Genomic DNA, 124,523 nt, shown 5'->3' on the forward strand with positions numbered 1-124,523 from the left:
GCGCGGCGGCCGGGCCATGACGGAACCGCTCCGTCATCAGCACAGCGCCACCGCAGCTGATGACGGAGCGGTTCCGTCATCAGCATCGAACGAGTTAAATCAATCAATCAATCATTGACACTTACAGAGCGTGCTACATACCCGTAGGGTCTCAAGGTGCTGGGAGGGGGGGGGGGGTGCCGCTACTGCTCGAACAGCCAGGTCTTCAGCTTCTTCCTGAAGGAGAGGTGGTCTTGGGTCAGGCGCAGGTCGGGAGGGAGGGAGTTCCAGGTCTTGGCGGCCAGGTAGGAGAAGGACCTTCCTCCTGTAGTCGCTCTTCGGATGCGGGGGACGGCGGCGAGGGCGTGGTTGGCTGATCGGAGGTGGCGTTTGGGAGCGTAGAAGTTGACTCGGCTGTTGAGGTAGCTCGGGCCTTGGTCGTGTAGGGCTTTGTGTGCGTGGGTGAGGAGGCGGAAGGTGATTCTTTTGTTGACGGGGAGTAAAGTTGACGGGGTTAAAGTGTTTAGTACCTCATTTAGGGACAAACCCACAACTGTACATATACGTCAATGTTATGATAACAGTTTTGTCAGAACTCATGCTTTGTCAGTAGCAGTAGCCCTCCCTCTCTGCACTTTTTCTGTTACATAGCGATAAATTACATTCACATCGTACTGGTATTCATTGAAATGTATATATTTCATTACTGTTGTATTTGTTAGCAGCTTTTAAAAAATAGCTTTGAACAGATCAAAAAAAGTCATTGTAAATTGCTGTGTTTGATAGTGTGGTCTTGCCCTCTAATGTTTTCCCTACCTCCTCTTGCCTGCTGTGTTTGAAACTGTGTCCTGCTATTTTTGTAACGTTTTTTGTAACGTTTGCTATTTTTGTAACATTTCTCTCATGTAACGTAACTGGTTCTATTGTACAGCTCTCTGGCACCTTCGGATAAAGTCCGCGCTATATAAAAATGCATTAAATAACGTGCCCAGTCCAATGTCAGCAGTAGTCCTTCCTTTCTTTCTTGCCAGGATTCCCGTCGGCGGTCACTAATGCCCCTTAAAGGCGCCCAGTGCTGATGTGGTGTCCTGTCGGGTCTGCTCACCTCATCTTCCCTTTCATAGCTGTTCTTGTCGGCCGTCAGTAAAAGCTGTTAAAGGCGCAGGGCTGCAGACGCTATGCTAGGCGGAGCCTGCAGCGCTCCTCGTGACCTCCCCTTTAAGGCGGCGGCTTGCAGCTGTCGGAGGGCAGGGCAGGCTGGGCGGTGAGTGTCAGTGGCGGCACAGGCCGCGGGTAGAGAGGAATGCACGCCGCTCTCTGCCTGCAGTAATCTGCCCCAGTAACGTGCTCCGGTGCCGAGACTCCTGCGTGTGTTGCACGGCTGCAGCGCCCTCCTGCGGGTCCCCGTGGTCCCCCACAGTCATGCCTCTACTGCCCGGCCTCCTGCTGCTCCTGTTCGGTGTCGTCTCGGGGTACTTCCCCGAGGAGCGGTGGAGCCCCGAGTCCCCTCTGCGGGCCCCTCCAGTCATGATAGCTCTCCTCGCCCGTAACAGCGCCCACTCCCTGCCCGCGGCGCTGGGCTGCATCGAGAGGCTGCAGTACCCCAAGGACCGGCTGGCGGTCTGGTAAGTGTAGTCATTTTAGGATGGAATGGGAGACCTCCGTTATCAATGGGAAGACCCTAACACCTCAAGCAACTCCTAAACATGTATGTGCAATCCCTCGGAGTGTGCTATACCCAGAGGACTTGCTGGTTGCCTGGAAAGTTTAAACACAAGACCCGGGGATGTGACACGAAAGTTTAAACCCAAGACCTGGGGATGTGACCCTTCTAGAGACTCCACTCACCCTAGAATCGCTAACCCAAAGCCCCCAAAGAACCCAGTAATCATTTTTACCCCCTCATTCAACCCCCCCCCCCCCCACCCACCCACACACACACCACTCCTCGATTGTGGGTAGCATATTTGAGCCCCTTGAAAGGCTGCAGCATTCCAAGGAAAGGCTGGCAGTCTGATGAATGAAGCTGTTGAAAAGGGCAGGGAGCATCCGTACCAAATGACCGATATTTAACATAGAAACCCCCGACCGCTGCACAGATCTTTCCGTGATGAGCTGTAGTTGCCCATGGATGAGCTACTCTCTTATGGAGCATAGCACACGAGGTGGCGATCGAGAAGGCTAACCCTTGCCCACCCCACGTACACGCATACTCCCAACATCTTCCATTCAATACTACAAGGACCCCAACATGCAGGTCACTCTGTAGGTGTGGCATAGAGCCACCAAGGGAAGCCTACCTTTTAGTTTTTTATTCATTTTTAATTTTTTTTACATCATCAACAATGTGGATTTCCTCTCAATATTACATGTGCACAATAATATAACATTTGAAACAAACTTCCTATGACTTAAAGAAGCGTATTTTCCTGGTTGTTGTTAACTAGGCCTAGAGTTGGGCCTAGAAGTCATCTTGTTCAAAATAGTTGTCTCCCCCCTGTACGTTTCACGGTTCATTAATTCTGTAGCACCAAGTCAAGCAGATTCATCTTCGTTTCTTTTCATTGACTTTTTTCTTGTTGCTCATGATGACAATTTTCTAGAATGGTTACACTAATGTTTCTTTTCCAAGGACTTTCCGCTAGCTTACTGTATCCTGTTAATTCATAATAGTTTGCTGCTGTTCGTTTGACTAGTTTGTCTTGCTAACTCCAGATGGCATTAGCTTAGAGTGGGCAGATTCAATATTCATTTAATGGGATAGTGCTTCGCTGGTAAGGTAATGTGTCATTTTATAAATCCCTGCTCTGATTTGATGAGTATAACGCTTTTGATCACACTATGATGATTTTACAGTTTTAATGATTTAAAATGTGAAATAGTATATATAAACCCTCAATTTTTGGGCATGAGCCAGAAGACTTAACTGAACATTTTGATGCTGCCCATTGCACTATTGATTTTTTTGCTTGCCACTTGAGACTTTAAATGTTAGTTATTAATTGAGTTTTATATAGCGCGAAATGACCCTTATGGGTATATAAGTTCTATGCATGGAGGAGGCAAACCAAAAGCATGTACGTGTGGCCCTTTCGTAGACCAAGGCGCTAAACATCAGGAGAAAGTAAACGCACAGGAGTATGCATTTGTGATCAAAAAGTAAAGGTGAGAAACCTGATGGATATAGGATGGCATAGTTAAAGTTTTGAATAATTTTACGTGAAGGGTTCATAATGCGGCCCAAATAGCTTCTATATGAGCGAGAGGGAGAAGGTCTGCGGGAGGTTTCATCTTCAATGGAAAAGGAATTTGGTCATTAGTAGATGTTTAACACTTCGTTTGAATAGGGCAGTTGGGGGGTTGATTCTGGTCTCAAGTGAGTTCCAAATTTTGGCGGCCATTCTGGAGAAGGAGCGCTTGTGGATTTTCTTTTTGGGGAATTTGAAGGGTATCGGTAGAAGGAGCCTGTGCTTCTTAAGGATCTGTTCTCACGTGATAGGACGAGTTTCTTGCCAACGTAAGGTGGGAGTGTTGTGATGAAGAGCTTTGAGTTAAGCAGGCAATTTTTAGGCGTATCTTTGCCTCGTATGATAGCCAGTTCAGAGTTTTGAAATCTAGGGTGATGTGATCACTTTTTTAGCACATAAGTCTGGCTGCTGCATTAAAAGTTGCCTTCAGAGGTGCCAGTTTTCTTTAGGTATACCCACGAGGGTTGCACTACCATAGTTTAGTTTGGAAATTACCAGCGCTTGAACTGTTGTCTTGAGATTAGCAGTCGGAATGAAAGGTTTAAGTTTCCTTAGAAACTGCAGTTGGTAGTTGGCACCTCTTGTGGTGACACTAATGTGATCCTGCATGGAGAGGTGATTGTCCATGATTAGTCCCAGCGATTTGGCTGAGGTTATGATGTGTGGGTACAGTTCAAGGCTGTTAGATCAGTGAGTCATTCTTTGATGTTCGGAGTGTGATTTGGAGGAGAGATAAGAAGGAATTCAGTTTTGAGGGCGTTCGGTTTGAGATTATTGCGTGTTAGCCTGTGTTGTGTTTTCGTGGGTGTGTTGTTAAATATGCAGATGTCTTCTGGAGAGGCGATTTTTAGGTAGAGTTGCGTATTATCAACATACATATGGAAGGGGATGTTAGAGAGTTGGAGGATTTCAGTCAGGGTTTCCGCAAGCAATTTGAAGAGGGTGGGGAGAGAGGAGCCTTGAGGGAAGCCAATCGTGAATGGAGTTTGGATGCATAGAGCGAGATTGAATTTAACTCTTAGATTATATTATGTAAGAATGAGGAGAAACATTGTAACACAGTACCAGATAAGCCCATCCTACGTTCTAGGTGGTTCCAAGGTTCTCATGTTTAACGGTGTCAAACGCAACTGGCAGATCTAGGAGGATTAAAAAGCAGTATTCATTAGAGTCAAGAATACTTAGGGCATCATCAACGATATGGAGTAGGGCAGTTTTGGTACTGGGACCCGACCTGAAACCCGATTGATATTGGTCGAGGAGCTGTACTTTAATGGCGGTAAGATGTGAATGTGCGTCTTTTCATCCTTTCCCATTGGGGAGTGTAATACACCTTTGAGCTGCTCACCCTCTGTAGGAGATTAAATTGTACCTTTGGTAGCTTTAGGTCCTGATGAAATGACACCAGATCGCTCCCCAACTAATTGAGGCATGAAAACTTTTGACCTTGATTATAGACTCCAGCACAATAGCAGGTCTATAGATGACCGAAACTTCACTTGGATCAGAGAAAGGGACCATTAAAGTCCATGTTCTCTGCCACTTACTTTTTAACTTAAACATTGACACCGCATTAAATATATTGGAATATATGGTCCATAGTTTATTTTAACTCACTTATTTTCCAGTCTTCACACATTTACTGGATTCACCTTTTTATGCCCAGTCTTTTCATCTGGAAAATTACGAAAAGATCGCTGGTAAAAAGGCCCCTGGCAGGGCCCGTTAGGCACTGCCGTGCCATCCAGTAGTGGAGCAAAGCCCGATGATGAAGAACGTCACCCTAGGGTGAGTAAGGGCATTTGTTCCTACGAGCGCTTTTCCCCAGTGCCGTGTTAGAAGCTAGAGAAACTGTTCCTCTAGGATCACACATGGAACTGTATACTTTAGTTTTTTGTTTCACACATTAGGAGATTGTATACTGGTCCAAAAATCTCCTTGTCCTTCTTTTTGATACGTACCTTCAGGGGAGCCACATCATAGAGCCACAAATGGTCAAGAAAAAACAGATGGTGGCCAAGGGTGTCATGCTAGAACATCGCCCCGCGCTATGGAATGATGAGAGCGGTGTCTCCAGTTACTGTCTGACTTCAGTGAGCCGAGCCTCCTGGGGAAATTGGCCAGATGGAGCGTAAATCCCAGTGACAATGAGGTTATAATACACCTTCCAACGCTGTTGTGGACCTCCTGTGCCGGACCGTGCAGGGAGTCTTGTCTCCTCAGTGGGTTGGTTCGCAGCGAGCTGAAGACCTGGGGAAATGGCAGCCCAGCAGAGGGGTCACGATTTACTCAGTTGCTGAAGTCTTCCTCAACCGAGTCCTAGCCAGCGCAGTTGACAGGCTCCCCAGTCACTGGAGTAAGATCATAGGTGATCGTGGTCGCCGGAGATGAGCTTGTCTGTGCAGTGAAGTAAAGTTGGAGTGGGATCCGATGGAGCGATGTTAGTCACCAAAGGGTCCAGTAAATCAGCAGCCAGACTCGGAGCTGGCGATCAGATCAGGATGCATTGAGCAGCCACCCATGAGGAGATTCTTCCCCGGAACTGTGTCCAATGGTATGGACAAGGAGGAGGGAGGCGGTTTGTAAGCCCATCCCCAGTGTAGGCTAATGTCCTTTCCAGTGTCCCGCGATGATACTTGAGGCAGGGGGGTTTGATGAGGAGGGGGCTAAAAGCACATCAGGCACTCTAGATCAGCGGGATCTCCAGTGTGGCCGCTTGACGAGGAAGGAGCTGTACGTGAGGTAGGAACAGCTGGTAGCAAAAATAGCAAGCAAGTTTATAAATTTCCTGTATATTATGATTCAGTTTTATGTTCAGTCCCTGGCCAAATAAGAGTGGATGTCAGTGGAATATTGGTATAATCACTGATGGTGAACCCGTCCCTCAGGAGCTCGTTTCTGATGCTCCTTACATGACGACCATTTTGAAGTTGCAATAAAAAAAGAATTCTGATTTCGCTCTTTTCGCTGAGGGCCTTCATGACAATGACTTTATGCTTTTTCAGTTACTATTTCTGTATTTCATCTTTTGAATTTTTGTAATAAATTATTTATATTCTGTTGATCTAGAACTCGGTTACTGAGTGGGCGCTTGCTTAATTGTATTTTTGATGTATTGGGGGGTGCCATACCTCTTGGACACATTGTCTCATGAAAATGACGTTCAACACCTTCGCGGATTCATCAACTGTTGGGGGTTCTTTTGAGATAATAATTATGAGTATGACACTTTCAGGGTTCCCTACATCTACACACCTTGAACAGACATGTCTGTAGCAACCTGTCACTCAAGCGACTTGCCTTCTTTGCATGGATACAGACAGCCCAGACCACCTTTTTGCCTTATCACTGGATTATTGATTTATTTTCCTAAGCCTAGTAAAAATGGGAGGAGAGATTCTCTCATCTCCGTACCCAAAACTCACCAAAGGAAATGTATTGTGCTGCTCACCTAATCTACAGTGTAGGATTCTATCAGGATGCCTCTGAGTAGAGGTGCTGTAGGGTCGACTAAATGGTTATTTCCCTGTCTTTGAAGAGTATATTTGATGTACAGCTGAAACCTTTGTTTTATGTCTGACTCTCGTTCATCTCTTGCAGCTTTGGTGGCACCTTAGTCCCACTTAGCATTGTACCTAGCCCATTGTTCTTTGCCAGATGAAATGCGCCATGCAGAAGTGTTGAGAGGTTCCAGCCATAATCTTGTCTTCCAGCCCCCTTTGCTTCGTACTTGTTTTCTTCACTGAAAACCGAAGTGGCAAGCATCCTATAAAACTATTCCACGCCCACACATCACCCCATATGGTCATTCTTATCTCCAACTTACACTTCACAGCTCCTGCTGGTAACATTGATGATGTTGCTATGCACTGTTGCGTCTTAGGATGTGTGGTAAGATCTTGTTGGCGACTAGAGGCAGGCCCCTTGAGGTGAACAGTGTTTCTGTTGGTCGCTCTTCTCATGATAGTGGTGATTCTTCCAGGGCAGCTCCTGTATTCTCTTGGGCGATTTTGAAGTAACCATGATCAGCCAAGAGCTCCCACGAGGCACTGTAGAAGCTATGGGCGCCCTCTTGGCCCACAGCTCATGCTGGTATTAAAAGTAGTTGTGGTGTGGACTGTTCAGTGTGGATTGCTGTAGTGAAGCAGTCCTGTTGTGGAGCGGGGTGGAGCTCTTGTTGGTTACTGAGGTTCTGTTGGTCATGGTCCTGTTGATCTGTTGTGTGCAGCCCAAATGTTCTGTGTTAATCTCAGTGGTGATGTCAACGACACCATGACCTGCCACAGTGCCTGATTGTGATACAGGTGACAGACTCCCCTGACTACTCCCACCCAGGGCACAAGTCCTAAAAAAAGAAAGTGTGGGGACGCTGTCTCCAGAAGTGATGTCACAACAGGAAGTGACGCCACGAAAGGTGGCTTGCACGATTGGGCTCATTGCCTCCCCTCGCTCACCCCTTAGATGTGATTGCATCTGCGAAGCCAGCGTGAGTGCAGCGTCCTGTGAGCTCCGAGCTCCTCGTCCCAGAGAGGCCAAAGAGTGAAGTCCAGCTGTTTGGCAGAGGGGATGCCGTCCACCCGGTAAAATAAGTGGGGGGACGCCGTCCACCCGCGTGGTACCCCGACTCGAGCCCTGCTCCCATCAGTACACGGCCAAACATCTACAATTTTATTTAAAATGAAAAAGGATATTGCTCTGGGGCCTGACCCACTCCACGCTCCTGTACCCTTCTGCTCCGCATATATGCATGCGGCAGAGTAATCTGATAGTCCTTTCAATGAGAAACTTTGTTCTGGTGAGCCCATTACCCAGCAAATATCTGGCACGAGGTATTTTTGAGAAAATATGGTCAGTCTGGAGGGTTGCAGGGGAATCATTTAATCCTCTTTTTCCACCTTTGAGTCCCATCGTGGCGGGTCTGTGGCCGTAATTTTAACTGTCAGTGTCTTGATATGAACGCTTCCCTCGCCATGTGGCCTGTTCATATATATATTTTTTAATCGGTCTGTGTTTTCTATTTTATTGAAGATCAGCTCGGGGTTGGATGTCTTGTTTCCCATAGGGTGGGTCTGCTTGTGTGATCACTGTTTCACATCACTTTTGCTGCAGACACAATAGCGGCGGCTCATCAGAGAGATGACCTGGTTTCATTTTGCACCTCTAAAAGCTTTTTCAGGTGCAGGAGTTCGGGGCATGCAATTGAGTGAATTGATTTGCCCTCTCTCTGGTGACCCAGATTGTGCCATCTCATTGTGTGTTCTCAGTGGTATATGATCAGTCTCCAGAGTGTAGTGCTCTTTTTTTAGAATAATAAGGTGACTAATGGAAGACTGCAGTAGATAGGATTGTCTGTTAAGAATTGGGTTTTTTATGCTGTCCCACTTTAAGGGAAGAAATAGGCATTGGCAAAGCCAATACCTCTGGCTTTATTTTCGGGGAATTGTTTGTTAGCAGTTGGGAGACTTTGCTTGAAATGCCCTAGAAAGAAACGCCTAAAATAAAGCAACATCTTGGGATACAACAAAATGGAAGCTGGGAGAATGGCCCCTTTCCGGAACATACAGCCATTAGCAGAGTTAAATTGTATTATCAAAGAAGAGTGTTATTAAATCGAGTTGGGAGATGGCATTTGTATTGTAAGTTGTGTACTGAAAAGGCATTCTAATCAAATTTTTGCTTAGTAAAATAGGTTTGGCATTTTATCTTTAAGAAATCCTATGTAAACGCACTATTTTAATCAAAAATGCTGTAAATCTGCATGATATCATGGCAGATGCTAAAACAAATGGACGTTCAAGGGAATAGGTTAAAAGCTTCGTTTTATATCCGACTAAAGCATCCTAACAGTGAGTAGTTAAATATAAAAATACATAATATATATATATATATATATATATATATATATATATATATTGAATTTCAAAGTTGCTCTGCAGCAAAGAGGCACTCCACAGCAGTAGGTATGCACGCATACTTTATTAGCTTGAAGGTGGCATTTCATCCGTAATTTACAGCCTTTCACCGACGCGTTTCAGAGCTGTCTGCTCTTTCTTCTGGGTGTGGTGGCTGCTTGCGATCATTTCCGGCTTTTCTCACAGTTCCATTCACGTGTCTTTAAGTAGTAAAACAAATGGACGTTCAAGGGAATAGGTTAAAAGCTTTGTTTTATATCCGACTAAAGCATCCTAACAGTGAGTAGTTAAATATAAAAATACATATATATATATATATATATATATATATATATATATATATATATACACACACACACAATTAAAGTCTTGTTTAGGTAAAGTAAGTGTATCCAAGTATACACACTGACTGTAATCAATCATACAAAAGGACCACATGATCCCAATTACTAAAACCTAATGGGAACGCAAATGGGACACTTTAACCATCCATGCTGTTGATGTACAGCCTTTACATGCAAAACTCATGAAAACCAATGCCTGTAGGGTGCCGACCAAAAGCCTGCTTTACCTCCCTGTACTTCCTATCGTATTTTTTGAAGAATTGATGACATGAGGTTAGAGCTCCTGGCTTCTGCCTGTGTGGCCCCAAGTAAACTTGGAGATTTATAGAGCGCAGTTGTTGCCCGAAGGCGTCCAAGCGCTAGGATAATCGTGACCTACAGAGAACAGGGGGGAGGGGAGAAGACAACGGTTTAGTAGGCAAATGTGAAAAGGTGGGTCTTCAGATGCTTGCGAAACGAGGTAAGTTTCTGGGTGGCTCTAAGATGACATGGTAGAGCATTCCAGGCCTTAGCTGCGTTGTACATGAACGTCCTTCCGCCGGTTCTAGATCTTTTTATTCTTGGGACTACTGCTAAAAGAGTCTGGCTGGAGCGAAGACTACGATTTGGGATATAGTGAGTGATCAGATCACGGGTAATGATAGGTCCCATGTCCCAGAAAGCTTGATGGGCTATACATAGCGCTTTGAACAGAATCCTCTGCCGGATCGGTAACCAATGGAGGCTAGTCAGTCCGGTCCTTACTGAGTGTCTGTGTGGGATTTTCAGTAGAAGGCGAGCTGCACTGTTCTGTACAGTTTGCAGCCTCCGAAGGGTGTATTCTGGTGCACCCAGATAAAGAACGTTATTAAAATCAAGATGGGAGTGAATGAGCCCTTGAATAGCAGCCTGTTTGGCTTCCAGGGGGAGGAGAGGGAAGATTTTATTTAGCACTCTCAGAATGCCAAAACATGTAGCTGATAGTTTTATGGCTTGGACATTGAAGGACAGTGAACTGTCCAGCCATACCCCAAGACTTTTGATGGTGTTTTTTGGGGTTGGAGGCGGTCCTAGGCATGAGGGCTATAGGGAGGGGGAAAGTGCCGGCTCTGAAGGTCCTAGGAGCATCAGCTCAGTTTTATCTCCGTTTAATTTCAGGGATGATGACGCCATCCAGTTCCTCACTTCCTCCAGGCATTCTCTGAGCCCGCCTGGCGCAGTAGGCAGTGTGCAGTTGCTGGAGACGGGTGCAGTGTAGCACTTCTCTTGGTTGACAACGGTTTCTTGCTTGGAACGGCACAGTTTAGATGAGGGGACTAGCCATGAAGCAGAATTTCTCACTTTGTAGGTTTTGTTGCGGGTAAATTGCAGACAGTGCGTCTGCATGGTCATGGGTTCTCTACTGAAAACTGTAGTTAAGACCTTCTAGTGAATTTAGGTTGCCGTTAATTCTTCTGCAAGGTCGACCTTTTTGTGGCTTCTGCACACCATCTTTGCTGCAGTTGCTGGAGCGCTTCAAAGAAGGACATTTGTTTTTGCAAAAAATTGCTTAGAGAAGGACTGTTTGCTGGATCCAAATCATATACTGATCCGTACGGAGCTGCGGGGTGAGTGTATTACTTAAGGTCACTTTGCAAAAACCCTATTAATGAGAAGTAGGTTTGTAGTCGTTGGCTGCAAAAAATGTTCCTGAGACTGTCCCTATCAGAATAATGTTTGCGCACACATTACTGTTTGTCAATATTGTTGATGCACAGAATGTCATAACCACGGACTTTTTGTTGTGCAAAAGTCATTTCAGGTGGGGAGGCCTGGAGGATAAATCTTGTTCATGAGAAAGCTGCAGGTCATGAAAAGCTACATATTTTACTGTTCTGCATGCTTAGTCAATGGAGTTCCCCCTTCACAGCTGAAGCCCGTCTTGAAAAATGGGACTTAGGATAGAGTTTTATTGTTGAGCCTGTGCTAGTCTGTTGATCTGATGTTGACCTCTATGGGTTTGTGTAGGGGTGCATGCAAGCACATTTTGCATTATAATTTTTCACCAGCTCTTGCCATGATTGGATCTTGACGGAAGTGCTGCTCTATAGGTCTTCTCATCTTAGCAAATTGCTCAGGTGGGCTGAAAGATGCTTACTTGTGAGAACCTTGTTAGGAGGCGAGAACTTGGTAGATAAAAGAAATGGCGGTGCGTTGAGACTTTCCAGTGTGATTCTTACAAAAGCAATAGGGATGCAACCCTTGCCATTGAGACCTCTGTAGGAAGCGATACATTGTTGGATTGAATAGCGAGTACCCTACAGCAAGAGATGAGGCACTCTAGATCGTGGGCACGGCACAGTGGAGGTTTGGATTATCGGCTTTCCCCTCTTTAACTATTGTTAAAATTATATATTTGTAATTTAATTTCATGCTCAAATATACAGACCATATTTTTACAAGCAAATCTGAATCGAGTACTCTCCTAAACAAACTGGACATGTCCACACACTTTCTTCATCTGGCATGGCAGTGCCATATTCTCTCGGGAGTGTAATTTCTGTGTGTCATCTGGACTTGCACACTGGCAGGATGTGCCTCTGCATGTGTTAGAAGGTAGTAGCATGACCATATTCATTGTTGAGTAGTCTGTCTGATCCTGAAAAGCCACTGTAAGCAGCAGCTTTAGTTTGTGTAATATTCTGTCCACTAAACAGCATTGCGCAAGTGTGAGGTCAGCACTCTGATGATGGTGGAATAGGCGTCACTTGTGGCGATTGAATAAATCACGTGTACAGCGTTCACCCATCAGATGAAGTCCATACCGCCCATCTTCACCCACCAGCAGAAGTCAATTAATGCCTTCCATCTTCTCTAGCCTACGAATCGTGGCCATTATGGCACAAACTACACATAGTTGACTCCTTCAGCAGGAAGATAGGACCTGCTGTTTCAGGATACTTTATCAGCAAAACTTGAGTCTGCGGCTGGTTGTGGAAGCATTGTGTTCTTGGAAGACTTAACGAGACTGAGGTGGGCTGTGCATAGGGCCATTGGGTCTTGCAGTCCACGATCTTGTACACAATTCACCCCGCATTTAGTGCAGAGTGGCTGCTTTCAAAAGAAGACTCTTTGATTAAGCATTTGCAATGCAATAGGTCTCGCATTTGTTAAAGTTTGAGCTGTTGGCGTTGAAAATAACAATTCTTTTTACTTTTGTTGTTTTATTTGCAGTGGAGTTATTATATTTGAGTATTCAGGCAGTCTGTTCCTAGTAACTGAAGGGGAGGGAGTGAGTCCAAAGTCTGTTATTATATATTTTTTTAAGCACAAAACCAGACACCTTGGTCGGGGGAGCAGGCATTGCTTACCGGGAGGTAGGTTGAGTTTGGTGACATTGGAATTTATGGAGATGATTTTTAGGGTTTGATATAGGCTACTTAGTGTGGCTGCTTGTTTTGCTAGTGACGTCTGGTAGTGTCTTGCTTGGTTTTGGTTGCCTATTATCAGCAGGAGGAGATAGCTTAATTTGGAAAGTGTACCATGTAGGTGAGCTTAATTTGGAAAGTGTACCATGTAGGTGATCTAAATGTTCATTTTTTTTGTGTGTCCTTAACAATATTTACAGTGCTTGAGATTTGAGTTTTAAAGCCAATTTTGAGATGGTTGTATATTTTTGATGAGTATGGTATGGGAGGAGTTGCTTGCTATACTGTTCTGTTGAACTTTGGTGGTGGTTAGCAGGGGCACTGGCCATACAAGTCTGTGTCCTTGGGTTACTGCTGGCTGTAGCCCTCGTGACCCAGAAAAGTCTTCATTAGTTCGTCACTCAATGTAAAGAGAAGTACTTGAGAAGGGCTCAAATCTAGCTCCTACGGCATCAGGTTGGTATTGAGACATGTGATGGTGACCGTCCCTGGCCCATCAAAACTACAGCACAGGTCGACAGTCCTGGCAGACAGACTTGGGTGCCCTCTAATTCATAAAAAAAACAAGTGATTAACGGACGTCCATCTACTAGGCAACTTGCTTGCCAATGGAAAAGGATATCTCCTCCCCCGTAAAAAATCCAAGTTTGTGGGGTTTTATACAACTCTTAGTAAATGTCTCACAAATGTGTTTAAACAAGCATTCTACCATCTACAAATCTTGAGACTGAACCCTCCATGTCTGCAGCTGTTCATTGTGAAATAGCTGCGATTTAGGAGGCATTGGATTAAAGTGGCTTTCCGGGATGCATCACACTCGAGGTGTAAGGTGCGGTTTTGTGATCCTTTGATGTATATCCTCTTCGTCTTATACCTGGAGGCTGTTTCCCGTTGCTGCGCCCTCTTGGAGTCTTCCGTCCGGTGTGCTACCTCCCTTATGTGGCTCCTCCACCCCCATTCTCATTGTCTTTTTGTGGTGAAGGCCACCCATGTGTCCTTGTCTCCCGATCCATATCCTACAACCCTTTGTACGCCTTGTTTCCCCTGCGGACTGGACGTGCCATCTTATCAATATAAATGATAAACCCTGATCACTATCCTGACAGCGAAGTCTGAGCAATTTGGCTGATGCCCGGTGGAGCTGCATCGACAGTTATAGAGGAGATCAGCCCTGGTTTACCCCCTCTGCCGTCACCTACCCAGCCGGTCATTGGACACAGTTTCCCCACGTCTCCCTGTTGATGTCTCCCCCCTCATCTATGAACTACTGTTTCATTGCTTTTCTGTCCTGTTTAATCTATGCTCTTGTAACAGGTGCAACTTGTAGCTTGTAACTCCCCGTTTCTCATGTAAAGCGCTCTGATACCTCTGGGTCTAGCCAGCGCTATATAAAACTCAAATAAATAAAAAAAACAATGTAAAGCCTTAAACAGCCTACCCACAGTCTTGTTGCTAGAGCCACATTTGCCTTTCTCCACAGAGACCTTGTTTAACCTGCATTTTTCTGGCTTCCAGTACACTTTTGAGCCTGGTTTACAATCTAGCCTTTTCCACCAAGCGTGCAGAGCAATTTTACATGCATACCTACCAAAATGTGTGCCGCAGTTTTGTATTTGTTTTTATAAACATCTTAAATCAATAAGGTTATAAATAGTTTAAATGAGGCAACATGTTGGGCGGTGACAGAAACTAGTGAGGGCGGATCTCCATGTGATGGTAGCAGGACATACGAGGGTAGTGCACAAGTCATAACAAGCATTGGCATTGCCAATAGGTCTTGCTTGTGGGACCTTATAAGTATTTAGTTTTGCAGCACAATATCCTTGTTGCATAATCGGATATTGTGCTGCAAAACTAAATACTTATAAGGTCCCACAAGCGAGACCTATTGGCAATGCCAATGCTTGTTATTTAAGCAGGAAAATCCACCTTAAGTCGTTTCAGTCCCTCTGTGACGTGCAGCGCCATCATAAGTGCCTGAAAATACTGCACACGTGTTATTCACACCAATGAAAGATTGCATTAAATTTCCTTTCCACCCATGCGTTAGCATAATGACAGTAACAACATTAAATGCATGTTTCCATATTGTAATAATAAAAATATAATCGGCGATCAAAATGGGTGAAGTGCAGTAACTGAAAAAATAAATATGACATGAATAATACGAAATTAAAATGGAGTATCTGCATCAGTGCATATGTGGGTAAAATATTTTTGGTTGTGTTTAAAAAAAAAAGTTTCTGTGAACCTTTTTTTAATTGTTTTCACTCCCATGATTCAATAACTAAAATTCATCGACGCAGGGCTGGTACGAGCTTCTGCAATTGACATTAAAGTTACACCTGAAATCCCTCTCATTGCTATCTCCTGCCATCATCTCATCAGTGCCGGGCTGCTTGGCTGTGCTTCACGAACTATGAAGCGCGGACGATGGGGGAGGGGTTATGGGAAGGAACGGAGCATATTAAAAAGTTGTATCGTGACATCCATAAAGCAGGCTTCACTTGAGGGAGCGGCAAAGAGTTTGGCAAGCTGCGCAGCCACCATTGTTACTGCTGAAAGTAAAGACGTATGAAAAAATAAAGACGTGTGGCTGATTTCAGCGAGCCACAAATAAAATAAACGAAGGCGCTGCCGCCATTATTTCAGTTGAGTGTGCCGTGCATGAAAAAAAAAAAAACCTGGGGGAGAAGTGTCCTGCCTGCAACAGCTTGCAGGAGAAAGCAGTTTAAGAAAATGGGCTGTAATAACAAGCACGGCCTGGGGGAAGCTGCCTGGGGAGGGGGAGGAGAAATGCAAGGAAGGCTGTGTGCGGCGTAATTAGGGGAGGAGAAGCCGAGAAGCCGCAGAGCGCACGCTGGGCGAAGCCCTTTGATGTGCTGTGCGGCAAATGGAGGGAGGCTGATGCGCGTTCATGTTTGAACACGTGGTTCACATGAACTGCATGAAAACGCCAGCAAAAAGCTGGTGGTTTCATGATGTTTTCGCCACTTGAATTCTCGCTCCGCTCGATGCGCATGCGCGCATCGATAGGTCGCGAGACCTAAAAAAGAAGTGGGGGGCTAACCAAGGGGTCTATTAGGATGGCGGACGGACCTGCGTCCGTCCGCCACCCCCCGAGGTGGAGGGACCGTCACAGGGGCAGCGGCGGTCCCTCCGGTGCAATTAGGATGTGACCGCCACCCTGGCGGTCACATCCCGTATCTTTAACCTTGCGGCGGGTGCTGCTTGAAGCAGCACCCGCCGCAAGGTTAAAAATGCATGTTTTACATTTACATGCACAAAGCGGCAGGCACCACGCGGTACCTGCCGCTTTGTGCATGTAAATGCTGGGGGGTACCATAGGTACCCCCCATGTGCACCCTACACCCTGGGGGCCCGCAACTGGCCCCCAAACACCAAAGACCACATGCTTTTCCACGGCGGAAAAGCCGCCGCGGAAAAGCATGTTTTCTGCCCCATCCTAATATGGCTGGCGGTGTCTGATAGACACCGCCACCATATTAGAGCTTTTCCGCCACGGTCGGAAGGCGACCGCGGCGGACGGTCTTCCCATCCGCCGATGACCCCTCAGCCATCCTAATCTGGCGGGGGGTCTTTGTAGGCACCACAGCAGTGAATACGCATCCTCCGGGCCGCCGGTGGCTTCGCCGGCCTGGAGGATGGGGATTCACCGCAAACCTAATCGTCCCCCAAGTTAGGCAGTGTGCACGTGACATTATGGCGCGTGACATCACTGCGTGTGACAACATTGGCATCACAAGAAGTAGCATCACAACCCCATACCTCACAGGAAGTGATTTCACAAGAAATGACATCCGATCCTAAGACCTCACACATGTTTAGCAAGTCTATCATGAGTACATTCGAGTGGATTACAAGATTTAACAAATTAGATTTTGTGTCGGGGTGTGCCAAAAAAGTGACGCAACCCCAGCAAATTCATACATTATTTTTTCCAACTCTGCCACAAATAACTTGTCATAAAGTAGAAACGTGGCAGTAAATCTGATCTGCTTAATTAGTTGCATTTGAAAGTATATTATGCTGATAGATAATTGTGTGCACAGTAAATCTCAGGGAACACTAATAATGATACGGTAACTTCCTGAGGTTCACACATTTGTTGGAGGGATTTATATTTTGTCTAGTCCCAGTTTTGAATCAAAGTAGCATAGAGGGTTAATGTGTCTCCTTCTAAACACACCATGTAATATCCAAGTGGGAGGTTTTGTTTTAATGTAGATAGGTAAGTGGGTTACTGTTTTAAACGGAGACCCTTTCACTTATCGCTCATAAATTGTACTCCTTCAAATGTAACACAGGGCGCTATGAAGGACATGTGACGCCTACACTTTGTAACCCTCACTGTCTTATGTAGCACGTCCTGTACGTTGATTTGCACATTTATGATTAATCGTCTTAGTATTACGTGAACGTGTGATCTGAATCGCTCTGACACCCGAAATATAAAAGAAATAGAACTAAATTGTGGTATAATACTGGGACAGGCCAACACATCTGACATTCTGACAGCGCATTGCATATCTCTTGCATACAGGGAATGAACAAAGAAAATAATAATGTCTCAAGTTCTTAAGCAATAAGCTTGTGCTCCTTTGTTTCCCCTCCATTGGATTTACATCCAAGTGTGAGTCTGCAGATAGCTCCCAGCCAAGATATTCTAACAAAAGAAGCCTGATGGGCCCCTAATCTCGTCTATGTTTTGGACCCAGCTAGAATTTGAAACAAACCCCCCCCCCCCCCTGCACGGTTCTGCTCCAAGCAAAAGCAGACAACTTGCAGGCGCTGCTGAATTTGTCCTGGTGTCTTAAAATTACACCTGGAGGCGTATAGCATATTTCAGTGGGGCCCGACTTCTTGGCAGTGTGGACAGCACCCACACTGAGAATAATGGGTGGATGCCGATTACCTGCGTGTACCCCCGCCCTGTCCATGGACTCGAATCTGCAGAGCAGCCGGAGCGTGCTTGGGCCGATTGTAACTCTAAGGTCATTGGGAATATGAGTGGAGTAGTATTACACTAGAGTGGTGCTAAGCAAGAAAGTAACCCATGCCTCCAGGTGGCACACTTGGATTTAAGAGCAAAGGCTGGCGTGTGTACCATTTGGGAGCTACTTATGGTATAGCAATAGAAAAAGCATGCCCTGGAGGGCACATGAGGACATAAGGTGTGACTGAGGATGTGGATTTTGTGGTGCATTCGAACCTTTTCCGGGGGTAGAAAGCAGTCCCTGCAGAGTTTCTTTCGCAGTCCCGGAGTGCATTATTAATAAGCTCTTGGCAGACTAGAGGTTCAGGACAGATGTGGACTAGTTGGAAGTGGGCTGATATATAGCTTAATGTGATCAACCCCATGCTTTGTATGCAATGGGATGGGAGAAAGGAGTTTGAGGGGAAAATATGGGAGATATGATCATTTTGTGATTACTTGGAGAGGATTAAATTATTCTTTACTTGAGCTGGCTCTAGCAGTGTCATCGTTTGAGATGAAGGAATGGAGGAATGGTGGAGGGAGGGTCCTTAGCAAAGGAGACTTTATGTGTAGTTGGCAGCTGAGGAAGCCAAATGAGCACATGTCACGCTGTCTGGAAATATACAGTAACTTCCCAACCGCAGTCTTCTTTTCACTAATTCAGATTCCCTGAAACCATGAGCCAAATGCGGCGTCAGGATTCTCGCGTTGCAGGAGGTTTGCATCTGGCTCAACTTACCACAAAACTATGTGCAATTAAATTCTCAGAACTGTTCAAACACTAATTGAAAACAAAGCCTTTTCAGGGAGGCGTGCATGTAGCTTTACTGCAGTGAGGCTTCTGTGCTGGTACTGGGTCCCAAACACTCCTGAGCATCCCCTCAGACGGCTTGCAACACACTAAAGGTATCCGTCAATCTAACCGCACTTAACCTAGTCTCTGAGTAGACAACCATTCTCTCTGTCTAGGATATGCCGACCACAGTACGTGTTGCTGATCACAACATTTGTATGGTATCTTGCAGGGTGGCTACGGACCACAACGTGGACAATACGACCGCATTGCTGAGGGAGTGGCTGATAAATGTGCAGACCCAGTACCACTATGTGGAGTGGAGGCCATTGGATGAGCCGAGGTGAGTCAGACATGTGCTTCTTGTCCAGCTCATAACCTCCAAGTCAGCAGTTGCTTTTTGTGACAGATTATCTGCATCCAGTCATATCTCCATTCTCCTCATAATTACTGCCCCAGGGATCCATCCGCTTGGTTTAACCTGTAAACTGATCTTTAATTCTTGTTGTCCTAAACATCCCAATTTTCTTTTGTCAAAGGTTACTTTTTTCTTATTCCGTCTTGTTGATTAGTCAATTCCTTCTAGGGCCGGATTGGCGCTTCTTTCCACCAGGCTTTTCCTTAGTGGGCTGGTGCTACTGGAGGTCGTTTTTGAAAAATATGGGGTGCTCCTGGTGCCTCTGTCACTTTCCCCATCTCCCAGAGGACAATTGCAGTAGGCCCAGGGAGGCTTCTAGTGAGAGAGAGAGATAGTGAAAAAGAGATAAGAGACGGAGAGGAGAGAGAATGGTGGATGGATAGATAGATGGATGGATGGATGGAAACAGAGATACAGCAAGGAGTGAAAGGGAGAGGGGCCTGGTTTGAGCATTTTTGCCAGGACTGCTGTTGGATCCCCAGTCCGGCCATGATTCTCCTGTCTGCCATTGGTTCTTTTCCTTTGAATCACACCTCAGCGTTGTCTTTCTTGCACCCGCCCAGTTGTGTCTTTCTGTGCTCAATCTTCTTGACCATTGCAGGTCCTACCCGGATGAGGAAGGCCCGAAGCACTGGTCGAGCACCCGCTATGAGTATGTGATGAAACTGCGGCAAGCGGCACTGAAATCTGCCCGGGATATGTGGGCTGACTACATACTGGTAAGTGAGAATCGCAAGCTCCTGTCGGTGGTGGGTACAGGCAGCTCGAGCGGGGGTCTGAAATATTTGATTAGACCGGGGGCCATGTGAACAGTTGGCCAGGCTTAATGAGGGATTCATAAAATAGGCTCTTTTGGGTATCGGTAGCAGCGATGAAGATGGTAGACTTTTTTTGCGCACAGGAATATTTGTGATAATAATTAAGCCATTTTTAGGTCGAGCATTCGAGACCTCTCGTATACTTTAGTATATATACCTCTTGCTTACTTGAATGTGGGACAGGGGAAGTGCACGCGCTTTCCCTTGCCGATTTCACCCCGTGGGCGCGCACGCCCAGCGCAGCGTCGTGCACATCCCCTGTCCCACATTCACCGCAAGTCAGCCTCTCGCGCGCGCACACACAGCCACACTCACGCATGCACACACACATACAAACAAGCACACACACGCAGGCAAACACACACGCAGGCACACACGCAGGCATACACACACACACGCGCACACAGAGACACATACCGCCGCCGCCCCCCACCCCGCTCCACTTACCGCCTCAGCCGCCACTCCTGACTTCTGCTGTGCGTCACGACTGCTCCTGGGCCATCCACTCCGTGGGCGCGGGCTTCGCGGAAGACGGAAGTCCCGCCCCACGACAGGCGTGACGCTCCCGAACTTCCGGTTTTGGGATGCGCACGCTCACGGCTTGTTGTCTATATCGTCACACATTTCTATTTGCTCTACCACGCTACCTTTGCATGTCGCACTCTGCTTAGTCTCTGTACCAGTCAAGCCACATATTAGTAGTGCTATTGTTTTAATGAATGGCGAGTACCGAGTTAATACATTTTTTTGTTTATCGCGTGCCGCCTGGCTCCTGTTTGCCACGTTCATTGGTAACGCCTAAACGCCTCTCGATGCTTATTTTTTGGGGGCAGTTTTGTATAGTGTTCCCTCGCCCCCCACCCCCCCTATCTTTCTGCTTTCATATACAGTCACCCTTCTTCCCTCATCGTCGTCCCCCTCCCCCAGCAGCATGCCTCCAGGACAAGAGACGTAGTAGATCTTGTTCTTAAATTACGGTTCGTAGTTAGCTTTGTTTACCAGGCAGCGTGTGACTGCTTTTTGCTACTACAAATGATGCTTCCGAGTATGTTGTATCAGGAAATGTTTAAACAGTGATTGCTTTTTGATTTGTTTGCCTTGGGGACATGCATATTTTACCTAAATTAGGCATTGTAGTTACCTTTGTTTATACAGACAGCGCATTAAGGCTTTTTGGTACTGCAAACAAAGCTTGCTTCGGTGTTTCAGGACGTGTTTAAACAATGATTGCTTTTCGATGTGTCTGCTTTGGCTACATGCAAGGTTTGTTTTTCCAATTACCGACACTCAACTCCATTTTTGCAACAAACCTAATTCTCAGACCTTTCAGAGACCTTCTAAAATACCCAAAGCGCGTGCATAGCAGGTGCATTTCTTTTGTTATCATTATTCTCCGATGGGTGGCGGAGCCGTGGCAATCCTATTAGTACAGTTAGATTTTCTTTTTTGCAAAAATACCAGATCTTGCTAACTTTATCTATGCAACCGTTAGTTGCCCATTTTTAAAGTGCATCAACTATATGCAGTTAATAATTCAAATGTGCACGAGCCTCCTTTGCCAAACAGTACCTGTGATTCCAATATCACAATATAACGGTATTCAGTGGGGTTCCTAGACCCGATGGCCCCTGTGCCACTGCACCTACTGCCCCATTCAAATCATGACCCTAGTGCCTTCAACGTAACTGCGCTTGTGACTGCTTCTTCAGTAGTAAAAGGTAGCAATAATAAGTGTTCAGTGCCAAATCTTTTGGCCCCTGTGTCGCTGTACCTGCTGCACCATTCAAATCCTTACCCTAGTGCCTGCAAGGATAAATGAGGAAATTGTCTATAATATATGTGTTTCGAAAAAGGCACAGTTGCAGGGGAAACCTAAAAACCTTACCACTTGCCCTTAGCAGAGGTCGTCACAGCAATACTCAAATTACTTCAAGAGGACGGAACAGCTTTATTTTCTATTTTCCCGGTTTATACAGCGCCAACTCAATCTTATTAAAGCACCAGCCACTACACTCCAATCAAGCCCACTTTACCCCAATCTACCCCACTCCAAGCTACCCTAATCCACTTCGTAATAGTTCAGTCTACTCCACTCGACTCCAATTTAACCCTCTCTACACCAAACTACCCCACTTAACTACCATCTACCCCACTCCACTCCAATCTACCTCACTCCAATCTACCCTTCCCCGCTCCAATCTACCCCACTCTAATTTTCCCCACTCCAATCTACCCCACTCTACTCCAGTTCCCTCCAATCCATCCCACTCCAGTCTCCCCCAATCTCTTCACTCCACTGTACCCTACTCCACTGTAATCTACCCACTCCTGCCCACACCACTGCACCCCATCTCACTAACTTTTAAGCATGCTGAACAGCAGCCACTCTTGTGTGCAACATGACTAAAACACATTACCACAAACAAAAGTTCTCCCGTAGAAGAGATCTATTGGTACTGCCAATGCTTGTTTTTATTTAGCTACCTTTCTCCTAAAATCCTCTGGTACAGATAGATTCTCCCATAAAGCAATGCAGCCCCTCTTCTCCACATTTCCAAATGCTCAAGCCAATTAAGGTGGATCTCACACTTCTAGATTTACTTATTATTTTAAGAAGGTTTGCCCATAGAAGGGACCTCATATTCACTCAACTTATTCAGAATTTCAGTGAAAAGGGGGATTTCTGGGAAATAATTACTATTGGATAAAGCATGGTGTGGCAGGCAGATAACATTGTTCAATATCCAGTAGGCCCCAGCACCTTTTATCCAAAGTAGCCCTAACCTTTTTCTAACATCGCTAGGTTAATCCTGAGGTCTCGCTTTTGATTAAGTTAAAGGTTTTTGCTTTGCTAATGGTATTGTATAGCAAAGCAAATGGCTTTTTCTCTCTCTCTATCTCTATCTCTCCTCCCTCTCTCACTCTCTCATCTGTTGATCGTCCTCCCCCACACACAACCCCCAAACACTTCCCCACACACACACAACCCCCCACACACACCACGCCCACACAACCCCCCACACACACCACACCCACACAACCCCACACACACACACACACAACCCCCCCCCACACACACACAACCCCCCCCCACACACACACAACCCCCCCCCACACACACACAACCCCCCCCCCACACACACACAACCCCCCCCACACACACACACAACCCCCCCCACACACACACACAACCCCCCCCCAAACACAGCCACACATAGACAACCCCACACACACATACACAACCCCACACACAACCCCACACAAACACAACCCCACACATAACCCCCCACACCCCCCACACACCCACCCCCCACCCCCCAACACACCCCCCCACCCCCCAACACACCCCCCCACCCCCAACACACCCCCACACCCACCCCCCCACACACACCCCCCACACCCCCCCACACACCCCCCCACACCCCCCCACACACCCCCCCACACACCCCCCACACACCCCCCACACACCCCCACACACCCCCACACACCCCCACACACCCCCACACACCCCCACACACCCCCACACCCCCCACACACCCCCACACCCCCCACACCCCCCACACCCCCCACACCCCCCCCACACCCCCCACACACCCCCACACACACCCCCACACACACCCCCACACACACACCCCCACACACACACCCCCACACACACACCCCCACACACACACCCCCACACACACACCCCCACACACACACCCCCACACACACCCCCACACACACACCCCCACACACACACCCCCACACACACACCCCCACACACACACCCCCACACACACCCCCACACACACACCCCCACACACACCCCCACACACACACCCCCACACACACACCCCCACACACACACCCCCACACACACACCCCCACACACACACCCCCACACACACACCCCCACACACACACCCCCACACACACACCCCCACACACACACCCCCACACACACACCCCCACACACACACCCCCACACACACACACCACACACACACCCCCACACACACACACCACACACCCACACACACCACACACCCCACACACACACACCCCACACACACCACCCCCACCCCCCACCCCCACCCCCCACACACCCCACACACACACACACCCCCCACACACACACACCCCACACACACACACACCCCACACACACACCCCACACACAACCACACACAAACGACACACACACACAACCCCCCACACACACACCCCAAACCCCCCACTCACACACCCCCCACACCCCCCACACACAATCCCCCCACACACACACAACCCCCCCACACACACAACCCCCCCACACACACAACCATCTATCTATCTATCGCCCTCAGTCTATCTATCGCCCTCAGTCTATCTATCAACCTCACTATCTATCTATCAACCTCACTATCTATCTGTCACCCTCACTCTATCGCCCCTGCTCTATCTATCGCCGTCGCTCTATCGCCCTCACTCTCTCTATCGCCCTCCCTCTATATGTCCATCTATCTATCTCCCTCACTATCTGTCTATCTATCGCACTCACTCGATCTATCGCCATCACTCTATCGTATCAATCAATCGCCCTCACTTTATCGCCCTCCCTCTATCTATCTATTTATCTATCGCACTCACTCTATCTATCGCATCCTCACAGCATCACTCAGCACCAATCACTCAGGGGCGCCACAGCATCACTCGGGGGCGCCACAGCATCACTCGGGGGCGCCACAGCATCACTCGGGGGCGCCACTGCATCACTCGGGGGCTCCACTGCATCACTCGGGGGCGCCACTGCATCACCCGGGGGCGCCACAACATCACTATGCGCTACCACCGCATCACTGAACGCCACAGCATCAATCTGTGCAACCATTCAACAACAACTGGCTCGAATATGTTCTCTCAATGTTTCAAACTTTATTACAAATGTCACAAAAAGATGTTAATAATTCACTTCTGTTCTCGGATTTTCGTCACAATAAAATACACTGAACATAATCTTCACAAAAGTTATTTACAAAAGTTTAAGCTACTGCCATTATAAATTACAAAAACTTTATTTAAGTATTATTTTTTTTAAAAAGCCATTGTTATTTATATTATCAGTACATCTAAGTCACGTAAATACAACACATATTGCATTACAAATGCTATAGGTGTCACATTTGCGAAAGTTAAAACTATTGGCATTGTAAACGACAAAGCTATTCATTCGCTATTTTCAAAACCAACACATAAATAAAATATTTGTCATTTACAATACCAATAGCTCAAACTTTCCTAATGCGAGACCTACTGCATTGCAAATGCTTGTTTGTTTCCTATTTAGTGTCGGTTCTATTTTTCCCCACTGTGTTGATTTTGTGGAAGTTCGCACATGCCTGTGACTTGCCAATGTTTAAAGACTAATTTAATTACTCGGCAGTCTGATTGACTTCAACCTTGCCTCCTGTTTACTCTTTCTGAAGCCATTGGCAGTGCCTCTGTTTGAACAGACTGTTAAAAATAAAAAATCCAATGTTTGCAAGGAACTTTTTGTGAGAGAGTGACAGCCCATCCTTTCCGGGTGAAGGTTCTGCATTGTTGGGCAACTGTATTCTGAATGCTGCCTAGTGCAGATATATCTATATCTGAAGGATTGTTCTGTGCTTTGCATTGCTTGAGACGTGTAGTATTTGATGGGCGTTTGTTTGGTATGTTTGTTCTCATTGAGCGACGTGATGTTTTATGACCATTGGACTGCTGTTGTAACTTCGAGGAGATCCGTGTATTCAACTTTGAGTCTGTTTTGTTCAGAATAAAGTGCCGTTTTGAAGATTGAGATCATTATTCTAATGGTGGTTACTGTGGTGGTCTTGTAGGCAACCAACTATATAGAATATCCTCCTAATTTTCTGTCTAATATGTTTTGCTGGAGGTTGGGTCTTAACTGGTAGAATGTATGTCTGTTTGCGCAGGCACTTGTAAATACTGTCTGTAGTGTTGAGTGTATGTTGTCAGGAGGAGTTACTGTTGTGAGCACATTAATGCCCACCTGTGTACTGTACCTGCATTGTGTTGGATGTGTGCTAGTGTTTCGTTGCGGCTACATCGTATGTGTATACATATTATGCCCACCTTCCTTTGCTCACCTGGGCTGGATATATGTTAAACCCGCCTCTGTGCCATCCCGTGGGTATTACAGAAGTTCAATTTTCTTTGTCTGTTCTGGGCAGAACTATTTTCCTTAAATCCAGGTCACTAAGACCAAAGTATCGTGTCATCTTGTCTCGTCGATGGTGTCCCACCCTCCGTATTTCTTCCCCCTCATTCAGTCCCTTTGTCAAAGTGTCTGGAGACTCTTTCCCCCTTCACAGCTCCAATTCTCTGCATCAAAGCAGCACAGGGGAGCCAGGGATGGTTGCTGGGCTTGACTGGCCTAGATATTATAGTAGGCGTGATATTAGGTCTAGTGAATGTCAGGAGAGATAGGAAGTGGCATAGAGAGTAGTGTGTTGGATCCTCCAGCGAAATGACCCACGTACAAGGAGCGCGTACATTCAGTCCTCCATCAACCCTGAGGCTCAAGATAGTCTAGGTTTGCTTCCCCTAGGCCCAGCTTTGAAAATGTTTCCATAACCATTTCACTATAAAGAGGGTGTGGCTTGGGACTGCCCTTCTCAAATCAGATCCATTTTCCTACCATTCAATGCAAAATTGACCTTTTACCTTGAGACTGCTGATTCAATGCCCAGGATTCCTCCTAGGTCCACGTTTCAAGGTAATCGGTGTCGTTACAAGACCCCCAAGTATAAGAAATTGGGCTTACCCTGGTGCCCAGTTCACCAAGTGACTATCAGTAGAAGCTACATGTGCACAGGAGCTATAACCCACCCCCATCACTGATAGGAGCATTTAGCTTGCTAAACCACGAATTCTGAAAGTGCATCTACTCATGAGGAAACTGATGGAATGCACTCCAACCTCAAAGCGACACTTTCTCATGGAGTGACTGTGGTAATCACCAGCAATGAGGGCTAAAATTAGAGATCGACGAGCAGCATAATGCAATCTGCATTCACTGCATTCTACCCTACTGTTCCCCAATAACGGCCACTCCAGCCTCTTGCTCTTCAGCACACGGGTGTCCAGCAAAGTGATACCACCCCTTCATCTTTGCCACATTCATCGACCCAAGTCACCCTGACACTTGGTTAGTACAAGGGTGTGTCGGAGGGGATTCTTTCCAACGTTAGTCACTAGAAGAGGTCTGATCTCTAAGTTCCAGCACCAGCATGTAAGGCAAGGATGGCCTAACTGAAAATTACATTGCATACTGTGGACCTGGATCAGAGGAAAGGACTGTGCCCCCTCATACCCTGGCGACAAGAAGAGAAATAGTGATTATGATATTCTTTTCAGTCCTCCCATCAGCGTCATCTATCCTCTTGTTGCAGTTCGGCAACAGATGCATATGAATTGGGTACTAGAAACCTTCATTTCTACCTTACTAAAATGTCAACACTGGTAGCTGCTTCCAGACAAGTTAGTAATGGTGAAGTCTGTTTTGATGATGAAAATTAAGGTTTGCTTTAGGGCAAGGTGTGGAGAAGCTAGAACCAATGCAGACATCATTCCAGTGCCCCCTACGTTACAACCTGTGCTTGTGACGAGGAGTCTACGTTTAGTACTCCTTATTAAAGAAGATGAAGTTATTTGAATCTTGATCTGTTGCTTGATGGGCTGTTGAAATGACTTAGATGTTTAGTCTACAAACAAAGTCTGGTCCGAATGTGGCAGTGCTTTTGGCCTCCGTTTAGAAGACATGATGTCTCTACTGAGGCCAGGAGAGGACTTCATTAATTGCCATTCACCAAAGGTATAGCATATAAAGCTTTGCTTCAGGTCATTCATGGATAAAAAGAAAGGCCTCACTCTACAAGAGTTTAGAGTAACTTATGGGGATTTAGAGAACTGTAAAGTGGGAAACAGTTGTTGGTTGTCCATAAGAAAACTGTGGATTCTTTGTTCTGGAGCCTAGACTATGGAACACACTACTTACTTTCCCTACCATTGCTTGGCCAAATCAGGAATCATAAAAGCAATGAGTTTTCTATAGATGAATATTGGTGCTTTTTCACAGAGATATCTGGCTCACTCCACCGCCTAGAGCAGAGGTCTTCAATCTTTTTTTTTTTTACTCTGAGTCCACCCCCAGACCCCCTAACCAAAATGTTTTGAAGTCTGGCTCCTCTCCAAAACGTTATATAAAGACTGGGGGAGGGGGGTTTTAAGGGTAGGGCTGAGTGAAAGGAGCGGGTGTATAAGATCACATCAGGGGTTCTTTTTCAGTATCAGATGAGCCACACTAAATGTGAGAGTTCTACATAAGAAAATGCATAGAAAACACTGAAATAGACAATAAAACACTACTCCATTTATTTAGGGTCTTGTGAACCCCTCACTCTCCTGGGCCCCAACGGAACTACACATCTGCACTAATGATAGATGAAGCCCGGAGTAGCAGACTATCCCCTCTGCCTCTTTTGCACTTTCCCCACCAAGCCTGGCCATCACCCTGATCTTGAAATAGACTGTCCTTGTCAGAAAAATGAGCTCTTGTGTTATACTGCCGCTTTGCAGCACGGGTGCTGTCAACCCTTATGCAATCCACTACACCTCAGTTGTAATGTAAGACAGTCATAATTGTGATGCAGTGGGCCCTTCACACTCTTGGGCTCCAGTGCCACTGCACCTGCCATACTAATTAGAACTAATTCCCTGTGAAGCAAACAGTTTGCTTCGCCCCTTGTTAGATCGTCCCAATCTTCCTTTCTGCCATCTTTGTGGCTCAACGTAAGGTGTGTCCTCTACTTCATTGTTCTTGTTTCTTGGGCCAATGGTTCAATGCCCAAAGCAACGGTGTCCAAGCAAGAATGCACTGAGCCCTAATACAAACCAGGAATTAATATAAAACAGTCTTAATAGGGGTTTCGTTTTGCCCTTATACCCCTGACCCCTGCAGCACCAATAATACCCACTCCTCAGCCGACACTACTGGACCATCACTCCTAGGCCTGAGTCCAAAAGCAGGCTGTCTGCTCATTTGTGTCATAAAACGAGAAAAAGCCCCACATCGCACTCCCCTGTTGCTTGGGACCTGTACCCGAGTAGCAATGGGGACCTTTTTGCTACTGAAATTTCCTTGGGGTGCGTTGATCCCTCACCCCATTGCCCGATGTGCCAATGCAAAATGCTGCACTAATGGCAGTTATGTCACTTAAAAAAACTATCTGTATTTCTCAACACCTTCTTCAGGACATTTCTTTGATGAAGTGGGTAAGTTGTCTCTGTCCATTCACAAATTAACGGATTGGACCCCACATATTGCCCCCTTCTCTAAGCCATCTCTTTGACACGATCTGTGGATTTTACTCTGTTCCGCACATCTGCATGTAAACAGAGGTCGAAGTTAGCCAAGTGTATGGTGACCAGGGTATTTTTAGATTTACAAAACAGTTCACATACATTTTGTTAAAAAACAACCATACCTGAATTGTTAATGGACACCTGGAGTGGAGTACTTGGAGGTTGCTGACAGGGAGGGGCCTCTTAAAGTGCTTCAACTTAAGGAGTTTGTTGAAGTATCATTATCTCATATAGTTATTATTTGTTAGGTGATATAAGGATGTTGAGGTTTACAAAGTGTCCTTTTAATGGACTTCTAAAAATGTCTGCACTAGGTTCTGGCTAGTTAGTTGTTACCAATATAAATTCTTGGAAAGCACTTGTTTTATCATATACGCTAAATCATTGTGTGGCAACCGATCTTATACTGTGTGTAATACAATTTTAAATTACGCTTAAATGTCCCCCCCGAGCTTCGGTAAAATACCGAATTTTACTGATTCGGTATTTACTATTCGGTAATTGCTATGTAGGTAAAATATTCTGTAAAAATCCCGAATCGGTAAGATTCGGTATTTACCGATTCGGTAAATACCGAATCGGTATTTGCTATGGAATCCTATGGGCCTTGAAGCCCATAGGATTCAATAGCAAATACCGATTCGGTATTTACCGAATCGGTAAAAATACCGAATTGCAAAGGGGGACAGGGTTTCACTGTGACACCCTGTTGCACCCCTGTAACTGGCTTGTGCGCCATGTGGCACACAGCCATGCCCTTAGGGCATGTCTGTGTGCCACATGGCACAGGTGTACATGCACAGATGTGCATGTACACAAGAACTCGTTATTTACCATGCAATTGTATTGCATGGTAAATACCGAATCCTGAAAGCCCTGTAGCAGTGTTAAAAGTGCTACCTACATAGGAAAACAGATTCAGCAATTTTACCGATCTGTATATTTACCTAATCGGTAAAATTTACCGATTCAGTGATTTTACAGAATCAGTAATTTTACCGATTTGGTAAAATTACCGATTCGGTAAAATTACCGAATCTGTATGTTTTCAGAGCCCCTACATACCAATGTCAAAATACCGGTCGAAAATCGGTATTTTCGGCCGATTCCGACTGGTATTTTGACACCTACATCTGGCCCTTAATGATCTATAATTAAATGGGGGGCATTTCCCACCAAATTGTTCAATTTGCATTTATTTTTCATTCAAGATGTGTGCATTTTTCCCATGCAGTTGCTGTGAAGGTGAAAAAACACCAAAATACCAAGAATATTTTTTTGTTTTTAGCCATGTCTTAGACTGGTTTTGTCTGTTATCAGTACATACTTTAAACCGAAAATGTTAAAATAAACACTTAAAAAATATTTCTACAGCTACTCCAGTTCCCCCCCCCCCCCCCCCAACATGAGCCCTGGCTGATAATTGAAGTAAGCAAACACAGCAAAGCAGGGTTAAGAATTAATACAGACGAGTTCATATAAAGTACTACTTAAACATGTCTGTGCCTTTGCAGAACCATAAAATGTTAACAGATGGTGGCAGCCCTAACTTCAGTCATTTCATGTAAATGAAGATGACCTGGTAACGTGAAAAATAGACAAAGTCACACTTCACGGCCATATTCATTTACAAGTGCTTTCTGAGGCATTTGTGCCCCCCTGGGAATTGGGAATACCACCATGGCCCCTCAGAGGGGCGCACCCCAGAGTTTGGAGACCTCTGACCTATAGGATGGCTTCTGTTATGTTTCTCTTCCATCTTCATCTACTAAATGTGTTATTCTTTTGAAGGGAACCTGTTGATTCCCAGTTCCAACCACTTATGGGATGGAGCACTGTCATCCAATGTCTGCCAACTCCTAGCCACCTATAGGTGGGTACCTTCCTAGCACCTGAAGAACTCCAAGGAAAGAGGAAATGTAGGCAGCTGCACCTGAAAAATCATCGTAATTAAAAATAATCAGATGAACAATTGTATATTTCATACTGAATGTCTTAGTCCTATGCTGCTTAACATCAGAAGTATGATTGTATGCATACATACATACATACATACATACATACATACTTATATATGGTTTACTCTCTTTGTGTGTTATTAGTTGCTCTCCACTGTCAGCCGTATCCAGTTGTAGCCCATCTGGCAAGCTACTTCATCATGTTAAAGGGTCACTGCTTGGTGTTAGTTGTGATAGGCAATCACAGAGCATGCAGACAGGAAGGCTGTGTTGGCATAGGAGTTCTATTTACTTTTCTTGGCCAAGAGATTGACTAGTGCAGCTGTCAAACTTGTTGCAACGGTATTAAAATATTGTCACTAGCTGGTTCATCAGCACTGAAAAAGTACACTTCACTGTGTAGTACGACCTGTTTGTCATTTCATGTTCATCCAGTTCCTTCTGGTTCCAGTTGAATCTGATGTCCTAGTGTCCGTCCTACTATGGCTCTGTAAAACTGGGCCAAATACAGTCTCTTCAGCACTTGACTCTCAGTTGTGGCGATGATGGGCAGTTTCCGACTTCTCGGGGAGGTAGCATTAGGATGCGCAAGCTCCGAACTCCACAATCACCCAGCATTTTAATAAGTGATTGTCCGATCAAGTACTTTACTTTAGTCAAAGAGGTGCAGTAACTTGTACATTTAAAACCTAATATTCCACAAAATAAGTAGACGTACAAAAAACACATTGTTGCTTGGGCTACTGCGTCTTGGATTCTGTCTCACTTCACCTGTCTCACAGTTGTCTCTCTCGCTCCTTTAGTAATTCTAGGTAGGTCTTGTTGCAGGGATTCGGTTTAGAAACAGAACTATGCCTATAACCACAGAACATCAGTATGTATGTACTGAGTCAGCATACCATATCAGTACCTACGGGCAAAATCCAGAAAGCTCATAGTGCCTTACTTGCCCTCCTAACCTTCCCAGAGTAACAAGTAAGTTTGCACCCCAGAACACAACACTCTAAAACCTGTCTAGCAGGTCATCACCTTTCGTTCTCTCACTCATGCATGTCCACAATAAACAAACAAGCATTGGCATAGCCAATAGGTCTCGCCTTTGGGACCTTGTGTTTAGTTTTTAACAGTGATGTTGCAGCAAGGATATTGCGCTGCATAATTAATTACTTATAAAGGTCCCAAAGGCGAGACCTATTGGCTATGCCAATGCTTGTCTTACCCACGTGCGCATAGCATAGCATAGGAGCACCTTGATTTGAAGAAGTCAATATCATAAGTATCGGCTTTCAGTGGCAGGGTCGAAAGTGCAGAATGGGGATCTGGATCAAGCGTGGCCGGATACAAAGCTGTGGGTGACTCTTGATGCATTGAGGGGCAGGGTGGTGCAGGGGAATCAGCATGTTATTGTACACACGTTAGATATGAGAGTGGAAGGAAGGGGTTACAGTCGAAGTGAATCCAGATCTTGAGAGCGGATGAATTGTGGATGGAAACTGCAAGTACACTGAAAGGCTCTCTTGATAATCAAAGACCCGCATATGTGGAGAAAAGGAAAACCTATTTTGAAAATTGCTGGTGGCGATGATTTTTCGTGTGAGGGAAGAAGCTGTGCTTTGGTCATTAGCGTGCCTGGCCCTGCACACAAGTCTGGGAGTATGGAAAAAATGTGTAGGATTAGAAGCCATATCTTTTGCGATGAAAGCTGACTCTGTCCGATGAGGTCAAGGCGCATGTTCGCCAGTTCTTTACCCCTCTCTTCCCCTAAAGTATGCATAGTCATATCGTCAGGCAGACAGGGATCAGGAGAGTGCAGCTGGTGGGGAGGGGGACAAAAAGGGAGAACTGGAAGCATAGATGAGAGGACCAATACAGAATCAAGGAGAGGAGCGAGGGCACACGGGGGAGAAACAGGATGGGCGAAGATCACATGTCAAAGAGTGAGGAGGGCATGATGGACGCTGAAAAAGGGGACGGGGCACAGCCGTCTGAAATAAGAGATGGAAAGAAGTTGAAAAGGAAGCAGGGAGGGAAATAATATGATCGGAACTACTGGGAGGGAGTGTGGAATGGAAGCGAAGGAGAGAGGGGTGCAAAGGCTGGTACAACGTGAAAGTGAGACCAGGGGAAGGTTGTGAATAACAAATGAGAGAAAAGATTAAAGTAACTTGGAGAGCCGGAAGGTGAGAATTTGACAAACAGCGCGAAAGGGAGCTACAAGCAGGAGTCCGATATGAGGCCCACGAAATGAGAAAGAAAGAGGGAGTGTAGGAGCCCGAAAGACAAAGACGAAATGGACGAGACGTGGTGACAAAGATGGCGAGAGGGTAAAGGGAAGAGAGAGAAAGATAATCGGTCACTGGGAGGGAAGGAACAAGTTGGTGGTGAAGAGGGATCAATAGAGTGTGAAGGCAAGAGTGGGAGAAAGAGACAAGCGAATGAAAGACAGAAAGGGGTGAAAGGGAGAGTAGCGGATAATGGGAGATATTGAGGAATCAACGAGGGGACAATGAAATGAAAAGAATGGCGAATGAAAACGATTGAGGGGTGAGGCAAACCTGAGAAATAATATGATGTGAAAAGATGTGGACGGGGGATTAAAAAGAGATGTCAGGATACGGTGAAGGAAAGAGATAATACAATTTCGAAGCACACAGCTAATGTTACCTTTCCCAGTGGGAGAATACAAACAAAACAAGACGGAGGGCATTGCTGTGGGGAGGAGGGAGGAGAAATGCGACACGGCGGGCAGGGAGGGGGCTGAGCGGGGAGAGCGGCATGAGGGTGTGAAGCAGCAGGGGCCTGAAACGCGCCGCCTTTGATGTGGTAATGCCAGGCAGGCAGGCGGCTGGTGGCATTGTGCACGCGCTTTTTAGGGCTTGCGCAATGACCTAAAAAGCACATGCACTGCAACAAATCGCCAGTGGAATCGCCAGTTAGGTAAACTCTCGATAAGCCCCTTTATATCTCGCTCCCGCTCAATGCGCATGCGCATTGAGATAGGTCGCTCGACCTAAAAAGAGACACAAAGAAAGCTTACAATATTTATTGAAACTATTGTGCTCGATCATTAAGCAACTGTGCTGCAATTAGAAAACATATGCTAGTCAGAAATGTAATTAGCATGATCAATAGACTATACACATTGAAAAACCCTGTGATACTGAATGACAGACCTGCCTAAGCCTACCCTCTCTATGCGAGCACAGTGATCTATACAAAATCTCTGGGTTTAGTGCTGGGCCCATATCTGACTGTCATAATCATTTGGTCTACATCTCAGACGTGCTGCTCTCTCATCTCACAACCTTTTTTCTGCAAGAATCTCTCCTTTCTATTTTCAAAACAACAAGTCCCGGCTTATATAAGAATTGCCTTGTTAAAAAACAGCAGCTGTACCTATTATGTCTAGGTGTTAGTGTCTAACCACGGAGAATAACAGGGCACAGTGTTTTTTGACCTAGTGCAAAATGTTCAGACTGCATCCCAGCAGAGCGGCTGAGAAACAAACATGTGCAATCTATTTCTAAAATAGCAGTGTGGCACGAAAACATGCATGACATTTTGTAATGTGTGCAGTTAGGCTAACATAGGGTAGAATGACAATGGGCTCCTCCGGGAACTCCCGACAGTCTCCCTATGGGATTTTAGACTTTCTCTTGGGCATGTATCAAGACTCCGGTCCAAATTACCCTTTAATTGAGTACATAGGCTCAATTATTTAAAAAGTCCCCTTTCAGCACAGGCTTCTCACAATGCAGACATCAGTCCTTTCTGTGCCTACAGCATGCATCTCTCCTCGCTTTTGGGTGAAGACCCGCTGGCTGGCAGTACAACATTTGATCCCGAGGAGGTCTGCAGCAGGGCATAATTGTGGCCACCTTCTGATGCCCTCTCAGTGTGGGGATAACTTTGGATGAGCAGGGGTCTTCAGTGGTCAGTGGGCCTGCTTCTGGATGTTATGTGAGTGTAGCAGATGGGCCATAGGGTCAATGGAGCACTAGGGCAGCCGTGGTAGGTTCTTTCTATGGGCAAAGTGCGCATCAACTGAAGTTCTTGATGGCAGTGGCAAATCTACGACGGACACAGTTCTTGTCGTAGCAACACAGTCTGCCTTGGGCACTGTTCATGGTTGTGGTGGTACAATCTACCTCTGGCACAGTTCTTGTCTCCAGCAGTACCAGCTGATTGCTACCCAAAACCACTAGTGCTAAGAGACTGAGCACCTTCTCCTCAGGACAAGCAGTTTGCTCTACACAGACTTCCCTCTTCTAGTGGAACCACAAGCGACAGTGGTCAAGCTGGTTCTGGCGCTCCCTGGACAGTTGCACGTTCTGCAGACTTTTGCAGACTTCTTCCCTCTCTCAGCAGGCAGATTGGCTTCTATACACGACAGGTGAAAATATCTGGTTGCACGGCATTTATCTGAGTAGTACGCGGACTAAGAGGACTTGGAATTGGAACATTAAATGGGTCAGTGGTTTCCTCTTTTATACACGTGCAACAGGCAAGCGATGTGGATTCTTTGCTCTTTCAGAATTGGTTTCGGTTGATTCTACTTGCAAGTGTCCTCACACCCAACCTTTGTGTACAATAATGCACATCCCAGCAGGGTAGCCCCCAGCTTGGATTTCCCATGACCGAGGCACAGAGGTGTGTGCTTTCTGCAACAGCCAGACTGAACAGTGATTGGGGAAGGACAAAAGGTGGGCCTACTCTAAAGGGGTCACTTACACTTTAACAACAAAGACTGCAGTGCCACCCTTCAAACCCACTACCTACCAGATGTCAGTGCTGCAGGAAGACTAATAACCTCCACCCCCCCTTTTTAGGTCTCGTAGACCTATTGCAGCCGAGTTGCCTGTGAAGCGACATACACAGGTGCACGAGCAGCGACAGACCAGTGCACGAGCTGCTCGGGGTCTGTGGACGCGCTTACGCAGGCCGGCCGAAGGCACACACACTCGCGCATACACAGACAGACGCACACGCGCACACACACGCATACATACATAGAGAACGCCCCCGCCCGCCGCACACACATACACACATGCCCTCCCTCTACCCCCCACTCACCGGGCTCTTTTCCCATGTCCCTCTCCCTCCAGCGGGTCACTCTCGGCGGCAGCAGGCTCCAATTCAGGGTCGGAGCTCGGCGTGTCTTCTCAGCGATCAAAATCCACAGCTTACCCGAGACAGCCGATGTGCACACTCACGGCGGGCGACGGCGTCTCGTGCGCTCCCACCGTCGTTTCGCGCCCGGCGATCCTCAGCTTGTCTTTCCATGATGTGGTAGTGAGTACTACCCAACCCTGCGCGGCACTTCCTGTTTCCCTGCAGCTTAGCCCTGGTTTAGGGTGGTGGCTGCTTCAGTCTGCGATCTGTCTCTGGGAACGCCTGCGGCCGTGGTCGGATCAGGAGGGTTGCTAACCCGTTCGAGCGCTGTCCTCTAGAGCAGGGCCGCTGCAGCCACCATGCAGGCCATCAAGTGTGTGGTGGTCGGGGACGGGAAAGTGACGGCTGACTCCGAGCCCTGTGTGCATGGACGCGCCCCTACTAACCACTAGGAGTCCCATTAGGTCTGAGACCCCCAGAGCCACACCTTTCTTGTGTTGAATAATGAACCCGCGACGAGCGGTGTTTGGGAGACGCCTTAAAACTATCAGATTATCGTAATATGTTACTTGTATGTATGTATCGCATTTGAATGAAGCAAAGCATGCATTGCACCAGGAAAGTGTGAAATACGTTCAAGTTATGTAATCAAGCCGAATTTCGTAAAAATTAAACAAAATGCAAAATCACCACTTGTTGCAATATTTTAGTGTGAAATGCATTCCTACTCTCTGGTCATTTGCGTTGTTCGTGTGCGCTGGCGCCACGAGCACCATATAATACGTCACGTGGCATATTAGCATGATTTTGGGAATTTAGCTTTACATGAAATTTATGAAATAGTGCAAACTTACGCCGTTGTGATGACAGTTATGCCCTGGCCTCCATTACACCCATGTGGGCTCAGGGCAGTTTTCATGCAGCCGCCTTACATGCACTTTAATCACTTCCAAAGCAAATCTAGCTGGGGAGCAGCAGTGATTTGTGCTTGTTGACCTGAGTAGAGCGAGGCCTAGAGCCAGGAGCGGGTTCCGTTCCAGTGCTGTCCAGGATTGAGTCTGCCCATGGTCCTGTCACCTGCTGATACATCATCGGAGAGAGAGGTTTCAGCGCCGTCCTGATGCGGGGAAGGGAGTGTTCAGTCGGATCTTTTATTGGATGATGTTCCAGAGCCTTTTTTCATGGTTCGAGCAGGTTTGGTTTCCAATCTTATCAATGCTAACTTTGTAAAGAATATGATTGAAAACAATGTGGCATAACGAACAGAGCTGCTGACTTTAGAACTGGGAAACCAGGTTCGAGTCTCGGCGTGGGCTCGACATTCTGTGATGCTTGGCAAATCACATAATCTCCACGTACCTACCAAAAAATGAATGTATCCTTGTGTAACGTAACTGGCGCTCGTGTAAAGCGCTCCAATACCTTTAGGTCAAGTTCCCACTATATTAAACAAGCATTTGACAATGCAATAGGTCTCGCGTTTGCAAATAACAATGCCTTTTATTTTTGTTTTCTTTTTAAAAACAAAAGGCATTATTATTTACAATACCAATAGCTTAAACTTGTCTTTCTTGTCTACGTTTCCAAGCTGAACATTTGAAGTTGTAAGTTCTTTAGCAGCTGCCATTGGATAGAGCTTGCCTCGTCTTCTCTTGTGTTTGGTTAGAAACAACAGATGCAATCGTTCTGCTAATAAGCATCAACATGTATAGACTTCTTAATCAGCTGTACTACCTCCTCTGTCAGGTAATTTTCTTGCAGCACTGTAGGATCATGTTTAGTTCTTGTTGCTTTCAAATCACTTAGACCTACCGCTGTGCTGGGCTTTTGTTGAGCTTCTCTGAAGGTGCTGCATTGTAAGAATTACGACCTATTTGCTGAAACTCTAAAGCGCCTAAATTCAACTTGCTCTCAAGTACTTTTTAGTTCCTCGTTGTTTGAAAAAGGTAGATTAGTAACTCTTGACTCCAAGAGACCAAATATTTCAGACCTGTCAGTTCTAGGATTACAGTGGACAGTCATTTGAAATATTTGACTGTCGCACCACACAAGCTGGACAATAGCGAACTGAGCATTTGGTTATTTAAGGGACCAAAAGAGTGTAGAATAACATTAAATAATCGACCAAGTCGCTATTGTGCACTGAACCTACCTTCGGCTCTCAATCACAGTTTAGTTTGTGAGGTAAGAGGGATGAAAATTAAAGTTGCATCTAGCATATATCTACATTTATTTATATAGACTATTTGGGCCTGCGGGCTTTCACTATATTAAGCAGCCATAACCATTCAACATTAATGCTTATCTCTGTTTTGCTAAAGACAAATTGTGATGCTTACTGAATTTCTATTGGTAAGCAGTGCGCTAGCGATGATGTCAGTTTACCGTAAGTGTGTGTGGCCCTTTTTGTACACATAGCAGCCCCTGAAGTGGCCATTCAGTTATCAAACTGAGTAGAGCAATGGATCTCATCAGATGCCCGCATTCTTCTCATCAGATGCCCGCATTCTGGCAATGCGCAGGCCCTTCCCTCGTTGTTTTCTTTTAAGAGAGCGTGAGAAAGTAGGACACGACTGTTGTGCTTATTTATATATTTAACGTGCCCTGCATTGCTTGGAGTATATACAACAGAAGAGCTTAAACGGACACACAACCGAGTTTAATTAAGATAGGGAGGGCATATTTTTACCAAGCTCTGTTGCGCCACGCAGGCCACCATACCACGAGTCAGGGGCATAACGCAGGCCCCTGCTGCCACAAGTTGCCTTCTCTCCCCTTCTTACAGCAGCGTGCACCACACAACCCAGTGTTTCCCCATATTGCCGAACTGGTGTCTCTAACCCCCACCCCCCATGTGCAAATCATTCTTGCCCTTCATCTGTGGCTGTCGCGCCCCACAGTGCCCGGCACTGCAACTCTATCTATCTTTTGCCCTCACTCTATCTATCTATCTATCTATCTATCTATCTATCTCTCTCACTCTATCCTATCTATCTATCTATCTATCACACTCACACTATCTATCGCCCTCACTCTATCTATCGCATTCACTCTATTGCACTCACTCTATCTATCGCATCACCACAGCATCACTCAGCACCACCACAGCATCACTCAGGGGCACCACAACATCACTATGCGCTACCACTGCATCACTGAACGCCACAGCATCACTCGTCGCCACCACATCACTCGGCATCAATCTGTGCAACCATTCAACAACAACTGGTTCAAATATGTTCTCTCAATGTTTCAAGCTTTATTACAAATGTCCCAAAAAGATGTTAAAATTTCACTTCTGTTCTTTGATTTTCGTCACAATAAAATACACTGTACATATTCTTCACAAAAGTTATTTACAAAAGTTTAAGCTATTGCAATTATAAATTACAATAACTTTTATTTAAGTATTAATTATTTTAAAAAAATTAAAAGCCATTGTTATTTGTAATATCAATACATCTAAGTCACGTAAATACAACACATATTGTATTACAAATGTTATAGGTGTCACATTTGTGAAAGTTAAAACTATTGGCATTGTAAATGACAAAGCTATTAATTTCGCCATTTTCAAAACGAACACATAAATAAAAAATTTGACATTTACAATACCAATAGCTCAAACTTTCCTAATGTGAGACCTATTGCATTGCAAATGATTGTTGTCCTTTTGTCTTCTCTTCTTCCATAGGTACCTACAAACCTTCCAGGTACCTTTTCAGTAGACCCTACTCAACTGTACGTACCTGCTTTGCTCGGTACTGCAGCTCTTTACATTCTATTTTTTATCTTCTTTTATTTTTCATCCATTAGGCAGCTATCACCCAATGTTGTGTTATCTATGTCCTGTTGATAACCTCCAGTCATGAAGGTGGAAACACCGTTGACGTGCACAAGCCAAATTTAGACTCTGAATTATAACATGATTTTATAAACTTCTTCATAACTGTATTGATTCATGCATAACTTCGGTATGAATTCTGGTCCAGTATACTGTAGCATTCGTTATTATTTTTTCACTTGCGCCATTTAAATATTTTTTCATGAGCATAAAGTGTTCCCCTGTTCAGTTAGTACAAAACCTCAAAAGCACCATTGATTCTGCATTTTGATTTATGCAAATACAATATTTCTTTTGATGACAATACTAAATTATGTCCCTGGGACTTTTTTGTCTTCATTTAATGTGTACACTGTAATTAAGTTATTTCTCAAATGATTTCCCTTTATTGATTCCTGTTGAGGCATTGTTGCATGTTACCACAATTACCCAGTTCTCAACTGGGACTACGGGTGTCTCCTGTAGTTATTAATACACAGGAAGACTAATCTGCAGGCCGCCCAGCAGAAGTCATACTTGAGTTTCTAAAGGAGTATTGTCTCCCCACTTCAGTGCCTAGGTTTCCTCTCTCCAGCTTAGAGTTGTCCGCATTACACTTTCTTTATCTTGGGGAAAAAAGTCACACCTTCATCTTTTGCGCATGGGCTTCCAAAATGAAATCCACAGGGCTCCATTACTCTGGTTCACCAGCACACAATGCATGTACCACACAGGTCACATACATGTGCAATAATCACTTGGGATGTTACTAGTAAGATCTGGGTTAGTGGAGAGCAGCAGAACTTTATACACGTGGGCCTGTAGGCCCCCACTTCAGTGACAGAACCCCGTTTAGAGGGCCATGGGGCAAGCAGGAGTCGCTGGGCCCACAATAGGGGTTGAGTCCCTATATTCCTCATGTGCTGGAGCCCGGCCTACTATGGATCCTGAGATACTGTGCCAAGTACCCATTCAGCATGTGACTCTCAGTGGTAGCACGAGTTGAGCAGTCCAATGCTTCTCTGGGAAGGGGGACAAATGTAGACACCGGGGAGTGAACACCGGCTCACAAATCGAAATATGTTCAGCAATAAACAAGTGTCTACTAAAATACTTGCTTTTATGGAAAAAAGGCATATTTATGTATGAATGCAAAGTAAAACACAACATTCACAAACAATACACACAATCCTCTGAGGTCAGGGGCTCTACTGTTCTTTAGGAGAGTCCCCGAGTCCCCTTCTCCTCTTTCTAGTGGTAGTAGTTATTCCCTTTTCATTTGGCAGCCCCAGCTGACATACAGGTTCGCTGACTTGGCTCCGCACACGGGCTACAACCCGATCGGCATGCCAGCACTTTCACAGCTTCCCCACCTGGCATATGGGGTCACCGACTAGGCTTTACACATGGACTATGTCCCAATCAGTGCAGCAATGATCACCACTCATGGTGGCCCTCCTCTGGGATATTGGAGTTGCCGACTTTTTCCTACTCATTGGCATCGACCAAATCGTTGTAGCATCAACTTCCTCACACCCCACAACAGGGATCCAATCAACAGGATCCCTTACTGGACCTTACTTCCTCCAGCGCTCTCCTCTCCCTCAGAGGACACACTGGTCTTGGCAGGCACTGGTGCTCCAGAGACAGGTGGCCTTTAAGTCCCTGGGTGATGTTCCCTCATCCAGCTCGGAAACTGGTAGGCTTTGGCCCCCAGTCCAGGTCAAAGCAAGAAGTTTTATAGAGCTTCTCCTCCTCTAACAGCCAGACTGGCTGCTTGACATTGCTGCCCAAAATTGTCCTCAAGCTCTCCTTCTTGTAGCGCATTTCCTGACACGAAATGTGATTTAGATTCTGAGTCTTTGAAGTTTATGTTGGTGTTTGCTGCCTTTGAGGTACGCGCTCCTCTACCCTGCCCTTCCTTCACAAAGTGGTATGTCACAGTAGGAGCAACTCCAAATCTGATAGCCCACAACACAGGACATAGGAGTGACTAGAGGTTCACACCTTGATGTTTGTCACAGTGATTTGGCTATCGAGAGCCTGTCCCAAGGCCACAGCCCTATGTTTTGATTATCTTATCAGCCTCATCTCCTTCCTGTGATGTGTCCAGGCCCCCTTCCTTGTGACCTCACTCTGATTCAAAGAGTACCCGCTGAAGTGTACTGGAGAACCTGGCTCTCTTCCTCCAGTGCGTCCCACCCAGCTTAAAGGAATGCAGCAATCTACAAATATGTCTGGGGGGTTCCTCAACCTCCTCATGTTCCTCCAGTTATCCCAGGGCCTCCCAAAATGGAACACAATCTTCCATGCATTGTACCATTCACAAGCACACATGCAACTAGCGCATGCATATAATATGCATGCACTGCACAGCACTACATCCCTCACGTACTGTACCACTCACGGATACACATACACCCAGCACATGCATATAATATCCACATACTGTCCAGCACTGCACCATCCCTGTACTGTATCATTCACAAGCAACCATCCACCCAGCACATTTGTATCGCACATGCTGTGTAGCACTCCACACCAAACAGATGTAGGACAAGGGTTTGTTCAGCACACAGCCTTTGAATTTAACTAAGTGAGCCAGTAGACCTCACTCCAGTGACCTAGATAAGAAAGACCTGTTCATGGCTACTGATCACTTCACGGGATGCTGCAACCAACACACTTGTGTTACTTCGCTCCTAGTAAAGGCAGCAGTCTTTCACCTCTGAGGGTATCTCCTTGGGCACCCCTCCAAGTCCAAAAAGACCGTAATCGGCAAAGCAGGCCTATGTCATGGCACACACACACACACACACACACATGGTCAGTGTTCGCCCATCTCAACTAAAACCGACCTCTGGGATCCAGACATCATTACAGTTGGGGCGCTCAGGGAAGGGGTGCACGTCCATCACCATGAGAGGGACTTTTCCATCCAGATAAAAAGTCACACTGCATAATAATCACCACTGTACATGCTAAACCCATGACTAGGACAATAATCAATTGTCAGTAAAGCAAGGACATGCTTGCTGTGCCCCTTCAAGTCACAGGACATGTCCAAGGCCTCATTTATGTCAAGGTAGAGGCCTATGCCTTTGCGTACTCTCTAGATTAGTGTGATGCTTGGGTCAAAAACCAGGATACCAGACCCTGTCAATCTTCCGGGAAGGGAACATGATTATATACCATGCAGTGGGCATGCCCATCCCAACAACTATAAATCGCCCTTTGACCTCCAGAGAGCACTACTTTAGGTCTAGCTTGGCCAAATGGGTTTGACATACTTTGTCCTAAAAAATAAAATACTTCTGAATCACTATGGCAGTGGGTGTTTTAGCTTTTCCCACATCTTGATTGCCTTCAGTAAGATTTTGGTTGGGCAGATGTTGTATGCTTCCACTGAAAGAGTTCCCTGTGGGAAAGTGTATGCTCGATGGAGCAGGCATAAGCTAGTTATGTTGAAAGCCCAGTGATCAATATATAATCCTGATCGGTTTATTTTGAAAAGTTAGGACAAACCTAGTCCTTACTTGCCTATTGCAAAGCGCATATGTTAAGGCCAATTGCTGTTTTAACTGTTTTTGCTGTTTTAACAGTGGATTGTTATCGGAGTGTGTTAAAGCATGTACAGTGATATTTTGGTATTTAGAATCTCACAGACTACCTTAGTAGGCAAGGTTACCCTCTGTCACAAACTTGGGGATATAACTGTGCTAATTATGGTTAAGCTCTACTAGCAGTCATCATATGTAGTTTTTCCAGCTCTAATTTTACATGTGTTCACAGTTTGTTGACTGTACTCAATGGTTGCCTGGTGGGAAAGTTTACACTTGATACAGAAGAACTGAGCTGGTGATGGTGACATGTGACTGGCCAAGGCTCTAGGCCTGATTTGATTGATTGGGAAAAGTTAAGTTGTATGTCTGGTTGGTTTATTATGAAAAAATCAGCAAAGGCAACACGTTTATTGGTAGAATAATGTGTTAAAGGCAGTGGACATTTAAGAGTGGCTTTTTATTTCATTGTGTTTAAAGCCTGTAGGCAGGTATTTTATCACACAAAATCACACAAATTACTGTAGTAGGCAAGGCTTTTTGTGCCGAATAACCCCTTTGACAAACCCTTGGAGTTGAAGCTTTGCTGTGATAATCCTTTTTTGGCCTTTTTTTGCCAGAGTGCATATTACTATAATTTCATGTCGGTTTGTAATTTTTTTTTGAATATGCCTGATGGTTGTCAGTTTAGGTGCAATCCAGTAGGCCTGAGTTTGTAATAGTGACTAGCCAATGATACATTTAGGATGCTTTAGGTCTTGCTTGATTTATTCTAAAAAGTGTGGATTGGTGTTATGTGAAAACTCTACAGACCGGTATTTTGTTACATGAAATCTCACAGATTAATGTATTATGGAAGGGTTTTGGTGTTTAACTCCTCTGACAAAGTCTTGGGGTAGAAGTGAATTGTGATAATCCTTGTTAGTACTTCATATCGGGAGTATATTATTTTGCCAGCTGTAATTTCGTTTATAGTTCTAATGGTAGTAATATATGACTGATGTATACTTTGTGAGTGAACGTCTTTCTGAGCTTCTCACTTGCTGCTCTTTTTGTCTACAATACGCCACATTCCATGTGTCCACTGCTTGTAAGTCGGGTAGCTATGTTGGTACTGTCTATAGTGTATCCTGGTTTACCTTTATAAAATGGCTTATAAATAGTTTTTAAACTGGGTGGCCACAACAAATTAAAGGAACTATACACTATGTGCAATACCATGGAATGACTGTGCCCTCTGCGTTATTTAATGTTATTTTTTATTGCAAGCATTCTCCTTCCTGTCAGGAAGCAAATGAACCTAAAAGCAGACTGATCCCTTCCCTGGGGCTGATTAGGGCAATATCGAATAACGGGAGCTCCACCGAAACAGGGGAACAAAACAAAGGGGGAGTTGGGTTCATCTGATGCTGCCCACTGAAAGGCGTGAGATGAAGGAAGTTGGTTACAAATGCGAGCTTTTTAAAAATATTTTAATAATGCATATTTACTTGCACCTTGAAGTGCACTCGCTACTCCTGTTCTGACTATGGGCAAGGAAGCATGCAGAGAATATCTCGAGGAACTATTCAGGGCAGCAGCAATTAGCCGAGTAAATGCAAATTAGAGGAACAAAGGCCAAAAAAGGCACAATGAAGGAGAGGCCTGGTATGATCTGTATGAGTGAGGTAAACTCACCAACATGTAGTGTTGCCAGGCACAGACTGAATGGAAGCCACATCCACCTGTGCCCTAAAACAGGGAGTACTGATGATGTAAATGAATATGGTGGCCATATTGGGTAGGGGTAGCTTTCTTTGTACAGGTGTAGTACAGAGTAAACTCAACAAACTCCAATATGGCTGGGCCAAGCTGAGATTTTAAACTAATTAGTCAATGTCTCCCACACAAGATCCCCCCCCCCCCCCCCATCCTTCCCCTGGTCACCTGCGTAGCCAACCCTTTGTATACCGCAGGATTCTTCTTAGTCACTTCATACAAGGTATCCTACTCTGGAATGGTCCAGGCAAGGGGTTGTGTGCCAATTTGGCATCTATGCTGTGACACAGAAACAGGAACTATTATTCCTAACCCTGCTAGTCCTGTTCCTGTTCCTTGCACTGCCACATTTAGGCAGCAGCAGGTTTACTCTTTTATACTCGTATTCTTTCAATATATCTTCCACGTGCTTGTTTAGTTTGTGTGTGTGTGTGTGTGTTTGTGTTTTATTGTGGATCGGTAAGCGATCGAAAGCAAGAAAAAGCCAGTGGTGCATGAACTGATGCAGAAGAACAAGGATGAGAGCGTGCATGTATGATGACTTGGTGATCATCTAAACTCACCAGTGGCTGTAAAGGATTTTCAGTTGTATGCTAAATCTATTGGCATTTCCTCTTCTTGTTTTTATGGGAGTTGTTGTGCATGTCCAATATGATCTATAAGTCCTATACAATATGAGCTGTGTGTCCAAAACACAGTTGCGCTCACGCAAGACCTTGCCGAGTCAACGGATGGAGGTGAAGCTGTGCACAAGAGTTATGTTATACTGAACACTTCCAGGGGCATAATGATAAATAGATGACTACACGCTGGTCAGTCACTTCCCAACAGAATTCTAAAAGCATGTTTTCCAATACGGTTCATCTCTTAATCCATCTCTAGTCGATTACTGAGCAGGATTATGGCTCTGAAGGACCTAGTAACTAATCATTCCCAGGTTCAAGAACAAATCTTGGGAGTGCAGGGGGAGGTAAAAGAGGTGTTTTTTGTTTTATAATAGTCGATGTACATTTAATATTGCACCAGTGCTCTCGCAGGTTAACCAGTGTACGGTTCACAATCTTTTTTCAGTGTTCTAAATCAGTTTGTGTTTGTGTTTTATCACATAGTTAAAAGCGTCTTATTTCTTGATTGGTACTGTATTTTTTTTATTACGCTATTCCTTAACAAATCGCACCTATTTGGGCAATTCGTTTCGATATGTTTACTTATTTGATTCTTGAGTTTTGACGTGTTTTTTGCATACGTTTTGTTTTTCGAGTTCTATAATTTTGTGTTTCAATCGGACAGGGACTGTTGTAGGGTATGGCTAGTGCGGAGGCTATGGCAGAATAATACACTTTCACTCCTTCAGAGTGATTAAATGCAGAGACTTACAGAATAATATTTGATCTGGTGCTTTTCAGTTGAACATTATGTTGTACAAAATGTGTTAACCTACTAAGCTTTTTAATTAACATTAACAACCTTGTGTGTGCACCTGTCTCTTAAGTGTAAAATTGGGCACACAGAACTTTCTGTAGATCTTGATTGATATTGCTTCCTTAATTAACCTAATGAACTAATTCATCTTCAGATGCTTATTTTTTTTATTGATTTTAAAACAATTTTTTTACAAATTTAGTTCACCTTATTTTATGGAGTTTCTCCTGCCCCATGTAACCTCAACGTGCTTTATAATAAGAGACAGACACCTTCAATCATTGTGCGGAACCTGGGGGTAAAATTTGATGACCATCTGTCATTTAAGCCACAAATAAAATCGGTGGTGGGTACATGCTTCGGGGCTGTGCACTCACTGAAAAAGTTCTTACATCTACAGTCTTCCTCTGCAAAAAAACAGAGACTGGACTGTGGAATACATTCTGGAAAGATTGCAGGTGGTGAAGAACGCGGCAGCCGGCCTCCTCTTGAAACTTCCTGTGAGTGCATATTTTGCCACATTTGCAAGCTTTTGAAAGAATTGTGTTAAAGGCGCTGGTGCTGACACATGGGGCCCTATATCAATCTGGAGCTGTGTACCTCAGAGCCATGCCCAGCTTCTCCTACCGGAAATTGAGATCTACCAAAAATCTGTTGGCTGTGATTCCTAGAACACGACGACTAGAACGGGAGGAAGATCTTTGCCATGTTTGGATGCCACTACTTGGAACAAGCTCCTTTTTGATTTGTGTGCCATTGCCAATCAATCAGCCATAAAAAACAATTTTTTTAAAAAGCTGAAAACTTGGCTTTTAAATTGCGTTTGGCTGAGGGGTATCTAACTTCTGACCTCTAGCTCCTGTGCATGCACACTGAGTAGCTGTACACACCATAAGTCTAATTTCATTCATTTGTGGCTGTCTAGCTACCCAAATTCTCCTTGCTACAGAGGTGCCAATTCTGATGGATACTTCTAACTGCGGGTTCAGTGGTTCAATCCAGCTCCAGTAAGTGGTGTCATGCAGTTAAACGTCAGGTCTGTCCTCCCCCGAAAGTTACATCAGGGCCACAATATAACCACCACCTGCATGCAACAATATTGGTTCAGTTCTTTCCATGCCTTTCAATGCGGTTCCAGAGCAAGGAACACATCTCCCCCAAAAATGGCGGAGTTTAAACCCTGCAAGGACTGTCACAAACAGATGATGGACCCTCACAACTGTCTGTGGTTGGTCACAGGTGTCTCAGCTCCTTGCCTGACTCCACTGCTCGGATAAATCCAAATGCCATCCGGGGCGAGGAGGCCAAATTCTACACCACAAAGCATTTAAGGAAGGCTTAGAAGGCCCGACCCCAGTCAAGGACACAGGTGTGTTCTGGCTCCTGAGGCCGGAACACTGCTATTCTCCTCCCATCTCCATCCCCTCACCCCAGCCTCCAGCCCAGTTCCTGATCCTGATACACTTCCCTTACTCTACAGATACACATAGCAAAAGCAAGAAGATAAGATGATTGTAATGTCAGTTCCCAGGCATGTGGTGAAAATATTTTTTTTCTGGATTTACAGGTGGTTAGTGCAGTGGCCTAGACTCTATCACCAGACATTGGTCTGAACTCTCCTTCTGGCCCTCCCACTGAAGACTCTGCATCCTTCACAGTTGTTATCGGTATAGAAGCAGAAATACTGAACTTACAACTTCCATTACTGGAAATCAAAACGTGTGTTTACAGAGGTCTTGAAACCAGGGCAGCCCTTCCTTTCAATGAGCCATTGACAAACACACTACTGAGTGAAGCCTGGATCTAACCCTCAAGTTAATCGGCAAATAGCCAGAAGACCTCACGAGGGGACCCATCTTTCCTACTGCAGCATTGAACACCAGAGGCCTTGCTAGTTCAAGCCTCTACCAGCAGTCTAAATCCCAACTCATTTCTGGCCATCCTGCCAGACAGGGTGCTGAAAGGAATGGAAGCTGTTGGTAAACACATGTTTTCATCTGCCTGCCTTACCTTCAGGTCCGTAAACACAAGTTACCTCACTGGATGCTATTTATATGCTTTATGGGTTACAGTGGCCAATATCGTGCCTACACCCCGAAGATCTTCAGGCCAACCTTCCCTAGATAATTCAGGATAGCCGTGACACGGCTGCTTGGGTCAGTCAGATGGCATTGTGTCCACTGGATTTTTGAGCGATGTCCAGCAATCGCTGATGATTATACCTTTCGATGGCACTTGTCTCTTTAGATACAAGGTGGGCTCTGCCCTAGAGCTGTTGAAGGAGAGCAAAACAGGCATTCTATCTGCCTAACACTGTCCACGTGGCAGTTTACCAAAAAATTTCACCCCTTTTGAGGCTTTAGAAAGGTATTCCAGCAGAGAGCATGACCAACCTTCCCTCAGCAACAATACACCTGCTGAGCCTTTCAAGGCCGAGGTTGAGATCCAGACTTCAGAATCCAGGCTCCCTGGGGCAACACATTTTCCACTCTCCTGCCCTCCTAGTCCTCCGTTGTTGCTGCAGAATCACATTAATATGCTTTCAGCAGTGCACTCTCACCTGGTTGGCGTTTGTATAAGCTTTTACCTCCACGGGTGGCTGAGTTTCAAATTGGACCAATGAGCCCCCTAAACCATTCAACATGATTTCTCCCTACCTCTCGTTTTCACTCATCCAAGCATTCCCCATGCACTGCAAAGCCTTCCAGTGGCCACTTGTTCATTCTCCAAAGGGAAGTTCAGACTCTTGGATAGGGGGGTCATAGGGAAGGCGGTTTCAGTGGGATCGGAAGTCTCAGTGGGCCCTGCACTAAGGGAACCTTTCAGATTCTATTTGGGTGTCAGAGGAGACTGCAACAGATGTGCAGTGGTGGCTCCTGAGCTGCAGTTGGATCGGCGGCAGACCCCTCTCCCTGCTAAACCAGTGCTTTCAGTCATGACTGATGCATGGTTGTTGGGCTAAGGAAATCTCTGGTAGAGGTGGAGATCAGAGGACTCTGGTCTCTTTCGGAAACCCTTTCTCCACATCAACCTGTTGGAGCAGCAGGTAATTCACTGGGCATTGAAGGCTTGCCTCCATTTTGTAAAAGGGGAACTTGTGCACGTCCTCACGGACAACACCACCACCACTATCCGTTGCTGCAACAATTAGCACTCAGTGGGGTTGTGGGCTCTGTGCCAGGAGGTTCTGCACCTCTGGAGCGGATTGTCATTGCATCTCCTTGATTATACAGCTCCTGGCAGGATCATTAAACACCAAGCTAGCTGTGCTTATCGGACCACCAATCTAAGCTGAACTCCGAAGTTGCAAAGGGTGTATTCCAGCAATGTGGAGACTCCTGCCTCTCCACAGCAGAGAATGTGCAGTCTCCCAACTTTTGAGCTTTCGAGTTCCCAAAGCATTTCTCACTGAGACACCTTTCGACTGGATTGCAGCTCTGGACCCCTGTAAGCCTTCCTGCTGCTACCTCCCCTTCCCAAAGTCTTGAGGAAGACCAGGAGCCCATGTCATCCTAGAGGCTCCAAAGTAGGCCTGAAGAGTGTGCTATCTGGAACTTCTGGCCATGAACATTTGTCCTTCAATCTGGCTCTGGCTGTCCCTATGGGAGGACCTCCTTTTCGCGGCAGCAGAGCAGGGTCTTGCAACCGAACCTGTGCAGCTTACACCTCCATGTTTCGAAACTGAGCTGCGACAATTGATGGCCTTTGATATCCCTCCCGAAGTAGTGTATGTCATTGTGGCAGCCAAGCCTCCCATCCACTATAACCATTTATGAGGGATGCTGGGAGACGTTTGTTGCTTTGGGACCCTACCCACATATCCAACCATTACAAGCACAGTTGTCTGAAGTACTACTTTTTTATCACTAGCCCAGCAAGGTTGTGCTGTGGCAACAGTTTAAGGTTATTTGTATGCCTTATATTCTTTTCTGCAGTTGCCTGATCAGACCTCTCTATTTAAATCACCCGTTGTGATGCAATTATTTTTAAATGGACTACCCATATATTCCAATCAAAAAACCTTAGTGATGCCCCAGTGAGGCCACAATCTGTTTTTCACATTCTTATTTATTTATTTGAAAAGTTTTATACAGCACTGGCTAGACCGGAAGGTATAGGAGCGCTCTACATGAGGATCCGCGAGTTACAGGTTACATAGTTACATCAATTAAATCAAAGAATCACGGAGCGAGGAGGAGGAGGAGGAGGAGGGGGAGGGGGACGGAAGGAAACACAACTGTGAAACGAGGAAAAACATGGTCAGATGACCGACTGGATAGGTGATGGACGAGGGGGTGAAACCAGGGCCAGACTCCTCTATAGCTGCATGTGACCGCTTCACCGGGCATCAGCCAAGGTTGCTTGTGCACTGAGGTAAGTACAAACAGTTTTGGTATCCGTCCAGGGGCATCGTCAAAAGTCCATCGAACGTTCTATCAAAGTTCCACCGGGCATGGGCCATGTTGATTCCTGATGTGCGTCCCATTTGAGCCAGTGCAGTTTTCCTCAGAGGTTGCTCACATTGAAAACCATGTTCCTCATTACGATCAATTCAGTTAATCTTGAGTCGGCTCTGCAAGCGCTCTGTCTAGCAACTGTACACTCTTTCTTCTCCAAGCCAGTGCTGACGCCCAAAGCAGCGTTCTGCAAAAAGTGGTTACACCTTTCCACATTGGGCAGTCCGACTCCCTGCCAGCTTTCTATGCCCCCCACCCAGTCCAGCCAAGGAGGAAGAGATACTTCATCAGTTGGACCCCTAGAGAGCGCTGAGTTTTTACATTGATCGTACCTAACACCATCGAGTAGACTATCAGCTCCTTATGGTGTTCGGTTCTCGGGGGCAAAGAAAGGAAAAGGTATGCAAAAATTAACCGTCTCTAGGTGGATTGTCCTCTGCATTAAAAGCCGCTATGAACTGGCCAAGAAAGAGCCTCTAAACAGCTTACAGGCATATCCTGCCAGACTTAAGGTTGCGACCACTACACAGGTGCATGCAGTGCCAGTCTTGGATATTTGCCAGGCTGACATATGTGGATCAATTTACATGTTTACAAAGCACTACTGCCTGGATATCCGGTCCAGCGGAAGGGGGTACTTTCTCTGTTCAGTCCTGCAGGATTTTCGTGTCTGAGTCATTCCACAGTCCCACCAGCTGGGCAGGTGTTGCTTTGGTATCTGTTCACAAGATGACAAAGTTTCCATCAAAAGACAAAGGACTTACCTTTGGTAACACTCTTCCTGGTGGATAATCTATCTCATCGGAGATACCTCACAGAACCAGTGCCTCCCAGTTCTGGGACATGGACGCCTCTGGCGCCAATGCTCTATTAATCCTATTGGACCTATCCGCTGCCTTTGACACGGTTCATCACAAGGTATTGATGAACCGGTTATCTGAAATGGGTGTAAAGGGGACTGCTTGGAAATAGTTACAATCTTTCCTATCAGATAGGTCACAAACTGTAGACCTAGACGGTGACACCTCAGAACCTTTCTCACTTCCATGTGGGGTGCCACAGGGTTCGACTCTTAGCCCAACGCTTTTTAATATTTATGTGGCACCTCTGGCTGGAATCATCAGGTCATTTGGCTTTTAGCTCACCTCTTACGCTGATGACACACAAATTGTGTTGTCGCTGACGGAAGGAGCTGAAAAGGAGGCAGGGGGTCGCTTTCATGACTGCATGAGTGCCATTTCGGCCAGAATGTCCGCCAATTGTTTTAAACTCCATTCTGCCAAGACTGAGGTTTTAACATTTGGCAACAATTCACGAGTGTGGACACCAGAGTGGTGGCGGGAGGATCTGAGCCTATGTCCAGTACCCACAAGAAAAGCCAAGAATCTCAGAATTCTGGTGGACAATAAACTTCCTATGGGGGACCAAGTCAGTATGGTGACCTCAGCTTGCTTTATGGTCCTCAGAATAATCAGGAAAATCAAGTTCTTCCTGACTGAGACTAACCTTAAGAACGTGGTGATAGCACTTATAATGTTGCGTCTGGACTATTGCAACAGTCTATATCTTAATGTTCGAAAACAACATATGAACAGGTTGCACTTGGTCCACAAGCTGTGGCTAGAATGCTGACCGGAACACCTAACTTCGTCTCTGTCATGGGAGAACTTAAGAAATTGCACTGGCTCCCAGTAAAGCTAAGAACACGCTTTAAGGCATTGTGTATTGTCTTTAAGGCAGTTAATGGAACAGGACCAGAGTTTCTCAAATGAAACTTTCATGGTATGTTCCAGTTAGAATACTACGGTCTACTGGGTCCAAACAAGTACAAATTGCCCCTTTCAAAAAACAAATTGGGGAGGTAGAAGCTGTGTTTACTGTGCTTCAAGAGCATGGAATGAACTTCCGTTGCAACTCAGAAATGCCCCAGATCTCCTATCTTTCCGTAAGGGCCTGAAGACATGGCTCTTCTCTCACTATTAGGCCTCCGTTTCCCCAGGTAACCAGTACTTAGCGCCAGGACACCCAATGGTAACCGCGTGCTCTATAAGTATAAATAACATAACATAACATTCTAATAAAGATTCCAAGTAGAGATCTGCACACTGGCACAATCTCATTACTGAAAGCTCTATGTCCAACGGACAGATGTCGGAAAAAAACTGACTTCGACTCACGGAGGTAACAGTTCCAGTGTGGCCCGGGCGAGACTGACTCGACACAGAGCCACACAGCTCCACCTACCGGTGCATGAGGGAATTCCTGAAGAAAACAATCTCTGAATCTAGTCTGAGCCTTGGGGTATTCAGAGTGAGCAATCTGTTGTTAGAAAGAGTATCCACCAGAAAGAGCATTACTGAATGTAAGTAACTTGTTCAGCAGGATTTTAAATAAAAGCACAGAGAAGAAAACTTTCTTTGAAGGAAAACTATATTAAGTAGTTTTTGTCTTTTATATAGAGAAACATCTGATGGCACACACGTCACCCATCCCCTGGCCAGTGCATCAGCAGTACCGATGTGAGAATGGTACCATCTGTGCACCTTGTCTTACCGGATGCCCATATTGTATAGAAACCTTAGCGTGGTGGGCGAAATAACCCTTCAGTTACTCTGTCCTGGTTCTATGAGTCCTCTGAAGGTAAAGTTGAGCCAGTGCACTTGTCTGCACTAGAGTCTTGCTGCAAACCTGTTCGACCTCAGTTACTATTTTATCCAAGTTAAGATGGATGAAAGGGTCTCCTGTGGCTAAAGCTTGTGATTCTCACTCCTTTAGGTAGCTTTACTGCTACTAAGAACACCATTCCGTTCTAATGCAGAAGCTCCCGAGGAAACATTTTGTGCTTGAAAAGAAGTGAAAAAAACCTGATGTAAACACTACTGATTCCTGCGCTGTTTTTCACATTGTTCATGTACACGTTTTTTGTATACTGCGAACTGAATATTTACCACATACAGTGTGTAATTGTGATGTGGGGGTAATAGTGTAATTTCGTCTAAGGGTAGTAACTTAAAATTAGGCTAGCGCAACACAATATAATCTGGGTATAGTGCTGGCCCTTTAGCCTTTGGGAATTCAGAGCACATATGGGTGTAAGGCAAAGCTAGAGTAGGTGCCAGTGGTGGGTGAGCAGTGAAGGGGGGACTTTTTGGGCATCGTGGTATATTTTGTTGAGCTTGTCATGCAACAAGATGTTAGTTTCCTGAAGTAGCAGGGGGATGGGGCTTAGCAAATATGAACTTGGATGGCATTCCATTTTCTCCTTGCACATCTTGAATTCTAGCAGCCTTGCTATGAAAATATAATGTTGTGCATCTTAAATGACAACACTGATGAGATCTTCTTCAGGCTCTAGGGTAGCAGGGGTTGCCAGAGCCCATTGTTTTGTATGTGATGCATGAGGTATTGAATGAGAGCTTGGCAGGAGCTTTGAGTTAGTTTTATCATTTGAGAGCTGACCTGATCCTGTCTCTTCTCGCGAGTCCTTTTGGTTAAACCTTCGTGTATAGACCTCTTCCATGGAGTCCTCTGAGTTTCAGTCGCCCCTGCCAGAAGAGCACTGGCACCGTCCAAGTAAGACCGGAGTAGCGTTAAAACTACTGTTGTGAAATCTGTTTCGTTTAGGAAAGCTTTCTCTTCACGGAGTAGGGTCAGTACTCTATATAAGGTTCCACTGCCTTCTGCCACTGCCCGTAATAGACTCGAACTCCTTATGTTTAGTCCTGTGGTGATCTCCTGTGTGACTTCTCTTCGAGTACCAGGTCAATACACCATGCTCTTCTCCCCGCAACTTAATCTCCGGCTTAACATTTGCCAAAGGGTTTCCCTAGTCGTCGCGATACTGCTAAACATTGACTTGACCATTCAGGGTTACTTGTGACATCACTGATGTGTGCAGATGGAATGATTGAATCTAGTACCTGTAGCTGGTCACTGTTATAGCCAGACTGCCATGGGGTAATATGCATTAAAGGAATATCTCACCTTTTCTTTACCCCTCACTACCTCCACCCCAGATCTTCCTCCATGGACGGACTGTTATCTCATTCTATTTCAGACTGAAGTATACAAATCTCACCCTGTTTTATGTACAGCACATTGATACCTCTTGTATAGCTCTCTTTATATAGGAATGCCTAAATAAAATGCTTCATGAAATCTCATGGGTCAATCTTTCACTGATGTGTATTCCTTTCCGTTCAAGCATATTTTGGAATCCTTTTGTAATGGCACTAGTAAGGTTATGATCCATGCTTTCAAATAAATATATATGTTGGAGAACACAAATGTTTAATATGTATGCATGTACTTCGGTGAACGGAAGGAAGTCTGATACAGTAGTTTACAGTTCAAATTCAAATGCACTTAACTGTCTCCAGACCAATGGCAAACTCAACATGGCGGCCATATTTACAAAGTAATGCTGTTCTAATTTCAGTAATCGGTCCAGGCTCCGATTTGTGTTTTCTTTCCCTAATAGCAGCCAGTGCGTGGTGGCTGGTGTGTACCCTGATAAAGTGGGTGGCTTGGGAATGAGGTCTGGCACATCTTGAATCAGACTCATCCCCCACTGTGTATGTCCGCCATTGTTTTTGATTATGAGTTCTTATATCTACCACTTGCAAAGGAGTACCAAGATGGCTGCCATGACTTAGGTCACAGCGGGGGGTTATCTTTTGAATTGCGCTAGGAATATCTTCTTAGCGAATAGAAACGGGTACAGGTTTCTAGATAAGGGGTGAGAGGCGAGCGTGTACAGTGTAATCGTTTTGCACTGGTCCAGGTCATAAGAAGTGTGGTAAATTATGGAGGTATTTCTTTGCCCTTACTTTGTTTCAGCTTAATCCACAAATCATTGGACTGATCTTTGGAAAAACATGCTTCTGATATGCTGTTCTCTCAGAAGAGGTCTACGTTCAGCTCCTAATGTCCTGATTTAAACTGAATAGTCTAAGTGTTTGTTTTTTTTCTCGGGCTGGGCTCATGTTTTAGTTTTGCTAGCTGGGCTTGTACGTTTGCAAGTTTACACAACTCATTCAAAGGGTGCAGTCTGGATTGTAATCCAGCACTGTAATGATTGGTCCCCTGCCCAACCAGAGCTCACTTTAGTGCCAGGAACGAGTGATGCACTTGTTCCCTTTTGAGCTTTTAATATTTTCACGGGCTGTCTTGATGATTCTCAGACAGGCCCAAGGCATGCTCCTGATCTGAGCTCTGCTTTATGGTAAATTGTGTTTTTTTTTGTGTGCATTTCTGCTGACGTAGGTAGGCCCTTTACTGCTGAGGTGTCCGGTATGAAGCAAGTACCAATGTCTCTGAAGTTGTCGTAAATATTTTTTTGCGCTTGACATACTTATTTTCTTATTATTGAGTAATGTTAAAATGCGAGTAAACCTTTTTATTTTACGTGCATTTTGAGGAAGGCATCTGGGAATGATTTGTAGAACATAGGGTAGGATCCTGTTCCACCAGAGTCAAGATTTTGATTGGGGGATGTAACCTTTCTGGCTGTGGGCCATATCCTGGAGCGACCCTTTGCTGGAAGGAGTTGCAGGCCAGTCATTGGGCAGTGAATCCAAGATGGCCTTCATGGTACTGTCCCGAACAATATCCGCAACGTTTTGCTGTGTAGACGTTTGAGTGAGCAGATTCTCTGACTGCAGGTCCACTCTGCTTTTCTGAACATACTGTAGGATAGCATTGAAGCCCATAAACTCCAGACCTGGAAATACTAAACATTTTCCTGTATTGCTGTATATCTGCCAAATGTTTTTGTAATTCAGATTTACGTCTATTTGAGTATATGAGGAGGGTCTTCTCAGATGCTGGAACATGAAGAAGAATTCCCTGACTGATTTGTGATTTACACAAATAACTCTGGAATGTTGATCTATGAAGTTACTTTATTTCCAGGTTTGTGACATTGTGAACTTACTGTAACACTGCTCATGATTTCTGCTCCCTGGAGCCTAGTTCTGCTCTCTGCCACACAATTGCAAGGACACCAGTCAACTTTGCGCATCTCGAAAGATGTGCTTCACTGATGTCCTTCATGAATTACATGCCGGCCAGGACTTGCACCCCTGTGGTATGCTAACAATAGCTGTGCAGCTGTCCATTGTCTCTCTGTGATGTCGGGCCTCCTGGAATGGGCGCTGTGCCCGCCCACATTGCCCTTTCACTCGTAGCTGGTTGGACCCTGCTCCGTGAATTTCGATTGTGATCATGTGGTGCTGAAGAAACTTGGGGTAACCAGAAATGGTACCGAGGTGCCTGCCTGCCGCCTCCTTTGATATAGCAGCAGGGGTGGCTGCAAAGACCAGAAAGATGTTTAGAGGAAAGGAATGCTATGCGGCTGCTGAAAAGTAGTGCCTCCAGTGCTTGGAACGTCTTGGGTGCAGCCTGAGGACCACATTTGATCTCATCAAATGAGTCCGAACACTCGCCGCAGGACAAGGTTGTGCAGCCTCTTCTGTGCTTCAGATGCTGGGGTGCTAAACACTCGCAGTCATTGTAGGACCGCCACAAACGACGCGAGTCTTCTAAACCGGGCATCCTCTCAAGCATTTTAGCTTTGCACCAGGTCGACAATGCGTAACTCTAGTCTAAAGCCACGATTTGCTGTGGAAAAATCAAACTTAATTTTACAGGGCTCTCCTGATGGTTGGAGTAGGCCAGCACAATGCGTTCAGGAGTACAGTTTCAATCCAAACATGACTGGGGAACAGCCATTTTAAGTAACCGCTTCTTAAGCTTTGTAGATCAGTAACGTAGGTTTTCATTTCTTTGGTAAAGGGTGCGTTTGAGGGTAATCCGGTCTTCCCCGTGGTATTGGCCTGATGCACTCTAGCTACTAGTACATACTGCACAGTGTTTACACCTAAATTGCATGTAATTGGACCGTAGAATCTGATTTGGGAACTTGGTATCAATCTAAAACTACTGATTGGCTCCAATAACGTTATTCGTTATTACACTTGTGCTCTGGCTAGTGTATCCGGTACTTCGAATGTTTTCTGCTCTGCAGTTCCAGATTAATTGTTTTTCCCTGCCTGCTAATCCAGCCCCCTCCCCCCCCCCCCCGCCAACAAAGTCTGAGCCTGCTTGCCCACTTTGGTTATTGATGTTCGTGTGATAATGTCTCCACCCAATCGGATATACACATTTTATTTTGTTGTAGATTCTATGTTATACCTAGGAAGAGATGGATTATGCCCATTTTAAAATATATGAATATGAGACAGTGTCGTCCAGCATTTTTAGCTATACAACTCCTGGAGGATATTTTTTCTGTTGCATCTGTTGCGGCCTTCCTTAAAAGCACTTTTTACTTACGTAAGACAATGATTATATAAATTCTACTATTCCAACTTTTGGCCTATGTTAATATCGTGTATACTGTTTTTTAAATATTTGAACGTAATATTTTGATGTGATTTGATGTACTTTTATGGTTATTCATGAAATATAACCGAATAAAGTCTTTATGAATTTGAATTGAGTCTTCTTGCCGAATCTGTGAAGCCTTCACAGGAGCTCAGGCAGTGTCAGCTTTGGGTGGAGTTTGCTGGCGGAGTGGCTCAATTGGGTCGTGTGTTGTTTTATTGCATTCGATGCACGCCCACTTTTTATGTCTGGCGGGTTCACTCTGCCGTACATGTGACGTTTTAAAATGTCTTGGCTGTTCTGTCATGCTGTATGCTTCCTGAGCAGCTGTCGTTCAGTGTAATTGTAAGTCTCCCCAGCCCTGGGAACTGCACTTTCTGAGGCTTAAGTTCTGATTTAACACAAACATGTCAAGTTTCGGTTTTAGATTAATGCCAGCTTGACTCGCAGTTGGTTAGCTGTTGAAAAGCAGGAGCGCTGAATTTATACAGCAGTGGAGGACCTAAATGTGCGTGGGGTTGACTAAATGATCTGCCACTGAAAGGAAAGTGTATGTAACTAAAAAGGCATGTTGTGCTTGAAATTAGATTAAAGGTAAATTAATATGGCAGTTTCGGACTGTTATCCAACTGTTGATATTTCAACACTTTAAATAAAAAAAATGCTATACAAAATAAATTGGTTTCTTAAGGGGAAATAGACATCCTGCAGTCCCTATTCAAACTCGTAGGTACCAAGAATCAATAGGTTTGGCCTGCACAGAAGCGCCAACCCGCCATATTGTGTGTACCTGAAACGCTCTACCCCTAAGACTTAAAAAACAACAGCAACAAAAAAATGCTTAAAACCAGAACAGTGTTGCACAGAGTAGAACACAAACCTATATGTGGCCCATCCTTATAATAACAGATGCGTATCTAACGTTCTGTACGACCTCCCAGTGTCTTGGAATCTGTCTTAAGGTGCATGGTGACTCGCACATGGGTACTGAAAGAAACACTTTCTACTTAGAAGTCAGGATGTGTAAAAAGAGGCTGCCCTTCAAGATTTAGGGCCGGCAGCAGGTCTGAAAAGAGAAGTGTAACATTTGAGACAATTTAATGCTTGCTTATAGACATAACTGATACTTTGAACACTGTGATATTAACTTGACACATCCTTATTTTTATCTTATTTGAAATAATTTTAAAACTAAGCTCTGTTTCCTGCTGTAGACTTAACTACTTCCTTTGAGCTATCCATTGTCGGATATTAAGAACATCTATATAAAATACCTACCTTTTTAGATCCACACATAAGAAGCTGATGTAATTGTAGGACCTGCATTCATTTTCGTATGCAGTGTTCTTATTTTCTTGCTCCTTTTTGAGACACTTTAAAAAAAAAAAAAATCCTAATTGATGGCTGATACTTGACTCTGTAGCAAATGCATTAAACACATACTTATGAATCTGATGAAAACGTAGTGAATACAATATCGCAATCTCCCAATGGGAGTTGTCCCCCAGTGCAGCGCGTTAAAAAATACCCAAGGGCATAATGAAGACCAAGTTGATTCCAAATCAATTTGTAATTGTATAAATCATCTCATCATTACAAATTTCTTAATTTTCATCCATACGATAGTTAATTTTTTGGGTTTGAAACTATACATCCAAAATTCATTGTTTCCATATCCCTATGCATTTCGGGCTTGTCCAGCCCTTCATCAGGGGAATAGTTTGATTTCTCTTTTTTCTTGTCCGTAGTACCTGCAACAAACGCTGTAATGATGAGATGATTTATGCAATTACAAATTAATTTGGAATCCACTTGGTCTTCATTTGAACTTCATTATGCCCTTGGGTATTTTTTAAAGCGGTGCACTGGGGGACAACTCCCATTGGGAGCTTGCGATATTGTATTGACTTCAACGCTGATTTGGTTTAGACAGCGAAGCCCTGGTCTGCACGCGACAACCTGCTATCAATTCAACTATTTGTTTACTCAAACGGTGCGTGTCTAACCCCATATAGTGACAACGTAGTGAAATCACAATTGCGGTAGCTCTGTTGTGATAGAATTTGCTAGTTAATATACAGGAGTCGAGACCAGTGGAATTGAGGGGAGTATTCTTATGCAGGTTACTGACTTCTTGTTTGTTTTGTATACACTATGTGTATCCTCTGTGCTCCTTGTGGGGGGGCTTCAGTGCCACTGGGAGGGGGCATTGGTACTTGAAGAAGCTTTATTTTGTATGTGGAAGCTCACCCTAGTTCTTGTTATAGGGGGTGCGGAGAATTGATCCTGCCCTTCATGTGGGGGTGGGTGGAGAGAGATTTTGTCTGTGATAGTCTGTGGTACTTTTACTTCTGTGATAGACTTACTGTTTTTTATTTGGCGGGGAACGCAAGTTCCAACTAAATATGTAGCAGTGTTGGAGAGAGGAAATGCTTCAATAGACTAAAAGTGCATTTGCTATATAGACTGAGGCCAGTAAGTAGGGGGTCACGGTATGACTTGCTATAGACGGAGGAGGTAACCGGGGCAGGTTTTCTTGCTTCAGCGAGTGATGATTAGAAATGCAGACATTGAAAATGGAGTCTGAATATAGTTGAGTAAACGGAGAAAAGCCACAGTAATGAGAGAACGAGAAGGTGTGATTGTAGTTCAGCAGCGAGACATTACAGCAGGTGGTATAATTGGGGTATGGCAGACTTTCGTTTTCAGGGATATTCAGGCGTAGAATTTCAAAACTCAACATCAAATCGCACAGTACTGGTGTGTAAAAGTGGAAGGCAGAAAGCTTAAAGCAGCGAGTGCAAGTCTTGGAAATTGGAAAACGTGAAGCAAATGCACCCAAGAGTTCATAGCTGAAATACTTGTTGCCTCATGATAGTAGTAGAACCAAAATAGGAACACTGGTGATTCATCTGACACTTTTTTTAACTGACGCTTGCATTGAAGAATTGTTGGAAAATCGCAGCCAAACACCCACTTTTCAGATAAATGTGTAAGATCAAGTCGGATTATTGGTCTTTACGATGTCTTGGTTCTCTACTTGTATGAATTGCATCGTCAGCGTTGCATTTCATATCCTGTGCTTGTTCTACGATCTACTGAGGTAACTACGTTGTGATTCTACCAGTGGATACGGTAATTGGCTGTTAGTAAGTTGGGCGAGTTAAGTTGCAAGACGATTGGGCCACAGTAGGTGCTCGACTTACTCGTGAGTACAGGAGCCAAGCTTGTTTACATGACAGATTTGTGGATTTCGTAAGCTAAATTGATGTCTACAGACTTTGTATAATTTCTGAGGGCTATGATTTTAGTCTTGGAATAAACCATAATTAAAGTTAAAACCTAACCATGAAATGATTGGCTGTAGTCTGCAGGGACCATGGTTTGACTTTGACCATCCCGGGGACTCTACAGCTTGGGCACGTAAATGTGACCTTCATTACTTCCAGTGACCTTCTGATTCCAACTCAGAATTCCTGCTGAGTTCTGAGGCTTTCTGGCATATTGGCTTAATTTATCTCATGAACCTGTCTCTCTGTGTCCACGGTCACACTGTATCCACCTAGGCTTGTCAGAAGTTCCGCTCTTTTCAGGGAGAATCTGCTTTCTCAAGTGCATCATGACTGTGTTTGTATGTGTATATGTGTATATAATAAATACAATACATAATGAGTAAATGCGTATTATAGTACGATATTAACAGAATTCTGTTCTGGAGACACAGTAAACCATGAGGCTTTAGGCTGAGTAGTTTGTAAATGTACAGAATAGTGGAGCGCTCGTTATTTATGTACAACTTCATCCATATTTTATATTCACTAGAGTGTCATAATATATGCAACACTTGTGATACTCCTATAGTATAAAAATGATATCCCTGAATTTATTTCAAGCTTCAGACTTTCAGGTAACTGATATTGACTTTTTACTTCAAATCAGTGTCACAGAAATAACACACATCTTCAATCTAGGCACAGTTGCTTGCCAATCTCCTGATTTAAGATACAATTGTTTAGCAATGACTTGTCAATATGTTACTGTTATTTCTTCATGGATGACCTCAGCCGACACATTTCGTTCTTTTAGTACTTTCTCAAGGCTATATTCAAGTAGATTGTCTCAAATCAATAAGTAAAGGTTTATTGTGCTTTCTCAAAGCAGAGGAATAAGATATCCCAGTCAATTGAAGCTTCTCAATGGTTCTTTATTAAAAATTAAGTGGAATATCTGTAAATTTTAGTGGCTGCACAATCCTGAGTATCTAAGCAGATAATCAATGATGGTTGCTGAATCCATGAATTATAAACTGAGCAGCTCTTAGTATTGAGAAGGGACCATGATACATCCTAAGTAGAACCGTGACAACCTTGGACGTGTTAGTTTGAAAATGTCACCGGAATCCTGTTGGCCCATTCATGGGTGCACTTTGAAGAAAACAGTCTTTTCAAGGTTACTACCTCCAAAATAAACGTGTATTATGTGAAGTACATAATGGGTAATATGGTCCTATATAGTCTTATTGGGACTCTAGAGCCATTTACAAACCACTCCGCCTTAAACCTCTTGGTTTGATCTCAATAGAACCCTTCATCGCCGTATTGGACCACATTACACGGTTACCAGTTCTGGATGCCCATATATATAAATTAAAAAAACCTTTCTGCTGTTTTGTCCCTACCGAATGTGTAGCTGATTTGGGTGATAGTGACTTCTATGTGAATTTTTTCTCAAATTAGTTGAGTGGAGTCTTGACTAACAACTTTTTAAAAAATGTTTTGCCCGTATTTTATAGCAAAAAGTCTCCAAACACCCACAAGCTCCCCTTTTGAGTATTGGTTTCTTTGCACCAAAAACATTAGACTGAAAATCTTTGACCAAATGGTATCGCAGATCACTGTTATGCCTCTCTGGGGAGGGATCTATTGTACAGCATCCGAGGTCCAAGAAACAAATGTTAACCATCCAGGAGCCCAGCTGAGTTTGCACTCTTACTTTTGTGATGAGCACATCTAATCCTGTTGGGGTTTTAGCGTCGGCTAATAACAAGCGTGGAATCAGTGTCTTCTCCACAAGAAAAATATCCCATAAGAGATTATAAAAGGGGGCAATTCACTTAACCCCACGCATGCAAATCCACAGTTGAGAGCATCTGTCCCCAACCCACTGACACTGGTTTCAGTTTTACCCACAAGCGCTCCATGCAGCTCCGACATTGTGGCATACCAAACCATGCACAACTGATTGCCGCGTGGTATTCTGCAGTCAGGTCTCCATTCTGCCCTCAGTCTGGGGGCGAGAGCGGACCTCGCTGCAGCACAAATCATGGGATGATCTGGAGAGTGAAACATGCATGATTCCGGCACGAACGGACTCCATTTCAACAGATGGGTACCCCATAGCTGCGCTAATGGCACCTCTATACCAGAGGAGCACTGTGATAGGCCCGACTATTTATTGACTGCTAAAAGGCAAGCAGTTTGCCAAAATCAGTATTCCCCCCACATGTGATGGATGCAAAGTAGATATCTTGTGCTTCTTTCCATTCTTTAATCTATCATGAAATTTAATTTGTATTTTTAGAGGAATGTATGACAAATGTTGTAATTAAGTTTCACATTGCTGTGCTTCGCTTCCATTAAAACTAAGCCCTACGATAAGTTTATTGTGCCTGATGCCAACATTTTGCAGCACTGAAGCTTTCTTTAACTCTCTTGAAAGTCACTCCCCCTTTTAGAAATTTAGCAGCGCTCTATCCCCTATGGACAATGGTTAATTTTAGGCCTGGTCTTGTAGCTGGGACACTGTCCGTCACGTTGAGTCGCACAGTCCCCCTCGTCCTTTAATATCTTGTGCTTCTCCTCAGTTTGTTGATGCAGATAATCTCTTGACGAACCCAAACACCCTGAGTCTGCTGATCGCTGAAAACAAGACTGTGGTGGCACCAATGATGGAGTCTCGAGCCGCGTACTCCAACTTCTGGTGTGGGATGACTGCCCAGGTGAGTCTGAGCTGACCATCCACAATGTCTCTAAGTGCTCATAGGGTAGGTAGCTATGTATTTTTTCTAGTTATTTAAAACCGTAACAATAAAGCAAAAACATGAAAAACAGCAGCGCAGGCTGATGAGGTCTCATTTAGTCCGGTCACGTTTGCATGCATCCATCAATTGAGTACATCCTAAAATTACTTCTACTTTGCATCTTTTAAAATCGGTTCAAAAAATCCTAATTCATAAAATGGACTGCCAATAACAGGGTGCTTGTTAGGTGGTCGATCCCATCAATTGATAGGGGGACATTGGCCAGAGAGCAAAGTGCAGACTTCAGTCAGGTTGAATTTTAAAAAGTGCATATGGCAGTGTCATGTGGCCTATTGGTTTTTGGCTCAGTCTGGTCCTAGCTGTCCTGGAGAACCCAGTTTATGAGCCAATTGGTATTCACGTGTCCGGCTCACAGGCCAATGAATAAAGTGCAGACTTCAGTCAGGTTGAATTTTAAAAAGGGCATATGGCAGTGTCATGTGGCCTATTGGTTTTTGGCTCAGTCACGTCCTAGCTGTCCAGGAGAACCCATTTTATGAGCCAATTGGTAATGTGTGTGGAGCCATTTTCTATGGCTTCACACGTCCGGCTCACAGGCCAATGAATAAAGTGCAGACTGCAATCAGATTGAATTTGATAAAGTGCATCTTGCAAGGTCATGTAGCCTATTGGTTTTGGCTTACTCTGATATTGACTTACTCTGATGGCTGTCCTGGAGCAGCCAGTTCATAGGCCAGTTTGTGACGTGTGCGAAGCAGTTTCATTTGGCTGCACGAGTCCATATAATTCCTGTTCGATTAGTAGGATTTTTTTATGACTGAAATGTGGTGCTCATGGGGTTGTGGGAACTAGACTGTTGGCAGTCCACATCTGGGAATGTTCCTGAAACTTTCTATAGTTTCTGGGCAAATATATGCAGCATGACCAGAAGCCCATGCCCTCATCTCATCTCCAGCCGGCTTCTGTGATGACGCTCGCCTGGGTCTTGTGCTGTCTGTCTGATTCCGTTGCAGGTGGTAGGACGTGGGCACTGGGTGTGGGCTCCTCCTAATGAACAGGGGTGCATGGAATTGGAAAGGCCTGCGAAGAGGGCATGGTGTCGACTCTGGGGAAGAAGGGCGCTGAGACGATACAAGGTTGCTCATGAGGATGCATGCTGTTATAGTAACTTCTTGACCTTCTGGCTGACGGGATGCAGATTGTAATCGTGCATCTCTTGACGCTGGGGCACCTACTTACCAAGTATTCATGGTTTCATTTTTATACATAATCCTGTATTGCGAAAATACTTTTCCAAACAAAATACAGACATGGAATTTAATAAGTATGGCGGAAATGCATGCTTAATTGATGAGAGCTTGACCTGTGTGTTGAACAACCTGTTGGGATTTGTTGCTGTGGGTACCAATGGGTCTTTCTGTTTTTAGGGTTATTATAAGCGCACACCGGCCTACATACCCATCCGAAAGCAGGACCGGCAGGGCTGCTTCGCCGTTCCCATGGTCCATTCCACGTTCTTGATTGACCTGCGGAAGGAAGCCTCGCGAGACCTCGCCTTTTACCCTCCTCATCCCGACTACACTTGGTCCTTCGATGATATCATAGTCTTTGCCTTTTCCTGCAAGCAGGCAGGTGAGGGAGCGAGTGATGGGATGGGGCAGTGGTTCTCCCGGATGGAAGGGTGGGGGCATACTGGGGGGCAGATAATGTGGAAAGAACATTGCAGAGTTAGGAGTTAAGTCTGGAGAGCTAGTGTAGAAACGAGAGCTGGGGGGCAGGCTAGTGCTCAAGTCCGAGCTGGACCGGAGGAGGTAAAGCGCTTTGTGCACACCAAAACACTCATTCAAACTTAGGAACTAGGGAACTAGGTTGGGAATAAGCTTGGGGCTGAAGAAGGGGCTTTGTGCACTCCAGAGGCAGAGGCGGCTCTTCCACTAAGGCCGAGTTCAAAGGGAAAATAAAATGACAATGCAACGTTAATAGTTACATTATCATTTTAGTTTTTGTACGGAGCCCGAGCCAGGTGCGGGGTAGGGTTTAGCTGTCCTCACAGGGAGGAGTGGTTACTTCACCATAAGTGCGCATGACAGTTGGGCCGCCGTCTTGGACCGGCCACACCGTCATGCGCACTTAGCATGTTCCCCACCCTTCTGTATTGCAAGGCCGGGTGGAGAACGTGCGGCTTCCACCCCTTGTCTGATTGCCGCACTAGGGTGCTCAGACCAATCATGATGCGGCTGGCATGCCGGTGACAGCAGCGTTGCGATTGGCTAGGGGAGTCTGGGAGCCTGTGTGCTCGAGGGCTTCCTGGAGATTAAAGTAGAGGACGGAGGAGAGGTGGTAGGTGAGCTTTCCTTCTTTTTTTAATTTTGGGAATACCTCCACAGCCACCCGCTGCACCACTACTTTTCCCTTGTGGCCGCTCATGACCAGGGGGTAGACAGTGTTGGAAGAGCACTATTGCGGTTGGAGTTCGACAGTTGTTGGGGCTCACTGGGACCCTTCATTGGGGGCAGACTAGTGCTGAAGTAGATAATGATGAGAACAGCGAGTCCTGTGCAGAGGGAGCCTTGTACCCGGGGATGGTTTGAGTACTCGTGCAACGCCCCAGAGTGCACAAATAAAGTGCTGATGGAGCGAGACGAGGAAGGGCAGCCCCCCCCCCCCCCCCCCCCCCCCCCCCGAGTCTCTTGACAGCATTCACTTCACTCGCACGCCTCAAAGTGACCTGTGTACACACAGCTGGAGGTGGATGAAACCCATATCCGGTCACTCTCCCCTAAGAAAAGCTGCTGCTCCCTCTCTCACAGCTGTGTTTCTTTTGTCTTCCTTTTCTCGCCTGGGAACGTGTAGAAGTGCAGATGTTCGTGTGCAACAAAGAGGTGTACGGCTTCCTGCCCGTGCCGCTGCGCGCGCACAGCAGCCTCCGGGACGAGGTGGACAGCTTCATGCACGTGCTGCTGGAGATCTCCGGTGAGTGGCAGCTCTGCCGACCCCTGTCTCGGACATTCTTTACTCCTGTCTCGGACATTCTTTACTCCTGTCTCGGACATTCTTTACTCCTGTCTCGGACATTCTTTACTCCTGTCTCGGACATTCTTTACTCCTGTCTCGGACATTCTTTACTCCTGTCTCCTCGGACATTCTTTACTCCTGTCTCCTCGGACATTCTTTACTCCTGTCTCGGACATTCTTTACTCCTGTCTCGGACATTCTTTACTCCTATCTCAGGAAATTGCTTTACTCCTATCTCGGAAATTCCTTTACTCCTATCTCGGAAATTGCTTTACTCCTCTAACCTTTCATATTCGTCACGCATGACCTCCCCCACCCCCCACCCCTTCTTTCATCCACTGGACTGCCCTTTTAATGCTTTCCACTGAATTGTAATGGAACACTCTTTTTGCAGGTGGCTTGTTTTCCGCTCTCCCTTAGCATCAAATGTTGGCGTCATCACGTTTTCTAGATGTGTTTATGTAGTGGGCCGAGGGGCGGAGTGAGTGTATTGCTCTATTTGAATAGCACTGGAAACCCCAAGGCACTTAACGTCCCACGTAGACGCCGTGCCGCTGGGGTTTTTAATGCGTGACTGTTTGAATACCAGCCTGTATTTGAGGCGTCTGCTTTTCATGGGTGTTTTCTTTATGTTCATCTTAAAAATTCTTGGTATTTCTTGTGTCCTATGGCTGTTCCTTGGTATTCACTGTGAGGGTCACTCCACGAACATCCTTCCCAGTGTTTTTGCCCCTAATGCAAGCAAGGACAGGACCCTGGACCGCAGGTTCGGACAGGCCTGTAGGGCAGTCTGGCAGTTCCCGATGGGCTGGCCCAACAGGTCAGTTGCTGGGCCTTTTCTTTGTCTCTGTGGGCCTCACGTTACCATGAACGTTGCCTGCAGGAAGCGCAAATAAATACGGTCTCCCATACTCTGCACAGCCCCTGTACAGCGTCTCTACAAGTTGTAACTACTCCGATTTGCAAATTGTATTTATTTATTTTGACTTTTATAGAGCGCGAACAAGACCCTTGCGGGTATCAGAGCGCTTTATATTAAGTCATGATAATTGTACAACAAATAAATGCAGGTAAATCACGTATACATAGTATTACATTAAGTCAGGTTATTATACAAAAAAATGCAGGTAAATCACGCATACATAAAATCGTGTGCAAAGGACAGCAGTTTGAGGCCATTTGCCATTTTTTTAATCTATCTGATTCAGTAATGAAGCTACTTTAATTATGATGCCCGTCCTATTTTCTGACCTACTCCCCTCACAACTCTGGGCCTTGATGCTACCGTACCTACTGTACTTTCTCTGTAAGCCTCTGCCATCTTGAGTGAAGGGTGAAACTTAAATTATTTCTCTCTGGAAGAATCTCTGCATTTGAACAGAGCAGCAGCCTCTGTGGAAGGGATTTATGAGCGAGTATAAATGCGCAGCCTTTCCCTCCCTCCTGGAAATACCGACCAGCCTCGCCCCCGATGGACTATGAGTGTCGGGGGAGCTAGTAACTTCCGAGCTGGGGTGTGGCCCCCGGTGGACTGCGTGGGCCGGGCCTGGGCCCGTTACTGTTCATTCAGTGCCCGGCCACGGGGAAGGTGAACACTGTCTCTTTGTACCGGCCTCGGGAGCGCCTCTTCGTACAAGGCGGCTTTTAACTGCGTGTCCCACCTGACCAATGCAAATGAGGCGCTTAAAGGAGCCGGGCAGTGTGCAGGCCCTTAAAGGCGCAGGATGAAGACGCGCTGGCGTGGCACTGCCTGTCCACGTGAAAGAGTTACTGCAGCCGCGAGGGCCAATGGTGCAGTAACAGTAGCCACCTTTTCTCCTTTTTAACCGCTCCCATGACAAGTTCACTAAGAGAGTGAAGCCTGGCGAGTTATGGTCAATCTAATTATCTCTGGGTTTAAAAATCGACATGTAATTAAATCGAAATAGCAATAAATAATTGATGAGAACGTTGCAGCAAAGAACAAGGTGGGTTAAAAAAAGATAATGGTTAGAGTTATAAATGGGAAACATAGCGTAAGAGAAGGGTTAACTTAAAAAGAGAATATGAATTGGCTAATATATTGACATTTGCTACATGTTTTCAATACTATAAGCTACATATTACATTGTCATTCACAGTTGGCATGCAAGAAGACATGGCACATCACTGCAAGAAGTCTCTGAAGCTAAAAACCATTGCACGCCAAATAACTGTTTCCTAACTGAACTGCAAACTCACTGGAAATGGGTTTTTCCTCAACCACTCAAACGAAATTGGTGCTCATGTAAAGCGCTTTGATACCCTGTTTCTCAGGTCTAGTTCACGCTATATAAAACTCTTTGAAGAAAAAAAAAAAGGTTAGGAGTTCGCACTTAACTATAAAGCGAAGGGCACCAGTAGGTCCAAAATATTAAAATAGGTGGCAGGAGATCCCCTCTTTAAATAAAAATAAAAAAATACATTAAAAAATGAAAAAAAATTCGAGATAAAAAATGTATTCCTGATATAAAGTTGTATATTATTGGATTTTAATAAACCTAAAAAATGGGACCCAAGATTATTGGAAGGTGAATAATCTTGTAATGATTATTGCTCCCGAGTAAATCTGGCAGCCTTCTTGTGGCTTCACTGGAACCTGCCTTCCAGTTACTTTGCTAGTTAGTCCTCTCTTCTGGTGTGCTCCCATTCATCACTCCCTCAGCATCTTTTTCTGTCTTCTTCCTGTTGGTGATCTGACTTGGCCACCATCAGCCAGCTGATGACACGCTTCCAAGACCCCAGTGTGTGCAAGGACCATCTTGCTGTTCTGGGTGCAGCCTTACTCCGATGCCATTCTTGCTGTTGGCAGGATGTATTGCACCCAGTTGCTCGTTTGATAATCTTTGCAGAAATTCACCTGACCAGGAAAGATCACTTGCGGCCTTTCGCTAGGTATAAAACTAGTCCTGCTCAAGTAGTGGATGTTTCACTGTTTTGACAGAATAGTCCATTGTCCTTCTGAAGTTCAGGTGTCTGCCTGCATTGAGCAGTTCTCTAAAAGCTATCCTTTGACTGTCTATCTCCGATTTCCTTCAGGGGCTGGACTCCTGGCACTTCCTTGCTCCCCTTTCTCTATACAATGTACATGAAAGCAAGAGGCGTTGAAAGCTTTGTCCCTCCTTAACCCCCCCCCCCCCCCGGCCCCGCCAGCAAATTTTCCAAACTTTCACACGATTGCCCTTCGGGGAGTCAGCAACGCTTCTCTTGGTACATTCTCCTAAGGTCGTGCAAAAAATGTCTGAATTTTGCAAGATACTTTCACTAGTTGACAAGTTTTACTCATATCGTACTCCGCTGAGCTGGAAGATGTTTGCAGATTTTTTCTCTTAAGGTTTTCTTCTTGCAGAGCTTGTATGTGCATTGTGGCGTTGCACAGGAAATTAACACTGCTTCTTTGACTTCTTCAATCAATAAATCCGGACTCTTATAAAGCGCACCACATACCTGTGAGAGTCTCAAGGCGCCTGGGTGGGGGGGGAGGGGTGTTGCTTGTGATCGAAGAGCCAGGTCTTGAGGAGTCTTCTGAAGGCCAGTAGTTCTTGGGTCTGCCGTAGGTTGGTGGGAAAGGTGTTCCAAGTCTTGGCGGCGAGGTGGGAGAAGGATCTGCCGCCGGCAGTCGTTCTTCGGATGCGGGGGACTGTGGCGAGGCTGATCCCAGCGGAGCGGAGATGGCGAGTGGGGGCCTAGAAGCTGAGTCGTCTGTTAAGGTATGCTGGGCCGATGTTGTGGAGAGCTTTGTGGTTGAGTGAGGAGCTTGAAGATTATCCTCTTGTTGAATGGGAGCCAGTGCAGATTTCTCAGGTGGGATGTGATGTGACTACGGCGGGGGTGTCGAGAAGCAGATGTGCGGAGGCGTTCTGGATGCGTTGCAGTCGTCTCAGGAGTTTGGCCGACGTTCCTGCGTAGAGGACGTTTCCGTAGTCCAATCTGCTGGTGACGGGGGCCTGGGTGACTGTTCTTCTGATTTCGATGGGTATCCATTTGAAGATCCTGCGGAGCATTCGGAGAGTGTTGAAACAGGATGAGGAGATGGCGTTGACCTGCTTAGTCATGGAGAGGGTGGAGTCGAGGATGACCCCTAGGTTGCGTGCGTGGTCGGTGGGTGTCGGGGCTGTTCCTAGTGTGGTCGGCCACCAGGAGTCGTCCCAGGCTGAAGGGGTGGGCCGAGGATGAGGACTTCCGTTTTGTCAGAGTTCAGCTTCAGTCGGCTGTTCCACACATCAATTCGGCGACGGCCTTCATTCCTTTGTGGAGGTTGGTTTTGGCAGTGTGAGGGTCTTTGGTGAGGGAGAGTATCAGCTGGGTGTCGTCTGCGTAGGAGATGATGTTGAGGTCGTGCTGTCGGGCGACATGGGCGAGGGGTGTCATGTGGATGTTGAACAGCGTCGGGCTGAGGGAAGAGCCCTGGGGTACGCCGCAGATGATCTCGGTGGCATTGGAGCGGAAGGGGGGAGGCGGACGCTCTGAGTTCTGCCAAGAGAGGAAGGATGTGGTCCAGTCCAGGGCCTTCTCTTGGATCCCAGCATCTTTTTAGGCGTGTTCGTAGTGTGTGGTGGCAAACCGCGTCGAAGGCGGCTGACCGGTCCAGGAGGTTGAGGGCCGCTGTTTCTCCGTTGTCAAGCAGGGTCCTGATGTCATCGGTGGCGGCAATGAGGGCGGTTTTGGTGCTGTGATTGCTGAGGAACCCGGACTGGGATGGGTCCAGGATGCTGTTCTCCTCGAGGTAGCGGGTCAGTTGTTTGACGATTTTTTCGGTGACCTTCGCCGGGAATGGAAGCAGGGAGATGGTTTGGAAGTTCTTGAGGTCCTTGCGGTCCGCCTTGGGTTTCTTGAGTAAGGCGTTGATCTCGGCGTAATTCCAGCTTTCCGGTAAGGTTACTGTCTCGAAGGGGATGTTGATTATGTTCCGGAGATGAGGTGCGATGGCTGTGCAGGCTTTGTTGAAGATCTGGTAAGGGCATGGGTGTAACGGTGATCCGGAGTGGATGGGTGTTCATGATCTCGCTGGTCTTTGTTGTTGATGTTGGTCCAGGAGAGCAGGTGGTTGGTGTGGGTGGTGGTCGTCTGGGCAGTAGGTGTCCGGGGGAGGGGGGGTGGCGGCGTTGAAGCGGTTGTGGATGTCAGCGATCTTGCGGTGGAAGAAGGTGGCCAGTGAGTTGCATAGTTCTTGGGAAGGCGGGATGTCGTTGTTGTTGGAGCTGGGGTTGGATGTTGAAGAGCTCAGTGTGCGTTGTTTTCTAGGCGATCCCTAAATGATGCCCTATTGGCGGTTCTGATGAGTTGATGGTGTCTGCGAGTGGCTTTCTTGTGGGCTGTGTGGCTGTCCGGAGTTTGTTCACGGAGCCAGTTCTTCTCCAGTTTTTGGCATGTTCGTTTGGAGGCCTGGAGTTCTTCGGTGAAGCAGGTGGCCTTCTTGCTGGTGTGGCTGTTAGAGGGTGTTTTGAGCGGGGCGAGTGTGTTTGTGCAGTTGTCGATCCATTGTCTGAAGTTGCAGGCGGCGGTGACCGGGTCGGTGTAGTCGGCGGGTGGGCTCTGGGCGAGGGTGGTGGTTAGCTGGTCTTCGGTAACCTTGCTCCAGCAGCGTCAAGGCATCTGCTGGGTGCGGTGGTGGGTGGTGGGCTTCCTGAAGGTGAAGTGGATGCAGTGGTGGTCGGTCCAGTGGGGTTTGGTGGTGTGGTTGAAGGTGAGGTGGGGGCTTGCTGTGAAGATGGGGTCGAGCGTGTGGCCGGCAGCCTGGGTGGGTGTGTGTTGAGCTGTCTGAGTCCGAGGTTGTCTAGGTTGGCGATCAGGGTGGTGGAGTTCTTGAGGGGGAAGTTCAGGTCCTCAAGGAGGATGTAATCGCTGAACTGTGGTCGTTGTCCGGGGGGTATGTAGATGAGGGTTCCTCTGAGGGTGGTATTCGGGTCGGTGTGGATCTGGAAGTGCATGTGTTCGGCGGTGCTGAGGGTGTTGTCGGTGTTGGTCGATACTTTGACGGTGTTCCTGTGGACGATGGCGATTCCTCCTCCAACGCTGATGGTGTGGTCCTTGCGGGTGATCTTGTAGCCTTCTGGGATGGCTATGGCGATGTCGGAAGCTGAAGTGGGGTTCAGCCAGGTCTCTGTCAGGTCCCAGAGTTCGACCGCGTCTTTGCGGGCGGAGCGGGTGTTGAGGAGGATGCATCTGAGGTAGTTGGGTTTATTTATTTTTTATAAAGTTGCTCTCTGGTTACAGTTCTCTCTTGCACCAACTCACAAATTGCACACTCCGATGCTTTTCATTGTGTGTCCACCCTTGACCCCGCATTCTCTGGTAATCTGCCCTTTTCTGCCTATTACTAGATCACAATCTGTCTGTACTTACATTGATAGTAATTGATTATTAGTCTCTTGCTGTCCTGTTCCTTACATCGAAAAATAGCACAGCCTTTGCACACTTTTTAAGTTGACAGGAGTGTGCTCTTTTTCCTGAGTAGGCATGCACTTCATAAATACACTTATTTATCCTTCTCCTTGTTCTTCTGCCACAGTCCGGAATCCTCCTGTGGAACCTTCACGCTATGTCTACATCCCACCCAAAGTCCCGGACAAGATGGGGTTAGATGAGGTAAGACCTGTTTCAGCTCTTCATGCTATCAGTAATTTGGGTTGAGAGCAGAAAAAGACAATGGTGGTGTCTTCTCTGCTCACATGGTTCAGGACTGCACCTCTCCAGTAGTGCTAATCTCTATATCTCCATGTAGTGCTAATCCGAAGGCCCCTGAGTTGAACTTTCTCAGCTGTTTGGATTGGTTTGTGTACATGGCTCGTCCATCATGTGTGCGTTTGGTGCCTGAGGTTTTGTCTCTGAATGCCAGCACTAACCAGGATTGTGTTCTGCCGTCGGCCTATTATCTTGTATTAAGCACTCTTCGACCATCTGTAAGCTCGCTAATGTTTGAGGCGGTTCTGAGGTGGTTGCTCCAGGACCTGTTGATGTTAATGAACAGATGAGGCAGTTACTCGGATCATTCATGGTTCGATGCCCAACTGGTGGGAAGAATGTGGCTTGTTCTTAGTTGTGTGAATGAGTCCAGTTTCATTTGTGGTTTATTCTGGGGTGGCCGATTCGCGAACACCCTTAACTTCCAGTCTGACAATAATTTCTATGAAAATGATGGGTGCTGTCGCATAACATTCTTATGATAGTAAAGGCCTTGATCTTACGGGTTAAGAACAGTGGGCAGTATTTGTTATGGTTCATTTACTGGTAGTGATGATTCTGCTGTTTGTTAGGGGTTCTCTGGCAGAGCTGCTCTCTGGGGTGGTGGCCTTCTGTTGAGCAGATTCTTCGGGTTAGCTTTTATTATGGCAGGGCCTGTAGTGCAGAAGTTGTGTTTTTTAACAACTGTTAAGTCCAGCGGCATCTGGCAACTGTGTCGAGTGGAAGGACGGGCAAATGGGTTGTGGGTGGTTAATAAGTTAATTTAATAAAAAGTCAGTTACCTGCTTGCGGCAGACTCGTCCTCCTTGCGCCGGTCCTCTTCTCTGGTCACATCCAGGGCCCCAGCCAACTCCCCTATCCAATCCTGGTTATGTTCTCATGTTGTTCACCACCATGAGAGAAGCGCCAGGATTAGAGGGAGCAGCCTCTCTCAGTCCACAGGCAGTCCACCATTGCTGCCACTCAGCCTACCTGCACAGTCCTAACACTCTGTTCAGGACTGGTTGGCGAAAAATACAACGGTTGTGAATTAACTTCATTGCCATTTTATTTTTCGTCCCTGGGGCTTTTCTGGAAGGCGACACTCCTCCACTCAAATGGAGGAGCCGCCCTGGCTAAGTCTTGTGTACATGAGTCTCTAGCAGAACTAATGTGTTAAGTAGTTTTCAAGCAAGTCCGAGAGGTGTTGCTATGCCACCTAGCCTTACAGGCTGGGTCACAGTAGAAGCTCTGGTTAAGTGTTATAATTTTGCATTCCTCAGGTGTTCATGATTAATCTGAAGCACCGTACTGATCGCCGGGAAAAGATGCTGAACGCTCTCTCCGAACAGCAGATCGCCTGCAAGATCATCAATGCAGTAAATGGGAAGTAAGTGAAGGCTGCTGTGTCCTTCATCCGTGCTCAAATGGTGACTATTCTAACTGAAATAAACGTTGATGCTGAAAAATCTAGGGATTTCCACGTCACACCAAGAGGCTGGCTGACTAGAGCGAGATAAACAATGTTTATTTAGATCATAGTCTTTAAAACTATACACAAACTTTGGATCCTCATAGTAATATCGTAATTAAAACACATTTCATTTACCACAATTTACAAAACATAAATCAATAACATTCTCAATATTGCGAGACTATTCTAAAAGTTTTAAAATCAACATCCCTCTTTTAATTTCTCCTTTACAAAGCCATGTGTCGCTTTCAAGAACTTCTCCAGAGCAATTGTAATATCTAATGATGACATATCCATAAGAAGACAAGCTGCTTGAGCACTTGAATTCACCTTATATTTTAAAAATATTGGACATAAAAATACTTTCCGTAATGCTAAAATCAATGTGCAATAAAGCAGTATATGCAAAATATTGTTTCTTACTCGTAGGCCACATTTACTAATCCCATCCGTTTGAATCATTGCTGCTTTTATTTTTCCTTCCGACTTCCAAGGGTTAATACCCACACGGACCCGTAGTATTTAGTGTCTTAGCCATTTATTGGGCAAAAAATCTAGATATGGAAACAGATCCTCCCTTTCCCATGTGCTCCTTACCCAGTTGACCGATTTTTTTTTTTTTTTTTTTTGTGGATTTTTTTCACCTTCAGATAATCTAGGTCTTGTGATCTGGAGTATTGGAGCCCTTGGTCCCTAAGCAATCTCTTGGTAAAGACTATGGTCTAGAGATGGCTGCGAAAGGCTTAATTTTAGGTGCGCTGCTACGGTCTGGAGGGTTTTTCTTACCTCCCATGCCTAACCAAGGCTACTAGTTTGGATTTCCTCTCTGCACCATTTTGAGACCTTTTGCACGCCACCTGGCTCCTGGCGTTTCCAAAATCTTAATAGGGACATTTGGGTCTTTACATTCCAGGCTATTAGCCATACCTCTATTCTAATTGCTTGAATCATGGCTGGCTGACTAACGTCCCTGTGCTGTCCTTTTGGTTTGCCAAAGCAGTGGTGTTGTCTTAATAATGTTTCATCCCCAATGGACTCTTGTCTTGCTGGTATTGACCCCTATTCCGCAGAGTTTGTGGTAATCCAGCATCTTCAGTGATCATGGATATCGCACAATCACTTAATTGCTGTTTGTTTTTCAATTTGTGCCTTTATTTTTAAGTTTCTCTTCATTTTTGCGGTAATTGTGAAATAAAGCTGAATGGCTGCCAAGGCATACCCACTAATCTTCATTGTTACTTACTCGTGAGCAGGGCTGCCAGACAACTCTGTCCACCAAGTCTTAGACAATGTCAAAAGCAACACACCATCCAAAATATAGATATTTTCCCCTGTTCATTGAAAGTAAAAACTATACTAGACTCCTCACCCCTTATCTTTTTACCCTGCTCAATAATGCCCTGCCCTCTTAGGCCTATTGATCAGTCTCCTGCTACTGATGGCCTCCAACCTAGGACTCGCAGGACATACCTTGCCTTGCCTTCAGTGAGCCGCAATGCGTTCCATGCAGAGCCATATGCTGATTACACTCTGGAACTATATTCTTGGTGTAAGATATTGTCAACCCATCGATTTCCCTTTGAGCTGTTAATATATGCAGACGTCTTACCTAAAAAAGTTTATTTTAAAAAACCGTTAGAAGTAAAAAAATAAAATAAAAAAAAAAACAGCAGAAGTCTGAATAACCAAGACCTTCTTCCCTATGAGCAACTATACCTTAGATCAAAATCATGTTCAGTGTTCTGTCTATCAACTGTTCTTTTTGCATTTGTCACCCCAAGCGGGACGGGTATGCCCAGACGCGGATCCCGTGCTTTCCATACCACTGGAGTCAAGGTAGCCTGGCTGATGATGGGTGAAACCCAGTTACATGTCCCAGCATGTTTGTTTCCAGTCCAGGGAGGACCTGGCTTGGAAGTTCGGGCTGGACTGTACCCATGGGGAAGAGGGCAAGACTGATTTGCATATGGCTGGGTCTAAACTGGAATGACATGGGGAGTAAAAAAAAGATGGATTTAGGCCATGATCTCTGTACTGGGGTGAATGTATGACATTGTTCAGCATTCTGTCCATCAACTGTTGTTTTTGCATTAGCCTCCACTGCAAGCTTCCTGTATTCCAGAAGCACCGACTAGATGTGCTGAACGTACCCCAGAAGATATGTATGATTCAAAGGGTGTTTACTTTATGAAGAATATGAAACCATTTTACCTACAGTTTGTCTGCACCTCTTCAGAAAGCTTATGCTTGCATTTTCCATGTCGATCTTTCTTGCACAAAACCCATAATTTAAACACAAGTACTGATTTCCTCCTGTTTCACAAGATGACATTGTTTATCCACAAGTCATAATCTTTCACGGTGAGCACTCATTTCAAGAGGTTAATTGTTGATTGCCAATTTTCTCGCTGCCAAGCTCTCTTGTAACAGGGTAAACAGCCCTCAACGTGCAAAATCAGCACTTTTTCTCTATGGTGTTGAGCAGAGAGATCTCCAACTCATCGTCATTTCTCTGTGGGGGCGCCTCACCTCTTGGAGGATGTGGCTAGACGGGGTGCCTTGTCTTCCAGTGCATGGCTGGGTTATCTCTACCTCTAGTACTGTGGGTTTGTGCTGCTAGAGTGAGGCTAACCGCTGTGTACCTTCCTTGCTGCCTGCCGCTGGAACAAGAATCCCTTCTACCGCTCTGCATTTTGCACCCAGCAAACAAGACACATAACCAACAAAACCACTGGCGAGTCCTATTCAAGTCTACCAAATTGCGGAGAATTAACCAAATGTACTGTAATTAATGCAACTCCTGCCACCTAACAAATTGAGAAGCACATAATTGTTTCCTGCTCTCCACTCAGTGTGGCATAGGGGAATGATTCTGAGTGTATCAGTCATGGCGCCAATCCTCTCTTGATGGATCCTGTTGAGCTTTTTCACAAGTCCACTGGACGGAAATCCACAGGAGTGAGCACCCCACTCCGAATAGAAAGGAGCTAGTGAGGATCGCCTACTGTGGCTTTCCTTACAAAGAGATATAGGTGTATTCTACGACGTGGAGCCAAGATTTATGTAGAGGGATGGGTGAAAGGGGACATAAGAGTTCAGGACTATGAAACTAGCTGCCAGGAGTGCAGAGTAAGGGACACTGGCACGTAGAAAGGCAGACGATTATTAATGGGGGAATGAAGGTGGTCAGCCTGCGAAACTTCCAGGAATGTATTGCTGCCTACTAGGCTCCAGTTTGAAAAATCGGACGATGTCGTGCTCGGCTGGCGCCATAAATCAGGGTAAATCGCCTAGCTCGTACAGCAAATGGGGTCAGAAACATGCAGTGCCAACTCTGGAAAGGAAACTATCGGGTAAACTGTGGGTAAGGGGTGGTTACCCCACTTTGCCATCTGCAAAGGAAGAGATTGAAGGTTCAAGGAACTCTGGGTTCGATAGTCTGGTTTCTGTAAGGTGGTAGATCTCTGGTTTCAGCTCAACTCCACCTAACAGTAACGCACTGATGTGGCGCATGAGCAGCTTACACTGCTCATCTACGGATCCCTAACTGCGATCAGCGGAACATCTAGGAGAGCCAGCAGATACAGAAGAGGCATTCTGGTCAATGTAGTTCTGTATTGTAGGCATAAAAATAGGCATGCTCTGAAAGCATTGACTTTTGTTTTTTGCCACAGTTCCGTTTAACAGGCAGGCATCACTACTAAAGGCACAGCAGCCTCGGTTTCCGATAAACACCCGCCAGTGCCTCCTCTTCACTTATCTGTCCCTCACCTTAGTCCTAGCTCTTTCCTCCCCCACTTCCTGCTTTGTCCTAGCTTCCTTCACCAGTCTCATTTTTATGTGGCTGCTCTAGCATGAATTCTGCACCTAGGAGCATCAGGTCACTGAAGTCTAAATGGTAAAAGGCAATCTCTCAAACCCGGGTCTGTCCTTTCCCTCTTCAGTTTTTTCCTCTTGTTTGATGAGCTCCAACTTCTGGTCTTTCTAATTTTCGCGCCTCCCCCACCACAATACCTTGCACTTCTTCAGCCTCCTCAGTGGGGTTTGACACAAGCACAGACTGATATGATTGGCACATGATAGTCCGCCTCTCGGCTTGTTCCATGTCAGCAGGACACTGCTCTTCCAGCCGTGGGTTTGCATCTTACAAATCCAAGTTTTCAGTTGCTAATCCAGTTGCTTTAGTTTAAACTAGTTGGGGCTACTCCTCCCAGAATGCACCATAAGTGCCCGGAATTAAAACATGGGTGACCTGACATGGGGGGGGGGGGGGTTAACCAGGACCCAAAACACTGACCTATGACCAATTACACTTAGTCCCTCCCTTTTTCCCCCTGTAAACGTCCTTCCCTGTTGTCAGATTAGTTCCTTCCCAAATCTTGTCTTTCGTTTTCCTTCACATGCTTTCTTTGGCCATTTTCCAAAGCAGCTGTTTTAATGCAGCACAGTTCTGTTCTAGTCCCCCAGACGCAGGCTAGGGAGAGAGCCGACTTGGCGGATTCTTTAGTTTCCATGGGTAATAGAATATTTGAGTCATGCCAAAGTATTTGAGGCTAATGCATCTGTTTGAATAGGAAACGCATAAAACTTGCACTCTGAGACTGGCTGTTGAAAGTGGTGACTCATACACTTTGTCTTTCAGGGCTCTGAACTCAAGCCAGGTAGATGCCATGGGTATCAAGATGCTGCCAGGGTACCATGACCCATACCACGGGCGTCCACTCACAAAGGGCGAGCTGGGCTGCTTCCTCAGCCACTACAACATTTGGAAAGAGGTGAGTGGCTGGCACAGGTCCTCATTATAGTCCTCCTGACACAGAGCGCAGCCTCTCTACCAGACTCTTGTACCTCCTTTCTTCCATGTGAACATTTCTTGCGATAGTGTTTTGCCCCTTGTGTCGCATCACAAGTAAGTGATGCTACACTGTGACGCCGTCATCCTCTCCCAGGGTCAAAGCCGGAACCTAGATTCAAATCTAATGATCTCCACAGCTTGTGGTCCATCTGTGTATCCAGAGAGGCATATGTGGGGCAGTTCGTTCTAGCGCATGTGAAAAAGTGCCACAGACATGCAGCCTAGTGGCATTTTTTTGGGATGCTCTACAATGAACCCGCCCACGTAGTCCTCTCTGTAACCTTTTCACTTCACCAAGGCAAGCTAAGCGCTGCTAAGTAGCCTATTATGCCGCCCTTATGATGACATTTGGCACTGCACAGAGAAAGCATTTGTGATTTTCTTATACTTAATCCTCCTTCCCACAAGTGTACCTAGTGCCTGTCTCCTAAGCACACACCCTACCCAACCTTTAAGCCTTCATTTACCATATCCCACCTCCTGCACCATTACCAGCCATGCTTTAGCATCCTGGCGACCCTCCTAGAGACATGTTTTGTGTCATAATAGCTGGTCTGGGGTAGAACATGGACAGATTTCTTCCCCGTCTCTCCGCTGTAAGAAGTGCAGTTCTGTACTTTATGTGCTGTTTTGAGCATGCTAGACTTGAAGTTCATGCCATGGGCACATGACCTGAAAATTCCTATTCACCACCTAGCAGGCCATATTCTTGGACCACCTTAATATTTGGGGAAATTTCAACAGCATGGTTGTAACTTGTGTTTTCACTACAAACCCTTTAAAGTATGTGTCATTTTTGCACATGATCATGAAAGGCCTGAAGTAACCGATCACGGTCAAGTTTTTATCAAGTACTACTTATCATTGCCCATCCATTGGAGACAGACCTAGGGTGGAGAGTTTGTTTGGCCCGGACAAATATTAGTAAGGACTGTGTGGATGACTGAGCCCGTCTTAAGAGCTCGGTAGGGTGGTGGTCTGGTAAGTGACCGTGTGTGAAGGAATTAATCAAGAATAGAGGCTTGTTTGAGATGTTGAGGTGACTCGTGCATCTTGGCTCTCTTTCTCTATGGTATTAATGTGTTTATTTCCTTGCGGCAGATCGTTGACAGAGGCCTGGAGAGGTCTGTTGTGTTTGAGGACGACCTGCGCTTTGAGATCTTCTTCAAGCGACGCCTGATGAATCTCATGTACGAAGTGGCGGAGGAAGAGCTGGATTGGGACCTGATGTAAGTGCAGCAACCTGAGATTTGGTGGGCCATGGTCTGACGTCTGCACATGTAAAATAAGAAGATGGGGAGGACAGCAGTGAATGGTTTTGGTAACCCCACCACCCTGCCGATGAATGCTCTGCCTAACTCCTACCCAAAATGATATTTTGCCGCTCCCTTTTTTCTTCCTTAGCTACATTGGGCGCAAGAGAATGCAGGTGGACCACTCTGAGAAGGCTGTCCCGAATGTCCGGAACCTAGTGGAGGCGGATTACTCCTATTGGACGCTGGCATATGCCATCTCGCTGCAGGGTGCAAGGAAGCTACTGGCTGCAGATCCTCTAAGCAAGATGCTTCCAGTTGATGAATTCCTCCCGATAATGTTCAACAAGCACCCAGTGTATGAGTCCAACATCTTGACTTTACTACAGGAACGGGTAGATAGAAGGGTGTAGAGAAGCAGAGAGGAGGAAATGGCATATCTTAAGTGTAAGAGGACTTTAAATTGACAAGGACATCCTTGTAGAGCTCAGCAGGGTAGTGAGGAGGTGGTGCATGGAGTGATCGGTGCGAGTAGGTGGCGTCAATCCAGGGTACTTTGTAGGGTAAGAGTCTAGTGAAATGTTGTGCAGTGGGAGGAATCATAGGAACGCTTGTGATGGGCTGCTGGAGGACGAGGCAATGGTGAGTGGAGAAGTGGGACGAGATATGAGAAAAGTTAGGAGATTGGTAAATAGTAGGTGGTGGGAGGAACTGGTCGCTGAATGTGAAGAGCTTCAAGAGAAGGAGTCGAGGGAGCTGTGTGAATTAGTGTGGGGAGATTAGTGTTGGAAAGAGCAGGATTTGTTCTAAAACTCAGTTCCTGACGGGTAATAGAAAGGTCAGGGTTGTGTATGAGAACAGACAGGATGTCGTGCTTGCACAGTTGACAACCTAGTTGTAGCGATGATGCACTGAGTAGGACTGACCAGCTTACTAGGGAGCTTGAGCGGAGTGCTTGGGTATGTACATTATGAATAAGAGAGAGAATTGAGCAGTCTTAATACAGCAAGTGAAGGGACACCGAGGGGGGCGAGGGACAAGATGACAGACGAGTGAAGGAAGGCGTTGGAGCCCACAGAAAGGGTTCACAAATTGAGGGTTTGATGAGGGGAGGATTCATAGTTGGTCACTAGGGACGTTCTTTGGATCAGAGCTTGGTAAAAAGCAATAGTGCGGTAACTGGGGTAAGTAATGTGGCCAGTACTGATTTTCTGCAGGTTTTGCAGTGTTGAACTATCAACACAGAACACCTCCCCTCTGCCCCTTAAAAAAAGATGTGAAGTGATCATGTCAAAACATATCTGATCGTGTGCTACAGGATGTTAATTAATAGCCTACATTACCCCCAAAGCTCCGAGTTTTCACCACTACAACCAAATCACAGGATTGTTACCGTTACAGAGACAAAGAAGCTGTGATTTCCACTTGCTTCTCAGGTGCTCATGTCAGGTTGGGGGTTAAGGAAAGGATAGTCACCATACTAATCTCATTTGGGAATCCAGACACTTCAGGTTTTGATCCCTTCGATTGAATGCATCTGGCCCAAAAACAAGGGCAGTGATGGTTCAGTGTGTTAATTTTCATGAACGTTGCAGCACCGGTAACATACGAAGGAGTTGTCCTGGCTCTGGGGCCTGATGCATTGCAGTATTGTTACATTTCATTTGGCACAGTTTAAAGGTACCACAACTCTGGCCGGTCAGTTTGTATCATACTGATTTTGCCTGGGGCTGCTACTGAACGCTGTAGGGATCTGGAGACCATATTGAAAGGAGAAGGGACTAGGGCTAAGTAGAATTAATTTGCAATATGTGCAGAAATTGTAACAAATTATTAAAAGTACATGCTATGGAAACATAAGGGGCCCTTCAAATCAGAGAGCAGCTAATAAGTAGTTTTAATACTTTCTGTAAAGTAGTGTTTCAAGTTTTCCTTTCCTTGAAGTTGCTCATTTTCCTCGGGTCAAGCAACTAGTTAACGTGCTTGCAAATTTTAATTGTTTGAAGGCTGGGCTCGCATTTTGAAAAACCTTAGCACATGCTCACAGTGAAATGGCCACTGGATTTGAACCACGCACGTACATTAAGCTTTGGCTACCAAGATTGGTTTGGCCTGTGTGTCCCAATTTGTTTGTGGTAGTTCCATACTACTACATCGGCTTTTTAGTTCACCTTCTCTTTGGCACTTCTGCAGGGTCTTTGGCATCAGGACTAATGCCAGCACTCGAGTGCACCCACCAATGTGCCTATTTTTTGGCTGTGAAGTGACACATATGTCATTGCACCCTAGCCATCACTTGTAACAATTTACTGTGCATGTTTTAGGTCTGTGGTCGACACAGAGCCTATAGTACTCTTGTTTTTTATTGCACATAATGTACCTGGCTGCTCCTAGGGCATGAATGTCTGGTGCAGTAACAGAAGTATGTGTAGTAAAGTTATCATACTGATTCTACCCATACTGTTGAACTGTACAAAGAAATCCAGCTCCCACTGCTGCCTGATGTCTTCACATGCAGTGGGAAAGGGCTGATCCTGCTCACAAGAGGAGCGGGTGCAGCCAAGCTTCAGGCTCTGCTTTTGACCAGAAGTGCAACGATGGTTTTAACCACGCTTGTTTTTCTTTCTTTGCTCTGATAGGTGAGTTTAGAGACATGTGTTTGAAGCTGTTTTAGAGAGGAAATTCCCTTTAATACATATGCCCGGCAGATCTTACCACATACTGGCTATATCACTGTAACAAAGTCTGTGGAGGAGACCCAGCACAGAATGACCATAACTTTTTCAAACTACAGATTTCCCCAGCTCGATGGCATCTACTAAAAGGGAAGCAGTTTGATTTGACATGAGGAGTGTTTGCTTTCAGTACAATTGCCCTGGAAAGAAACATTCCACATTTTAATCTTCCATTGTGGTATACACCTTCAAACCTTTGAGGTGTTTCAATTAGTCTCTCTGGTGACAGCTGGGTACTGGAGCTAGCTTGAGTAGGCAGCGTAACGCACCAGCTAAACAATTCTTAAGAAAGCTTCCATAACTAGCAGTCGACCCCCTCTACAGCATTCTAGTGAAATTATAAATTGGTTGACTTTAGTCTCGCTCTGCAACCCGGTGTTTACAGAAGGTACCTAGGCAGGTTTGCTGGGATGTGTGGTGATGCATGGAGGGTCTATCTTCATTGAACAGGGCTCGTGGGCAGTAGATGGGAGGGAAGCACGGCATAATGGTAGGAAAAAGTCATTGAGTGGAGGGGCAAAGAGATAGGGTTGATCATTTCAAGAGTAAATGAGAGGGAAGAAGGTGGTTAGTGGGCATTAAACACATGAAGCAGGGAATCTTTTCAGTGCCTCTATATGAAGGATTTTAGAGATTTGTGAAACATATAAAGAATGAATGGAGATCAGGAGTTGGAAAAGACTGTTGCTAAGAAGGAAAATAACCACTTAAACATCTCTATCCCTTGTTTCCATTTTCTTTAGCACCAAGTACATGGAGCATTTTGAAGTTCGGGATCTGAAGGCCTTTTCAGTTGAGCCGTTGCTGGTGTACCCTACGCACTACACGGGCGATGAAGGTTACATCAGTGATACTGAGACCTCGGTGGTGTGGAACAACGAGACTCTGAAAACGGACTGGGACCGAGCCAAGTCACAGAAGACTCAGGAACAGCAGGAGCTGAGCAGCGAGGCTAAGAACTCTGATGTCATTCAGTCCCCACTGGACAGTGCAGCTAGAGATGAGTTATGACCAAAAGAGAAGGCACGCGGAAGCTACGCCCAAACAGGGAGAAATGCTGCACGATGTGGAGAAGGTCAGCTCAGCAGTGTTGGTACTTGGCAAAGAGCAGAATCTCTGTAGTGCCTCAGAACTATTAGACTCTGCTTTAGTGTCACTTCTGATTTAGTAGCAGTATATGTGGGACAGGCCGACTGCGCCAAAGAAGGCCTCCTCGGTCTTCTGTTTGGCTTCTAGACTTGTCTGACACTTTGTCTTGGATCTGTTTCGGCTGGAATGTGTAAATGACAACAAAGCAGACCTTTACCTGACAATTTGGACTGGAGAGGCAGCCATCAGACATTGAAAAAGAACTTTGCCCACCCTTACAAGCCTCCGCTCAGGATGTTGGTCTGGAACCAGCTGTGTATATCAGCGCGTGGGACTGGAGGCCATGAGCCTTTGACGCATCTGCAGCAGGCCTGCTTCACACCACAATCTGAAAGCTATGTTAAGTCCTTCACTACATGCTCTGGCATCCGGTAACCTCTGAGAGCCTGACATTTTTATTGTTTTTGGAAGTGGACTTCTGGGGTTTGTGCCAAAGAACAGGAATACTAGCTCATCTTCATCACTGCACGCCTAGCCAGCTACAGTGCCACGGTCACACCTATGTGGTCCGTCTTTGATGCTCTGCAACACTTCTCCAGTGCTTTGGATGAATGCTCACTCCTCTGTCTGCTCATTCCATCATTATTCTTTGATATCTTCAACAGTCTGTTTTAGATCTTCATCTAGCGCTGTCCTCTAGTTATTCCATTCCTCAAACTCCCCATCTTACAGCTCAGTTTTTAAATGTACATGTTGCTTACTCTTTCATATACTTTCTTCTTCTCCATAGTTCACATCTCTCTTGTGCAGGCTTTGTCTTCATAGCCCAATTCCACTAAAACTCTGTGGCCTATTTTCCTTATTCTGGCCTCTCTGGCTGTCAAGAGTGAGAGCCAAGTTGCACATGCTAAAGCACCAAAGGTTTAAGAGTACATAAAAAAAGATCCACTCAAGGACTTGGTTGGACATGTCTTTGTGCAGTCATGGTATTGTGCAACGTAGCCAAACTGGCACTGTTTCCATAGCAATGCCCTGCGCATCACTGGGCGCCAGTGCGGCCCATAAGTTGATACGGGGAAACCGCTTATGGCCTAAGAGAAACCGAGTCAAAAAAGTAGCTTTATCCCTCTTGTGTGCTCAGGTTGTATGTGGTAATGCCTGTACCGCGGGGCATTGTCATAAAACGTAAAAATGTATCTGTACTTGGCCAGACTGCTTTCCTCTAGTATGAGGGTTCATTCCTTCTCATACTTTGGGACTTATTGGTCCCAATAGCATTTCCTTTCCTTCTCTTTTAGCTTTTTTCAGATTCACATCTTTTTGACTTCTGCTCTTTCACTTTCTGCTCCTTTACGCTATTTCCTCTTGTGCTCTTTTGCCCGTTGTATTCCCACTCATTATATGCTTGAGTTCTTTTCTAACCATTTTACTTCTAGAATTAAATGTTGTCTAGGCTCCTTGTATGTACTGCAGTGCACGCTGTCACCTTTCCTTTTCTTCTTTGGCACTCTGCTACTTTTGTAAGCACATCACTCTTTCTTGTAATCTTTGGTGCGCTCTCCATCGTACATCTTTGCACAGCCTCTCATTCTTACCCCTGAAAGCCATTTTAGACAGTGAAGCCTTAAATGCTTTGCATGATGTCCCTATGGCAATCCTCCCATAGCCAGGCATAGTATATTGACTTTTATGTGCTATCCATCATTTGGGGCTGCCTGGTTGTATAAGTGGGCTTTGAATCTAGATTATTATTGTTAAGCTTGCTTGCCTGCGCCCTTGTTCGCTTATTCATCCACTTGCTTTAATTACCTTTTGATCTCTCTGGGTCATCGTCCAGCACCCGGTCATTCTGCTTTTCTCACACATCCTGCACCCCAGGGTCTGATGATGCTGGTGCCCACCAGTAAGGTAAATACCAAAGCCTTCCCCACCTGATCTCAAATCTAAGAGAATAGAGATATTTGGCAAGCGTACCTTCTCCATAAGCCTTGCTCTGCACTCCGTAAACGCCAGCTGCCTTCGGGGCCGCTACTTCCATGCCCTATGGTACATGGTAGCCCAAGTATTAGCTGCAGTTCTGATAACCTCAGGGCAACTCTGATCTAAGCTATTCCGGTGGTCGCGTTGCAGTAAAATCTATACTTTTGTATTGCATGCCCAACTGCTTAGGTCAGGTAATGGGTACAAGTGTGGCACTTCAACACCACTCCTGGGTGAGGTATAAAGGCTTGTCCGAGGATGTTCCAGCATCTTTAATGGATATGTTGTTGGATGGCTCTCATCCTTTTGGCATCAAAGCAAAACCCTAGAACTGTTCAGGGAAAGCATGGATACAGCACATTCCTTGGATTTTTCTGCTCCCACCAGACAATTCCACAATCAAATTGACCCATCCACCCTCCTTCCCCACTACCCCCTGGACCTATGGTAGGAGCTTTCAATGTTGCCATCGCCAGACTCCCTCGGCAAGCATGTCTGCCTTTTCATAGCTGAGTCTGCAGCTCACAAAGACAACAGCCTGGACAGTAGACACAACAAGCTTCTCAGCCCTGTCCCTCCACCGCAGCTGCAAAACCACATTAGAGTGTCCTTTCTGGCACACAGCCACACTGTCTGAGGCAGGATCTGCTATTTCCTCCAGGCATTGTAAGTCATCACCTCAGACAAGTGAGTTCTCCAAATTTTATATTGGGGTTAGGTGTTGTGCCTTCCAATTTCTTTTCACACCTCTGCACCTTTCAACACAAGGAGGGCGGCTGATAGAGGACCATCTGTCCGTGTTGCATCTGGCCCTTTTGGCTAAAAGGCCGCATAGAGGGTTGTCTTTGGATGTGGTATATGGGTGTTACTCCAGCTACTTCCCTGGTGCGGAAGGAGGGTGGAAGCCTTCATCCCATTTTAGATCTCTGCACCGTCAATGCCCTCCTACAAAGGGACACATTTGAAATGCTCACACTAGTCTACGTGCTGTCTACCCTAGATCCTGGAAGACTGGATGGTGGCGTTGGACCATCAGGACAATAATTTACATATCCCTAGCCTGCTGGCCCAAAAGTTCTACCTTCAGTTTAGTGGGCCAAGAGCATTTTCAGGTCGCAATTCTCTCTTGTGGCCTCACAAGTGCACTTCAGGTGTTCACGGACATGATGGCGGTGGTCGCAGCACATTTTCCGAGGTTTGGGATACCAGTCTTAATCTACCTCAACGACTGGCTGTTGTGAAAGCAGGCCTTCTGCATCCTGCAGGTAAAACATGCCAGATGGCGTATGCAGGCTCTGCAATGGGACCTGAAGTCTCAGTGGGCACAGCATCCGGGGAATCTGTTGGATTGTATCCAGATTTCAGAAGAGACTGCAAAAGAATTGCAGTGGTGGGTGCTGGACTGTGATGGGGTCAGTGGCAGTTCTCACTTTTTTGTATGATGTGCACCCCTTTTGAGCCACTGAACAGTTGTCCATTGAGGCTTTGGATGTTGAAAACAATCTTTCTCAACACTAAAGCTTCAGCTTGGCATTGGAGTGAGCTGAAGGCTTTTCTGCCCCCCCCCCGCCCCCCTTATATCACATTCTTCACAAATAGGTTGGTGTTGTGGGCTGAGCTTCTTTTCTGTAAAATGTGATCATATGTTTCATGTCAGCTTTGACTTTCTTTGCTCCATCTCATCCCTGTAAGGAGGAAGAGATACTTCAGTACTTGGACCTTAGGAGGGCGCTGAGGTTTTATATAGCTCGCACCGAAGAACATTGGGTGGAAGATCAGCTCTTCTTAGGGTTCTCTAGAGCACAAAAGGGCAAGACAGTGCTAAAATGGACCATGTCTCGGTGTATTCTTCTTTGTGTGAAGGAAGATCTAATATGCACTGGTGAGTAAGCGGCCTCCAGATGGCGTGTGTGCATATTCCACCAGAGCTAAGGCTGCTACCCCCACCATAGCTCGTGGAGGGCCTGTCCTGGACACTTGTCAGACAGCTACGTGGATATTGGTACATACGTTCACGAAGTAATACTGTCTCGACAGTCCGGTGTGTCATGAGCGCCATTTGGCCACTCGTTCCTGTACGTCCTTTTAGTCTGAGCTACCTCTATGGAGTTACTGCTATGGTAAGTATTACAAGGTGAGGAATATGCGGTTAGTAGTATCCATAAGAAGAACCAGGGAACTTTTCTTCGGTAATGATCTTTCTGGTGGATATGCTATCTAAATACAGATTCCTCAAAACCTGGTACTGCGAACTAGACTATTTTCCATCTTAAAAGGTCCCAATGTGTAGATCTTCACACTGATCATGCCAACCTCCTGAAAGGCCATGTGTCTGAGAGCATGGACAGCCTCTGAATGCAACTGTTGTCAGTGCACATAGGTGGCACTTACATGTGGCTCTGCTCATCACTTTCAAAGCAAAATGACATTGGTGTGGAGCCACATGACACCACCTATCTGTGCACAGGAGTACTGCTTTGAAGTCTTCCAGATCCAGTCTGACGCTTTGGGAATACTCACTAGCTGAAAAATCTGTTGTTAGAGTATACATCAGAAAGATCATTTGTGAAGGAAAGCAACGTGTTCCCCCACAGCCTTTGTGCAGACAGCAGCAGAGGCAACTGAATTGCCCATGCTGTCTACGGATCAAAAATTCAACTTTCTTACTGAAATCGACAGCCATCTTCTGCAGCTCCCGAACTTCTCCTGCTCTTTATTAAGGTTTTCTTTGAATGGGACAGCTGCCTGTGAAAATATCTTTTGGGGTCCAGCTGCTGACAACAGAGTGCTAGGTGCCACAGGCCCACATCTTCCAAACCAAAAAAACCTCTGAAACATGAGTGCAAATCTGTTAACTCTCCAAGTTTTGAATAAGCAGTCTGGCCCTATGAAACGCCAATGCCGCATGCAGTCTCAGATGGAATCTCCATACACTTTGCGAAATAGAGAAGATGACTACAATTGGCCTACTAAATCATATGACTGGTCTATTTTTAAGAGAGATGGCCTTGCCATTTCAAAAAGAGTTCTGAAATGTGAACTTGACACTGTTGGACTCTCCACGATTACTGTAATTATGTTGGGCAGGTATGCCTGAATGCGCTCCAAAGGATTCTCTGAAGATGTCCAGGCGCCCTAATCAATACGCCATTAGATGATTGGAGACCCTTTGTTGGAAAACAAACTCTTCCTTGTAGCGCTTTAAAAACAGCTGCAGCACGGTGCACTATCTTGGACTTGTGCTCACCAGCAGTACTGCTACATTCGCGGTATTTAGAGGGCCAACTTTCCTGTTGGTTCAAATCCCACTGCAATTCTCCTTTTGTGGGAGATTTGATTCAAAGGGCCGCTAGCAGCAGCAGCATTGGCCCCTTTCTTTTTCCCTCATTCTGCTGCCCCAAATTCATTCTGATGCCACCATTGTTATGGACGACTCTTCTTTGGGCTATGGTGCTTACCATCAGTCATGACCGTATGATGTCTTTGGTCGATGTCATTATAACAAATGTACATCAGTCTGCTAACTCCAAAGGGGGAGTCACCTATCTCTGAAGCTGTTTCTCCCCTCAATCTTGTGCAGTTTCTCTCAGACCACACTAGCCTGTATACTTTCTCAAAAGACAGTGTGCTGTGGGTTCTTGGACCCCGTGCTGGTAATGGCAGTGGCTCTGAGATGGTCAATTTTCCCCCATTGGCATCTCCTCTAAATGTGAAGGTGGGTGTTGCCTATAGGTGGAAAATACTAATCTGCACCTGATCGCAACCTCTTTGCCACAGTTCTAAACAAGAAATGCCTCCGTTCTCTACCCTTCACTTCTCATCACGTGGTTCTCTGGAAGATGGCTTTCCCTTGAGCTGATCACAAAGCCTACTTTATGTTGTCCCTTAGATTAACCGCATTTTGATGGTACTAGAGGGATGAATGCTGCTCATTCACATCACCACAGACTTGAATTTGTTATACAATATGTTGGTATTCTATTTGGCTTCCAATGGAGTGGAGGGGGTAGTAGAGTCCTCCGCCCCAATATTTAAAGGCTTTGTCTTTACGTAGGAAGATTCATGGGTGCCAATTACAAGCTTTCAGCTTACTTCCAGATTAGCAAAAGTTCCCTTGGCTGCCTGAAAACTGGCCACCAATTGGATGCTGGTGCAAGTTTGCATCTTGGTACAAGGCTGCATGTTTAACCCCTTTTGAATCTCTTCTGTCAGATGTTTCTTTGTATTTTCCGTATCTCTATCCCGGTTTGCAGTGTCTTCCATGAAGGAGAACTTTGCTGCCCTGTCCACGTTCATGTGCCTTTCGTGCCAATCTTGCTTGTTCAGATTGGCCCTGGTGCTTGTTTCTTAAAAAAAAATTCTTTACATATGCTCCCATCCACACCTTTCGTTGTTGTACAGTGGGATTCTAATATATGTACAGTTAATATTTGTCTCTTGACCCTCCCATTTTTCTTTCTGGTGGCCATTACTTCGACCCAGTGTGTCAGAATATAACAAGCTGACTACTCTGTTTTAGTCTATTGTACTCAGACAGGTTGGTTCTGCATGCTTGCCCCTTCTTTCTGCTAAGGGTGGTGCCTTGCCTTCCACATGGGTAGCCTATCACACTTCCATCTTTCTTTCCCACTCCATATCCTTCTAAAGAGGAGAGCGGTTATATATAGTACTGGCTCCTCGGAAAGCTCTCCTTTTACATCAATCAAACGCAATCCTAACTGGCTGGTGACCAGCTAGGTGTTGGTTCTGGTTGGGGGGCAGGGGGGGGGGGGGGCAAGCAAGGTGTGAAGAGATCGACCACAACAAGAAAAACTTTCAGTTTGCTTTCTTAGATGTTCCCTGATGGTACTGTCTTGACCAAGGGACGTCCCTGTGGCTGAAATTTGGTGGGGGGCAATTGGTCTTCATTGTATACTTTTGTCTACCATTATTATCTGGTGGCTCATGCAAAGAACTCTTCATTATGGCTGTAATGCATTATTTTCTTGGTTTAATCAGCACTGCTAGGTCCCACCTCCTGGTGGACACTACTATGGGACTCACTCAAAGTGAGTAATCTGCAGGAAAAAGTACATATCGGATAAACTGTGAATTACCTTTGGTAACCTATTTCTGATGGATACTATATATTGCCAGAGATTATTCCCTGCACTCCCTCCTCTCCTTCTAAAATAGTTCCATTCTTAGTATGGTTCCAGGGTGGCAAACTTGATTTTTGTTTTGTAGCCTGTCGGCATAAAGCTCTTTTGGTTCCTCTCCATAGTTCTCGGTTAGGTGTGGGAAAATAAGTAGGGAATTGACTCCATCGCCCCTGGAGGTGCAGTTTGTAAGTTACTGCAACCGGAGTCACATGGCCCCACCCCCATAGAGCCACCTGGCACTTTTTGATACTCCCAAGGTGTGAAAATGTCTAAAAATAAAGGCTGCATCCATTGATGTGACCCTCTGATCACATGTGCATTGTCTTTTGTTCTCGCTCACTTCTAGCCTGCCCACTCCTCACCTCTGATATATTCTTCTGCTTTCTACTCATTTGACTTTCTGCCCTTGTTCCTTTTTGTTGTGTCCTTCTACTATAAAATAAAGCCAGTACTGCTTTGCTTTTCTGTATCTCCACATTGTGTTTTAGTCGTGTCCAGTCCTCTGCCACCTTTCTGTTGTCTTCTTCTCATGCTAACCTTCCCTTGTAGTTTAAAAACCAAAATGTTTTACACACATTTGGCATGGTTTGCTGCCTTTCTTAATGAACTTCGGTGCTCTCTACAGCCAACTATTCCACTTCAGGTACACTTGTGTGCTCTCTCTGGAGGCGTCGTAACTGTGTTGTTGCAGCTCTCATTATTGCAAAAGCATACGATACATTGGGCTTTAAGGGATATTTCTGCACTAGAATAATTTTAGGTGTGCGTGTGTGATACATGCATAATCTTCCAGGCTTTTACTGTTATTTAAGGTTTGTAATTGCTTGCATCCAAAGAGGGTGAGATGTATCTATTTATGGAATGTATTAATTTGCACGTGGTGCTCTGTGTCTTTGTTACCTAGCACAATTCAGTCTTGCTGTTTCTCTTGTGATGCATGTCGGGCAGCTGGAGTTACAGCTCATCCTTGATCCCCTGCCAGACAGTGAGGGCAATGACAAGGTTATGCTCTGCTTTTCTTTAGCATCTGTTGGTTTCCCCCATTCTACTCCCCTCACCCGGTAGATCTCTTTTACAGTTGAGCTTGTTTTGCTGTAAAATCTGGCGCTCAGCTTGTGTCCATTGTGCCTTTTACCCCAGCAAAGTGCCTTATCTTTTTACTGGACATTGAGGAATCAAGTGGAGGAAGGTCCGGTGGGTGTCCTACCTCAGGGACTGGCAGTGAGTGCCTCCTGCCTTTCTGCCCTTAGCTTGACACACATACTTTTCATTGTCTTTTGGTTTTACCCAGATCAACAAGTGATCAGGTCCTCTGACGCCAGCTTTCATTCTCGTTCTTCCTTTACTGGGATTTTCCAGACTGAAGCCCAACTAGTTCATGGTTGCAGATGTCCATGTATTCTACTTAGCTGGTCTGTGGCACACCTTGCTTTCTGCAAAGCTGGTTCAGCCAGCCTTCCTCGGCCTAACAGTCCATCGACTGCACTAAGCACTTATCTACAGACTCTGTTTGTATCGACGTCTGCTTGGTTGAGGAACTCTGGGGAAGAAAGCTGAAGATTTTAAGACACTGCTTGGATTCCACAGTCTTCTGCCACCCTGCCCTTGCTCCCCTGAAACAGCCAACATACTTAATGCTTCCTATGCATTCTGACAATGTTTTTTATTTTTTCATTTCACAATAAATATTTTTAAAATATGAATTAGTGGGCTTTATTTTTTCAAGAGACTGATTTTTAAAATAAGCCTGCCGGATTGTAGGGTCTATGTGTAGATTTTTTATGTGAACTAGTAGTGCTTGTCCTACCTACTTATTAGGGCTACAATTGCTCCTACCAGGGTAATGGTCTGTTCTGCCACCCATTGACTTTGAGGGGGGTGTAGGGTGCTTTGGGAGCGGGGCATGGAATGTGCCTTAGGGGGCTTCTGGGGAGGGGGGGGGAGATACTGGCAAGGCAATCCATTTCCTATGCTATGCTTTTTGGGCGGGAGAGCCAGTTACAGATTATTTATGGACTGTTTCTTGTGTCATAATATTGCAATTTAATCTATATATTATTAGGTTGAAGTAATTGGACACCAGGAGTGATCTGGTGAATACTGTTCTTTCCTATTTACTCTACCTCCTCGAATCTGAGGAGGCAAGATTCAGAGTTGCCCCAAAATATTAGGTTTAGGGACATTTAAGGGATGTGCAGGTTGGGACCAAAGGACACCTATTACGTTATCCACCAGAGGCATAATAAGGGGTGAGCCTCTCCCTAATTGGCTGACTCCCCCATCTTCAAGATGGAGTGGACGGAGATGTGTGCTTCACCTTGCCTTCCCCACCTGAGGGGTGGAGTTCGCAAAGGTGGGCACACCTCTTCATAGCTTGGTTTTCCCACCAATTCTACAGCCCAAGGTAGGGGTCGGGACCGGTGGGAGCCAGTTGCTGGGGGCAACAAAAGACCAGGTGAACTTCCTTTGAAGCTTCTCCTTCGTGGATCTATTCCATGCTGGAGGAGGAGGAGGCATGACACCTCTGGATGGGCTTAGTCTCTGGACACAGAGAGTGGAAGCTTTCTACCCATAGGTCCAGAAACCTGTCTGATGGTGGCAAATGGCGGGCAGCTATTCAGGAACCACACCAGGGCTGGTCGTTTTTGCAGGGGACATCTCTAAGATGCCCTCTGAGTGCATTTTACATTAAATCCCACACTGGCATCAGTGTGGGTTTAATGTGTTGAAGTTTGCTACCAAACTTCCCAGGTTTTAGTAAAGCCATTATGGAGCGGTGGAGTTCGTAATGACCAACCCCCATACTATATACTCTTTGTGGCTTTACTTCACTTACAATGTCTAAGAATGGACTTCGACACAGTGGGGGCACTAGGCTCATGCCACTGTACCCTTGCCTGAGGGCTAGTGCACATTTCTAGTGGGGTGACTTACCTAAGCCTCAGGCAGTGGGATGTAGGCATGACACTCATGAATGTGTGCCATGTTGACTTCACTTTTCTCTGCATCAAAACACACAGCCTGCAATAGCAGTGTGTGGGTGTTAAGGTGCAGGGCCTCTAAGGATGACACACTAGGTGCTGCAGCCCTTAGAGCCCTTCCCTGGTCACAGTGCCCTTGGTACCCATGGTACTTTTTACATGGTGAGTTACATTTGGCCAGAGATGTGCCAGTTGTGGCTTCAAAGGTACAGGTTTGTGAAAGAACACAGGCCCTGGGAACCTGATTGGCAGGGACCCAGGGCACATCAAGTTAGGTTGCATCAGAGATCAGGCAAAAGGTGTGTGTGGGGGGAGATAGAGGGTGGTGAGGGGGGGGGTAACCATGCAAAAAGCGGCACTTTCCTACAACTGTTTTTATTTTATATTTTTTTCTTGGGAGTGCTTCAGATGGAGGGATGACGGAGGGGGCATATGGCACCACACAGTCACTCAGCAATTCTGTTCTAATGCAACCTGCAGTAGTTGGAAACGGGGACGTACTATGCTCATTTAATGGAGTGCACTGGATAAGATGACTGCCCTAGATATCCATACAATAAGTATACTGTCTCCGGGGACTTGGAGCACTTCTAAATGGATTAGTGTTTTAAAGGAATTGTAAAGCATGGAGTCTGATATGTCTCTTACAGGAGAGGAGACCCACGTCCTATGAGAGTGTAGAGGTAGGTTAAGATGAAGAACTTTTAGCAGTTGTATGGCTCCTCTTTATACTTGTGTCGTGGTAGTTGGAGTACAAAGTTCTTGATGAGCACATTGAAAAGGAAGGACCCAGATTAATGGCATGATTTAAGTAGTCACACTGTTGCCGCATAATATCTCAAATACAGAACAGGAGAGGTACCCCAAGAGACCACAGAAGAAATGCTCCATAGAGCCAATTAACTCTTTATATTAAGGAAGGGGGGTGGGTGGGGTGGCGGGGGGGTTTAAATGTAGCTGTCTTCCATGAAAGAAAAAACACCACACTTTGGCGGCAGAAGAGGTGGTTGGTCAGGGACATTGTCTGGCGAAGATTAACAATGGCTGGAACGTATGGAATTAATGGATTTATGGCAATTTAAGCACCCACATTTCACAGAATACTCCCAATATTCAGCAGCCCATTGCAGTATTCCACCTTTTGGCAGATAAATACACAATTTTGCATGGTGGAGGAGGTTGTTCAAGGCCTCATCGCTTTATCCTACATGGTTCTCTCACAGGAGCACTACAGATGGGAAGGTGGTGCCTCTATACAGAGAGGCCACTGGAGACTGGACTATACTTAAATACCCCTCTAGTTAGTAACAGCATGTATTAAAGAGTTTGCAGCATGTTCTACATTAGATTCCCATGCTGTGCACAGTCCTGTCATGCAGGGATGGGCTTGGAGTGTTACAAGTTGGTTTGTTGAAGAGTTTTACTTTTGAGGTTATTCATGAGGTGGGAAGTGTGGCTCAATGGTTAGAGCGGCAGACCCTGATGCAGAGGTCTAGCCCCGGACCAGGGTTCAATTCCCCGCCTCGGCAGGTCTTGAGCTCAAAAATTCCCCGGACCTTATAATTCTCGCCTCGGTGCCTATTCCAATCATGGAGTCCCACTCTGCAACTCTGGGCAATAGCTTGCTTAATCTCCACAACGGCCCCCACAACGCTAAGGATGCCTGGCCTCCACCTTGGGGGTGCCCAGGAGTGGACACCTCACAGGGAAAGCCAGGATGGATTCCACAGCGGTATTCGTACAAGCGCCTTGAGACCCTTGCGGGTGAGTAGTGCGCTATACAAGTATCAATTTACATTTACATTTTTATGAGGTCTCTTCTAAAATCCACAGTTGTCTGGCACATGCTCCAGATGGTTTGTTTTCCACCATCTGGTTCAGATGTGTTGAGAGCTCTGTTACGGCTTCAAACCGAAAATCAGATTTTGATGCTGGAGGTTAAGGACACCAGCCTTATAGACAATGATTACATCTCCCAACCTTCGACTGCTTAGGCGCTGAATTATTTGACAAGCCTGGTGCCAGGTCTTGTGCGAATTACTCCTTTGGAGGGATGTAGGGATAATTCACCATTTACATTCTGCATTTTTTGCAATAACATTGCAGTGACAGAACCAGCACTGAGGCCGTAACCTCTGTCCACCAAGGGGCAACAACAAATGCACTTCAGGAGTGGACAACCACTTTGCAGAGTTATCCAGCAAGCCTTCAGTAAACCCACAAATGGAAGGTGAGCCCCATGTGCGCAACCATTACTTTCCACATTTGTGAACACCAGATTTAGTCCTTTTTGCCACACAAATGCCAACATTTTGCAATCGAGTACCCTCTAAGAGTCCTTGCCTGTGTTTCATGGGCACATGCTCTGTGGATCTGCGGGTGAGAGATATTTGTATATGTTTTTCCCTGACTACCAGTGATTCCACGTTATCTTGAAAGGGCAGCAAGTACCAATGACATTCATCCTCATCACCCCCTACCTGGACACCCTAGCTGGTGTTCTCTCTACGTCTAGAAAGTCTATCTGCCCTTTTGATTAGGTGCAAATGTGCTCAGACCTACCCACAATACATCAGGGACAGTTAGTGCACCCCAACATCAGGGCACTCAGTCTTGCAATTTGATCCTTAAATTCTTAGTTTGGGTTTTCCGTTTCCCCATAAATGCATACAAATCTTAAGAGGTCAGAAAATCTACTATGCAGCTAAATGTAAACTATTTGTACATCAATAAAGCAATCTTAATGATACAGCAGACCTTGATGGTAACCTCGCAAAATATGATTTGCTACTTGTTACACCTTCAAAGATAAAGTCTGGCCTGTCCTTCAATAGGCGTGCTCCTGGCAGCAGTACCCACCTATCTGTGGAAAAGTAAATTTTGTCATGTTCTATGTCCCTACGTGTCATCCATCATATGTTATGTGTGCATGATTAAATATGCATATGTATTCCCCATGTCCGATTCAAGACGCAATTATAGTTGTGTCCACCTCTGGTATGTCATTTCCCAGTTCTCGTGAGTAATATGAGTGTCAGGCCTATGTAAAGTTATGTTGCCACGTTTCACGTTTCTCAGTGTGCACGTTAATTCATTGAAAGTCCCCGTTTCTAGGCCTCAACAGGGCCCGGACATCCGATTCAGCTCCTGTCTCCTGAACCCTCGCTGAGGAGCGATCCAGCCCCCACCTGTATCCTCGACCTTTCACTTACTTCCTGCCTCGCAGTGCCCGGTGCAGCTTGGCTCTGCCTCTGAGTCTGCCAAGACTATGTTATGATTCCAGCTATCAGTTTAGTCCTCCTTCTCTGCATTCCCAAGCTACTGAACTGCATCAATAGTTTCCGTCATTGTCTAGCCTATTCGGCCCCATGTTAAGAGAAATACTGTATTTAATGGTCATTTAATATTCTTCATCACGCACTACATGTAGAATAAATGCATGCTCTAGCCTTAGAGTCTGTTAGCTTTTCCCCTCATGACTTCTAGTTTATATCAACATGTTCCCTAAACATTAGATACCAGATAGGGTTTAGGTACATGTCGCTCCGACCCTCCAGACTTTAGTCTCTGCTCCTAGCACAGAGTTCATAGCCCCCAGCTTCTCCTAGTAACACGTCATTGCCAGTTTGCGCGCACCACCAGGTTAGAGGTCCCGGCTCCTCAGGTAGCCCCCTCCATGGTTTCCGCCCCATTCATGACATATTCTGTTACATTTGCATCACATGTCTATGTGCACACCCAGTTACACCCTCTTTAGCCCTTATCTTTCGCGACTGCTACGCGTCACGCCTTCTGCTCCACCCACTGCTACGCCTACTGCAATGTAATGCTATGTGTTTGCGTTATGTATATATGCTCATGTATTGTTATTAAAAGCCAGCGCGCTCATCCCAGATCCAGCCCCAGCAGCTGCTGGGCCCTGTCATCCTATTCCTATGCAGGTTGACCTGTTCCTGTCCTTATGCTGTAATAAACCTGCAAAACTCCTACTACCTCGAATCTTGACTCTTATTTATTGAGCTATCTGTTATGATATATGTCTAGTCAAAAATAGGGTATTATTTATTTATTTATTTACCACATAATGGCGCCCGAATAGGGACTTGCCCTTTCCCCACGCGTCGGTGAAGCCACGCCGACCCCCTGACCCTCTGCAGTCGTGACGGAACTCTTCTGCGCAGTGGCAGATATTTCTGCTCAAGTATCCCTCAGGCCCACGGAGAAGACGGAGGAGGCGGTCCAGCATCCAAACGAGACGGTGGAGGAACGCGGCGAGTCCGGACCAGAGCCCAAGCCAAGAGTACAAGGTCCGAGGTATCCGGAGGTCCACCCGTAACTGAAGTCCGAAGTCCGAAGTTCGTCGTCATCGTCGTAGCAGTGCAGTCCAGTCCGAGGCTTTCCGTTCTTGCTGCCCGGTGAGTACCGTTACTGGGGTGGTATCTAGACAGGGTCAATTTAATTGACTCTGGTCTGTGGGTTGGTGGTACACAGTCCCACAAACGAAGTGTCCACTTCGGTGGATGCGGGTCCTGACGTGTCTCTTTATGAGACCGGTAAGTTTCGTACTGTTTCAGCAGTGCATCTAGTTTCTGTTCTAGTCAGTTCTGTTCTCGAGAAAATTTATGTGTTCTGTTCTCAGTATTTCCAGGTAGTATTCTGTTCGAACTGTTATTTTTAAATGTTTTTCATGTATTTCAATGTCGTGGTATGAATGGGGATTAAGTATCGTGTTTATTGTGTATTGTATTGTGTCTAGATTACAGTCCAGTCATGCCCATATTTTCCAAGTTACGTCAGTTAAAAACTAGAAAGGGTCTGCTGGAAGCAGCAGTTCCCGTCCCGCCCAGGGACAGTCCAGGTCACTTTATGTATCAGAAACATGGCATAAGTGCCATATTGTATCTAGATTTATGGGTAGAGTATACCAAACAGTTAGAAGAAAAGTATAGATGGCCCGTATCGGGTACATGGGATGCCGAATGCATCATGCGAGTAGAAGAAGCATTATGGAAAAAGAAAGCCAGACAATCACAGAAAGATGCCATCGAGCTATGGCGCAAAGAAGCTCATAAAAGAACCGAAAAAGAAATCAGAAAGTCAGAACTAAGTAGAGAATCCCAAGAACGAGCCCAAGAAAGGGAATTAATCGAGATAGGTGAACGAGTTAGAACTGAGCAATCAGACAGACAGAGGAACGCCCTCATTAAGGGTATGTATCCTCTTCTTGCCGAGGGCTTGCCAAAAGCGACCCCGGAGGCATCTAGTAATTTCCCGCCACCGTTAGTTCCGACCAAGCTACGTCACAAACCGACCGCAGCTGATATTTTCATCTCGTCCTATTTGGACGACACAATCCCTGAATATGTAAATCCTGTCCGCGCTCCGCCAGTCCCTGTAAATCAGGTAATTCCTACTCCCCCAGACACCGGGGTGCCCTTAACAGCCCCCCCGGGTCAGCCCGCCATACAAGTCCAGCCCACGTTACAATTACCCACCCTGCCAGGACGAAAAGCATCAGTTGATGATTCTAGTTTAGGGGCTGCAGGAGGAGGTCTTCCTCAAACCCCGCCGCCATACAAGCGTTTATCAGCACTCTAATTACATGCTCAAGCATCACAGCGTACTCCTAAAAATAATAAGTCTGTTGCAGAGATCAGGCAAACCCTTGGCGAATGTGTCTATGACCCAGTTCCAGGCGAGTTTAATATGGTTTTATATTCCGTACGCGTAAGGAGAGTGACCGAGTATCTAGTCACCCTGCCGAATATGAAAGAAGATCTAGACAGGATATATCGTTTCATCCGTACAGGGGATGACCCACAAAGTATTAGTGATGCCATGTCTCAAAGGAAAGCCGAGATTCAGCGCATGATATTAAAGTTCTTAATTAACTGTCTAATAAGAGAACAGGATCATCCGTCTAAAGACCCGGAAGAAATGAAAATTTTAACAAAGTGGAGTGATAATATAGCCGAAGGAAAGCACAATACCATTAGTGCCATGGAGAGTATGTACAAGAAAATCCGTAGAGAAATAATAAAGATACACGAACAGCGTAAAGCAGCACAAGTAAGCGAGAAAGAAAGTAACTCTGATACTGAAGAGGTAGAGGACGAGAATACCGCCAGAATAGCGTATGTAGGAAAATCTAGATTTCCAGATCGCCATTTACGTCTAGAACACAAGCCAATTTCCCATCATTCAGCACCAGAACAAGGTTCCCTAGAACAAGTATTCCAAGCTACCGATCACATTCTGAAATCACGAATCGGTTACAGTGAATTAAGTACCATGCATGAACAGGAACTAGCCCGATCAGCAGTCCGATGGATTACTGATTCTACCACTTTTCCAGACGAAATAGTGGCACAAATGTTTCTGAAAATGCCCCCAGCCGAGCAGCGACTGGTGGGTATGTATATGATTCAGCACCTCATTACTCTGTATGAGGGTCAACATTCTGATCCAGGCCCGTTACATGATGTCCTGAACGAGTTACTCCAGTATAGATGGAGAGGTCTAGGTACCGATTTAATTAGTGTCATTCTAGAACAGCGTCACAAATCTAGAACGTTTCTGAACCCGCATTTTGTTCATGTCTCACCCCCAGAAAGTAAACCATTTTACATGGAAAGACAGAATCCGTTACGAGAAGTGCATCCAGTTAAGACAGAGGACGGTGAAATGCAACGAGTGTTTGTTTACACCCCGATTACAAAGATGGAACTCCTCGAAATGAAGAAATGAATTCCCTGTCATGACAAAGATCCTGCAGGGTTCCATAGAGAATTAAAAGACATGCTCCGTATGGGAGAATACACATACCCGGATATAATTAAAATGTTAAAGGTTCTGTTGCCCGCAGGGGTGTATGAAAAGCTCAAAGAGAAAGAATGGGAGGTGGGAGAGAAAAAGATAGATTGGGCAGTCCTAGAAGCAGAAGATAAGATACGTGTACCAGGTACTGGTCTAGGAGAGAAATGTAAAGAATTACCAGAATTATTGATTCAAGTTTTACCCAGATTATTGACAACTAGAAAAGAAGACTGGGATGCAATCTCAGCCTGTAAACAGAAACAAGATGAAGATATTAGTGATTTTTATTCTAGGTTTGAAAAGTGCTTTAGTATCAACAGTGGTCTCAAGACAAGTAGTGAGTCGTACCCTCACCTTTTCGTTACTAAATTAGTCGAGAATTCAAGTCCACCAATTAAAAACCGAGTTCTGAAAGTCGAAAGTACCTGGCAAGCTAATACTCCGTCCCAGATGCTCCAGATGCTCCAGTACCACCAGAATAGAATCAGAGAAGAACAAGAACACGAAAGAAAACGTATGAAAGACACGAAAATGAAAGTGCTAGTTGCACAATCTGTTCCTCAAGACAGTCAGAAGAGGGGTCCGAATCAAGCCAGTCATCCTGCAGCACCCGTTAAAGGGAACTGCAATTATTGTAAACAGCCAGGTCATTTCATAAACGAGTGTACAGTTCTGAAACATAACATAGCTACTGGTAAGACTAAAGAAAGACCACGTCCGCCTAGACAAGAACAAGTTTCACAGACTCCTCAGTCACAGAATGCACCACAGACAGTTACAGCACCGCAGCCTATTGCTGCAACACAGCATGTTACATCGCAGATGTACCAGTATGCACAGTCTGAGTATCTAGAGTATCAGCAGTATTCATGAAACAGCCTAGAGAGGGAGGTAGGCTTGCCTCTCATCGAGATACCTGTAGATCAAGAAGGTCCCTATGTTCACAGTCAAGTATTAGGGAAAGACAGAAAGTTTTTGATTGATACAGGGGCAAGTAGGACCACAATTAGTCACGCCGAAGTTCCAGGGGCTCCGCTCTCAGGCTCAAGAAATGTTTCCCTTGGATTTTCAGGAAAGCCTATCGTAAATGAGATTTCAAAGCCAGTCACTCTAGAAGTAGGTCCATTGTCCCGCACTACTGATCTGTTACTTACTAAGTCATGTCCAGAAAATCTGTTAGGCATTAAGACATTGAAAGAGTTAGGTGCAGTTATATGTTGTTCCCCCGAGGGAATACGATTGTTCCTACGTGACTTTAAGGGTCACTATGTATTACGAGATTTTGATCCGAGATTGTCTAATGTCCCGCAGCATTTATGGGCGCAAGGTCCAACTGATGTAGGTTACATGCAAATCACACCCCATCGTGTGACTCTCAAACCAGGTGTAGTGTTACCACGAATCAGGCAGTATAGATTGCCACCTGAGGCTGTAGCAGCCTTATCCAAAATTATAGACGAGCTCATGGCTCAAGGAGTAGTTGTAGAAACTGACTCCAATGTATGTAACTCTCCGATCATTCCAGTCATGAAACGTACTGATCCAAATGCACCCCCAGTATATCGATTAGTGATTGATTTACGAGAACTTAACAAATGTATTATTCCTCAGTACCCAGTTGTCCCAGATATCTCTTCCCTATTGACAGCCATTGATTCCGAAGCCATGTTCTTTACAGTAATCGATCTTAAGAATGCATTTTTTAGTGTTCCCATCCATCCAGACAGCCAGTTTCTTTTCGGATTTTGTTTAAATGGAAGGAGCTATATGTTTACACGAGCTCCTCAAGGTTTCACAGAAAGTCCTAGTATTTACAGTCAAGCACTTAAGAGACAACTAGACAATATTCACATGCCAACTGACACTGCCCTGCTCCAGTATGTCGATGATCTACTGATCACAGCCCGTTCTGAACGTGACTGCGAGCGAGCGTCACTGACGGTTCTGTATTTCCTAGCCGAGATGGGGCACAAGGTGTCCCCTTCGAAGCTTCAATTCTGTGTCCAGCAAGTGGTTTACTTAGGACACTTGCTGTCCAAGAGGGGTAGGCAGTTGACACCCGATCGCATCCAGTTGATAGCGAGTCTTCCTCAGCCCAGGACCCAGAAGGAGGTACGTGCCTTTATTGGCCTTACTTCTTACTGCAGACAATGGATTCCTCAGTATGCGTTTCTAGCCAAGCCACTGATACAGTTAACGACACAGGAGACAGCCGCACCGACTGTCCTCCCTTGGACATCTGAACATACACTTAGTTTCAACGAGTTAAAGAAAGCTTTATGTCAAGCTCCAGTTCTAGCTACACCGAACTACAGTAAGCCTTTTACACTTTTCGTCACTGAACGCGAAGGTACAGCATTATCTGTTCTCACACAAGATCAAGCAGGACAATACAAGCCGTGTGCTTATTTTTCTAGCACATTAGATCCAGTCGCCCAGGCTTTGCCCGCGTGCCTCAAGTCAGTTGCAGCCACAGCACTAGCTATCAGACAAAGTGATTCCATAGTTTTAGGACACTCCCTGACAGTACAAGTTCCACACTCCGTGGAAGTTCTTTTAAACCGAACACAGACTCAGCACTTGACAATTGCACGTCTAACGGGTTATGAATTGACACTGTTCCAGCCACACATAGAAATCAGACGCTGCAACGTCCTGAACCCTGCTACACTGTTGCCATCAGCTAGTTCAAATTCTGCCGCACACAATTGTGTGGAAGTAGTCAACATTACGACAAAGCCAAGGCAAGACCTGACAGACATTCCGTTACTAGATCCCGACCTGACACTTTATGTGGATGGGTCATGTATGAGAACTAGTACAGGAGATTTAGTTGCCGCGTATGCAGTGACTACTGACACTGAAGTTATTGAAACACACCGTATTGACACTCTGTCCGCTCAAGCAGCAGAGCTAGTTGCTCTGACACAAGCCTGTATACACGCCAAGAACTTGAAAGTTAATGTTTACACAGATTCACGCTACGCATTTGGAGTTGTACACGACTTTGGAGTGCTCTGGCAGGAGAGAGGTTTCATGACTTCTCATGGAACCAAAATTCAGCATGGTTTCCTTATCCAAGCTCTGTTAGATGCAATACATTTACCGACATCCATTGCTATTATGAAATGCAAAGCACATACGAAAGTTACTGACATTATTTCCCAAGGTAATGATCTAGCAGATCGCACAGCCAAGCTTACAGCACAGACTCCAGACATTCAAGTTAATCCGACACAGACACAAACTCCAGATCTGACTACATGTATGACAGTTAAGGACCCCACCCAGGATGTCATAGATATCCAGTTACATGCTACTCCCGATGAAATCAAGAAATGGTCTGAACAAGGAGGGGTCCAGACAGATCAAGGATGGGTGACGAAGGGAAGAACCACATGGTTTCTCCCCGACTCTATGGTTCAAGTTATCATTAATACCGCACATAGTCCCGCACATTTAGGAGAAAAAGCAATGTTAGACAGTATCCAGAACATTTGGTTCAACAAGCATTTACGAGCTGCAGCCAAGCAGAAAGTCCGTACCTGTATGATATGTTGTCAGTTTAATCCAGGTAAAAGTGTCCCGGTGGAACAAGGGGGATTCCAGCCTCCTGACCACCCTTTTGAGGTCCTCCAGATGGATTATATTCAGATGGAGCGATGTCGAGGTTTCAAGTATGTTCTTGTAGTTGTATGCGCTTTGTCCAGATGGACAGAAGCATATCCAGTCCCAGATTACACAGCCGCGACCACTGCCAAGCAGTTGGTTCGTGAGTTTTTCCCTCGATATGGACTCCCTAGAGTCGTATATTCTGATAACGGTCAGCCATTCTCATCTGAACTCATGAAGCACGTTTCCCTGTTGTTAGGGTACCAGTGGAAGTTTCATTGTGTACGCCATCCCGAAGCAGCTGGTCTGGTCGAGAGACATAATCAGACTCTGAAAATCCGAATTGCCAAAATATGTAAAGAGAAAGGTGTGGACTGGCTAGTAGCCCTGCCAGTTGCTTTGTTTTATATGCGCATGGTTGCACATTCCAGATCAGGTCTGTCCCCGTATGAGGTCGTTTTCGGCCGCCCCCCTAACATGTGGGGTACTCCTAGACCCCGAAGTATTACTGATGTTTCATGTAATATGCTGACAGATTACCTAGCTTCCTTGATGTCTGCCCTCAACTCATGTCGTTCACAGGTTGCCGCCGCATTTCCAGACAATACCGAGGTGGCCCCGCATGAAATCGTTCCAGGTTCAATGGTCCTCGTACGTAACTTCGACAGATCAAGTCCGCTGGAGCCACGTTGGAAGGAGCCCCGTCAGGTCCTCCTCACCACCCGTACAGCCGTGAAATTGGAAGGACGCCGCGGCTGGGTACACCTTTCGCACGTCAAGAAATTCTACGGATTAAAGCCGGTCTCCAAGAACATTTCCCAGGATTTAAAAACTTGTCAAAACATTGTTCCTAAGGACTGTCCCGCAAATGACATTGACACAACCCCTCCCCTGTTAGAGAAAACTCCGCAGCAGGAGTATAAGCAAAAGCTACGGTCTAGTAAAATAAGTCAGCCAGTTTGATTGTCTAAGTCCTCCCCTAGGTGAAACGGTTAGACTGTTTCTGACATGTATAAAATAGACCCCCATAGTGAGAGAGTTAGTCAAAACTCAATCCGATGTATCGTTTTTCTAAGTTTCATATTATTTCTCAGCCTTTTGACTTCCTGCACTAGTTACGCATTTTATCTGTGTTTTCCAGTTCCTCATGTAAATAAGCATTTTAATATTACAGTAGAGCACACGTTTAGTGATCTGCCTCCTCATGAATATTCATACCGCCTCGCTATGCGTAACAATACTTTTATCCGCATGTTGCATTATTCACACCAGACCAGCAATGCCACTAATTGTTGGGTGTGTGGTCGACTCCCCCCTTTCCAGACGTCAAAGGGAGTTCTGCCACTCTTTCCTTATCCTTTTTCACATAATGGTTCGTGTGGAGCGTGGTCCACGTTAACGTCATCCTCAACAGATATGTCTTTTCTTAACAGCACATGTTTCCCAGACAAGCATGGTCCCCCCCACAGAACAGGTTTAGATCTAGAAAATGAAGTGTACAATTTAGGTAACTATTCGTCGAATTTTATGGTCCTGAATGTTCAGTCTGATACTACTCCAGACTCACCTGCTATTTCAGTATTACCAGTCAAAGGCGAAGTATGTGTCCGAAATTATGGTTCTGTACATGTAGGACATAGTGATTGTACTACTATTGTCAAGTATAGTGACAGTGGGAAATCTATTTTTAAAGCTTCACGTCATTCTTATTTTGTTTGTGGTCAAACTGCATATGTTCGTCTGCCCCTCGATTGGGAGGGAACCTGTTACATTGCCTTCCTACTGCCACCTGTTTTTCTAGCCCCACCTGACTACCATAGGAATTCCTACCTAGTACATACTAGACACAAGAGAAATCTCCCGATTGTCGACTATACTGAAACTGCTGCAGAGCAATTCATTGATATTGATAAAGGTGTTTTCCCTTATTTAGGTACAGTTGTAAATAGTAAGCTAATCCGTAGGTTAACAAGAACCCTTGAAGCTGTAGTAGATGAGACTGCCTCCGCTCTAGGTAACTTAACCGAAGAGCAATCCTTTATGAGAATTGTTGTGCTCCAGAATCGTCTCGTCCTTGACGTCATACTGGCCGATAGGGGCGGGGCCTGTAGACTCATCGGATCCAGTTGCTGCATTTTCATTCCAAATAACGCGCCGTCTGTCTATTCCGCTATAACCAGACTCCATAAAATTGCCCATCTGTTACACCAAGATCCAGGCACCTGGACATGGTCCGGTTGGTTCTGGAATATAATTTCCGCCTGGGGATGGAAAGTCCTGTCCTTTCTAGGTATCGCAGTAGCGATCATATTCAGCTGCTGCCTCTGTATACAATGTGGCCCTGCGATTTGCGGCATTTGTGCTACCTCTTGTATTCCTAGTCCCAAGCCCCGTTCTAAATCCCGTTCCAGGATAATTCGAGACGAGCAAATGATACTGTATGAAATGATAGACGGTATCATGAATATTGATGTTTCCTGATGGAAACGTAGTGACAAGGAGGGAATGTGGAAAAGTAAATTTTGTCATGTTCTATGTCCCTACGTGTCATCCATCATATGTTATGTGTGCATGATTAAATATGCATATGTATTCCCCATGTCCGATTCAAGACGCAATTATAGTTGTGTCCACCTCTGGTATGTCATTTCCCAGTTCTCGTGAGTAATATGAGTGTCAGGCCTATGTAAAGTTATGTTGCCACGTTTCACGTTTCTCAGTGTGCACGTTAATTCATTGAAAGTCCCCGTTTCTAGGCCTCAACAGGGCCCGGACATCAGATTCAGCTCCTGTCTCCTGAACCCTCGCTGAGGAGCGATCCAGCCCCCACCTGTATCCTCGACCTTTCACTTACTTCCTGCCTCGCAGTGCCCGGTGCAGCTTGGCTCTGCCTCTGAGTCTGCCAAGACTATGTTATGATTCCAGCTATCAGTTTAGTCCTCCTTCTCTGCATTCCCAAGCTACTGAACTGCATCAATAGTTTCCGTCATTGTCTAGCCTATTCGGCCCCATGTTAAGAGAAATACTGTATTTAATGGTCATTTAATATTCTTCATCACGCACTACATGTAGAATAAATGCATGCTCTAGCCTTAGAGTCTGTTAGCTTTTCCCCTCATGACTTCTAGTTTATATCAACATGTTCCCTAAACATTAGATACCAGATAGGGTTTAGGTACATGTCGCTCCGACCCTCCAGACTTTAGTCTCTGCTCCTAGCACAGAGTTCATAGCCCCCAGCTTCTCCTAGTAACACGTCATTGCCAGTTTGCGCGCACCACCAGGTTAGAGGTCCCGGCTCCTCAGGTAGCCCCCTCCATGGTTTCCGCCCCATTCATGACATATTCTGTTACATTTGCATCACATGTCTATGTGCACACCCAGTTACACCCTCTTTAGCCCTTATCTTTCGCGACTGCTACGCGTCACGCCTTCTGCTCCACCCACTGCTACGCCTACTGCAATGTAATGCTATGTGTTTGCGTTATGTATATATGCTCATGTATTGTTATTAAAAGCCAGCGCGCTCATCCCAGATCCAGCCCCAGCAGCTGCTGGGCCCTGTCATCCTATTCCTATGCAGGTTGACCTGTTCCTGTCCTTATGCTGTAATAAACCTGCAAAACTCCTACTACCTCGAATCTTGACTCTTATTTATTGAGCTATCTGTTATGATATATGTCTAGTCAAAAATAGGGTATTATTTATTTATTTACCACATATCTACTAAACAGGGACACCTGCCTATCCTTAGTATTCCTGTTTTTAAAACCTTTATGGAAGTTTTTAAGACGGTAATCCCTTTGAGGGTGCTGCCAGTCCCTTCATATATCCTTTTTGGACATATGAGACCTGCTTTCGAGAACTATGTTTGTTCCCACAAGAGCTTTTTTGCTAGACGCTATAATATCACTCTGTAGAGTGAGTGGTGCAGGCTTTTCATGCAGGTACATAAAGGTTGAGTTGTCCATATGACACACCCTCATTTAATGCAAAAGATAGTCTCTCCATTTCGTGCCAATCAGTTGATTGATTTACCTTCATTTTTTCTGCAATAACAGTCGGTGACGGAAAGAGCATTGGGTATACCTTAGAATAGCATTGATCTACTATGTTGATTGTACAAAGACCATTAAATATAAAGCAATTGCTTGTTGCCTTAGCAACTCAATTTCAAAAGTTGGCCTTGCAGGTAGATTGTAAAATGCATTCAGCGTTACTATGCTAAGGTCAGCGGCACAGGCACATTAAATTCTGTGCCTAGGGCACATTTTGCACAAAAAAGGAACTAAAATGGCTTTTCTAGGCAGAATATCGATAATAGCAGATGGCTGTGAAGCTCCTACTTGGTCATTTATCCGCATATTCACTAAGAATCGCTAGGTGGACACTAATGCTGGCAAAATGGGCCACTTTCCCCGTGCGGCCTCTGTCTCCTCTCTGGGGGTCGGAACACGATGCATCCAGGCTCCCTCTCCTAAGCCAATCGCAATGCACCGTTGTGATAGGTCTGAGCGCCATGGATCAGCACTCAGCCAGGGAATGGGGGCCTGGGCATGTTCTCCATGCAGGCTGTAATGCAGCCTGCATGGAGAACATGCAAAGTGTGCATGACTGTTTTGGGCGGCCCAAGAGGGGCGGTCAGTCATTGTGCACTTGGAGTGGGCAAACCACTACTCCAACTGCTCCGAGAGCAGAGCAGCCCTGCCCGCCCCGCAAAGCTGCGCAGCAGGAACAAATACAATGATAATAACCTCAAGGTATTATCATTGTATTTGTTTTTTCTTTCACTGCTTCGCAGCAGTGGTGCGATGCTCCTCTGCCTTAGTGAAGGAGGCGCCAAGTGGAATGTGACCCTAGAGTGCACCTATTTGGAGCGGTTAAAGGCCTCCAAGCAGCCAATCAACAATTGGAGTCAGTGGAGCTATTGTTGGCAAAGAGGAGGGTGGCTCTTTACTGGGGCAAACTGGTAAGCCCTACCAAGTACAGGCTGATGGATCTGGTCTACTGCAGGAACCAACTAGAACTAAACACAGAAGAATTACCGAGGCCTGTATATACATCAATGGAAGGATACTGCTGCTGTGGTCTATACTCATGTGGGACCGCTGATGACGTATGTTTGGTGTATTGTTCGTGTGTGTTGTAAGATGCATTCATAAAATATTAATGAATAAATATTTTTTTAAAGGGTGTGCACCTCGTGATTTATAATACAACATGCTAAATAAATGTTACACATAGGTACTGTTTCGTCCTACTTAATAAACATTACCGGGATGTAGGAGTGAACACTTCTGTGCTCCTGGATGCAATGAATACAGTAGTGAGAGGGCAACTTATTACTGAGATGTCCAGAATCAAATGCCAGCAAGAGGTTATCACGAAAAATTACCGCCCTGAGTAGTCATTCATGGAAGCTAAAAACAAAAGCCCCATCGTTGCAATGAGCGGACTCTGAAGGTGGACTGGGCCTACTATCTTCTAAAGCACCTAAGTGGTAGATATAATGTAGACATTGATAAAATGAGCAGGCTGCTAGCAGCCAAACAAGCCAAGACTCCTCAGTAGTGGCGCTCAACCCAGAATACCACTACTCAAGAATACAAATTAAATTGCTTTCATAGGTTTTACACTGAACCCTACATCACAGAGACCGGGGGGTTATAGAGAAACTACCTCTCTAGCAACCCACTTTTAGTATTGTCTTACTTTTAGTAATGTCTTTGAAATGTCTATACCCAGTATCTTCGAGATATTCTTACAGCACAGTCTGGACAACCCAATTGTCAAGGGGATGAAATTGGAAACGGATATCTTCAAAGCTACGTTTACTGATGACACATTGTCCACTCTGGCAAACACAGAAATATCACTTCTACCACTGCTAACAGAACCACATCAACTCCAGGTGGTCTCTGGCGTTAAAGTTAGCGTAGCCAAACCAGGGGTTTTAAACCTCCATGCCACCGAAGCAGCCATGTAGGCCCTGCAGACCTCTACCGTCTTTTAGAAGGGTGAACTATAAGTTCGAGGCATATGAGCTGCAGATACTACACTGTGCATTAGATTGCCACCTGGTGTAGGGCTCGGATGATTGCATGTTGTTGTCTTCTTGGAAGAAGTCTTTTGTAGTCCCGAGATAGGTGACTCCTCCCTTGGACGACAGTGCGCATGGGCATCGGCTCCATCCTTAGATTGTTTTTTTCCGTCACTGGGTTCGGATGAACTTTATCTGCTCTGGCTCGACATCTACTTTTCAAGTACTTCGAAGCGCAAAAACTTATTAAAACTTCACCTAACTACATTCGATATATCGACTAACATCGTTTCGACTCCATCAGCTTCATTCCGGTCATCGACGCGGGCCGTTGGACCTATCCACGCTGTGAGGCCTACACCTCATGGAAAGGACGCCATTCAAAAAATGCCCCGTGTGTGGAGCAAAGTTTCCACTCCGTGACCAACACGAGGTCTGTAACCTGTGCTTATCGCCAGAACACGACGAATCAAGCTGGACAGCCTGCGCGTCCTTTCGATCCAAGAAAACAATCCGAGATCAGAGGGCCCATCGACATGACATGCAGAGATCAGCTCCGGAACTGGTGGATATCTTCGACAAGGAGGTTCCGCTCGTTCCCGAAGAAGATTCCGATGATCTCCAAATCGTCGTATCAGAGGCAGACGACTCCATACCATTGGGTCAGCGCATGAGTACTGCTGCCCCTGCACCACACACAGCACCCAAACCAAGGGCAAAGGACAAAACTCTGCCTCCTGGGCCCAGTCACGACCGAAAAATTACTTTGAAAGCCCCGCCATCAAGCCCGGCTCCAAAGAAAATAAGTAAGCCTTCCGGCAGCTCCTTACCGAGCAAGCCCTACGTGCCGATCCCACCAGCTCCATCGGCACCGAAAGAAGTCTCAGCTCCGCAACTGTTGTCTTCTAAAGACAAAGGTGTGAAGCCAGCGTCCGACGCCTCGAAGCCGACGAGACCAGCTTCCACTCCAATGCCATCGTCTTTGGTATCAAAACCGACAAGGCCTGATTCCGATGCGCCCAAGCCCTTGAAACAGCCTACAACCCCGAAACAACACCTTCGGTGCCGAAAACTACGCCAAAGGACACTGTAACACCTCTTATGGCTAAAGACCAGCAGCAACCTCGTTCGGATCCGAAAAAATCGGCGCCGACAAAGGTTCCACAAGGAGAAGAACTTTTCCAACCTGATCCTCTGCAGAAGATCTACATTGACCCAAAAACAGGTGCTGTATCCACTATACCACACAAGAAGAGGAAGGCAGATACAACACCCACACCTGTAGTACCTGCCAAGAAGAAGGACTCCTATGAACCCTTCTTCTACTATACTTTCTTCTCCTTTATCCCCTGATCCTCTTAACAATTCACCACATATTTCTCCTCTTCTGTCTTCACACTCACCTCAAAATGATGATGAGTATAGTTTAGGGAGAAAGAAAGACCCAGATGAGCCTTTCTCATACCCTATAGATGATACAGACTGGGAGTACCCAAGCCCACAGGATGTACCAGATATTCCTGACCCACAGTCATACCCATCAAAACCTTCTCCCCCTGAAGATAACATTAGTTTTGGACACCTGCTGAACAGAGCTGCCATTTACCATGGGGTCACTATGCATTCTGATGAGGCAGAGGAAGATTTTCTTTTAGGTCTGTTCAAATTCTTCCTATGATTAAAGTGGTCATCAAACACACTCCAGAGATATTTAAAGACCCTGTATGTACTAGGGTCCTAGAATTGAGAAAAAATATAGGCCTGCACCTACATTAAAGAACTACTACCATTAGATTCACTGGTTGTATCAAGTGCTAGGGAAAGTGTAAATTCACAAACGTCAGGTGAGGCACCCCCACCTGACAAAGAATCTAAGGTAATAGACGCTTCAGGCAAAAGAATAGTTGCGCAAGCTACCAACATATGGCGTATAGCTAACACACAAGCCCTCCTTTCAAGATATGATAGGGCTCACTGATCAGTTAGAGAAACTACTTGAACATCTACCTGACCAATATAAGGCGCAGGCAAATTACCTTATACAAGAAGGCAAGCTAATTTCCAATGCCTCTCAATCAAGTGTGCACTTGATGTGGCAGACAATGCATCCAGAGCTGTCAACACTAGTGTCCTACTTAGAAAACATGCGTGGCTACGCATATCAGGATTTAAACAGGAAGTGCAAACTACCATTTTAAATCAACCATTTAATCAAAAACAATTGTTTGGACCAGAGGTAGACACAGCACTTGAAAAGATGAAGAAGGATACAGATACTGCCAAATCTATGGGAGCTTTACAGTCCACACAAGCTAAAAGTTCCTTTTGTCGCTCCTTCTACAGAGGAGGCTCCAAACAGACTGAAGCAGACAATACACCATCCTTCAAATCTAACACACAGACATCCTCTAACAAAGGATATTTTAGAGGCGGATATAGAGGAAACCACAACAAAAGAAGAGGTTGGGGTAACAACAATAATCTAACCTCTTCCACCACAAAACAGTGACTTTCCTCTGCTCCCCCAACAGCATTCAACTCCTGTGGGGGGCAGATTAACACAGTTCCTACCTGTCTGGAATTCCATCACAACACACAAGTGGGTAAGACAAATTATCCAGTATGGCTACTGCCTAGAACTTACAGCAACCCCTCCACACATACCACCCAGGCAGCGTCCAATGTCTGCAAAACACCTTACTCTGTTCAAACAAGAAGTCCTGTCACTTCTTTAAAAGGACACAATAGAAATAGTTCCTTTACAACACCAAGGAACAGGGGTTTATTCACTTTATTTTCTAATACCCAAGAAGGATGGGACACTAAGACCAATTCTCGACCTCCGGCCCCTCAATCATTACATACAATAAGATCATTTTCATACGATCACTTTACAATAAGTGCTCCCACTGCTGCAACACTAGATCTAAAGGATGCCTACTTTCACATTCCTTTGCATCCTGTTCACAGGAAGTATCTAAGGTTTGTACTGGAAGGGCAACATTATCAATTCAAAGTCCTTCCATTCGGAGTTACAACAGCACCAAGAGTATTCACAAAGTGCCTAGCAGCAGTAGCAGCACATCTCGGGAGACAACAAATACATTTCTTCCCTTATTTAGATGATTGGCTCATAAAAGCCAAATCATACACATCAAACAATTCAAACATTGCACGCCTTGGGGTTCACAATCAATTACCCCAAGTCGCACCTGCAACCCTCTCATATACATCAGTATCTAGGGGCTACAATAAACACGTCTACAGCTCTAGTGTATCCTAGTCCAGCAAGGATACAGAGCCTTCAGGCCTTAGTCACAGTCTTCCAACATAAACAATCTCTGCAAGCCAGAGTGTTCATGAGACTGATAGGCATGATGGCATCTTGCATTTTCATAGTACCATATGCAGGACTGCAGATGTGTCCGTTACAGGAATGTCTAGCACAACAGTGGAACCAGGCTCAAGGGCAACTAACAGACCTGGTGTTGGTGGACAGCCGCACACATCTCTCTCTGCAGTGGTGGAACACCAAAAACTTGACAAGGGGGTGGCCGTTCCTCGAACCGGTTCCACAAATAGTACTCACAGCAGACGCATCTCTCACAGGATGGGGAGCCCATCTCCTACATCATACAACTCTAGGGCAATGGACCACTCAACAAAGACTGTTCCATATCAACCATCTAGAGCTGCTAGCAATATTCTTAGCACTCAAAACATTTCAACTACAAGTACAAAACAAAGCTGTCTTAATCCAGACGGACAACATGACAGCTATGTATAGGGCTCCCGGTTTTACGGATATTTACATATAAATACAGACGGAAATCTATATTTCCTTTGTCTGTATTTATATATAGAAACGGCAAAACACTAGCAAATGTTGCCGCGCTGCCACTGCATGCATTTTCCTTGGCACGCCGAAATTAATTTAAATCTCTTCCAATCAGGGTATTTTAGCGCCCTCATGTGGACCTATTGGCTCAGGGTCTTTCAAGGACGGCCGATCCCCTGAGCCAATCTGCAGCAAAGGGGTTAAGCAGGTCCCTGTGGGACGTGAACACCACACTGGACAACCTTGGCTTTCCATGTGCACAAAACAAGATGGAAACAAAAGAAGAGCAGCCTGTCATCACTCAGTGTGTTTGCTCTTCGGGTTGAGCTGATGTGTTGACAGCTCCTGAGACTGAAGTGAGGGGCAGCTGAGGTGCGAAATTTCTCACGCTTGTGCCCGAGACATTGCGTGCCTCCCTGCTGTATAACGCGTTGTTTACAGTGTGAAGACCAGATATCAAAGTGTGCCATCACCCAGTTTCAGGGCACCTGTACAGCTTACAGGCAGTGGGAGTTGATGGCAGAATATGTCTGTGAAGTGAGGGTACCATGGTTGGGCTTGGTTCCAAAAGAACAACCCAAACAATCATAAATGTGCATCAGTTGGGCGGAACAAACTTTTGAAAAGCCTATTACAAGTGTGACTTCAAGGATTCATTTTTTGCTGCCAAATAATGCACCACGTAGAGTTATGGCCAGTACTCTATTTTACAGTCAGGACTGGTGTTCTTATTTTATTGTTGTTGTAATCTTACCCTCTTTCCTTCCCCTCCCGTTCCCCCATTCCATCCTGCTCTCTTGGTATGAACCGCGCTCCATCCCGGAGTGTGGATTAGAATGTTCAGTGATAGCTGTTGCCGCCAAGCTGGAAGCACCTGTTGTACTTATAACAATAAACTTAATGTTGGAACCTATTAATTGGTAGTGATCTATTACTACATTTATGGCGACGAGGACGGGATACTGAGCCAGGGTCAGTGTGGTGTTTTCCCCCTGGATATATTTGATGCTTGAGCGGAGCAAAGCAACAAGGAAGTCTCACCCAGTTGATGAAGAAAAAATTCGGTCTACCTTGAGGCCGGTTGAGAGTGGAGACAAGGAGTTAAATCGTCGATGTTGAGGTGAAGCGGATGACTCATGGCAGCGGTGTTCCGTTCCAGGCTGTGAAGAGGCGTCCCTCGGCACCAGGCTCAGTCCCCTCCGTGGTTTGTGAGGACTGTTATGCAGTGTGCGAGAAGCAGGGAAATCTCGTGAGGAGAAGACGGAGCAGGTCTTGTTCCGATCACACGCAGAGTCGTCGACGGGAAGTTCCGGCCCCGAAAAGGGGCAGTAGAAGGAGGACTTCGTTTGCCTAAACTCTTCCTGTGTGAAGTTAGGAGAAAATAAAGCAAAGGGAAAGTACTTCATGTTGTTCCCGAGCGAGTCGCACAGGTCAGCGAGTTGAGCCCTTGAAGTGCGTGAGGAGAAGGGAGCGGAGGAACGAAGTCACTCTCAGGAATACGTTAAAGAAACGGTTTAGAGGTGAGCGCAAATTGTTCGAGGCACTAGTGAGTGACAGCGTTGGGGAGCTACTAACCCCTCAACTTCCAGTGATAAGGGAGGCGTGTAACTAAAAGCCTCAGAGTATCTGAAAGTATTCGCACATGAATTTGGAGGAAGTTTAGCCGTAGGGGACCAAGCTGTATTTCACAATTACGTTAAGCCATCGAAAAGCTGAGAGGAGCGCGTAACGGAAAATTTTTTTTTGTTGAAAGCTTATGAAACTGTACGGTGGTAGTGCATGGTAGCGGCTTGTGAAAATATTCGCGGGGCAGAAAGATTAGCGATCTATTGTTCCAGAGACTGAAAATCAACCGTGGCAGTACGTTGAGTGACATATTTTCAGAGTTTATTGAGGAAGGGAGCAAAGGAAAACAGTACCAGAGACAGCAGTTGTCGCATAGCTGGGGTGAGTTCATATATATATGTCAAAGAAGAAAGTAATGAAGATAAATTTAGGGGGCAAATGAGGCGAAGCGACAGAAGAAGTGTCTACTTATTAATTGGGAAAGCGGAAAACTAAGCGCCTCTAGCAGAATATTGGGGCGCAGGATCCATGTTATCATTCTCGTGTAAAGGCATAAGGAAATCTGTCCGGGAAATTGGAAACTAAATTCGGGTGTCGTGTCGGGCACCTCGCTTCCGACCTGCCATTAAGTTTTTAAAGAGAGTCGAGGTTCGACTCTAAGGAGGGGCGTTTCTGACCAGATCAGGTGTCTAACCGGGCACAGGGGGCGCAGAGGTGAAGAGCGCGAAGGTGAGGACGACCGTTGGGAGGCGATCGTTCGGGTGTCTGACTGGGCACAGGTGGCGCAGAAGTGAAGAGCGCGAAGGTGAGGACGACGGTTGGGAGGCGGTCGTTCGTGTGTCTGACCGTGCACAGGTGGCGCATAGGTGAAGAGCGCGAAGGTGAGGACGACGGTTGGAAGGCTATCGTTCGTGTGTCTGACCGGGCACAGGTGGCGCATAGGTGAAGAGCGCGAAGGCGAGGATGATGTGTGGAAGGCAAGCGCTTTAAGTGCAGACAGCTGAATTGGTGTGACATCAGGGCACAGACTGCGCATCGCTTGTCTACCGGACTCAGCTAATGAACTGGGAGTTTGCAGCGTTTGAGAGTGAGATTAATCCTACACTCTGCGAGTATTTCAGCGCGAGGCAGTGTGCATTTCAGTCAAGTCTCTACACATTTAACGAGCCACTGTCTATACGCACTCAATTTAATTATTCATTGAAAGGGCACGTCATAGCACCTTTCACCCTTCTGTACTTAATTGCCAACAACCAGACCATCCCACACCAAGTAATACATACAGGGATTGTTTTTGTTCATGTCATTCTATGAAGGGATATCCTAGCAGTTTTCCTAGAAGCCTTGTAGGAGTTTTAGTATCCAGCAAACGCAAGTGCTTATTATCCCTAAGTGCACAAGTAGGTAACGGGGTTAATCTAGCAGCAGTGTTCCGTAGCGCCCAGTTTGCACACTGTGTAGCTGCATCTCCGGGTGGTGGCATCATCTGGTGTAGTGTTGGTGATTTGCTGCACACTAAACATGGAGTGGGGCCGAATGTATAATCTCCCTCCACCTGTGCCGTTCATGGAGGAGGTTGATAATAAGATTGCAGAGTGGAGGGAGCGGAAAGTGTATCTTGAAAACTATTTGTCCATATTGGAGAAAGAGGTAGCATCTCTTTCACCGGAAGTAAAGGCGGAAATTCTACTTCACAGTTTAGGTACGGGAGGAAGGAAAATGTATCACAATATGGAGAAGGAATTCATGAAAGGAACTGATAGAAACATCTACGAAAATATTTTGTACGTGTGGGATGAGTATTATACACAAGCTACAAGTGGAAAGGTGCAAAGGGATGTAGGGTTCAAGAAAGAAATGATTGGCAAAGAGGATGTTAATGCCAGGAAGATACCTCAGAGATGTACCGTTATCATAGGTGAAATTGAGACAGAAATGATTACAGACTCTGGTTCAAGATATAGTCTAGTAAGCAAGAGCGATTGGGACAGAAAATTTGCAAAGAAACATGGTAATGAATTGAAAGAGGCCAACACAGTTCTGAAGACGTATACAGGGAAGGGTATACAGGTTATTGGCTACATAGTCATGGACATAGTTTATAAAGAAAACATTACGGGGAGTACTATACACATAATGGAAGGTGGTATCAACATGCTAGGCTGGAGAGATCAACAGAAGTTGAGGATTTCATTGGATGGGAAAATAAAAGGACTCAGTAATGAGCAGGCACGGAGTCAGAGCAAACAAGAGACCAGAGGTGAAACGGTTAATGTTCTCATGCAGCCATCCAAGAGTAATACAGCATTTGAAAGAGCTACTAGTAAAAAGGAGTGGAAAAAAAGAACTATTAGGGACGAACACAACAAGAAAAAAAATACATATCAAAGTCAGGTGGAGGAAAGAGAAATACGTAAGAAACTGGTGTGGAAGGACAGTAGGAAACAAAAAGTGGAGACAGATGGAATAGTGGAAAGGAGGGTGGAGAATATAAAAATCACAACTAAAGAACGAGGATGGCAGATGAATGAAAGTAACCAGTCCAATTACAAGGAGATGCAGCAGATAAGCAAGTTGGACGGGTTCGGAATCAAGATGTCAGAGGAGAATTTTGATTGGGAAAAAGAGAGTGGTGCAAGTTATATTGAGCCAAAAGGAGAAAACAAAGATGAACACTTACAAGGGTTGGATCACAGTTTGATGAAGAGGGAGAGTAAGAAATTCCCGAGAAACCTTAAAGGATCCCCGCTAAAAGTCATGGAAGGGGAGAGGTGTCCAGTCTATGATAATTGGAGGAAGCTGAAGTTTAATGGTCCCGAAAACACAGATATGATCTTGTATGGCAAGTCCAAGAGTGAACAACAGGACATATTTAGGGCTGAGGAGGCGTATGCAAATGATCGACGACGGTGGAAAATAAAATGCAATAATGGTGGTAATATTGGTCATGGCCAAGGAAATGGGAGCAGAAGAAGGCTTAGTCCAGGCAGGGATAAGGACATGGAAGGAGAAGCTTATTTCATAGGAGGTAGTATTCGGGGGGTGTCCTGGCCCAAGCTAATGCCTAGAGAAAAGAACAGTACAGCCGTTCTCAATCTTCAGGAAGGGAGTAGTAATTCCAACATGAGGAGAGCGGAATCCGACGGAAGAATAGACGGTGAGGCAAGATCAGACAATGGTGAGCCAAAGGTGGAAAGGTGGTGACATACATCCCGTATTCCACCAATGCCAGGATGTCGTAACACCACTTCGTGCATCCACTGAACTGCATTGCCAACACCATGAGGGTGCACACTCCTGGTGCACCAGACAGTCACAGTTGTTTAGGAGTGGTTGATGTAACATGATAATTTACCTAATACACTCTGAGTTTGTAAGAGCATCACCTTGCTTTTTGGGGTGATATATATAGCCGGTATACCACCATTGTCAGGATGCCGTAGCACTACTTCGTGCATCCACTGAATTGCATTGCTCACTCTTTGAGGGTGCACACCCCTGTTGCATCAGACAGTTACAGTTGTTTAATGTTGGTTGTAGTAACATGATAATTTTGTACCGGGTACACTATGGGTTTGTAAGTGCACCATTTTGCTCCTCGCAAGACAAGTATGGGCATAAATATATGGTCTAGATAAATTCATTACACCCTTACAGCATTCGCTGGGGGGGGATCTATCAAGCCTACCCCCCAGTCACCTCCAGTGGGTAGAACAATCGGTTCTGAGCTATTGTACTACAGTTACTGTGCAGTCTTTATTGTCTTTCTATTTAGGCCTTCGCATGGGGTCCCCTTCTTCCGACCCTCATGTGCGTTTCTGTACTTCCCCACTACCCCCTTGTTTCCCCTTCCCCTCCCCCATCATACCAGTATCCCCTGCGCATAGTCATTCTGCATATCCTTTCTCCATCATTTCATAGGGAGGGAGGTGTGTTGTAATCTTACCCTCTTTCCTTCCCCTCCCGTTCCCCCCTTCCATCCTGCTCTCTTGGTATGAACCGCGCTCCATCCCGGAGTGTGGATTAGAATGTTCAGTGATAGCTGTTGCCGCCAAGCTGGAAGCACCTGTTGTACTTATAACAATAAACTTAATGTTGGAACCTATTAATTGGTAGTGATCTATTACTACAATTGTCCATTAAGAAAATTGGGAAATTAATTGACAGCCTAACTTTTGCACCATTGTACCAAGACATATAATTGTACCAAGACATATAAATTAAAAAAATCTGAAGTAGTACTTGGAACTGCTAAAATGACATGAACATTGATATCAATGCAGGTGGAGCCTGAATGGCCGTGCATTAGTACAGAGAGGCTTGCACCAGTTACCATTTACCCCTCCACACCTTCCATAATATCGAAACCCAACAAAATAGGGGCCTTTTCCCAATCAAAAGTGAGAACAATGGACTGTCAATTCTAGAGGGGGTGTTTGTAAGGCGACCTTTTTGAAAACAGAATTTCTTTGTCACTGTCTCCAGCAGTGGACTCAGGAGCAGCTCAGCATGGGATATACACCCAAGGCCTCCGCCCCGTACATCAAAGAGGACAGGGATTGTTTTGCAGTCCTAAAAAAACCTTCATCTATTTCAGTGCATGGCTGTCGATGTGGCTGCTGAGGTCCCAGTCTCCAGCCTCTACTGGGTGGAGCCTGTTGTTAGTGCCGGATTAAACCCTGTGGAGGCCCCCAGGTAGCCGATGCTAAAAAAACATAAGAGGCAGCAGGGGGTCCCTTTGGCGCTCACAGGTCACTCCTTGGCTGAGCAGGGACTGCTCCCTGAACACAAACATCCCCAGACCTCCCTTAGCGCGCCCAGAGCACCAATTGCTTAGCTCATTAGCTGCCTTATGCCGAGGATGGTTTTGTTGATGTGTGTCAGCAGGGGTGAGACGGTGAGGGAGGGCAAGGGGTTAATGCAGCATTAAGAACATTGTCCACAGTACGATAGTGTAGGATTAAAACCACTTACTGGCAAATGAGACAGAAACAAGCTCTTAGCGACACTGACAAGGCTGGAGCAAGACGACAGAAGTGGCGCTGTTAGCATGACCTTAATCCACAAAGCACCCTGGGCCCACAGAATATTGGCGCCCGGGGCCTGGGCCAAGCTCGCCCATGCTGAAGGCCGGCCCAGCTGGGGTGCATCAGTTTGCACGACACCATAGAGTACACCTCTGTTGAATACCTGGGAGTGAGCGGGGAGCAGCGTGCAATGGATAGAGGAAACTTGAGCATTCAAACCAGCAACGTTGTATGAACCCCCTCACTGGTAGTTTAACATCACTCCCAAAACCATTGCCTTTAATCCAATTTTTGCCTTTTTAAAACTTATGGAGCTTATGGAGCCGACGCATATTTTCGTGTGCATGCTTTTCTTTAGTTTTATTGTGCACACTGTGAAGGTCATCCATTCCTTGCACTCTGCGAGCTTCACAAAAATCCACTAGAAGTGGCTAGGTGACCATCGGGCATAAAGTAGGTTTTTCAACCGTACTTGTTAGGTCTGGTGGCTTAGTGGTCTAATGTGTCCACTGTAGAGGCATGTTGTTGTTCTCGTGGTTACAGGTCCAAATCTGGGTTGGCCCACTCAGTCTTTCATCCTTCTAAGGCAGATAAAACAAGGACTGTTGGGTAACAATAAACATCTGCTATTCGGTGTCAAGATGCCCTTAGGTAAAGGTGCGCTTCACAAATAGACGTTATGTTACTTAGGCCACCTGCTTGCAAAATATTTCAGTTCCTGTTGAGGTTCCCCTATGAGATATTGTGGGTGCTTCTGTCGGCACGGGCATAGGGTTAGTATATAAGGCCTTTTATCTGTAAGTTACTCAAAATCTGCATTAATCAGTGAGTTCTAATAATCTGACAATCACTCTGCGTCTCCCCTGTCTTTTGAGCGAAATCAAACAGAATAACCCACAAAACGCTTTGTGTGCTGTGTGCTTAGATTCAGACAGAAAAAACAGTGAGTTGGGGAAGCCAGTATTACCTGCACCACAGGGTAAAAAAAACAAAGCACCCAGAATGAAATATTTTCCAGGCTAATATGAGTTATTGACATTTGTCTCCCAGCCATGGAGTTTCCGTCATCAGCAATTCTCCTCCCTTTTTCCACAAGAGTAATTCAAACATGAAACGCAAAATATCCTAGTTTCAGTGGTCTTCATTTCATTAACAAACCAGAAAGAGCCTCAATGTCTGCAAAGTCTCTTGAAATGCACATGTGCTTGTACTACAATGGCAAAGTTTTCAGATGAATGTATTGTGTTGACCAATAACAACCGGGTACTGGTGTGCATTGTCAATTTAAATAAATGCAGAAAAATACTAGCTGTAGTGGCGCCTTTTGCGTGTGGCAAAAATAAATGTGGATAAATACAGAAAAAATGGCAAAAAAATAAATATGGATAAATACAGACGGAAATGGCCAAAAAATAAATATCATAAAACCGGGAGCCCTAGCTATGTATTATATACAAAAACAGGGGGGACACACTCTCTACAACTGTCCCAGCTCGCACAGAACATTTGGAGATGGGGCATTCCACAAAACATATATCTGTTAGCAGAGCACCTTCCAGGAGTTCACAATCCCATAGCAGAGTTGAGTCGGCAGACGCAACAAATTCATGAATGTGAACT

General features: G+C 45.6%; 1 protein-coding gene across 1 annotated transcript; it reads left to right on the forward strand.

The window, feature by feature from the left end:
* Nucleotides 1-1,193: 1,193 nt before the first annotated feature.
* Nucleotides 1,194-86,852, forward strand: COLGALT1 (collagen beta(1-O)galactosyltransferase 1). Its single transcript, XM_078681255.1, has 12 exons — nucleotides 1,194-1,604; nucleotides 18,894-19,004; nucleotides 19,681-19,798; nucleotides 64,624-64,758; nucleotides 66,228-66,432; nucleotides 67,654-67,773; nucleotides 74,345-74,421; nucleotides 75,780-75,886; nucleotides 80,613-80,745; nucleotides 81,927-82,054; nucleotides 82,230-82,436; nucleotides 85,557-86,852. Exons 1-12 carry the CDS (start codon nucleotides 1,402-1,404, stop codon nucleotides 85,822-85,824), a joined length of 1,812 nt encoding a protein of 603 aa, XP_078537381.1. The 5' UTR covers nucleotides 1,194-1,401; the 3' UTR covers nucleotides 85,825-86,852.
* Nucleotides 86,853-124,523: the final 37,671 nt, after the last annotated feature.

Source organism: Lissotriton helveticus, chromosome 1_1 (genome assembly GCF_964261635.1).
Source record: "Lissotriton helveticus chromosome 1_1, aLisHel1.1, whole genome shotgun sequence".
Taxonomy (NCBI): domain Eukaryota; kingdom Metazoa; phylum Chordata; class Amphibia; order Caudata; family Salamandridae; genus Lissotriton; species Lissotriton helveticus.

What these genes read in the sequence shown, in the direction of transcription:
- COLGALT1 (XM_078681255.1), top strand. Translation starts at nt 1,402, where the DNA reads ATGCCTCTACTGCCCGGCCTCCTGCTGCTCCTGTTCGGTGTCGTCTCG. An exon ending in GGTGTGGGATGACTGCCCAG is followed by an intron (nt 64,759 to 66,227) that starts GTGAGTCTGAGC and finishes TTCTGTTTTTAG; the next exon opens with GGTTATTATAAGCGCACACC. An exon ending in GAGCTGGATTGGGACCTGAT is followed by an intron (nt 82,055 to 82,229) that starts GTAAGTGCAGCA and finishes TTTCTTCCTTAG; the next exon opens with CTACATTGGGCGCAAGAGAA.